Genomic DNA, 144,179 nt, shown 5'->3' with positions numbered 1-144,179 from the left:
ACAAGAACACCTAGATCCCTCTACACTTCGGAATTCTGCAGTCGTTCTCTGTTTAAGTAATACTCTGCTTTTTTTATTCTTCCTGCCCAAGTGAACAATTTTACATTTTCCCAAACTATACTCCATCTGCCAGATTTTTGCCCACTTGGTTTTCTATATCCGTCTACAAACTCCTTGGGCAGAATTTTATGGCCCCGTTTCGGCGGGGATGGGGCTGTAAAATGCGGCGAGCCATTATAAACCCATTGACTTCGCGGGAACATAAAATCCCACTGTCGTAAAATTCTGCCCCTTATGTTTCTTCACAACATACTTTCCTACGTATCTTTGTGCTGTCTGCAAATTTAGCTCCAATGCCTTCACTCCCCTCATTGATGTAAATTGTAAAAAATTGAGGCCCCAGCACAGGCCCCTGGGGGACTCCATTCATCACATCCTGCCAATCAGACAAAGACCCATTTATGCATACTCTCCATTGTCTGCCAGCCAGTCAATCTCCTATCCATGCTAATATGTTACCCTCGATACCTATTCCATACATCTAGGGAATTTTGGAAAATTAACACCAATGCATCTACCACCTCATTAGCCTCTTTAAGACCTTAGGATGAAGTCCATCTGGACCCGAGACTTGTCAGCCCGCCAGCTCCATCAGTTTGCTCAGTACTGCTACCCCAGTGATTGTAATTTCACCAAGTTTCTTTCTCCCCTCCACCTCCCAATTTACAGCTATTACTGGAATTTATTTTGTATCCTTTACAGCGAAGATGGAGGTAAAATATTTGTTCACCTCATCCGCCATTTCCTTATTATCTACTCTTAAACTACCCATTCTCACTCTCTAGAGGACCAACACTCACTTTACCTGTTTTCCTGTCTTTTCCTGTTTAAATAACTATAGAAACTCTTGCTATCCGTTTTTGCATTTCCAGCTAGCTTCCTCTCATCCTCTAATTTCATTCTCCTGATTAACCTTTTAGTCATTCTCTGCTGTTCTTTATATTCTGACCAATCATCTGACCTGTCACTCATCCTTGCGCAGTTATATGCTTTTTCTTTAAGTTTGATGCTTTCCTTAACTTCTTTAGTTAACCATGGATGGTGGGTCCTCCCTTTAGAATTTTTCTTTATAGTAGGAATGTACTTACTCTGAATACTCTGAAATATCCCCTTAAATGCCTGCCACTGCTTCTCTATTGATCTATCCCCTTGCCTAGTATTTCAGTTCACTTCAGCTAGCTCAACTTTCATGCGCACATAGTTGCCCTTATTTAAGTTTAAAATACTAGTCTTAGACCCATTCTTCTCCCTTTCAAACTGGATGTAAAATTCAATCATATTATGGTCGCTGCTACCTAAGGTTGCCTTTATTCTGGGGTCATTAATTAATCCTGTCACATTACACAATATCAAATCTAATATAACCTGCTCTCTATTTGGTTCCAGAACATGCTGCTCTAAGAAACTATCTGGAAAGCATTCTATGAGCTCCTCATCCAGGCTACTATTGCCAATCTGATTTTTCCTGTTTATATGTAGATTAAAGCCACCCATGATTATTGCCATTCTTTTATCACAAGCACCCAATATTTCTTCCTGGTATACTTTGTCCTACATTGTAGTTACTGTTAGGGGGCCTGTAGACCACTCCCACTAATGGCTTCTTTCCCCTAATATTCCTTATCTTCACCCAAACCGATTCTATATCCTGATCTCCTGAGCCAAGGTCATCTCTAACTGTTGCACAAATGCCATCCTTGATTAACAAACAGTGCTACCCCGCCGCCTTTACCTAGCTTCCTATTCTTCTTGAAGGTCATACACCCCTCGATATTCAGGACCCAATCCTTGTCATTTGCAGCCAGGTCTCTGTAATGGCTATCAGATCATATTTATTTACTTCAATGTGTGCTATCAATTCATTTCCTTTGTTATGAAAGATAAAGAGCCTTTAGTTTAGTCTTTTTGTTATCTTTGTGACATCTAATCTTGATTCTTCGACCCTCATTTCCCATGTTATTAGTTTCCTCTCTTACCTTGTCTCTACTCTTTGACATACCACATCTTTCCACATTTGATCCCTTGCCCCCACTATTTAGTTTAAAACCCTATGATTCTGAACTATCCATGATGTGATTAAATTGAACTTTACTCTGTGTCTTGTAATGTTTCAGGTGAGGTGAACGCCAATGAAAACTCCCTGATCATCAATGATCTTCTACCCAACTACTCCTACATCTTCAAGGTCAAGGCAATGAGTGATAAGGGGTGAGGTCCAGAGCGAGAAGGAGTCATCACCATTGAATCGAAGGTGGAACTTTTGAGCCCTCTGAGTCCAGTTCCAGGTAATTGTTGGACTGACCACCTTGAGGTACCTGTCCTGGATATATTTCTATATGTTGCTGTTAGTCTGGAATGAGGCATTGCAAGGTCACAGTGGGTAAGGAGTTCAATCTGGAATCCTGGAAGATTCTCTGTAATCCACACAAACACTTAGATTTGCTCTTAGAGTTAAATATAATTCCATGAGAAAAGCCAAATTATCATTTTGAATACCTGTCTGGAGTGTGAACTCCTAAAATAACTTTGTGTGTTGTGTGCCATATGACAAGAAATTGGGCCAATTCAAGAAACTAAAGTAAGCAAGGATTGGAGAAAAGCAATTGTAAAATTTGTTTGACTTTCCTAATGGATGGTTATCTTTATTTATCCCTCAACTAATGTCATTATTATACTGCTGTTTGTGGGACCTTATTGTGCACTGATTGACTGCTGCATTCCCTACAGTACTACAACAAAAACTTGCATTTATATGGCATCTCTAACATGGCAGAATGTCCCAATCTACTTCATCCAAATTTCACAGCAAGTCACAGAGGGAGATAGAGGTCAGATAACCAAAAGCTTGGTCAAGGAGGCAGGTTTGAAACAGCATCTTAAAGAAGGAAAGAGACATAGAGAGGTGGAGAGGTTTAGGGAGGGAATTCCAGAGCTCGGGATCCAGGCAGCTGAACACCTGGTCAGCAACGGTGGAGCAATTAAAATCAATGATGTGGAAGATGTCAGAATTGGAGAATTATAGAGATCTCAAAAGTTTAATAAGGATGGGGAAAGTTACAGAGCAAGGGAGAGGTGAGGCTGTGGTGGGATTGGAAAATGGATGAGAATTTTCAAGTTGACACATTGCAGGGCAGGGAGCAAGCACAGTAGTATTGGGTGAACGGAAATTGGTGTGAAAGATATGGCTGCAGAGTTTTGTCTCCATTTGGTTTGCGGGGCTCTAGTTTCTCAGGTGGAAGATGGGAGGCTGGCCAGGAGAACACTGCAATGGTTAAGCCTTGAGGGTTTCATCAGCAGATGAGCTGACACTGTTACGGATGTGAAGGCATGCAATCTTGATGTTGCAGGAAATATGTGGTCAATAGCTCATCTTGGGGTCAAATGTGACACCAAGATGTGAACAGTCTGGTTTAGGTTCAGATATTTGCCGGAAAGATGGCTGAAGTTGCTAGTTGGGGAACAGAATTTGTGGCAAAGACCAAAGTCTTCAGTCTTCCCAATATTTAGTTGAAGGAGACTTCAACTCATTCAGTACTGGATTCTGACAAGCAGTGTGACAAATCAGGGACAGTGAATAGGTCAAGAGAGGGCATAGTGAGGTAGAGTTGAGTCATCAGCAAATACATGGAGCCTGACATTCGGATGATGTCGCCAATGGGCAGCATGTAGATGGGAAATGGTAGAGGTGCAGCCAAGAATAGATCCTTGTGGTACACCAGAGATAACGGTGTGGGAGTGGATAAATGCAAGTATACAAGTTCTTTGTTTCTTTTCTTTTATGCCCATCGTTTCATATCCCGATGGCCCAAACTCTGCCTGAGAACCAAGCAAATAACTGTGATCTCTTGGATAGTGTTCATTCATTCTGCTTTTTGATCAAGTTGCAGAGTGGAGAGGCCCACCTTGTGTCACGTACATTGCAGGGTAGTAGGACTGTTCCTGCAGATTGCCGAATGAGCCTGTTCCTTGATTTTTATCAATTGATTTAACAGTCCCCGATTTCTCAACCACTCGGGAGTAATGGACTGTTTCCCCAATATCTGTGTTTTTTGTATTTGTTTGTTCTTGTGTTGTGGGAAAGGCAGCATGTATTGCTATTCTTCGTTCTGAGGTGATGGTAGACCTTAAGAACCGGCATTGTTGTCTTTGCAACTGGAGTTACTTGCCAAACTGTTCAAATGGCATTAAGTATCAACCGTGTAGAAAACTCTAGTGAATCAGGTAGGTTTGTACAATAGTCATTACTAGAATATGTTAATCAATTCAGTTTGACAACTTGCCATGATGGGATTTAATTACACAGAATCTGGATCACTAAGTAAGCACCAAAACCATTAGCCACGAGCTTGGCTCCCTAGTGTTAACTCCTTAGAGTTTGGTAAGCATTGTCGATTGACAGGTCCATAAGAAGTCCACATGAAGGGCCAAGAACCATAGTGCAGGACACCAGTAAAGTTGAAAAGGATTAAGAGAAAAGATTAAGTACATCAGAAAGTAGTGATTAGATAATGTCAAGTTTTGGTTTTAAAAACAAGTAGGAGGAAGGGTAAGAAGTCCAGCTTAGCTCAGTTTAGTAATACACTCATCTTTGAGTTAGAAGGTCATGGGTTCAAGCACAACCGAGTCTGATCCTGACATCAGTCATTGTCCACCCCCATGCTCCAGGCAGTGAGGATCAGGAAAGAGAACTACGGCCTAAATTCTAACCCAGAAGTGTCCAGGACAATTTTAATGGTCAAAGTCCACCCTAGCTGAGGTAAAATCACTCAGCATGGTCCAGGGGTTAGAACCTGGCACCTATCTGCTCTGTTTTGTATGCATCAACTGCACTATTGGCAATCTCCTGCGAAGAGTTTAGATCTTGATGCGGTGGTTGTTAATAATTTATTGCATAACGGAATGGTGAGTGCAGTCATGCACTGTTGGAGGAATTGAATAGATTCTGAATCCCCCTATTTTTTGTCCTGCAGGCTCTCCTTTCACACTGAGCATGCCCAGTGCTCCAGGGCCCCTGGTATTTACTGCCATTAACTCTGAGTTACTCAAACTAAGCTGGGAGAAACCCCGCAAACCAAATGGAGACATCATGGGCTACCTGGTGACTTGTGAGCCATTGGATGGTCAAGGTAAGCACCAAAACAATTTTTAATAACAACCCATTTCTTCCTGCAGGAAGTCACTGGTTTAGTTAAGTTGGTAGCACCCTTACCTCTGAGTCAATAGGTTTTTGGTTCAAGACTCATTGCAATTCTCCAGTCACATCCTCCAAGGATCCCATACTCACTTTAGCCACTTTCTTTCTTTTTATATACCCATAGAAGCTCTTGCTGTTTGCTTTTATATTTCTTGCCAATTTACTTTCATAATCAATTCTTTCCCTCTTTATTAGCTTTTTAGTCATCTGCTGCTGGTTCCTAAAATATTCCCAATCCTCTGGCCTACCATTAGTTTTCGCTGCTTTGTGTGCTTTAGTTTTTGATTGGACACTCTCCTTGACCACCTTTGTTAACCACGGGTGGTTCATCATCGAGTCCTTCTATTTAAGTGAGATAAATTTTTTCCGAGTGTTATGAAATATCTGTTTAAATGTCTGCCACTACTCATCTACTTACCTTCCCCTTAGTCTATTTTCCCAGCTTACTTTAGACAACTCTTTCTTCATACCTCTGTAATTGCCCTTATTTAAGTTGAGGACACTGGTTTGAGGCCCGAATTGCTCGTCCTCAAAAAAGAATTTGAAATTCTACCATGTTGTGATCACTAGCCCCCCAGAGGATCCTTAACCACGATATCTCTTATTAATCCCACCTCATTACACATTACTAGACCTAAAATAGCCTGTTCCTGGGTAGGTCCTGCAATGTATTGCTCTAAGAAACTATCCCTAATGCACTCTACAAATTTGTCTTCCATGTTACCCCTGCCAATCTGATTTGTCCAGTCAATATGCAGATTAGGATCACCCATGGCAATTGTAGCGCCCTCCTTACACACCTCCATTATTTCCCAATTTATACTCTGTCCTACAGTGAGGCAACTCTTCGGGGGCCTATAGACAACTCCCACCTATGACTTCTTCCCCTTGTTATTGCTTAGTGCTACCCAAACTGATTCCAAATCACAATCTATGGCACGTATATCACTACTCACCACCACACTGATACCTTCCTTTATTAAAAAAGCTACCCCATCTCCTTTTCCTATTTTTCTGGAACGTCAAATACTCTTGAATATTGAGTTCCCAGCCTTGGCCACTCTGTAACCACGTCTCCGTAATAACTATCAAGTCGTATTCACTTATTTCTATTTGTGCGGTCAACTCATCTATCTTGTTACAAATGCTGCGTGTTTTCAGACAAAGAGCCTTAAGCTATGACTTTTTAACCATTATTGCTCATTCTGGTTCTAATTTCTGCTGCACTCTTCTGCTTATATTTTCTGCCTCTTCCTGTCACACTTTGATTATTATTCGCCTCTTCACTACCCTGTACCTCTGCTCTCTCATTTCTTTTTTGTCTCACTTTAGCACACTGTGTCTCACTGTAGCATTATCGATATGTTTGGAAATGAAAACTGGCACAATCTTGTGTTTAATACATTCTTGGAGAAATTCAATAGATAGCTTACCTGTTCTTAACTTACCTGTAAGTTGAACCATGTGGTTGATATCCTGAATTTGATCTTTGTTGTACATCTGTCTTAGGTATACAAATAGTCATTTGGTAGTACAGAACGTGAGTATTGCTGAAAAAAGACATTTTGTCAAAGCTTTTCATCTTGCACTCATCAGGACACAAGAATACCAATGTCAGGGGAAGCAACAACTTAATACTGTATGAGAAGAGGTTGCTGATTGGAGAATGCCATGTAGAATGCACCAGTTAATGGTGACTGACAGTTAACTGCCAAGCATTGTTTGACGTTTAAACCAGGCAACTTGACTCTGATTGGTCAAGACATTGCCTTGAGAAATAAACCAGCAAATGGCTATCACTTATTTTGTTTATCTGAAGCGGGTGCAATGTGTGTGTACATGTTCCTTCTGTCTGCAAAGAACAGGGCCCTGTGTATTAATATATGTAGCTGCCAGTACACACACACGTGCCGGACTGCAAACCCGACTGACAATCTTAAATTGGTTGTCAAAGCTTTTCATCTTGCACTCATCAGGACAATCACAAGAATACCAATGTCAGGGGAAGCAACAACAGGTTTACTAAATTGATACCTGGAATGAGTGAGTTGTCTAATGAGGAAAGGTTAGACTGACTGAGCTTGTTTCCATTGGAGTTTAGAAGAGTGAGGGGTGACTTGATTGAAGTATATAAGATCCTGAACAGCATTGACAAGATGGAGGTGGAAAGGATGTTTCCTCTTGTGGGTGAGTCCAGAACTAGGGGGCACTGTTTTAAAATTAGGAGTTGCCCTTTTAGGACACAGATGAGGAGAAATTTTTCCTCTCAGAGGGTTGTGCGACTTTAGAACTCTCTGCCTCCGAAGGCGATGGAGGTGAGGTCATTGAATATTTTCAGTATGGAGGTAGATAGATTCTTGTTAGACAAGGGAATGAAAGGTTATCGGAGGTAGATACGAATGTGGAATTCGAAACACAGATCAGCCATGATCTTATTGAATGGCGGAACAGGCGCAAGGGGCCAAAAGGCCTACCTCTGCACCTATTTCAGATGTTTGTCTGTTTGGGAGGCCAGTGGGAATTTGTGCTGGATCATGCAGTGCTGGCCTTATTAACTATGCAGTCAGGGGTTTTCCGACATTTTTCGTGGTGGTGCGGACTAGATGGTGTGTGATGCACCATCATAATCAGGCACCATATTTAAAAGGTAACCGGGCATTAACTTACCCACCATTGAAGTAGGAGAAGACCTGCCGATCACAGGGACCTCCAGCCCCCAGGTTCAGCTATGCTTCCTTGGAAGTCCTTTTCAATGCAATGGAGGCCAGGAGGGCCATTCTCTACCCAGTAGATAGAAAGAGGAGGCTGAGCCATCAGACGAACTTGGCATGGGAGGAAGTCTCCATGGAGGTCAGCGCCAAGGGCCTCCGCCAGAAGCCTCTCTGAAATGCCACAAATGGATGAATGACCTCATCCGTTCCGCCAGGATAAGTGAACACTCAACTGCTCATACCCACCTCAATGAATGGTTCAGGGGACATTGGCCTCAGTGGAAAGGGCACCATCCATGCAGCCCATACGTAAAAGAGCTACTCAACGTGATAAGGTAATGCCCTATTGCTCCACTGCAGTCCATCTAGTCTGCAGGTGGACAGGCCACTGTGGGTCTCTGACCCTTCCACACAGAGAGCTCAGAGGCTATCTGGGAGGGGGGTGGGAGGGGCTTAGGCGCTGAGGGCACCAGCAGCCACCACATGGCATGCCTCTGCTGCTTGAAGCTCCAACTCCTGGAAGAAGATTTTGCTTGAAAATCCAAGCCCTGGAAGAAGCTGTTGTTTTGTGATCCAAATCCTGGAAGAAGCTGTTGCCTGAATGTTCAAACCTTGGAAAAAGCTGCTACTTGAAGATCCAGCTCCTGGAAGCTGCTGCATTGAGAAGATCCATGTGGTTGAAGGTCCACCCACCCACTGCTGCACCAAGGGCTATGGTTGCTGGAGGCCTCCATCATGATCTCCATAGACTGCCCCAGGCCTTCTTCAGGTAAGTGCTGACATTTGCATGCCATATTGGTCTAGATTTGTTCTGGACCGGCATGTAAAACCGCTGGATGATTGGGCTACTCACAATGAGAGGTTATGGAGGAAGAATTAATCCAGGCTGGTCGTTTGGTTCAAGTTGGTTTATTTTCAATCAGCTCCTCAGTGCTGCTGACTTCCAAATAACTTCCACATAAAGTGTTCCAACTGTATATTTTTATTCAACTTAGATGGGATAATCAATGCCCATCACCTCTTTAACTAGCAATTGTCTTTAACAAGGTGACTGCCATGCAGTGTGATTACTTATATATTGACAGATTCCCCTCTTTTCTTTTTAAATTAATACTTTGAAAAAACTTAATGTCATGTCTTTCCATATCTATAGTTCATGTATTTCCTTTACCAAATATATATATATATATATAATCAATTATAAAACAAAAAAGATTTTTTTTCATTGCATCATTACAACATAAGACACCCCTCTTCCAATACACTTAATAATTCCTTACAGCAGGCACTTCTTTTTGTAAAACAGTCTGATAGTTGGTGACTTGTGTCAACCCATTGTATCTTAGAGATCTCTCTTCTCTCTAACATTTCTTTTATGCTAGCTTGGTCTATTCTTAGCCTTTTATCAGTGACACTTTTTGTGGAATAAATGTTGTCCCAAAGAGACCGTTTATCAATATAACATTCTATAGGCAAACATTTCTCACATTGCCCCTTATACAATATTTCTGTCAGTATATTAGATAAGTAAACCCCCATATCTAATGCTTCTACTAAGGCCAGCATTTCAGCAGCTAAGGTGCTTTTCACTACCCTTTTTATTTTCTTTCCCTCCCAGGCCAGTGGGCAACATTTATCATTCTTTCCCCCAAGAATATGATAAGCCCTGTTGTGCTAGAATACCCATCCGGAAGATTGGCATGTGAAGCCTCGCTAAAAGTAGCCAACCTCATATCTTCTGGATCACCCAAGGTTGGAAACTCAATCACACATCTCTCAGAATTTATTTTTTTAAGTGTTTTATTTGCTCTCAGAACTTGCTCAACTGTAGCATGCTTCATCATGGTACTCAGCTCCAACACATCATTACTAGCATCAGGCCTAGCCTGAGTGCACAACCAGTTCAACTGCTAAATCAAACTTCTCAACTGTGCTGTTTCTTCCTTGGTAGCAGAATCCTCTTTTTGTGAGGATCTAGCCAGAGTTATTGGGATAAGATTGACATTTCTGGATAAGATTGTTGATTCAATGTCACTCCTAATTTCCTCTGCTTAATGTCTAACCCTATGTATTTAAAGGCCTCTGAAGCCGGATTTCCGACCTTGAATCCCTTCTTATCTTCTCGATTACCCATTGTTCAAATTCTACAGAGCCTCCCCGCAAGAAATCATCAACATGCATGATAAAGATTCCAGTAGGTTTTCCTTATGGTACCAGCAGAACATCTGCCTTTAACTGAATGCAACCTGTTTTCAACAGGACAGGCCTCACAGAAAAATACCATACTCTTGATGCATCATTCAATCCATAAACATATTTGTTCAATTTCCATAGCTTTCCTTCTACATCCCCAGCTTCTTTGGGCAGTTTCAAAAAAACTTCCCTCTGAAACATCTGCCCCTATAAAAAGGCAGCCTTTATGTCAATAAATTTGCGCTTCCAGGAATAGGATGCCAAAATAGCTAAAAATATCTTCAAACTCACTTTCCCTGTAGTAGGCGAGTCCACTCTGACATCCTGATCTCCTAGTCTCTCTTCAAAGCCTTAGGCTACTAATCTTGCTTTGGCCTTATATGTGCCATCTGGGGGTACCTTTTCTCTATAGATCCATCTGTCAGATAAAGCTGGCTATCCTCTGTCAGGTATTTCAAAATATACCCCAAATTCCTTCCAACTTTCTAACTCTTTCTGTTTGGCTTCCTTTATCCTTATTTTCCAATTTATTAGCAGCTACTAAAATCTCTCAGTCATAAGGACTTCTATTCCTATTGAGATTCCTAGCTTGCTCTCTAGTCCTCATTCTTGTTAAGCTATGGCCTCTACTCACATTCCTATCTCTTTCTGGACTGTTACTATATGATCGTTCCCCCATGCGAGCAGAACCCCATTTGCAAGTCTGTGATTTTTTTCTAGGGTCACGACCGCTTTCTGGTCCACTGTCAGAACTCATACTGAGCTTTCTGGGTTTCCACATCTTTACCTCGGTTTGCCAATTGATAGGTCTTGTCTCCTGTCCTTCACCCTTCACGTTTAGCCAATGTTTGTATTTACCAGTGGCATTTCCTGCTCTCCCTATGATGGTTGCATCCCTCCACATACTGGTCCCCTCTGGCATGTAGCCCTGTATCTGCCATCGTCTGCTCCTCATAACTCCCCAGTGTGTGTGTATGTGAAGTGCATGGTGCCTCCTCGCGTTCTATGTCCTGTTCAGATGCTGTAAAGGTATAGTCAGTACCAATTAACCATGAAGAATGTGGTTGTTTGATTGTCAGTTTGATTGTCATGTTGCACAATTAATACTTTCCCATCACTCCCTATTGCCTTGCCAGGTCCTTTCCACTCTTTATGGCCTTCCCTTTTATAATATACCATGTCTCCTAAACTGTATTCTTGATGGTCCTATGCGGTGCCGTAGGGCCCGCTGAATTTTCTCTGAAACCTCAACTTTAATGAAAGCTTTTCTGTCCGCATGCAAAGCATTCAAATGAGCAGAAAAGGTGGAGCTAATGCTGGTCCCTTCTAGAGCAGGGGAAGCATCTGACAACACCGAAGGTAACTTTGGATTTTTTCCATACACCAATTGGTAGGGACTGTATCACCCAACCATTTGCAGAAAGTTCTTTGTGTGCACCGTCCATGCTAGCACCATTTGCAATTCACAGTCTGGTTGATCAGCTAATATTTTATGTATGGTTTCTTTCACTAAGACCATTACTAAATGGGCTCTCAGCTGCAGTGTGCATAACTATGATGTTTAAATTTTCGCACGTCTCGAAAATCCTCATTGGTGAATTTCCCACCATTATCTATGAGGAACTTCGATGGTGTTCCTAATCCTGTTCCTACCCATTTCTCCATGACCTTACTGACAATGGTCCTTTTGTCTTTACTATGTATCACAGTGGATAGGCTGAATCTGGTTGCCATATCTATGAAGTGTAGTAAAATAAATCCCTATCCTTGCCCCAAACTTTCAAGTCCATTGCCACTGCATTGTTAAACTCCCTGGCTAGTGGCAGCTCACAACAGGTCGCGGTGGTGTCTTGCAATATTTAAGACAAATTTCACACTGAGCAGTGATTTGTTCAATAAGGTCATCACATCCTTTTTGGACCACTCCTGCATCTCGAATCAGAGTCTTCAGTTTCTGTGGTGCTGGATGTGCAAACTGTTTATGTAATTTTCAAATGATCTTCTTTTTGTCCACCAAATTCTTGTTCTCAGCAGTTAACAAAACTTCATGAACTTTTTGATGAGAAATCTCTGGCTTCCTCAGTGGCAAGCAGTGATAGCCTGACCGAATTAAATGTAGATCCACATTTTTCCCAAACACAACTGCTCTATTGTTCTTCATATCTAACATCATCTGAGCCTTGAAAAACTCAGCAGGTCTGGCAGCATCGTCGGATGCTGCCAGACCTGCTGAGTTTTTCCAGGTAATTCTGTTTTTGTTTTGGATTTCTAGCATCCGCAGTTTTTTGTTTTTATCATCTGAGCCTTCTTTATCACAGATCAACTTAACAATAGCGGTATCTCTCTAGAAACCACATCAGTACTGATAAACAGATCGATCCCTGCTATCTTACAAGGGAGGACCACCCGTTTGGAGGATGTTAATGTATTGTCATCTCCGAACCTGAAGCAGATAGAGCTTTCATACTCTTTGACCTTCTGCCGGTCTGCCTCATCGAGAGACTCCAGATAGCAGTCAAGCCAGTCCATGCCACACATCGTAGAAGTGCAACCACTATCCAGAACTGCACAGTTGAAGGAATCTACCATCAAGATACTCATCACCCGATTCAAATTCACAGTGATCAATACAATTCCATCATGGCAGTCACCATCATCACTTTCAGTTTCAAATGAATTCGTCTCGTGGATCACTTCAAAAACGCAATTCTTTTGCTGTGGGTAGATCATCACTGGGAATGATACTGGGAATGACACCGAAAACACTGATTAACCATTCCCCGTGCATTTTTTGGGTTTAAACGCCTACGGTCACCGTCCCAGGCATGCTTTCTGTCCCGACTCTCGAATTAGCTAGGGTTACGGCCATTTTCAGACCTCTTGTCATTAACCCCATCTTTGTATTGGAATCTTCGTCTAATATTTGGTCTACCTCGAAATTCAGCCACCATTGAATCCTCTATCCTTTGTTTTGGCAAAGTTTCTGCATAGTTGTTCGCATTTGCTAAGAAAGTGGCAGGGAACGACTGTTTCCCTAGAAATTGTTTTAGGGCAGCAGCCATTTGATCTAGGAGAGATTCTTTATTCTGGAGCTGAACCCCTGTTAATACTAGAAGACTATCAACACGGGAAATGCAAGCACAGTCCAATAATTTAAATGTCAATACTGATTCCGGAATTTCAAGTTCAAATCTCCTGTACCATTTATCAAAATCCATGATATATTCTTCCATGGGCTGATCATCTGATTTCCTAAACCTATCAAAGATCGTCCAAGCTTCATATGATTCCAATAACTCATCCTTTTTGTAAAACTTATCCAAAAATTGTAACAGAAAGTTCAATCCCTCTTCATGTTCCAAATCATTCACTTTCCACTCTGAAAATACCTTACTCTTTATCTTACATTTGGCTAGTAATGATAACACCAAAGCCACACCTTGCTTCTTCTGGGGCATAGAAGTAACCCGGGTCCACATTTCAACTTCAGCCATCCATTGCTGATAAGGTTCAGAGTTAGGAAATATTGGTGGATAATCAAAGCTTGCGATTTTGCACTGTCCTTCCCACATTCCATAACTTAAATTGTCAGTAACAGCACACTTCTTTTCCCTCAGAGGATTGAGACAAACATCTTCATATATACAGCAATCAATCAGCAAAGCTTAAAGTTCATCCTCTGCTACTTTTTTTTTGGAAAAATATACTTTATTCATAAAATATCTGGAAGAACATACCAAACCATTTCAAAATCACCATTACAAAAGTACAATCAGGTTCAACTTTTACAACATGTATCACAAGGTGCATCAGTACAAACAATGAATATTACAATCATTTGCAGACATTCATTTTGAGCTGTACAGTCCGAGGGGCTCTACACAGTTCCCAGTCCCTCGGTGCACTGTGGCAGAAAGGTCTTAGGCAGCGACCCTTCCCCATTACGCCTTTGCGGCAGCTGCCCCAATCTTTAGTGCGTCCCTCAGCGCGTAGTCCTGGACCTTGGAATGTGCCAGTCTGCAACACTCGGTCGGGGACAACTCTTTGCGCTGGAAGACCAACAAGTTTCGGGCAGACCAAAGAGCGTCTTTCACCGAGTTGATGATCCTCCAGCTGCAGTTGATGTTTGTCTCGGTGTGTGTCCCTGGGAACAGCCCATAGAGCAGAGTCCTGTGTCACAGAACTGCTCGAGATGAACCTCGACAGAAACCACTGCATCTCTCTCCAGACCTTCTTTGCAAAGGCATAATCCACAAGGAGGTGAACAACGGTCTCGTCCCCACCACAGCCACCTCGAGGGCAACGTGCTGAGGGGGTGAGACTCCTGGCGCGTAGGGAGTATCTGACAGGGAGGGCCTTTCTCACCACCAGCCAAGCTACGTCTTGGTGCTTGTTGGAAAGTTCTGGCGATGAGGCATTCTGCCAAATGACTTTAACAGTCTGCTCGGGGAACCATCCCACAGGATCCACCCTCTCCTTTTCCCTCAGGGCCTCTAAGACGTTATGTGCCGACCACTGCCTGATGGACTTGTGATCAAAGGTGTTTCTCTGCATAAATTTTTCCACGAGGGACAGGTGGTACGGCACAGTCCAACTACTTGGAGCGTTCCACGGCAGCGTGGCCAGACCCATCCTTCGCAACACCGGGGACAGGTAGAACATCAGCACGTAGTGACACTTGATGTTTGCGTACTGAGGGTCTACGCACCACTTGATGCAGCCACACACAAAGGTGGCCATCAGTATGAGGGCAATGTTGGGCATGTTTCTTCCCCCTTTATCTAGAGGCTTGTACACCGCGTCCCTGCGGACACAATCCATTTTTGACCTCCAGATAAAGCGATGGCTCGGGTGATCACCACCACGCAGGAGTGTGGAATGGGCCAGACCTGCGCCACGTACAGCAACAGCGAGAGTGCCTCACACCTGATGACCAGGTTCTTACCCGCAATGGAGAGGGAGCGTCGCTCCCACATGCCCAGTTTCCTTTTCACCATAGACACTCGTTCCTTCCAGTTTCTAACGCATGCCCCGGTCCCTCCGAACCATATCCCCAGCACCTTCAGGCCGTCAGCCCTGACAGTGAAGGGGACAAAGGATCGGTCAGCCCAGTTCCCGAGAACATGGCCTCGCTCTTCCCACGATTTACCTTGGCTCCCGAGGCCAGTTCGAACTGGTCGCAGATGTGGATCAGTCTGCGCACCGACAGCGGATCCGAGCAGAAGACGGCGACATCGTCCATGTACAGGGAGGCTTTGATCTGAGTGCCTCCACTGCCTGGGATCGTCACTCCTCTTATGCCCAGATCCTTCCTGATGGACTCAGCAAAGGGTTCTATGCAACACACGAAAAGAACAGGCGAGAGAGGACAGCCCTGCCTGACTCCAGATTTAATCGGAAAGCTATCTGATTCCCACCCATTGATTGAGACTGCACAACTGATGTTAGTGTAGAGCAGTTGGATCCAATTGTGAATTCCCTCCCCAAACCCCATTTTGGAGAGCACATCCACCATGTAGGTGTGCGATATTCTGTCAAAGGCCTTCTCCTAATCCAGGCTGATGAGGCAGGTATCCACACCCCTGTCCTGTACATAGGCAATCGTATCCCTGAGCAGCGCGAGGCTGTCAGAGATCTTCCTGCCTGGCACAGTGCAGGTCTGGTCAGGGTGGATCACCAATTCTAGAGCGGATTTGACCTGATTGGCGATGACCTTGGACAGAATCTTATAGTCCACATTCAACAGTGAAATGGGTTGCCAATTTCTAATTTCCTCCCTTCCCCCCTTGTGCTTGTAGATGAGGATGATAATGCCTTTCCTCATGGATTCTGACATACTGCCGGCCAGAAGCATACTCTCGTACACTTCTAGCAGGTCTGGGCCGATCCAGTCCCACAAAGCCGAATACAACTCCGCCGGCAAGCCGTCGCTTCCGGGAGTTTTACTCTTCTCGAAGGACTCAAGGGCCTTAGTCAGTTCATCAGGAGTTAGCGGTTTGTCCAGGCTTTCCCGTGTACTGTCGTCTAAGACCTCCGTGATAGAGGACAGGAAGGACTGGGAGGCCGTGCTGTCTGTGGGCTTCACGTCATACAATCCGGCATAAAAGGATTTGCTGATCCTCAAAATGTCAGACTGTGATGACTTTACTGAGCCGTCTTCTTCCTTCAGGCTGCTGATCACAGAGCTCTCTCTGTCTACCTTTTGGAAGAAGAAACGTGAGCACGTCTCATCCTGCTCTACGGAACGGACTCTGGAATGGAAGATGATCTTGGAGGCCTCCAAGGCAAAGAGCGAGGCTTGCTGGCTCTTCACCTCTTGGAGTTCCTCCTTGACATCGACCCCCATCGACTGCAGACGGAGCAGATTCTGCATTTTTTTCTGGAGTCGGGACATTTCCCTCTGTTCCTTTCTAGCTTTCTGGGTGCCTTTGAGAATGAAAAACCTCTTGATGTTTCCCTTGATCGCTTCCCACCAGTGTGCCAGGGACTCAAAGAGGGGTTTCACGGTTCTCCAACCTTTGTAATCCCTCTTGAGCTCCTCTGGGGTCAGCAGTTGCACGTTTAGCTTCCATGCCCCCCTGCCCACCCTCTGGTCCTCTGCTACTATGTTTTTTTTTTGTAAAAATATACTTTATTCATAAAATATCTTCAATCACATTCCAAACCATTTCAAAAACACCATTACAAGGGTACAATCCAGGTTAAACTTTTACAAAATGTATCACCAGGTGCATCAGTACAAACAATATTACAATCATTTACAGCCTTTCATTTTGAGCTGTACAGCCCGAGGGGCTCTAAACAGTTCCCAGTCTCTCGGTGCGCTGTGGCAGAAAGGTCTTAGACAGCGACCCTTCCCCATTGCGCCTTTGCGGCAGCTGCCCCAAGCTTTAGTGCGTCCCTCAGCACGTAGTCCTGGACTTTGGATTGTGCCAGTCCGCAACAATCGGTCGGGGACAACTCTTTGTGCTGGAAGACCAACAAGTTTCGGGCAGACCAAAGCGCGTCTTTCACCGAGTTGATGATCCTCCAGCTGCAGTTGATGTTTGTCTCGGTGTGTGTCCCTGGGAACAGCCCGTAGAGCACAGAGTCCTGTGTCACAGAACTGCTCGGGATGAACCTTGACAGCAACCACTGCATCTCTCTCCAGACTTTCTTTGCAAAGGCACAATCCACAAGGAGGTGAACAACGGTCTCTTCCCCACCACAGCCACCTCGAGGGCAACGTGCAGAGGGGGTGAGACTCCTGGCGTGTAGGAAGGATCTGACGGGGAGGGCCTTTCTCACCACCAGCCAAGCTACGTCTTGGTGCTTGTTGGAAAGTTCTGGCGATGAGGCATTCTGCCAAATGACTTTGACAGTCTGCTCGGGGAACCATCCCACAGGATCCACCCTCTCCTTTTCCCTCAGGGCCTCTAGGACGTTACGTGCTGACCACTGCCTGATGGACTTGTGGTCAAAGGTGTTTTTCTGCATAAATTTTTCCACCAGGGACAGGTGGTATGGCACAGTCCAACTACTTGGAGCGTTCCGCGGCAGCGTGGCCAGACCCATCCTTCGCAACACCGGGGACAGGTAGAACCTCAGCACGTAGTGACACTTGGTGTTTGCGTACTGAGGGTCTACGCACCGCTTGATGCAGCCACACACAAAGGTGGCCATCAGTATGAGGGCGATGTTGGGCACGTTTTTTCCCCCTTTATCTAGAGGCTTGTACATCGCGTCCCTGCGGACACGATCCATTTTCGACCTCCAGATAAAGCGGAAGATGGCTCGAGTGATCGCCATCGCGCAGGAGTCTGGAATGGGCCAGACCTGCGCCACGTACAGCAACAGCGAGAGTGCCTCACACCTGATGACCAGGTTCTTACCCGCAATGGAGAGGGAGCGTCGCTCCCACATGCCCAGTTTCCTTTTCACCATAGCCACTCGCTCCTTCCAGTTTCTAACGCATGCCCCGGTCCCTCCGAACCATATCCCCAGCACCTATGTTACTCACAATAAGGGGTTGTGGTGGAAGAATTAATCCAGGCTGGTCTTTTGGTTCAAGATGGTTTATTTTCAAGACAGCTCCTCAGTGCTACTGTCTTCCTAGTAATTTCCACACAAAGTGTTCCAGCTGTATATTTTTATTCAACTTCGATGGGATAATCAATGCCCATCACCTGTTTAACTAGCAATTGTCTTTAACAAAGTGATTGCCATGCAGTGTGATTATTCACACATTGACTGGGGTGGGTGGGGGGAAACGAATCCAGACTGGCCTTCATCTGCATCCCATTAACAATTAACAGGATGCAAAACAGTTTCATGTTGGCCTCTGGCGGGAATGGTAACCGGCCATGGCGGGCAGGAGTGCACATTCCTGCTGTCACTTTACGCCGGCGGGAAACCGATTTTTCCGCTGTTTTTTGTAAAACATTTTCAGATGCAGTAATAAAGAACTCTGACCTGTTAGAGATTCAGTAATAGCAATCCTACTGTCTCATAAATCATGAGACAAATTCTTAAAAATCAAGGGGGTTAGGTAAAAAAATATGAGCTGCTACTTTTTCAAACATAAATCAATGTTAATTGACTGTTTGTAAACCTCATTAGTGGTTTATTTAAACTCTAGCACGCCAGAGCTGTTTACAAAATAATTATATTACTGCATCAGAAAATGCTTTACTTGTTAAAAATCCTACTTCTTAGCTGGGATATGATCATGGCCCCAACAGATGTGGAGGGATCCAATGCCCCATTTTCTTCACAGAGACCTGTGGACTTGCAACAAAAGGCACCAGGTGCAGGACTCAGGCTTCACACTGTTGGTTAGTGGGCAGGGCAAGAATAAGGTTCACCTTGTTATTAATGCATGTGTCACAGACAGAATTTGTACGCTTTCTTATTGCCTGTGATCAAAGTGTTTTTTATGTGGGCTGTGTGTATTTTCTTACCCTCAGAGTGGCTTGTCCCAATTTAATTAACTTCAGCAGCAAGCTCTTTGTGAGTTTAAAATAAAGAAGGTTATTTATTTTCCCACACTTGCTCTGAAGGTTTAAAAACGTGACATCTCACACACACTACCACTTACACATAGATTAGATACAGATGAAGAAAAATATACAATTAGAACTTGGGATTATTTCAATTTCTTTTGTATCAGGCCTGTCATTTCTTAGATGCTTTGGTTGGAATGAAAAGCAGAGGATTCTCAATAAGCTGTGAGGCATCTTGTAATTGAATCGCCAGGAGATTGGTTTTTCAGGTGAATTTGAAGTTGGAACAGGTTGGAGAGAGTCCTTCTCCCACTTTGAAGGTATGGCTGTTTATTATCTTGGCTGCTTAGTTGACTGCAGCTGGTTTGATGGCTTACTCTTCTGGTGTCTGTCTCTGCAGAACTGATTTAAAATGAGGCAACAAACTCATGTGACCTTTTACAAGTCCAAAGTCCTTTTCCAAATACAGGCTGGTAAACATCCTGCATTGTGGAATTTCACACTTTGCAAGTTTGAGTCAGCCAAGCTCTTTGTGTTTCAATGAGGGGCCATCGCAAGACAATGAAAGGTCGATCGATGCATTTCACATTCGTCTAACACCCATGGAGTTTCAATGTCTCTTTTGTCCCTGGTGAAACATGGAGATGAGCTGTCTGCAAACCCCACTGTCTGCAGGTTTTGTTCCATCCTTAAACAATTAGATGGATGAATCTCACAAGTGGCTGTGAGATTCCTTCACTCAGGTACATATTTGATTGGGTATTGGCCGCAGACTCTACTGTCTAAAGTTCAAATGCCAAAAGTCTCATAGTATGCTGCAGCCATCTTAACAGCTTTTGTGATCATGTTTTCTTTAAACTTAGCTTTAACATTTGTAATATCTTTATGTGTGTACGGGGCGTGACAGGGCTATATCTATCAGTATGTTATCTCTTTTACACTTAGGTGAATTGGGTTGTAACTATTAATTTTTAATGTCTTTGTGAGCACCAGGGTGACCAGCTCTTGGATAAAAAAATTAAGGAGCACTTTAGCATGGTGGACCTTAGACTGGGGGTGCTGGCGAATCTGTGAAAGCAGACCACCGGGAGAAGGGCGTAGTGTGTACAGGTAAAAAGCGTGGATCAAAAATACGGGACAAACAGCAACCCGGCAAAAAATGACATGGGACCTGGGACAAACATCTCAAATATGGGACACTTCCGTAAAATACTGGATGGATGGTCACCCTGGTGAGCAATAATGTGTTAATTATCAATGTACTGTGTGTATCTATGTAACTGTTACTTATACATGCTTTTGTGTTTATCAGTCTATAAGTGCTTTTCAAAAGCAGCTGACGACTATGGGCTAACCATCAGTTTAAGGAAGACAGAGATACCCCACCAACCACCACTAAAATCTGACCATACCCCACCTACTATAACTTTCAATGGCACAACCTTGAAGGTTGTAGATAATTTTACCTATCTCAGAGGAACAATCTGCATAAATGTCTGCATTGACAGCAAGGTGGCAAATAGAATTGCCAGGGCAAGCTCAGCATTTGCCCATTTACGCAAGAGACTATGGAGGAATTGACAGCAGAAACTTACAGCAGAACTTGCACAAAGCTGTGGTAATATCCACCCTCTTATATGCCTGAGACATGGACTACCTACTCCAGACATATTAAGCAATTGGACAGGTTCCACATGAAGTGCACTCAGAACATCATGAGCATCATGATTAAAGTTCAACGGCTTCCCTTGAAGGCAAACCTCAGGAAATTTGGTATGTCCACCATGGACTGGGAGAAGAATCAACAGTAAAGAACTGTCTGTGCAACTAAGTACAAAAGTACAAAAGACAAGTGAGAAAGACCGAGCAGTCTGAACAAAATCAGACAATTCATCCTTGCCCCCACTGTGGAAAGCCACGCAGGTCTGCAATGGGGCTCTACAGTCACATTAGAAGGCACAACAGATAACTCTACACACACAAGAAACGGCCATCTTAGATAGCGAAGAGAAACCATCGACAATGGGTCTTAACTTCTGAGCTCCAGGGCTTCGTATATGGGGGTACCCCAAAGATGTGCTTGGGAACCGCGACCACCCCCCCGCCCCCCCACCATCCCAGAGGTTCCTAGGTAAGGATTGCAAGGCAATACCCCGGGAAGTGCAAACTTCCAATGGGCAATTGTGCTGCACTGGAAACGATCCAAAAGCATGATTTAAATCGCAAACTTTGGATGGTTCCGACTGTCTTACATGAATAGTTACTCAGAAAAAGTTAGAAGTAAAACCACGTCTAGCTTCTGGTAACCTTTGTACAGACCCACACCAATTCCCCAGGCGACTCCCCCCACCCTCGACTACTTTCCCTATGGGGCTCTTCCACGCTCTTATGGGACTTCCCCTGACCCCTCCCCCAGGCCCAGCCCTCCCCTATCCGACTGCCCGAACCCTGCCCCCCCCTCCCACTCCCACTAACTGGCCAACACCCCCATTCCCAAGACTGGCTGAAAACTCCCTCCCAACTGGCCGAACCCCTCCCCTGACTGACCAAATCCCCGCACCCCAAATTCTAGCCACTTGCTGATAAACCTACCTTCTCCCTTGGCTTGAAAGTGATTGGACCTTTGAACCTACCTGATTTATAGCAGCCGGTGCAATGACAAAGGGGGCATGCCCTCCTTCCATCCAATTCAGCAGCGCTTGACTGAAGGCTTCAGGAGCATACTGCACTGTTCTTGCCCAGCCTGAGTCACAAGGTCGGACCAGACAGGTTTTGAAAAAAAATTTCAAGGTGAGGAAGTAGGAGATGGGTGGCAATCCGACTCTAGTTACCATTCCACAGAAGTTCGGGCCCATGTGTCTATCTATTTATTAGTTTATAATATTTGATTTCACCTGAGTGTGTAGTTTATAAAATTTATTTATCTGCGTGTTATTGATGAAAGTATTTATGTATCTCTCTGTCAGTTGTAAATATGAGTGTGTACAGCTTCATTAGTTATCAATATATTTGTCTGTATCTCTGTTATTTTGAATTTGTGTGTATCCTTGTCTTGATTTTGAATGTATTTGCTTGTTTCTCTGACTTATTTCAAATCCTTGCCCACTCCCACTGGCTATGAGATAACATCTCAGCCATCAGAAGCAGCATCTAGTGGCGCTATCCTGTTCGCTGGCTGCCATCAGATTGCAGGGCTGGGGAGGTGGCGGAGGTAGCCGAGTTTCAACTGGAATGAAAAGCACCGACATGCAGCACGAGCCCGATTGTGGGGGGATCTGATACTGACACAGTGCCACCTGAATGCCCCCCCAACGCCAACCAGGGCCTGATGAGCAGATTCGGAGTGGCTTGAGGTCAGGCACATCTCAGGTCTGGGAGCAAGTCAGCTCCACGATTCAGGCTGCAGGCTTGGCAATGTAAATTGCTTTGGCAGGGCCCATTTCCTCTGGAGTCAGTGCTCAGAGTCTAGGCATATGATGGACTGATATGACCTGCATTTATAATCCCTGTCAAAAATCAGGAGGTTACATAGCCTTCCCACAAGATCAATTTCACTTCAAAATCACATCAATCCTGATAAAACTGTGCAAGATGGGATGTCTGGGGATTAAAGAAGCCACTAATGAGGTTTATAAACCAACTGTTTATCTATATTGTCCTGTGTTTGAAAGAAATAGAAATTCATGATTATTATACCAAATCTCTTGCTTTATGAGATGCTGGGGGTGGCATGTCTGGTGACATCATTGAATGGTGGAACAGCCTTGCAGGGTTAAATGGCCCATGAAGCCTCTGTCAATCAGAGGAATGGAGGAGGGGCTAACTGAATACCTTTGACAATCAAAGGATTTGGAGTGGAGCTAACTGAGCCTTCTTTACAACCAGAGGACTGAGATGGATCTAACTGAACCCCCTATCAATCAAAGCCGGGTGAGGGTGGTGAACAGAACCTCTAATCAATCAGAAGCCTGGGGAGAGGCCTACTGAATCCACCTATCAATCAGTGGGCTGGGGGTGGAACTAAATGTGAAGTCACTTGTCAATCTGAAATAAAAACTGAAAATACTGGAAATACTCAGCAGGTCAGGCAGCATTGGTGTTTTATTTCAGGTTGACAATCTTTCATCTGAACTATCAATCAGGACATGTTCCTATGTTCCAACAGTTAGACCCTACCATGCTCTGATTGATAGGTGATGGTAGGAAGAATGAGGAGAGGCAATATAAAATAAAGGATATAATTCTAAAGAGGGTGCATCAGAAGAGAGAGCTTATATCTACACAAATCATTGAAGATGGCAGGACAAGTTGAGAGTGTGGTCAATAAAGCATATGGAATCCTGCGCTTTATAAATAGAGCTATTGAATGCAAAAGCCAGGAAGTTATGAGGAACCTTTATAAAACACTGGTTTGACCTCAACTGGAGTATTGCGTTCAATTCTGGGCACTGCACTATAGGAAGGTTGTGAAGCATTGGAGAGGATGCAGAAAAAATTCATAAGAATGGTTCCAGGGATAAGGGACTTCAGTTATGTTGATAGAGTGGAGAAGCTTGGCTGTTTTCCTTAGAGAAGAGATGGTTCAGAGGTGATTTAATAGAGGTGTTCAAAATGATGAAGGGTCTGGACGGAATAGATAGGGAGAAACTGCTCCCATTGGTGGAGAGAACCAGAGGACACTGATTTAAGGTGAATGGCAAAAGAACAAATAGTAACATGAGGAACACAGGAGCAGGAGTAGGAAAATCTCTTTTTATGGAGTGTGGTTAGGATCTGGAATTCACTACTTGAGAGTGTGATGGAGGCAGATTCAATTATGGCTTTTGAAAGAGAATTGGATAATTATATGAAGGGAAAACAAAATTGTATGACTAAGGGAAAAAGTGGGGTATGGGTCTAGCTAAGTCAATCTTAGAGAACCAGCACGTACACGAGAGGCTGACTTTCCCAATAAGCTATAAAATAGGGTGTGATTATTTACAGATGACTGCATGATTTACACATCAGGGAAAACTCAAGATCAGATCAATTCAATGGCAAGATGAGCTTCTGGAATTGAAAAAATGGCAGGACCAATGGGAGATGGCATTTGTAGTTATTATGGTTTTGTTAAATGTTAGACTGTACCTTTAAGAATAGTCCTGTGATGTAAGAACACATGATCTGTGTAAAGCAATGTGTTAGCAGCGCAGGCTACCTTCTCAGTCAGTGTTGAGATAGAGATGGAATTGAAAGCACGTGTAGTTGCTGCTGGATGTATTGTAAATAAACCTAATGTTTCCACTTAGAAAGTTGTCTGCAGATCAACTCTATTACAAATAGGCAACAAGGCCACATTACAATAAACTGGCAATAAGGATAAATCAAGATAAATCAGAATCGGCACTGTACCTCACCCAGCAATTGTCAGTATCAATGTCTATTTAAAATAACAGGAGATATACTCACCCAAAATGCCACAACTTGGTAGAATCAATCCCTTTGAGCCAGCCACAGATGATTGGTCTCAGTAAATAGAATGCCTTGCGTCCTTCTTTTAAGCGAACAAAATCACGGGGGAAGAGAAGAGGTGAGCTATCCTCTTGAGTACTTGTGGGAGCAAAACCTACAGATTGATTTGAAGATTGATGGCACCCAGTGCCTCATATTTGAAGAATTTCGGATAATTGGTGGACCTCGTGAAAGGACGAGACTAAACTCTGAGGTAGAAAGAAGAAGACAAAAAGGAAGAAGTTTCCAAAAAGACAATAACATGGCGGCTGGTAGCACCTATAAACACTCGAAGGAGGCAATAAACAATGCAACTTTATTGAGCTGTGCCTACTTTGATATTATTTGCTGGATGATGATGCTGCAGATAAAATCAAAGAGGTACAAGTTACTTCAAAGACCTTATCTGGAAAGAATTCTAGATGCTATAGACAATTTTTTTTTTATTCATTCATGGGTTGTGGGCTTCGCTGGTTGGCCCAGCATTTATTGCCCATCCCTATTTGCACTTGAGAAGGTGGTGGTGAGCAGCATTCTTGAACTGCTGCAGTCCATGTGGTGTAGGTACACCCACAGTGCTATTAGGGAGGGATTTCTAGGATTTTGATCCAGCGACAGTGAAGGAATGGCAATATATTTCCAAGTCAGGATGGTGAGTGACTTGGAGGGGAACTTCCAAGTGGTGGTGTTCCCATGTGTCTGCTGCCCTTGTCCTTCTAGATGGTAGTGGTCGTGGGTTTGGAAGATGCTGTCTAAGGAGCCTTGGTGAATTCCTGCAGTGTGTCTTGTACACACTGCTCCTACTGTGCGTTGGCAGTGGAGGGAGTGAATGCTTGTGGATGGGTGCCAATCAAGCGGACTGCTTTGTCCTAGACGGTGTCCAGCTTCTTCAGTGTTGTAGGAGCAGCACTCATCGAGGCAAGTGGGGAGTATTCCATCACATTCCTGACTTTTGCCTTGCAGATGGTGGACAGGCTTTAGGGAGTCAGGAGGCGAGTTATTCATTGCACGATTCCTAGCCTCTGACCTGCTCTTGTAGCCACAGTATTTATATGGCTAGTCCAGTTCAGTTTATGGTCAATGATAACCCCCAGGATGTTGATAGTGGGGGATTCAGCAATGGTAATGCCATTGAATGTCAACAGTGGATGATTAGATTCTCTCTTGTTTGAGATGGTCGTTGCCTGGCACTTGTGTGGCGTGAATGTTACTTGCCACTTGTCAGCCAAAGCCTGGATATTGTCCAGGTCTTGCTGCATTTAGACATGGACTGCTTCAGTATCTGAGGAGTCGCGAATGGTGCTAAACATTGTGCAATCATCAGCGAACATCCCCACTTCTGACCTTATGATGGAAGGAAGGTCATTGATGAAGCAGCTAAAGATGGTTGGGCCGAGGACACTACCCCGAGGAACTCCTGCAGTGATGTCCTGGAACTGAGATGATTGACCTCCAACAACCACAAACATCTTCCTTTGTGCTTGGTATGACTCCAACCATCAGAGGGTTTTCCCCCTGATTCCCATTGACTCCAGTTTTGCTAGGGCTCCTTCATTCCACACTCGGTCAAACGCTGCCTTGATGTCAAGGGCAATCACTCTCACCTCACCTCTGGAGTTCAGTTCTTTTGTCCATGTTTGAACCAAGGCTGTAACGAGGTTGGGAGCTGAGTAGCCCTGGTGGAACCCAAACTGAGCATCTGTGAGCAGGTTATTGCTAAGCAAGTGCCGCTTGATAGCACTGTTAATGAACCGTTCCATTACTTTACTGATGATGAAGAGTAGACCGATGGGACGGTAATTGGACAGGTTGGCTTTGTCCTGCTTTTTGTGTATAGGACATACCTGGGCAATTTTCCACATAGCCGGGTAGATGCCAGTGTTATAGCTGTACTGGAACAGCTTGGCTAGCAGTGCGGCAAGTTCTGGAACACAAGTCTTCAGTACTATTGCCGGAATGTTGTCAGGGTCCATAGCCTTTGCAGTATCCAGTTCCTTCAGTCGTTTCTTGATATGACCTGGAGTGAATCGAATTGGCTGGAAACTGGCATTTGTGATGCTGGGGACCTCCGGAGGAGGCTGAGATGGATCAACCACTCGGCACTTCTGGCTGAAGATTGTTGTGAACGCTTCAGCTTTATCTTTTGCACTGATGTGCTGGGCTCCCCCATCATTGAGGATGGGGATATTTGTGGAGCCACCTTCTCCAGTGAGTTGTTTAACTGTCCACCACCATTCATGACTAGATGTGGCAGGACCGCAGAGCTTAGATCTGATCCGTTGGTTGTGGGATCGCTTCGCTCTGTCTATCACTTGCTGCTTATGCTGTTTGGCACGCAAGTAGTCCTGTTTTATAGCTTCACCAGGTTGACAGCTCATTTTTAGGTATGCCTGGTGCTGCTCCTGGCATGCCCCCCTGCACTTTTCATTGAACCAGGGTTGATCCCCTGGCTTGATGGTAATGTGCCAGCCCATGAGGTTACAGATTGTGTTCGAGTGCAATTCTGCTGCTGCTGATGGCCCACAGCGCTTCATGGATGCCCAGTCTTGAGTTGCTAGATCTGTTCAAAATCTATCTCATTTAGCACAGTGGTAGTACCACACAACACAGTGGAGGGTATCCTCAATGTGAAGGCGAAACTTTGTCTCCACAGTGACTGTGCGGTGGTCACTCCTACCGTTACTGTCATGGACAGATGCATATGCGGCAGGCAGGTTGGTGAGGATGAGGTCAAGTATGTTTTTCCCTCTTGTTGGTTCCCTCACCACCTTCCGCAGACCCAGTCTAGCAGCTATGTCATTTCGGACTCAGCCAGCTCGGTCAGTAGTGGTGCTACCGAGCCACTCTTAGTGATGGACATTCTGTGCCCTTGCCACCCTCAGTGCTTCCTCCAAGTGATGTTCAACATGGAGGAGTACTGATTCATCAGCTGATGGAAGGCAGTAATCAGCAGAAGGTTTCCTTGCCCCACGTTTGACCTAATGCCATGAAACTTCATGGGGTCCAGAGTCGATGTTGAGGACTCCCAGGGCAACTCCCTCCCGGCTGTATACCACTGTGCCACCGTCTCTGCTGGTGTCCTGGGACATGATGGTGGATTCTGGGACATTATCTGTAAGGTATGTGAGGATGACTATGTCAGGCTGTTGCTTGACTAGTCTGAGACAGCTCTCCCAATTTTGGCACTAGGCCCCACATGTTAGTAAGGAGGACTTTGCAGCGTCGATAGAGCTGCAGTTGCTAGGTCGATGCCCGTCCGGTTTCATTCCTTTTTTGTGTCTTTGTAGCGGTTTGTTACAACTGAGGGCATTTAAGAGTGAACCACGTTGCTGTGGGTCTGGAGTCACATGTAGGCCAGACCAGGTAATTCCAGATTTTTACTAAATTCAAATTCCACCATCTGCCAGGTGCCCAGAGCATTACCCTGGGTCTCTGGATTACTGGTCCAGCGACAATACCACTACGGCTTTCTTTTTCACTACAGAGCAACACCTCCACACGAAGACAGGAGCCACACCTGCAGAATTGTTGTTGAGACGCCGTCTTAGAACAAGACTGAGCCTAATATTTCCAAATTTGGGAGGTGGGGGGGGGGGAGGGGGGTGGGGGAGGTGAGGAGTCAAGGAATTCAAAAAGCTACCAATGACTTGCATAGTCATGAGAGACAATTTACTGTTGGAGAAACAGTATATGTGAAGAATTTCGGTGGAGGACTGAAGTGGTGACCAGGTAAAGTAAGTTCAGTAACCAGACCATTATCATACACATGGAAGTGGAAGGCCGGATCACCTGTAAGTATTTAAGAAAAAGAGAGATACCACAATAAGATATGGTTCCACCTGTAATCATTACTGAACCAGTGTTTCCTTCAACCAAGGACTGACATGTCTGATGTCTCTATCAGAGTGGAAGACATTGAACTGCAAGTGCCCACCGAGGTACCTGATGTTCATGCAGTTCTAGAGCATGTGGCTCCTGAAAAAGAATCTGCAGTTGTGGAGCTGCGATGTTCCACATGAATTAGGAAACCACCTAAAAGATTGAACTTGTAAATTTTGTGACCTGTGTAAATATTATAATGTCATGAGATAAATATACTTGTAAATACAAAATGCACAGCAAAGTTAAAGTAGGAGGAATGTAGTAATTATGGTTTTGTTAAATGTTGGACTGTACCTTTAAGAATAGTCCTGTGATGTAAGATCACATGATCTGTGTAAACCAATGTGTTAGCAGCACGGGCTACCTCCTCAGTCAGTGTAGAGATAGAGATGGAGTTGAAAGCACAAGTGTAGCTGCTGCTGGCTATATTGTAAATAAACCTAATCTTTCCATTTGGAAAATTGTCTGCAGATCAACTCTATTACAAAGAGGCAACAAGGCCACACTACAACAGTATTCAATGCCAAAAAATGCTGTCATGTGCATCACCAACAAATAGCTTTAAGTTCTGTAATCAAATTCTCCAACAGGTAGATACACAACCATATCAGGGGTTCACCTTAAAAACAATCTTCAATGGGCATTCCACATTCAGCAGATAACACCCAAAGCAAACAGGGTTCTTAGATTACTGAGGAAGAGTCTCTAGTACTGCAACAAAAATATCAGTTATAGCTTGCCAAACATTTGTTCATCCAGTCCTGGATGCAAGTTGTGTGCGGGGCCCTTATATGGTAAGAGATATAAATAAGATTGAAGCAATCCAAAGATATGCTGCACAAATCAGTATGAGAAATACACCAGAGTCATATCCTTGGCCAAATGGAGATCATGATAGCAAAGGAGGGGGAAAAATGAAATGGACTGGCGGGAATTGACAGAAACAAGCTGCCAAAAGAAATAATCACTGCTCCTTCACTTGAAATCTTCAAGACTCATCTTTAGACTATTTCCATTTAAAAGTTTTCATTATTAGGATGCCCATTTCAGCAATACCTGCCCCTTTACTTCCTCCCTCCTCACCATCCAAGGGCCCAAACCCTCCTTTCAGGTGAAGCACTTTCAATTGCTATTGCATTCGCTGCTCCCAATGCAGTCTCCTCGACATTGGGGAGACCAAACGCAGACTAGGTGACTGCTTTGTGGAACACCTTCGCTCAGTCCGCAAGCATGACCCAGACCTTCCTGTTGCTTGCCATTTCAACACCCCATCTTGCTCTCATGCCTACATGTCCATCCTTGGCCTGCTGCAATGTTCCAGTGAAGCCCAATGCAAACTGGAGGAAAAGTACCTCATCTTCCAATTGGGCACTTTCCAGCCTTCCGGACTTAACATTGAGTTCAACAACTTCAGACCACGAACTCTCTCCTCTATCTTCACCCCTTTTTTCTACTTTCATTTTTTTTATCCACTTATTTTTATTCATTGTTTTATCCCCCCCTTTTTATCCCACTTCCTGTTCTTTTTCCCCACCACCCCACCCCCAAAAGAGTCATCTGTTACTTGTTCCGTGTTGGTCTTTCACAGAGTGCTTGCCCTTGTCCTGCTATTATCACGTTCTGCTTTATGGCCTTTATGCCACCTTTTTAGCCCTTACTTTACCATTAACACTCCTTTTATCCTTTTGTTCATGACATCTTTGTCAATCTCTCCTTTGCCCCCATCCAGCTTCACCTGCTCCACCCCACTTAAACAGAATAAATTTCATCACATTTCTACTTCTGTATAGCTCTGGAGAAGGGTTATACGGACTCAAAACATTAACCATTTCTCTTTCCACAGATGCTGTCAGACCTGCTGAGTTTTTCCAGCATTTTCTGTTTTTGTTTCAGATTTCCAGCATCCGCAGTATTTTGCTTTTTATTTCAGCAGATTAGCCTGCTTTAGTTAGCACTACTCACATAAATGTTGGCAGAATACAGATATTAATCTATAGAATGGCCTCTTTGTGTGCTTTAACCATTCTATATAATATTCTATAATTCCATTCCAAAAGACTCCAATGTAGCACTAAAGGAGCGCTGTACATAGCCCCACCCAATCTGGCGATTGACAAAAACAAAAACAGAAATATCTGGAAAAACTCAGCAGGTCTGGCAGCATCGGTGGAGAAGAGCACTGTTGACGTTTCGAGTCCTCATGACCCTTCAACAGAACTAAGTAAAAATAGGAAAGGGGTGAAATATAAGCTGGTTTAAGGAGGGGGGGTGGTGTTGGGACAAGAAGAGCTAGGTAAAGGGCCAGTGATAGGTGGAGATTACTAAAAGATGTCACAGACAAAAGGACAAAGGTGTTGAAGGTGGTGATATTATCTAAAGGAATGTGCTAATTAAGGGTAGAAAGCAGGACGAGCAAGGTACAGATAGCTCTAGTGGGGGTGGGGTGAAGGAATCGAAAAAGGCTAAAAGGTAGAGATAAAACAATGGATGGAAATACATTTAAAAATAATGGAAATAGGTGGGAAAAGAAAAATCTATATAAATTATTGGAAAAAACAAAAAGGAGGGGGAAAAATCGGAAAGGGGGTGGGGATGGAGGAGAGAGTTCATGATCTAAAATTGTTAAACTCACTTTTCAGTCCGGAAGGCTGTAAAGTGCCTAGTCGGAAGATGAGTTGCTGTTCCTCCAGTTTGCGTTGAGCTTCACTGGAACAATGCAGCAGGCCAAGGACGGACATGTGGGCATGAGAGCAGGGTGGAGTGTTAAAATGGCAAGTGACAGGGAGGTCTGGGTCATGCTTGCGGACAGACCGAAGGTGTTCTGCAAAGCGGTCACCCAGTCTGCGTTTGGTCTCTCCAATGTAGAGGAGACCGCATTGGGAGCAGCGAATGCAGTAGACTAAATTGAGGGAAGTGCAAGTGAAATGCTGCTTCACTTGAAAGGAGTGTTTGGGCCCTTGGACGGTGAGGAGGGGGGAAGTTGCAGAATGACAAGCGATTTGGTGATTGACAAGCGGGCTCAGTTAGCCCCGCCCAGTCCGGTGATTGACAGGCAGATTGTTAGCCCCACCCAGTCCGGTGATTGACAGGCAGATTGTTAGCCCCGCCTAGTCGTGATTGTCGGTTAAAGACACGATCCCTGACTGACAGGCGGCGTCACCGGCCTTGCTCCCTCCCCGGGAGGCCAGGTGTGAGGGTGAGGGAGCGGTGGGGCGGTGCGGGCCATGGAGGAAGGGAATCCGGGCAGGGCTAGTTAGGGAGGGGTGGAGTGGCAGCTTCCGGTGGATCGGGTGACTCCCGGGAGAGGAAAATGTCGAGCAAGGAGCCGCTGCTTGGTGCCTTGAAGGGTGAGTGTGCCAGCAGCCGGAGTCCGAGAGCAGGCAGGAAAGGACTGGTGGTTGGGGGCGGTGCCGGGGGGTGCGCGGGAGGGGCCTGGAGCGGGCGAGGAGGAGGGTCCGGGAGCGAGGGGTTGAGGGGGAGGGTCTGGGAGCGAAAGGGGTGAGGAGGGAGGGGCCTGGGGAGGAGGGAGGGGCCTGGGGGTAGGGGCGGGGCCTGGAGGGAATGGGCTGATGGGGAGGGGGTGGGGCCTTGAGGGGGATGGGGTGGGGGCCTGGGGGAGGGGGAGGGGGAGTGGGCGGGGCCTGAAGGAGGATGGGGGAGGGGCCTGGAGTGTGGGGGTGGGGCCTGGAGTGTGGGGGTGGGGCCTGTAGGGAGGGGCTGAGGGGATGGGGCCTGGAGGGAGGGGGCTGAAGGGGTGGGGCCTGGAGGGAGGGGCTGAAGGGAGGGGGTGGGGCCTGGAGGGAGGGGGCGGGGCCTGGAGGGAGGGGGCTGAGTGGGAGGGGGCTGAGGGGGAGGGGGCGGGGCCTGCAGGGAGGGGGCTGAGGGGGAGAGGGTGGGGGCTGAGGAGGTGGGGGCTGAGGAGGGAGGGGGTGGGGCCTGGAGGGAGGGGGCTGAGGGGGAGGGGGGTGGGCCTGCAGGGAGGGGGCTGAGGGGGAGGGGGTGGGGCCTGCAGGGAGGGGGCTGAGGGGGAGGGGGTGGGGCCTGGAGGGAGGGGGCTGAGGGGGAGGGGGCAGGGCCTGGAGGGGAGGGGGCTGAGGGGGAGGGGGAGGGGGCTGAGGAGGGAGGGGGCTGAGGGGGAGGGGGGTGGGGGCTGAGGGGGAGGGGGTGGGGGCTGAGGAGGGTGGGGGCTGAGGAGGGAGGGGGCTGAGGAGGGAGGGGGCTGAGGAGGGAGGGGGCTGAGGGGGTGGGGGCTGAGGAGGGAGGGGGTGGGGCCTGGAGGGAGGGGGCTGAGGGGGAGGGGCCTGGAGGGAGTGGGCTGAGGGGGGAGGAGCCTGGAGGGAGTGGGCTGAGGGGGAGGGGCCTGGAGGGAGTGGGCTGAGGGGGGGAGGGGCCTGGAGGGAGTGGGCTGAGGGGGGGAGGGGCCTGGAGTGAGGGATATGGGGATGGGGTGAGGCGAGTGGGAAGAGGCCTAGGGCGTTGGGGGTGAGGTGAGGGGGAGGGGCCTGGGGCGAGGGGGACTGGGGCAGAGCCCTGGAGCGAAGGTGGAGTGGCGAGAGGTCTAGAGCGAGGGGAGTGGGCCTGGAATGAGGGGGGAGGGGGCCTGAAATGAGGGGGGAGGGGCTTGGGGGGAGGGGGCAGGGCCTGGAGCAAGAGGTGAGGGGCCTGGAGTGAGGGAGGAGCCTGGAGCGAGGCAGTGAGGGGTTGGGGTCGGGAGCTGGGGTGGTGCCTGGAGCAGGGACCTGGTGCGGGACGGGGAGGGGCATTGGGGGAGGGTGCTGGAGCATGGAGCGGAGGGGAGGGCCCTGGAGTACGTGGTGGGGCCTGGAATGGGATGGGTGTGGTGCAGGTGTTGGGGGAGGAAAGGGATGGAGTTGGAGCATGAGGGTAGGAGGGGGACGTGGTGAGCCCTGGAGCAGGAGGGGAGGGGGAGCAGCTGTTCGAGGTGGATAAGGGCTTCAAGCTTGGGGAGATTGGCGTCTGGAGTGGGAAGGGGGAGGAGCTGGATTGAAGTGCAGCCCAGTGTAGGGAGCAAGCCTAGAATGGAGAGGTGGGGTGGGTGGTGAAGGGCTGGTGTGGGAGATTAAGTGAGCCTTGAGTAGGGGCAGAGCCTGGAGTCGTGGTTTGGGTTATGGGGCCTGGGGCTGAGCCTGCTTGGCTCGGGCAGGGTAGGGCAGGGCAGGCAGGCCTCTTTGGACATCACATTGGCCTCTGCTCACCTCTTAAAATTTCCATTTGAGGTGGGATAACTCAAAGGTGGAGAATCTAAGCCCACAACTACTTTCAAAGGGCTCAGAGTGGAGATGGTTAACCTTAGGGTAGGCACCAGGAAGTATTTCTTTATACACAGGCTGGAATGTGTGCCAGGAAGGTAGTTGAGTGAAAAAAAGAAAAACTTGTATTTATATAGCGTTTTTCATGACCCCTGGATTTCTTAAAGCGCTTTACAGCCAATGAAGTACATTTGAAGTGTTAATAGTCACTGTTGTATGTTGGAAACAGCAGCCATTTTGTGCTCATCAAGCTCCTACAAACAGCAATGTAATAATGACCAGATAATGTGTTTCTATGATGTTGAGTGAGGAATAAATATTGGCCAGGACACCTGTCCTGCTCTTCTTCAAAATAGTGCCATGGGATCTTTTACATGCACCAGAGCAGGTGGATGGGGCCTCAGTTTAACATCCCATCTGAAACAGAACATCAGAAAGTGCAGCACTCCCTCAGTACAAAGTCACTGGACTGCAATGCATCTCCTTTATATGAATTTATCAGTGTTTACAAGAAAACCCTAACTGAACTTTTGTTTTATTTTATTACTCAAAGAAATCAATGCTGTTAAAATAGTGAGATTGATTCAGGGATATTAGTAGGCTCAGCGTATAAGTATGCTTATTACCGCCAGTTACTTCAGGGAGAAATATATGGCCAGAACAGTAGAGTCATAAATTGGATTGAGTTGGGCTAGAACTGTATGTTGCTCTGCTCTGCTAATCTCTGCTAGCAACTTTCATCTTTCCCTCGTCTCCTCTTGCCCCTATCCCCCTCGGTCTCATTCTCTATCAGTGAATCTCTGCATCTTCTTCCCTTTCCCTTTTCCATTCCCACTGACTCCCCATTTCCCTGATTGTCATTCTTCCCAACAGTTTTTCTATTTGTGTTTTCTTCTACTACCAATCCTCCCCATTTCCCTTCCCACAGTCTCCATCTCTGTTTCCCCTCACCCAGTCTCACTGTATCTCCCTCTATTCCCTCCACCTAGAAGCAGAAACAAACTGGGGGCTGACACTGAGCCCAACTTTCAGTAGCCAGTCCATATGATGTGAAGCTGATTTCAGTCCCACTGTCGTCACTCTTCTAAATTCAAAACCAACACAAATGAAGTTTGGTTCATGGACTTGGAAGACAGTGCTGATAAATTTTGCTGATGCTATTTGAGGCCTTTAAAATGGAAAGTGATTTGATAAGATAAATACAGAGAAACCATTTCGTCTGGCGGGGGAATCCAAAGGCCATTTAGGAGTGAGATCAGGAAGCACTTTTTCTCACAATGGATTGTGGAAATCTGGAAGTCTGAGTTTGATAGATTTTTGTTGGGTAAGGGTGCCAAGGGGTATGGAGCAAAGGCGGGAAAATGGGGTTGAAGTATAGATCTGCCAGGATCTGATTTGTTGATGGAATAGGCTAGAGGGACTGAATGGCCTCCTGTTCCTATGTTAATTTACTATAAACATAAAATAATGGCCAACCAATGTCTTAATCAAGCATTGCCACCAGATCAAGAGAGACTCAAGGAAGTAGCTGCAAGTAGAGTTCTGTTTTTAAAAATCCTGATGGTCCAGTCCAAGTTAAGAAGGGTGGGGTTGCCATAACCAGTCTGCGCTTTAAACAAACCAAGAACATATTTTAATCCTTAGTTACAAATTGACATATTTGCTGCCTTGACAGTATAGGTTTTGTTTTCCATCTGGGCTCATACAATTTCAGGAGATATGATGATGCAGTGGCTATGTTGCTGGACTAGAAACCCAGAAACTTGGACTAGTAATCCAGAGGATGTGAATTTAAAGAACACTGTGAATTTAGTTTTCTTTAAAAATCTGGAAATGAAAAAGTGACCTTGAAGATTGTCATTAAAAATCCAACTGGCTCACTAATGTCTTTTAAGGAAGGAAATCTACCATCCTTACCCATCTGGTCTATATGTGACTCCAGACTGCTGCAAAGTGCAGCAAAGTGTTTGACTCTTCCACCTTAAATGGCTTAAGAAGCCACTAAGTTGTACCATACCGCTACACTTACAATGCTTCAAGAAGGCAGTTCACCACCATCTTCTGAAGGAAATTGGGTGATAAATGTTGGCCTTGCCAACAATGCCTACATCTCAAGAATGAATTAAGAAAATGGAGAGAAAAATAAAATACAACAAGTAGATTCAAAAGTTTGGAAACTCTGATAAGCCTAAGCATTTTTGTGCCCATTCTGCTTCTTTAAACTCCTTAAAGTGCTAATTAGTGCAGCTATTCTTTGGCCTCCCAATGTCAGTAACTTCAGTCTTATGAGCTGTTGAGGTGAAATAGAGTACATTTTGAAATCCTCCATAAATATTTTTGTTTCTACCAGGAAAGAACTGTGCAGAATTTTTCTTATTTGTTCTTGGGATGTAGGCATCGCCTATAAACATAATAATAACTATAAACATAAAATAATGGCCAACCAATGTCTTAATCAAGCATTGCTGCCAGATCAAGAGAGACTGAAGGAAGTAGCTGCAAGTAGAGTTCTGTTTTTAAAAGACCTGATGGTCTAGTCCAAGTTAAGAAGGGTGGGGTTGCCATAACCAGTCTGTGCTTTAAACAAACCAAGAACATATTTTAATTCTTAGTTACAAACTGACATATTTGCTGCCTTGATAGTATAGGTTTTGTTTTTGTTGCCCATCTCTAATTGCCCTTGAGAAAGTGGTGGTGAGTCACTTTCTTGAACCACTGTAGTCCATGTGGTGTAGGTACACCCACAGCACTGAAACAGCGTGCAGCTGGAGGGATTTCCAGTTTGAACTAGAGTTAAGCAGATTTTTGATAGACAAGGGAGTCAAGGGTTATGGGGGAAAGATGGCAAAGTGGAGTTGAGACACAACCAGGTCAGCCATGATCTTATTGAATGGCGGAGAAGGCTCGAAGGGCTGAATGACCGACTCCTGCTTCTAAGTCCTATGTTCCTATGCTCCTAACTCAGCCCTTCCCTCACCAATGTCCACATGCAGAACTCTCGGGATAAGAACGAAGATAAACAATGATTTTTTTCTTCCCCAAACCATGGCCCAAAGATGCAGAGGCAATTGTAGCAGGTGAACTGCTATCATGGACTAATTCATTACAGACTAAAAACAGAATCTGGGACCTCTGGGTCTGAACTGATTAGTGCTACATCAGATCTTTCTTTATCCATTGTGTCATCGGTGACTTTAAATTAATGAAATGAATTAAGGAGTGATTAAAGGGAAAAGAGAGGTGGAGAGTTGTAGGGAGGCTATTGCAGAGCTTGGGGCCTGCGTAACTGAAGGCACAGCCATCAATGGTGCAGCAATTAAAATTGGAGTTGCTCAAGCGTCCAGAATTGGAGGAGCGCAGATATCTCGGAGAGTCCTGGGTCTGGTGGAGATTACAGAGATAGGGAAGGGTGAGGCCATGGAGGGATTTGAAAACAAATATGAAAATTTTAAAATCAAGATGTTGAGGCATGGAGTGATCTCATTACAGGTAGTGTGCTGTTCAGGGAGTGACATTATCCCCTAGCGATGATAGAGTGCCTTTGCCAATCGATCGTTCATGTTACTCTGAATGTACTCCCCAGGAAGAAGAAAAAGACTTACATTTCTTTAGCACTCTTCATAACCTCAGGATGCCCCAATGTACTTTACGGCTAATGGAATAATCTTTGAATTCACTGTTGTAATGAAGGGAATGCTGCAGCTAACTTACCCAAAGCAAGATCCCACAAACAGCAATGGGCCATAAACTCCGAGTTCCCCAGTGTCTGATTTAGGACATACCACAAAGATAAGCTGGGGAATCCCTCTCGGAAGTTCCCAGTTGGGGTTTGCACGGCAATTGCCAGAAGTGCACACTTCCTCTGGAATTGCCCTGTGCTGGGAACCATCCGAAAATGCAGTTTAAATCGCAAACTTCGGATGGTTCCATCAGGGTTAACTCAGAAAAAGTTATAAGAATTAAAACCTTTTCTAACTTCTTGGTAACTATTGTAAACACCCAGACTGACCCCACAGGACTCCCCTGACCACCCCGACCTCTGACATCCCCACCCCCTGACCCCAGACCCCCGCCTCCCAACCTCTGACCCCGACCTTCGAACCCCAACCCCCCCACCCCCTAACACCTGTAACTTCTGACACTCCCACCCCTCTGACCCCTCCGACCCCCCCAACCTCCAACCCCATCTCTTTCCGACACTAGCTGGAAGTTACAGCCCAGTGTAGTAAAGACCAAAGAACTGGTTTTGCTTTTGTGATGTTGGTTGGCTGGCAGAGCAGTGCAATGTGTGTTGTGTGTGACAGCAAGAAGAAGACCAACTAGTCACCCCTGCAGTTGCACGTGAAGTCTCTCTCTCTCGCTGTTGCTGGAGGCAAGGCTTAGCAGAAGCCACAATCACAAAGGAAATAGGAAATAGCCTGTTCAGCTATCCTGCGGAACCAAGTGTCTCCAAACCAACTGCAAAATTGCCAAAATCAGCTTTACCGGAATTATCCAACTTAACGGCCACAATGTTTCGCCATCTACGCCTCAGACAAATATTAGCAGAACTCCTGCTCTTCTGTGAAATACTGCCACGAGATCTGTTACATCCATTTGAAAGCCTAGGCCTTAATCTGAAAGATGGCTATTTTCCTGTACCCCTCATACTGTCTGTTGTAACTAGGATTTTTTAGTCTTTTGGTAGCAGCAGGCTAAAGGAAAAACCATTAAACTGCATACACTTAAATGGAGTGGCAATGATACCTTAACGCCATTAATTCCTCACTACTGTTTTACATCTCCAAATGCTCTTTCTAGACACAACTCTTAATTTGAAAAGACTGGTGTCACTGGATGCTTTTACAAGGTTTGGTGTGAAAATTTCACATCGACCATTGCCCTTTTAAATCCTTGTGATGACATCGGTGTGGGCCATACAGTGTTAGTATTGAATATTGTTTGTGTTACGACTGGTCCCCAGGCAAGGTCCCCAATTTGTTAACTTCTCAAACGGGACCCCAATTTTGTTATGCACCCGGGTGAGGAGGGATGAGCTGGCTACCCTTCTTTATTGAACCCCCTTAGTTGGTCGCAACAAGGTTAATTTAAAAGGGATCCATTCCCCCATGGATACCTTTACCCCAGTCCAAATGTATTTATATTTTAGGAGGATTTGTTCTTAAGGCTTTACTCCAGGTTAGCTTTCAAATGCTTGATACCAAACTAACTAGTATGTGTTTACACCTGGCCCACCCATTGTTGGCCTTGAGAAAACAATGACATAGCAGAACCCCTGCCTGATGGGCTATTAGACTGCCAAGCTCAGCAAGTTTCTGTTTCTATGTTGTCAGTAAAATTAAACTCAGTTGAATCATAAGAACATAAGAAATGGGAACAGGAGTAGACCATACGGCCCCTCGAGCCTTCTCCGCCATTCTGTAAGATAATGGCTGATCTTCTTGTGTTTCAATTTCCATATTCCCATCTAACCCCAATAACCTTTGATCCCCTTGCCTAACAAAAATCTATCTGCCTCTGCCTTAAAAATATTCAATGACCCCGCCGCCACCACTTTTTGAGCAGAGAATTCCAAAGTCGCACAACCCCCTGAGAGAAAAAATTTCTCCTCATCTGTGTCCTAAAAGGGTGACTCCTAATTTTAAAACAGTGCCCCCTAGTTCTGGACTCACCCACAAGAGCAAACATCCTTTCAATATCCACCTTGTCAAGGCTGTTCAGGATCTTGTATACTTCAATCAAATCACTGCTTACTCTTCTAAACTCCAGTGGAAACAAACCCAGTCAGTCCAACCTTTCCTCATAAGACAACCCACTCATTCCAGGTATCAATCTAGTAAACCTCCTTCGAACTGCCTCCAATGCATTTACATCCATCCTTAAATAAGGAGACCAAAACTGCGCACAGTATTTGAGGTGCGGTCTCACCAATGCCCTGTATAACTGAAGCATAACATCCTTACTTTTATGTTCAACCCCTCTCATAATAAAAGATAGCATTCCATTAGCCTTCTTAATTACTTGTTGTAGCTGCATATTAACATTTTGTGACTCATGCACGAGAACACCTAGATCCCTCTGCACCTCAGGATTATGCAGCCATTCTCCATTTAAGTAATACTCTGCTTTTTTGTTCTTCCTGCCAAAGTGAACAACTTTACATTTTCCATGTTAAACTCCATTTGCCAGATCTTTGTCCACTCACTCAACCTATCCATATCCATCTGCAACCTCCTCATATCCTCTTCACAACGTACTTTCCTACCTATATTTGTGTCATCTGCAAATTTAGCTACCATGTCTTCACTTCCCTTATCTAAGTCATTGATGTAAATTGTAAAAAGTTGAGGCCCCAGTACAGACCCCTGTGGGACTCCACTCGTCACATCCTGCCAATCCGAAAAAGACCCATTATGCATACTCTCTGCTTTCTGCCAGCCAGCCAATCTTCTATCTATGCTAATATGTTACCCACTACACCATGCGAATCAAATCAGGATCAACATCTTGCTTCCTTATTTTTGATTCTCCAGAATAGAAACAGGAAATGTTGGAAATACTCCAGCAGGTCTGGCAGCATCTGAGAGAAACAGAGTTAATGGGGGGAATTTTCTCCCCATTGGGCAGGCGCAGAACTGATTGCCGCCTGCACCGCCATTTAACTAGGCGGGCCAATTAAGGCCTGCCCAACATGAAATGTAGCTCCTGAGGATAGCGGGAGTGAACGGGCAGTGGCGGGAGTGCAATGACCGCCGGGTCCAATGGCGACCTGGTGTCCTGTTCAAATAACATGCAGGCAGCCTTGCAAAGGCTGTTCATCGTGGCCAACAGAAGGGCTCCCCAGAGTGCGCTGATGAGCAGGCCAGGCAGATGGGTAGGGTAGTGGCGCACTGTGCCCCTTGGTTTTCTGACGAATGCCTATCTGCCCTCCTGAAGGAGGTGGCAGCACGGTGGGGGATCCTCATTCCTAGGGACAAGAGGAGGACGCCCCCCCCCCCACCTGACCAAACGTGCCTAGGAGGAGGTGACAGACAAAGTCAGCTCCCATGACGTGGTGTGACACGTGGGTCCAGTGTCGCAAGCGTTTCAACAACCTCTTGCGCTCGGGAAGGGTGAGTACCATGTTGGCAGAGGTCACTTAACACAGCAGGTAGGCTTTCCCCCCAGCACCACTGCCACCCCCCCCCCCCAAATCCAACTCTGAATGCAGTTACAGCATTGAATCAATCGCGGCATGTGACCCACGCCGGGTAGGCCAGCAGATATTGCCCATGCCTAGTTCACCCTGAGAGGGTAGTGCTGAGATGGGTTCTGCACCCACAACGTGTATTAGACACCCAGAGTACTGTTTGGGGGCTACCTCAAGGATCTGCACCTGGGCGCAGTGCTGGAATTGCAAAACATGTCAAAGCCAGGCTGCTGATATGCTGGGAGGGGAGCTTCCAGGTCACGGGGCACCAATTCATCTGCTGCCCTTGGCGTTCCACGTGCTTGTGCGTCCTTGCTTTGCAAGGTTAGACCGTGTGATGGCAAATGGGATGGATGCAGCATGTGGACAAAGGGGGTCAGCCCCGGCTTCTTGGTGTGAGTGTGCGGCAGCTGCGGGGTGACGATTCACTGGAGCCCTGCAATGCCCCACTCAGGTTGGGGTGACAGGGATGCGATGGGAACCCAGGTACAGGGTGAATGCTCCTCTCTCCTTTTCAGGAGAAGACCACACACAACACCGTCAGGCAGATGCGGACTGGTGGAGGCCAGGCCCAGTTGGCCAGAATCACCAGATACGAGGAGGATGTGATGGACCTGGAGAGGCGCCATGTGCCCAGGTGCACTGGTGGCAGTGAGGCTGGGGTGCCACAGGGAGGCGAGATTGCCGTGCACTGAGGTCACCATGTGTGCTCTAGCAGCCATCCCACTTGAATGTTCAGCGATTGAAGCTTCCAACATGGGTTGACCATTGATTATGGAAGGATAAGCGCATACTGATCCAGGGGACAGGCATGCACATTGACATTGCCTCCACTTGCCCTATTCAAATGTCCTTGTTCTTCCTTTCAGCATCACCGGAGCGGGGCCGGGAGGAGGAGGCAGAGGGGCCGCCTCTGACACCTGAGGGCCCTGAACAAATGGAATCACCAGCATCAAACCATCTCTGCCAGGCAGGCACCAGCGCAGATACTAGCACCTCGGTGGGAATTAGATCGTTGGCTAGTGTCCCGGGGCACAGCGGTGAAGGCACTTCCCGCTTGCTTGAGGTGCGGGCAGAGACAGAGAGTGCCCATGGCGCCAGCAGTCGGAAGATTGCTGGGGACCGGACACATGCTCAGTCAGTGGCTGATGATGTGCCCCTGGAGTCGTACATGAGGCAGCAGATGCTGGAAGTCCAGCAGGGTATGCGTGAGGATCTGGCGGAGCTACATGAGGCAATGCATGGCATGGTCCCCGTGCTGGAGGAATCCACACGGAGTATCACCGATGCAATGAGCCTTATGGCTGAGCGCCATGCTTCTTCCATGGAGAGAGTGGTGACTCTCGTGGAGAGGCTCCTTGAGGGGAACAATCAGGGCCTCCTGGGGTTACGCTCGGACCTGCAAGCCTTCACAGCGGCATTGACCTCAGCTGGTCAGTGCCAGTGTGGGAGATGGATTGGGCACCCCCCACATCCCAGCCCATATATCAATGGTGAACATGGAGGGCCGAAGCAACCTCACGTCGGCGCAGGAGCTGCCTGTCATCTCTGCGGGTCCTCCTCCCCTCTGCCAGTGATCATGGGATCCGATGAGGCTGCGGCAACTGGGAAAATGCCAGCCATGGATCTGGCCGCTACCTCCCAGTTGGGGCCAGCACAGGTTCCATGGGCCAAAGGACGCCCACCAAGGTCATTGAGGCTAACAGTGAGTGGGCTGTCTCAGATGCTAGTGCCAGCGAGGGGGGAGCACCTAGACGTAGCACCCAGAAATGTAAACTTAAGGCATCTTAGGCACACCACGGGCTTCTCACTATGTTGCCCCACTATTAGTTCATGACCACTTAGTGTGATGTGCAACACCTTTGCATTCTTTTTATTTTCTGCTTCATTTTGTTGATTCATTAAATTTTGATATGTGAGCATGGCTCAGGGTGATTCCTTACTTCTGCAGGTGGATGGGAACCCATGATGTTATGAGTGACTTGTTTGTCATTGAGCTTTATTGACAAGGCAAATAGTTAATGTTCCTAACCAGGCAGATGTTGCTCTCAGGTATGGAGCCTACAGCCCTGGCTTGTGTTGGAGGTCCATCTGTGGTGGGCTAGCTGAAGGTTCGTTGGATTAAAGACTCCTGGGTGTCCCTGCCTTCCTGGAGGATGCCCCCTCAGCGTTCTCCTATGTGTGGTCATCCTCAAACTCACTACTGGGCTCATTGTGTGCAGCCGGAGCATCTGCTTCTATACTTTCTTCCTCAACTGTGTCACCCCTTTCTAGCACCAGATTGTGGAGAGCGCAGCTTGCAATGACTATCAGTGACACACGATCTGGGGGGTATTGGAGTGCGCCCCCTGAACAGTCCAGGCATCGAAAGCGCACCTTGAGAAGACCGATGGTTCTCTCAATCACAGCCCTTGTGGAGGCGTGGCTCCCATTGCACCATTGCTCGGCCTCTGCTCTTGGATGGCGGAGAGGCATCATGAGCCAACTTTTGAGGGGATAGCCCTTGTCACCCAGCAGCCATCCATCCAGCTGGGCTGGAGCACTGAAGAGCCTCAGCACCTGGGAGTGTCTGAGGATGTAAGCATCATGGGAGCTGCCTGGGTGCCTTGCATAGACTTGTAGAATCTGCATCCTGTGATCACACACTGTCTGCACGTTCATGGAGTGGAAGCCCTTCCTGTTGATGAAGGCACCGGGCTCACCTGCTGGCACCTTGATGGTCACATGTGTACAGTCTATTGCACCCTGGACGCAGGGGAAGCCAGCAATGGCCATAAAGCCTCTGGCTCACTGTGTCTATCTTGCCTGGTCCCTGTGGTAGTGGATGAAGGTCAATGCACACCTGAACAGAGCGACTGTCACCTGCTTGACATAAGTGTCGACAACTGACTGGGATATTCCGCAAAGACCACCCACCGACCCTTGGAAAGAGCCAGAGGCATAGAAGTTGAGGGCAGCCATGACCTTCAATGCCACTGGCATGGGGTGCCCAACCACACAGTTGGCGCAGATCTCAGGGCCTATCATCTGACAAATGGAGGCCACTGTCTCCCTTGAGAGATGGAGCCTCCTTCGGCACTGCACCTCAGACATATTGAGATAGCTGCTTCACCGCCTGTAAACCCTGGCAGCAGGATAGTGGCATCTTCTGCGGCCCTTCCCGCCTTGGACATCCTGTTGGCCCTGTGCTCTTGTGCCTGCGCCTGTCCTCCCAAAGGTGGCTCCCCTGGAGGCTGAATGTGGACTCCTGGCCTCCTCCCCCATCTGACCCTCCCTCCTCAGAGGAGGTGCCTCCAGTGGAGAGCACAACCCCCATTCCCAGGCTAAGGGAAGGCTTCCTGAAACCAGCAAGGCCCCAGAAATTATATTTACTCCAGAGTCCTGACCTGAAGCCTGTTACTCCTGTCCAAGCAGCTGTGAAGAGTTTTGAAGTATTCCTGCTCACACAGGCAAGTAGCAGTAACTTTAAGCATTAAATGTCTGACACATAACACTCGCGACTCCACTCACCCCTCTTATCCCGCCCATGGATGAGGTTTATAAAAATGTGGCCTGCCCATTGCACCCGTGCACTGAAGATCGCACAGGCCCTGAAAAATCGGCATCAATTTCTGCCTCAAGGGCCTTAAATTGCCCCTTATTTAATGGCGGCCGCGCATTGGAGATCATCGCGCGCCTGCCCACCGAAATATCGTGATGGTGTGTGGTGACAGCGGGACACTCGGCCGATGTCACCACACGTCATTTTTCATGTGGGGCTCATCCCCACATACCAACGTGAAAATTCTGGCCAGTGTTTCAAGTTGTTGATTTTTTGTCAGTTCTATGGTGTTCTGCTTTTGTGTTGATTCTCTCCAGAGTTTGATAAAGTTTTGCTAACTGCTCGTATCAAACAACTACTTTCTCCTCATGACAACAGGTGGATCCTTGAGTTCTGCTGTGAAATTGCTCTCGATAATTTCAGTACTTGCTCATCAGGGACTAAGCACGAAGTTCCATTCACCCATCACCTCTGTGCTTGCTGACCTAGTCTAGCTTCTGATCTGGCAACATTTTGATTTTAAAACTCTTAACTCATGTTCAAATCCCCCCATGGACTTCTCCCTCACTTTCTCTGTAATCTGCCCCAGCACCACACCCCTCTGAGATCATGGCACTTCTTCAATTCTAGCCTCTTGTGCATCTCCAATTTCCATTGCTCCACCATTGGTGTCCATGCCTTAAACTGCCTAGGCCCTTAACTCTGGAATTCCCTCTGGAATTCACCATGCTAAGTGAGATAGATTTCGAACAGATCTAGCAACTCAAGACTGAGTAACCATGAGGCACTGTGGGCCATCAACAGCAGCAGAATTGTACTCAACCACAATCTCTAACCTCATGGCCCAGCATATCCCCCATTCTACCATTATCACCAAGCCAGGGGATCAACACTGGTTCAATGAAGAGTGCAAGAGGCATGCCAGGAGCAGCATCAAGCATACCTAAAAATGAAGTGTCAACCTGGTAAGCTACAACACAGGACTACTTGCGTGCCAAATAGCATAAGCAGCGAGCGATAGGCAGAGCTAAGCGATTCCACAACCAACAGGTCAGATCTAAACTCTGCAGTCCTGCCACATTCAGTCATGATGGTGGTGAACAATTAAAGAACTCACTGGAGGAGGAGGGTCCACAAATATCTCCATCCTCAATGATGGGGGAGCCAGCACATCGATGCAAAAGATAAGGCTGAAGCATTCACAACAACCTTCAGCCAGAAGTGCCAAGTGGATGATCCATCTTGTTCTTTCCGGAGGACCCCAGCATCACAGATGCCAGTCTTCAGCCAATTCGATTCACTCCATGTGATATCAAGAAATGGCTGAAGGCACTGGGCACTGCAAAGGCTATGGACCCTGACATTATTCCGGCAATAGTATTGAAGACGTGTGCTCCAGAACTTGCCGCGCCCCTAGCCAAGCTGTTCCACTACAACTACAACATTGGCATCTACCTGGCAATATGGAAAATTGCCCAGGTATGTCCTGTACACAAAAAGCAGGACAAAGCCAACCCATCATTACCACCCCATTGGTCTACTCTCCATCATCAGTAAAGAGATGGAAGGTGTCATCAACAGTGTTATCAAGTGGGACTTACTTAGCAATAACCTGCTCACTGATACTCAGTTTGGGTTCCGCCAGGGCCACTCAGTTCCTGACCTCATTACAGCTTTGGTTCAAACATGGACAAAAGAGCTGAACTCCAGAGGTGAGGTGAAAGTGACTGCCCTTGACATCAAGGCTGCATTTGACAGAGTGTGGCATCAAGGAGCCAAAGCAAAACTGGTGTCAATGGGAATCGGGGAAAACGCTCCGCTTGTTGGAGTCATACCTAGCACAAAGGAAGATGGTTGTGGTTGTTGGAGGCCAGTCATCTCAGCTCCAGGACATCACTGCAGGAGTTCCTCAGGATAGTGTCCTCAGCCCAACCATCTTCAACTGCTTCATCAATGACCTTCTTTCCATCATAAGGTGGGGAAGGTCGTTGATGATTGCATGATGTTCAGCACCATTTGCCGACTCCTCCGACACTGAATCAGCCCATGTCCAAATGCAGCAAGACCAGGACACTATCCAGGCTTGGGCTGACAAGTGGCAAGTAACATTCGCACCACACAAGTGTCAGGCAATGACCATCTCCAACAAGAGAGAATCCAACCATCGCCCCTTGATGTTCAATGGCATTACTATCAATGTCCCGGGGGTTACCATTGACCATAAACTGAACTGGACTAGCCATATAAATACTGTGGCTACAAGAGCAGGCTAGGAAACATGCGACGAGTAACCCACTTCCTGACCCCCCAAAGCCTGTCCACCATCTACAAGGCAAAAGCCAGGAGTGTGATGGAATAATCCCCACTTGCCTGGATGAGTGCAGCTCCCACAACACTCAAGAAGCTTGACACCATCCAGGACAAAGCAACCTGCTTGATTGGCGCCACATCCACAAACATTCACTCCATCCATCACCTACGCACAGTAGCAGCAGTGTGTACCATCTACAGGAATTCACCAAGGCTCCTTTGACAGTATCTTCCAAACCCATGACCACTACCATCTACCATCACCTGGAAGTTCCCCTCCAAGTCAGTATTCACCAAAGAGAAGGACATAGCGGTCGATTTGTCTAGCGAAGAGTGTGTAGATAGCCTGGATCATGTTGAGATCAAAAAAGAGGTGTTAGGCGTCTTGAAGAATATTAAGGTGGATAAGTCCCCAGGGCCAGATGGGATTTACCCTAGAGTACTGAGGGAGGCAAGGGAGGAGATTGCTGGGGCCTTGACAGAAATCTTTGTATCCTGACTGGCTATGGGTGAGGTCCCATAGGACTGGAGAATGGCCAGTGTTGTTCCATTGTTTAAGAAGGGTAGCAGGGATAATCTAGGAAATTACAGGCTGGTGAGCCTTACGTCAGTGGTAGGGAAATTATTGGAGAAGATTTTTCGCGACAGGATTTACTACCATTTGGAAGCATTTGAATGGGCGTATTAGTGAGAGGCAGCATGGTCTTGTGAAGGGGAGGTCGTGTCTCAATAACTTGATCAAGTTTTTCGAGGAAGTGACAAAGATGATCGATGATGGAAGGACAGTGGATGTTATATACATGGATTTCAGTAAGGCCTTTGACAAGGTCCCTCATGGCAGACTGGTACAGAAGGTAAAGTCGCACGGGATCAGAGGTGAGCTGGCAAGATGGATACAGAATTGGCTTGGTCATAGAAGACAGAGGGTAGCAGTGGAAGGGTGCTTTTCTGAATGGAGAGCTGTGACTAGTGGAGTTCCGCAGGGATCAGTGCTGGGACCTTTGCTGTTTGTAGTATACATAAATGATTTGGAGGAAAATGTAACTGGGCTAATTAGTAAATTTGCAGACGACACTAAGGTTGGAGGAGTTGCAGATAGTGAAGAGGATTGTCAAAGGATACAACGGGACATAGATTGGAGACTTGGGCAGAGAAATGGCAGATGGAGTTTAATCCAAACAAATGCGAGGTAATGCATTTTGGAAGGTCTAATACAGGCAGGAATTATACAGTAAATGGCAGAACCCTTAAGTGCATTGACGGGCAGAGGGATCTGGGTGTACAGGTCCACAGGTCACTGGAAGTGGCAATGCAGGTGGATAAGGTAGTCAGGAAGGCATATGGCATGCTTGCCTTCATCAGCAGGGGTATTGAGTATAAAAGCTGGGAAGTCATGCTGCAGCTGTATAGAACCTTGGTTAGACCACACTTGGAATATTGCGTGCAATTCTGGTCACCACATTACCAGAAGGATATGGAGGCATTGGAGAGGGTGCAGAGGAGGTTTACCAGGATGCTGCCTGGTCTGGAGGTTATTAGCTATGAGGAGAGGTTGGAGAAACTCGGATTGTTCTCACTAGAGCGACGGAGATTGAGAGGCGACTTGATAGAAGTTTACAAAATTATGAGTGGCATGGACAGAGTAGATAGAAGCTTTTTCCCAGGGTGGAAGAGTCAGTTACTAGACATAGATTTAAGGTGTGAGGAGAAAACTATAGAGGAGATGTGCGGGGCAAGTTTTTTACGCAGAGTGTAGTGAGTGTCTGGAATTCACTGCCAGAGGAGGTGGTGGAAGCAGGTACGATAGTGGTGTTTTTAAGAGGCAGCTTGACAAATACATGAATCGGATGGGAGTAGAGGGATACGGACCCCGGAAGTGCAAAATGTTTTAGTTGATGGGCAATATGATCGGCGCAGGCTTGGAGGGCCGAAGGGCCTGTTCCTGTGCTGTTCTTTTCTTTGTTCTTTGTTCTAAGTCACTCACCATCCTGACCTGGAAATATATTGCTGTTCCTTCACTGTGGCTGGGTCAAAACCCTGGAACTCCCTTCCTAACAGCACTGTGGGTATGCCTACACCACATGGACTGCAGTTGTTCAAGAAGGCAGCTCACCACCACCTTCTCAGAGACAATTAGGGATGGGCAATAAATGCTGGCCCAGTCAGTGAAGCCCACATCCGGTGAATGAATTTTAAAAAGCATCGCTAAAAATGACTAGCTTCACGTTGTTTAGGTCACCTAAGAATGGGAATTTAAGTACGCATTTCTCCAGATTTAATTTTTTAAAATTTTGCCCTTAAATCATCCTCTACTTTATCATGTGTTTCATCATAGCAGTTAACTCCAATGCATGTAAACTGGCATTTCGTCTGGTCTGAGCGTCCCACCAGTTCAAGTGAACAACGAGTTTCGCAATCGCTCTGTTTCCTCTTTAGGTATAACATCATCTTTCTGTGAGGACCTAGTACAGTTAAGCAGGATGGAACTTAGACTTTCTAAATAAGCTTCTTGATTCAAAGTTATTCTGGGCCTACTTTTTTTAATGTCTAAACCAATATATTTAAAAGTCCCACAAGCCTGACTCCCAATTTTAAATTCTACTCTAATCTTATTAATCACACATTTCTCAAACTTGGCAGTATTGCCTCACAAGAGATCATCAATATGCATCATGAGGATGCCTTAAAGTTTTCCGTTATCTATCAATAAAACATTGTAGGATCAGTTCTTAACTGAGCACCACCTGTTTTCAGCAAAGCAGATCTCACTGAGAAAAGCCATGCCCTGGAAATATCAATCTGGCCACAACACATTTGTTTAGTTTCCACAATTTACCTTTGGCATCTGCTGTCTCTTTGGGCAGTTTTAGAAACATTTCTCTTTGAAAAGTATGACCTTGCAGAGAAGTTGCTTTTATGTCTATTGATCTACGCTCCCATGAATATGTGGCCAAAAGAGCTAAAAAGATTTTCATGATTACTTTGCATGTTGTGCAAGAGTTCACTCTAACATCTGTATCACCCATTACTTTTCAAAATCCCTGCCAACCATCTTTGCTTTAGCTTTATACATTTTCAACATAAGTCCACCTGGTTGCTTCAGAATAAATTCCATACTGTCTCCAACCATTCCTTCTGTTTTGCCTCTCTTAGCAGTTTATCCTCAGACTTATTAGTAGTCACCAGAACATCATGATCATGAAGATTTCTTCTAATTCTGTTCCTAGACTGTTCTTAGCCTTTATTTCATTATCTAATCTATTTCTACTTCCACTTTTCTGTCTGTCAGGACTAGTGATGCAAGGTCGCCTTCTTGCACCCTATGAGGATCTTTCTCCAGTACGTGATCATTTTCTGACAGATGTCACTTCAGACCCGCATGCATTATGTCTTCTTATTCTCCACTCTTTCATCCCATTCTACCAGCCCTTGGAACGTGCTTCTTGGCCATCATCCTGTACAAATTCAATCAATATTTAAACTTGCCTAGAGTTTTTCCTGCACGTCCCACAATTGTCACACCCCAAATTCACTTGACCCCTGGAATATGTATCACTCTAGTATCCATTCTGGCCAATTGGCCTGTGGATGTGATAGCTTTGTCTTGTGTGTCCTGATCGCTCACATCACCACTATCCAGCCCTTGATCTATCATATCGGTTCCTCAGGATCTTCATTGCAAAACACCATGAGATTTGAGGTATAAGGTGCCTTGCTTACTTATATCAGCTGCTCAGAATCTGAGATTTTGTAATTAATTCCCATTAATCATGAAGAAATAACCTAAATAATTTGATTGCCATATTTGATAAATAATTTCTTATTGTCACGACCTATTACCATATCAGGGAGTTTCCATTCCCTGGCCTATTTTATAATACACCAAGTCACTCAAATTAAATTCTGTCGCAGATGATTCTTTACGATGCCTCAAAGCCTACCAAATTTTCTCAGAGATCCCAGCTTATTGAAAGCCCATCTCCCTGCACATAAAGCATTCAAAAGGTGCCAAAAAAATTGAACTAATTGTAGTACCTTCTAGAGCAGGATGACTATTGCATAGCACAGAAGGCAATTTAGGATTTTGCCATGGACTAATTGATAGGAACTATATCATCCAACCACTTGAAGTGAATTCTTTACATGAACATGTGGTTGTCAACTTACAGTCTGGTTGTCCAGCTAAAATTTTATGCAGTATTTCATTGATCACCACATGATTTCTTTCACAGAGTCCATTGCCTAAAGGATGTTCAGCTGCATTATTCATGACCATGATGTTCATATTTTCACACGTATCTTTAAATTGGCCATTGGTAAATTTTATTCCATTATCAGAAACTTTGTTGGTGTCCCCCAAGTCCGGTCCCTATCCATTATTTTCATGATATTGTCTATAATAGCCCTTTTGTGCTTTTGAGTATTATTGTGGAGAGACTAAATCTGGTCACCACGTTTACAAAATGGAGAATAAAAATATTCCTGTCTTTATCCCATACCTTTAGATCCATGGCAACTACTTAATTAAAGTCATGTGCCATTGGAAGGCTTAAGGCTTATAATCAGACATAGAGCATGTCCTCTGACATTTTTGATAGATTTCTAACTTCCCACTAATCTCTTCAATTAGTCTTGTATACTCTTTATTAACCCCACCTGCATCTTTTAGCAGAATTTTTAACCTTTGACAAGTAGGGTGAGCAAATTGTCCATGTAACTTTAAGACAATTTGCTTTTTTCCTCCATGATTCTTATCACCCAATGACATTAATATTTGTCTAAAAGTCTGATGAGAAACATCAGATTTTCTTAAGAGGACACAATAATATCCTAACTGAGTCAATGAAGATTCACTGACTTTCCAAAAATAATTGCCTTACCATGCTCCATGTCAAGTTTCATTTGTGCCTTTTTCATAGAAGGTTTACTCAACAACATAGGTATTCACTAATACATCAATACTTATAAAACAGCTAACTCCAGCTTTTTTACATGGAATCACAACTCTCTTCAGTGACCTCAGACTGTTGTCATCGCGAAACCTAAGGGCATGTAGTACTTGTATATTCCTTAACCTCACCATTTAGTGAATCATGGTAAAATTTTAACTGATATATTCAGTAGAGTCTTAAAGTACAAGCACTATTTAGTACTGTACAATTAAAGGAGTCTACAACTAACACATTCAATACAGGACTAAAAACTCCTTGGGACCAGTACAATTTGTTTGAACACATCATTATCTTCATCTTCATTTTGAGGACCCTGCCTCTCTATCTTTGGGTAGTTTACCGTATAATGATACTTTGAGTCATACCTGATGCTTCTATTAACTGTCCCTTTAGGTATTCCTAGGATTCGTTTTCCTATTTTTACTGTCCCAATTACGTCTTCTGCTGTAAGAGTCAGTTCTGCTGGAAGTGATTGCATCCTGTTCTGCTTGTCTTTAATCCAGTGCTCCTCAAACCTTTTCCCGGTGTGACCCCATTTTAATGCCCCAGACTTTGTGTAACCCTGTTGGTGGGGGGGGAAGGGGAGTGGGTGGGGCGGTGGTGGGGGGGTGTTTAGCTCCTGACCAGGTTGGAGGCTGGGGTTTAGCTCCTGAGCAGGGGTTTGGGGTACTTTAGCCCCTGAGCTGGTGAAAGTGGGGTTATTTTAGCTCCTTAGCAGGTGGGGGGCTAATTTAACTCCTGAGCTGAGGGGGGAGTGGGGGGTGGTGGGGAGAAGTTCATCATGGTGACAAATATTTAAACTGCAATGTTTTTTTTTTAAAAAACAAGTCCCACTTTTCGCGGGCTTTTTTTGCAGCAGCAATAATGACTTATCCACCAATAGAAAACAAAGCAAAGATTTAAAGGGACCTCGAAGCTGTTAGTATTCAGCCTGAATTGCTGCCTCGGATTTTGCGACCCCAAAATCTCATCTCTTGGTGTCACGACCCACAGTTTGGGAAGTCCTGCTTTAATCCTTCCGTTGTATTGATACCTGCATCCAGTATCTGGACCATTAGGAAATCTGGTAATCGTTGAATGTTCCATTTGTTCCATGAAAGTTAAAGGTAATGACTGCTTCCTGAGGAATTTTTTTCAAGGCATCAGACACCCGATCTAACAGGGTCTCTCTCTCTCTCTCTCAGAACCAAACACCAGTTAAAACCAGTAGTCCATCCACAATCCAGCAGCAATTTACTGATCCAAGGATCCTCAAATTGAATTTTATCAATCTTATATAATCTGTTAAAGTTCATGATATATTCTCCCATGGAATGACCATCTATTTTCCGAAATATGTCAAAGACTGATCATGCCTCTTAGGCATTTAACAGATAATCTTTCTTGTAGATTTCATCCAAGAACTCTGGTAGAAAATCTAAACTTTCATCACTATATAACTAACAGGCATTCACCTCACAAAATACTTTTGATTTTACTACTTGTAGGAAGAGACATCACCAAGGCCATGCCTTGTTTTCCTTTCAGCAGGGGCATAACCTGTCTCCACATTCTCACTTCATTCTTCCACTGGTCATATGGTTCAGACTTCAAGGACATTGGAGGGTAATAATGCCCCAACAATGTACACTATTTGCCACTAGGATCGTAGTTTTCTGTCTGTATTTTTTTCTCTTAGTTTCTAATCTACACCTTGAGGCAATCTCCCCTGCTACCATAAATAATATGGTCCTTACGACTACCATTAACACTCCCTTTGTCTTTTCGTCCATGACATCTTTGTCAATCTCTCCTTAGCCCCCTCTATCCCTGGCCTTCTTTCAGCTTCACCTGCTGCACCCTCTTAAACAGTATAAATTTCATCACATTTGTACTTCTCTTTAGCTCTGAAGAAAGGTCATAGAGACTCGAAATGTTAACTCTGTTTCTCTCTCCAAAGATGCTTTCAGACTTGCTGAGTTTTTCCAACATTTTCTGTTTTTATTTCAGATTTCCAGCATCCGCAGTATTTTGCTTTTATCCCCTGCTACCATATTATATTCCAGAAAGCCAGTTGATGAAGGATAGAACTGGAGACAATTTTACACACTTTTATAAGCATTTATTTACATATTACAGTAAAATCTTTATTATCAGGCATGCGTGGGGAATGGGTGGTGCTGATTAATCAAAAATGCCAGTTAATGGAGAGTTCCATTTACTGATGGAATACTGCACAATACTTCTAGCATGAACTAATATGCAAGTACTCAGTAAGCCAAGAACAGTATTCTCTTTATGTTTTAATGTACTGTTGAAGATTAGCAGTAAATTAAAGTACAAAATACAGGTACAAGTTCTGAATAACTTCATAATTACTTCCAGCTGGTAGAGTGACGATTTGCATTAGGGGGACATCAGAAATTCCGGTTAAAAGAGAATTCCAGTTGTTAGAGTGCCGGATAACACAAAGTATGCTATACAAGCATTTACTCCTAACCAGCAACCATAGTTTCAGTCTCTGTTTATTTATAGGGGAACAAGTGAATTCCCAGTTAATGCCAATCACCATCCAATTAAACACAATTAATATAAAATTTACAGCCTATGGTGGAGGAATGAAAATCGAGGATGTGCAAGAGGCCAGAATTGGTGGATCACAGAGATACCAAAGGTTTGTTGGAGGAAATTGCAGAGATAGAGTGAGGTGAGGCCATAGAGGGATCTGGAAACAAGGATAAGAATTTTAAAATTGAGGTATTTCCAGGTCAGGAGCCATAGAATGCCAGCAAGCACTGTTAATGTTGCAATCCTGTCACAATGAAATGCGTGCTTTAGTTGTAAGTCAGAGCAACTGTTACTAACTGGGGAAAGGTTAGGGCGTTATTCTTAAGTATACATAAGAACTAGTTTCCACCAGGGTTGGGCTGAGTCTGTGCATGTGATGTCTGGGTTACGTGAATTAACCTATGTTGAGGAAAGACTGGTTCCAGATTCCTCATTTGCTCTGTGAATAAGCAGTGAATTATAACAGGCATAGGGGTGATGAAAACAAAAAACTACTGTGGATGCTGGAAATCCAAAACAAAAACAGAATTACCTGGAAAAACTCAGCAGGTCTGGCAGAATCGGCGGAGAAGAAAAGAGTTGACGTTTCGAGTCCTCATGACCCTTCAACAGAACTAAGTAAAAATAGGAGAGGGTGAAATATAAGCTGGTTTAAGGTTGGGGGGTGTTGGGGGGAGAGAAGTTGGCGGGGGTGCGGGGTTGGTTGTAGGGACAAGCAAGCAGTGATAGGAGCAGATAATCAAAAGATGTCACAGATAAAGGAACAAAGAGGTGTTGAAGGAGTGATGGGTGAGTGGAACTTGGTGCGAGTCAGGATAGGGGCAGCAGAGTTTTGAATGAGTTCAAGTTTATGGAGGTTGGTAGCTCAGAAATGCTGTCCCCACTAGCTCAGCACAGACTGGCAACTGAACTCTGAACCATTTATATGCTGCATTTTGTTCTCAGGCCCAGATTGACTTTACTTTCCAGTGTAACCATCTGTGCCAATATAATAGGAGTAATTCTGTTTCCTCGACAGCATGCATCCTAAGCATCCAGGCAGACAAGGATCCCATCACAGATTGTAACCCTCACCTCGCCTCCACGTGTGATATTCTGGAGATTATCCTGCGGAAGGGAATTAGGCGTAAGTAATAGTCCGCAAACTCTGGCGTGGCATTTTGTATTTCAGAATGCTTCATTTCTTCACCAAATTGCTCATATTCCTCATGGGTCAGTCAAACTATATGAAAGAAATAAAATAAAGTGTTGCATTTATAAAGCACATTTTGCAATCTTAGGATGTCCCTAAGTGCTTTACATCCAATGAATTAGTATTGAAATGCAGTCACTGTTGTGACTTATGAAATGCACACAGCAAGCTCCCATAAACAACAATGCGTTAAACGGCCAAATTATGTTTTTTAGTGATGTTGGTTGGAGGATAAATATTGGCCAGGGCACCAGCGACAACTCCCCTATTCTTTGAATAGTGTCATGGTATTTTTATATTCAGCTGAGAGGACAGACAGGGCCTCAGTTTAATGTCCGTGTGAAATATGGCACTTCTAACCGACAAGCAGAAGATCCTACAGGTGAACACTGGCCTTTGCTGGGTTAGCTAATTTCAACTATAGTGTTGGAGCTGCTACAATTTCCAGCATCCCCCCACCACCGCCCCCAGATCCCATCCCTCACCCATCCCTGGGCTCATCAGGAGAAAATTTAGCCCAAATCCCTGTTCTTGATTGCTATCCAGTGGCCCTTGTCAAAAAGTACACACGTGTGGTTATTGGATAAGGATTAGATTTGGCTATGTCATGATTCCTTCTGCAGTTGAATAGCATGCTGACATTCACATTGTCATGACCATGGATCATAACCCCAAATTACTTACAGACATATTGAACTTTTAAGTAAGATGTGTTACTTAAAAAAAGGACATGCAAGCAAAACCTGGCTGAGACTGTAAAGTAGCCATTTGCTGGAAAATCCCTATGTGGATTACACTTGACCAACTAGTCCAGAGAATGGAATGTCGCACCTGAAAAGGTGTCAAGGCCTATTTCAGACAGATACACTTCAGAGGGAAAGATGCAATGCAAAAACTGAACTGTAATCTCCTGTGGTTATGAGATAATGACGGCTGATTACCATCTCAGCAAAAACTATCTGTGAGTTATATCCCAGACTGTGGACATGATGTGAGTTGAAAAGAAAGCAGATCTGGGCGAAAGACATGTTCATTTTTTCCCTTCCAGGAATACATAAGAAAATGGGTTAAAAAGCCAACAGCAACCCTAGTTCTGTGTGCTAGTTTTAGTGTTCCAGGCTGGTGTGTGAGGGTGTGCTGTGAAGGCCACAGCTGAAGAACATCAACTAGGCATCCCTTGCAGGTAACAAAAATCTGTCTCTCATTGCTGGAAGCAAGTCACAATTCAGCAAAGCCAAAGTCAAAAATGAAACAGGACAACTTCTTTCAGCTAACCTGCAGAACCAAGAATCTCCAAACCAACTGCTCAACTGCCAAAGTCAGGTCTATCAAAATCATCCAACTTAACGGCCGCAACATTTCACCATCCACTTCTCACGGACAAACCAAAGACTGATTCATATAGTTTTTAACTTTTATTTCTGGACTCACTTCTCATTTCTAATCTGTGTATATGTGTTTTGCGTTTTTATTATTTTTTCTTGCATTTTAGTAACTAATAAACTCTCTCTTTCTTTGACTCAAGAAAGCCTGGTTAAATTGGCTCCTTTTAAAACATAAATATATTTGGACTGGAAAAAGGTATCCACGAGGGAAGGGATCCTTTTTAAATTGATCTTGTTGCGACCAACCAAGGGTGTGAATAAAGAAGGGGAGCCAGTTCACCCCTCCTCACCCAGGAGCAGAACAATTTGGGGTACCTCATCCGGGATCATAACAAATTTGGGGAACCTTGCTAGGGGACCAGTCATAACAACATATAGGAAGGCCCCCTGGGGTGGGTTACAATAGTCCTTTTAAGCCTTTGGAACTGTACCCCTGCAGTAGTTAGCACTTTCAGCAACGGAGGCTAGAGAACTAGAGGAAAAATCAGAATGTATTGCAGGCACTCACCACTTCAACAGGAAGCTATTTATGGTATATCCTCTCTGTGGAGCCTGATGTATTTTAATAAAACGACTTGTGTTTATGAAGCATCTCATCACATTCTCAGGTCATCCGAAATTGCTTTCAACCACAGCAACACTTATGAAGTGCAGTCACTGTTGCTCAAATTCCATTTTATTACGTGCTATTGTGGGTTTTTTAACTGCTGTCTTGGGCTCCAGTTCATATACTCATGAAAACTGCGAATGAGTGGTCTTCATTATTTGTACAAATATTTTTACACCTGTATGCAAATTTAATCTCTCATCTTTCCAAAGCCCGTAGCACAAGGAGCTGGGAGGCAACATAGATGAGAAGTGGGTCTCTAGAGTTTAGGAGCAATGAGCATGGAGGGTTGTCAGGTATGGCAGCATTAATGGGGGCATTTGAGCTTCAGTAGCATTGGACTGGTCCTTCGGTTTGGCAGAACAGAATGCAGGTGGCGGAATGTGGGATTTATTTACTAGATGATTCTTGGGTCTGGCAGTAGTTGGGTAGGACCCCAAGAATGACAGTACTGCAGTGTTGGGTTCTGGGGCCCACCAGCATGAGGGGTAAGTACCAAGTGCTTCTGTACTGGGAGGTGGAAAGTCACAGGGAGTGGCAGCATGTGGGGAGGGGAAAATCACAGGCAGTTATTTTTATTGTTCATTCACGGGATGTGGTCATTGCTAGGCCAGCATTTATTGCTTATCTCCAATTGCCCTTGCGAAGGTGGTGGTGAACCGCCTTTTTGAACTGCTGAAGTCTATGTGGTGTAGGTACACCAACAGTGCTGTTAGGAAGGGAGTTCCAGGATTTTGATCCAGTTACAGTGAAGGAACAGTGATATTGTTCCAAGTCAGATTGTGTGTGTCTTGGAGGGGAGAGTATTCCATCACACTCCTGACTTGTGCCTTGTAGATGGCAGACAGGCTTTGAGGAGTTAGGAGATGAGTAACTCTGTGACCTGCTCTTGTAGCCACAGTATTTATATGGCTGGTCTGGTTCTTTTTCTGATCAATGGTAACTTCCTGGTTCTTGATAGTGGGGATTCAACGACAGTAATGCCATTGAATGCCAAGGGGAGATGGTTAGATTTTCTCTTGTTGGAGATTGTCATTGCCTGGCACTTGTGTGGCATGAATGTTACTTGCCACTCATCAGACCAAGCCTGAATATTGTCCAGGTCTTGCTGCATATAGACATGGACTGCTGGGAAATGCAGGGGGGTGGAGGGGTGGTGACAGTCTGGTAGCTATAGGTAGAGCACGGGGTGTGGGTTCCCTGGGCTCAGTAGCATTCAAGGGTGCACTATGGTACAAAAGGATTGGAGGGGAGGCCCTGTGGGTCAGGGAGCAATGAAGTGGCTGCAGAAATCTGTTCTATTAAGTGGGATTGGGAGAGGTGCACGGTTGGAGAATGGCAGGATCAGAGGGTCTGTCCCAGCTGAAAGTTGTCTCCTCCAAGTCCCTAGCTGTCAGCCAAGTTAACCTGTTGTTACTCTCATCTGCCTACAGTCAGCTCGTACAGTGAGCACGTGCGTGAACAAATGCAGTCAGTGTGTACAGTGTCAACATGTACAGTCGGCATGCACAGTCAGTATACAGTGTCAGTATACAGTCAGGACATAGCATGTACAGTCAGCATATTATTTCCATGTTAAAAGCTGTATCTAGGCCAGGATTTGAGCAGATTACATAGGATCTCAGCTGGGCTTAGGGTGGTTTGGGGGGGTCCTAATTGGTGAAGGCCATTGGGAAGGGCTGACACCTTGGGAATGAGAATGTGTTGGAGGAAGAGCCATACCTGACTGTCATGCTCTCTCTCTCACTGTCTGTCATTTTCTCTCTTTCTTTCGTTCCCTCCTGTTTTCTGTCACTCAAACAATGTTCCCTCTAAGCTGCGTGAAAGTCCTCATGCAGGCCGCGCACAGATTGGCCCCTTTATATTAACGCTGTGTGACCCTGCAAAAAAATTAAAGGGACATGCACTCGAACGAATATCAGAGCGAACATTGCACTCAAATATTCTCCATCTGTCACTATATCTTTTTTTTTTCTTACTATCTGCGTTTCTCGTTCCTCTCAAAGAGGTTACAGAGGTTGGAATGATTTGAAGATGATGAGAAAGATTTTGAACTAACTATGCCAAAGCACATGTAACCAATGTAGGGGGTAAGATACAGATCAATAGGGTAGGGGGTAAGATACAGATCAATAGGATAGGGACTCCAGGTCTGGATGAGTTAAGGTGGAGCTGAAGTAAAGGATAGAGAGAGAGAGAAGAAAGGGAGTAAATTAGGCTCCTGTTTCTGATGATGCCATTGCCTTTTACAGAGCCAATCCTAGGCCTGAGAAGGAGAGACTACTGGCACTGGATGGAGCAACTTCCTCAACTGGATCCCTGTGGCAGGTAATATGTTATTCATCATTTTCATGTAATTTTGGTGCGTAGAAAGAGGCCATTGAGATTATCATGTCTGTGCCAGCTCTTTGAAAGAGTCTCGCTCCCATGCTGTTTCACCAGAGCCCTGCAAATTTTTTTCCCCTTCGAGTATTTATCCAATTCCCTTTGTACAGTTACTCTTGAATCTGCTTCTTCTGCCCTTTCAGGCAGAACATTCCAGATCACAACTCACTGTGTAAATAAATTCTCCTCATCGCTTCCCCTGGCTCTTTTACCACTTTCTACCCTTTCCTCCCATCCTGTTGAGGTGAACTGCTTGAATATCATGCATTGGACTGTTGGACTCCAGCTTGAATAGGGTACATTGAGCCGTTGATGTAAATCAGGCTTGCCCAACTTGGGAGCCCGCTGGCTGGATTATGGTAACCAAAGCCATTCTATGTGGCCCCTGGAGCCAGTTTTCCAAAATGTCGGTCAGACAGGTAAGTAAAGTGGAAGATTCTGCAAGGAGCTGCTCCTCCAACCGCAACCTGTTTCTCTCCAACATTTGCTGTTGACATGTTAGTTTGCAGGGGAGAAAAAGGTTTTCTTTCAGGGGGCGGGATGGGTGAATGAGAGGTGAGAAGTGCCAGGGCCCGGGGCGGTTGAGGAAGTGGAGTGCCAGGGCCCTGGAGTGAACCAGAATGCCGGGGCCTGGGGATGGGAGGGACAAGAAAGGTGGGGCCCAGGACAGACCAAGGTGCCAGGGCCCGGGGTGGGGTCGTGGGTATGGGGGGAACAGAGGGTGGGGTGATGGGAGTGCCCTGGCCCTGGGGAGGAGAGGCTGGCTGCGAGGCCTGGGAGTGAGATGCCTCGGAACTCGGGGTTGGAGAAGGCTGGTGGGTGGGGAAGATGCTTGCTGGTGCATGAGAGATTGACTGAGTGAGTGAGTGTGTGTGGGAGTGAGTGAATGTGTGTGTGAGTGAGTGTGTGTGGGAGTGAGAGAGAGTGTGAGGAAGTGAGTGCATGTGTAAGTTCAGTAGTCTAGTTAAAAGGTTGGTAAGGTAGCTGACTGTGTGACAGTTAACTGTCAATCACCTGAAGCCTGATTAGGGCCTGAATAGGTGTTAATTACTATTTGAAGCTTAACTAGTGTGAGTCACCTCAGCTCAATTTAAGAAAGGGACTATTTAGAAGCACACTACAGTGTGCTTGCACACGAGCAGGGGAGAGAGCTCATCATGTGTGAGACACAGCCAGAGTGAGTGTGGGTATTGGCAATTTGGTGCACAGTGGGAATTCGGTGCATAGGGGAAGAGATGCTCTTTGCATTTTTTCCTTGCTCTCCAACTTGTTAAATCTTCAGAGCGTGGTCTTGCCCTGCTGCAGCAGTAGAGGTTACAAGGGACAGGAATGACTGGTAAGTAGTGAGTAAGGTCGGGTAAGTTTTTACTACTTTTATTGCTTATAGTTTAACGTCTCTTTGTGGTTTATATTTTGTATATTCTGTAGTAACGAGGATCAGGAAAGAAGGGCCCTAGAGTAATTGATTTAAAAGGTTTAATTTAAAGGGATAAGTCATGGCAGGAGAGCTCAAAGCCGTGGTGTGCTCCTCATGCACCATGTGGGAATCCGGGAATATTTCCAGTGCTCGGGACCAGCATGTGTGCAGGAAGTGTGTCCAGCTGCAGCTCGTGGAAGCTCGGGTTTCAGAGCTGGAACAGCGGCTGGGGACACTGTGGAGCATCCGCAAGTCTGAGAGCATCGTGGATAGCATGTTTAGAGAGGTGGTCACACCGCAGCTGAAGGGACTTGAGGAAGGAAGGGAATGGGTGACCACCAAGCAGTCCAAGAGAAACAGGCAGGTAGTTCAGGAGTCCCCTGGGGTCCTACTTGCAAATCGGTATTCCATTTTGGAGGCTGATGAGGGCGCTGGTTCCTCCAGGGAGTGCAGACAGAGCCAAGCTTCTGGCACCATAAGCAGCCTGTCTGTACAGGGGGGGAGGAAGAGAGGAAGAGCAATAGGCATAGGAGATTCTATAGTCAGGGGAACAGATAGGCGCTACTGTGGCTGTCAACATGACTCCAGGATGGTGTGTTGCCTCCCTGGTGCCAGGGTCCGGGATGCCACTGAACAGCTGCAGGGCATCCTGAAGGGGGAGGGTGATAAGGCAGAGGTCATGGTACATGTTGATACCATTGACATAGGTAGAAAGAGGGATAAGGTCTTGCATCAAGAATTCAGGGAGTTAAGCAGTAGACTAAAATGCAAGACCTCTCGGGTTGTAATCTCTGGATTACTCCCAGTGCCACGTGCTAGCGAGCTCAGAAATAGGAGAATAGTGCAGATGAATACGTGGCTTAAGAGTTGGTGCAGGAGGGAGGGTTTTAGATTCCTGGATCACTGGGACCGTTTCTGGGGAAGGTGGGACCTGTACAAGCGGGACAGTCTACATCTGAACCAGAGCGGGACTAACATCCTTGCGGGCAGGTTTGCTAGTGCTGTTGGGAGGAGTTTAAACTAGTTCGGCAGGGGGAGGGGACACAGAATGTTAGTAGAATAGGGACACATCATAATACAGTAAAACAATCAAGTCAGATGGAGTACAGCTGCATTAAGTTTCAAGGGAGTAAGGCAAGGCTGGATGGCCTCTACTTTAATGCCAGGAGTATTACAGGCAAAACGGATGAGTTAAGGGTGAGGATTGACATGTGGAATTGTGATATAGTAGCCATCACTGAGACGTGGTTGAGGGAGGGGCAGGATTGGCAGCTCAACATTCCAGGATATAGAATCTTCAGGCGAGACAGGGAAGTGGGTAAAAGAGGAGGAGGCATTGCATTATTAGTTAAGGAGTCAGTTACTGCAGTCAGGAGAGATGATATCTTGGAAGGGACATCAAATGAAGCTTTGTGGGTAGAGTTTAGGAATAAAAAAGGGGCAGCCACATTGTTAGGTGTTTATTATAGACCCCCAGATAGTCAGTGGGAAATTGAGGAGCAAATATGTGCACAATTTGCGGAGGTGTGTAAAAACAATAACAATAGGGTAATTATATTAGGTGATTTCAACTTTCCCAATATTAATTGGGTTAGACATAGTGTTAAGGGCTTGGATGGAGTGGATTTCTTGAAATGTGTCCAGGAGAACTTTTTAGGTCAATATGTAGAGGGTCCAACAAGGGACGGCGCAGTGCTGGACCTAATTCTGAGGAATGAAGCCAGACAGGTGGCTGAGGTGGTGGTGGGGGAGCATTTTAGTGATAGCGACCACCACTGAACATCAAGCCATTGTTTCCAGGACCGCCACTGACCTCATCTCCTCTGGAGATCTTCCTCCCACAGCTTCCAACCTGATAGTCGCCCAACCTCGGACGATCCGCTTCTACCTCCGACCCAAAATCCACAAACAGAACTGTCCCGGCAGACCAATCGTGTCAGCCTTATCCTGCCCCACGGAACTCATTTCTCGTTATCTTGACTCCCTTCTCTCTCCCCTTGTCCAGTCCCTTCCCACCTACATCCGTGATTCCTCTGACACCTTACGTCATATCAACAATTTCCAGTTCCCTGGCCACAACCGCTTCCTCTTCACTATGGACGTCCAATCCCTCTACCCCTCCATCCCCCACCAGGATGGTCTGAGGGCCCTTAGCTTCTTCCTTGAACAGAGGCCCGAACAATCCCCATCCACCACTACTCTCCTCCGTCTGGCTGAACTTGTTCTCACACTGAACAATTTCTCCTTTAACTCCTCTCACTTCCTCCAAATAAAAGGTGTGGCTATGGGTACCCACATGGGCCCCAGCTATGCCTGTCTCTTTATGGGGTATGTGGAACATTCCTTGTTCCAGTCCTACTCCGGCCCCCTCCCACAACTCTTTCTCCGGTACATTGATGATTACTTCGGTGCGGCTTCATGCTCTCGTTGGGACCTGGAAAAATTTATTAATTTTGCTTCCAATCTCCACCCTTCCATCATTTTCACATGGTCCATCTCTGACACTTCCCTTCCCTTCCTTGACCTCTCTGTTTCAATTTCTGATGATAGACTGTCCACCAATATCCATTACAAGCCTACCGACTCCCCCAGCTACCTCGACTACAGCTCCTCACACCCCGCTTCCTGTAAGGACTCCATCCCATTCTCTCAGTTCCTTCGTTTCTGTCGCATCTGTTCTGATGATGCTACCTTCAAAAACAGTTCCTCTGAAATGTCCTCCTTCTTCCTTAACCGAGGTTTTCCACCCACGGTCGTTGACAGGGCCCTCAACCGTGTCCAGCCCATCTCCCGCGCATCCGCCCTCACGCCTTCTCCTCCCTCCCAGAAACATGATAGGGTCCCCCTTGTTCTCGCTTATCACCCCACCAGCCTCCGCATTCAAAGGATCATCCTCCGCCATTTCCGCCAACTCCAGCATGATGCCACCACCAAACACATCTTCCCTTCACCCCCCCTGGCGGCATTCCGAAGGGATCGTCTACTCCTCCATCACCCCCTACTCCGAAACCCCCACCTATGGCACCTCCCCATGCCCACGCAGAAGATGCAACGCCTGCCCCATCACTTCCTCTCTCCTCACCGTCCAAGGGCCCAAACACTCCTTTCAAGTGAAGCAGCATTTCACTTGCATTTCCCCTAACTTAGTCTACTGCATTCGTTGCTCCCAATGTGGTCTCCTCTACATTGGAGAGACCAAACGCAAACTGCTTTGCAGAACACCTGCGATCTGTCCGCAAGAAAGACCCAAACCTCCCTGTCGCTTGCCATTTTAACACTCCACCCTGCTTTCTTGCCCACATGTCTGTCCTTGACTTGCTGCATTGTTCCAGTGAAGCCCAACGCAAACTGGAGGAACAGCATCTCATCTTCCGACTAGGAACTTTACAGCCTTCCGGACTGAATATTGAATTCAACAACTTTAGATCTTAAACTCCCTCCCTCATCCCCACCCCCTTCCCGTTTCTTCCCCCTCCCTTTTGTTTTTTCCAATAATTTATATAGATTTTTCTTTTCCCACCTATTTCCATTATTTTTAAATCTATAACTGTAATACCCTGTCGTCAGTCTTTCCACCCCACCCCCACTAGAGCTGTACCTTGAGTGTCCTGCCATCCATTCTTAATTAGCACATTTTCTTAGATAATATCACCACCTTTAACACCCCTTTGTTCCTTTTGTCTGTGACATCTTTTGATTATCTGCTCCTATCACTGCTTGCTTGTCCCTACAACCACCCCCGCCACCCAACTTCTCTCCCCCCCCCACCCCCCCAACCCCGCAACCTTAAACCAGCTTATATTTCACCCCTCTCCTAACTTTACTCAGTTCTGCCGAAGGGACATGAGGACTCGAAACGTCAACTCTTTTTTTCTCTGCTGATGATGCCAGACCTGCTGAGTTTTTCCAGGTAATTCTGTTTTTGTTATGGTACAATTTAAGCTTGTTATGGACAAAGAAATAGACAAGTTGCAAAAAAATGTTTTGCATTGGGGGAGAGCGGATCTTAGTAAAATAAGACAGGTTCTGGCCAAGGTAGACTGGTAACAGCTACTTGTGGGGAAATATACAGAGGAGCAGTGGGGGGTGTTCAAAAAGGAACTGGGGAGGGTGCCGGCTCAACATGTTCCCTCTAGGGTGATAGGAAGGAGTAACAAGCTCAGAGAGTCATGGATGATCAGGGGTATTCAGGATATGATGAGAAAGAAAAGAGAGGCTTTTAGCAGGTTCAAGGGGAGCAAATCAGCGGAGGCATTAGTGGAGTACAGAAAGTGCAGGGTGGAGCTTAAGAAAGCAATTAGGAGAGCAATGAGAAAGCTCTGGCTGATAAAAGTAGGGAAAATCCCAAGATATTCTATAAGTATATCAATGGGAAAAGGATAACCAGGGAAAGAGTAGGGCCCATTAGGGACCAAAGGGGCAATCTATGGGTGGAGCCAGAGGACATCGGTAGAGTGTTGAATGAATACTTCTCATCCGTCTTCATCCAGGAGAATGAGGATGAAGGTATCGGACTCAGGGAGAGAGACTGCAAGGTTCTTGAGCAAATTGATATTGGGAGTGACAAGGTGTTGGAGGTGTTGGCAGGCTTAAAAGTGGACAAATCTCCAAGTCCAGATGATTTGTGTCCCAGACTGCTGAGTGAGGCGAGGGAGGAGATCGCAGGGGCTCTGACCCAAATTTTTAATTCCTCTCTGGCCACGGGGGATCTGCCAGAGGACTGGAGAACAGCTAATGTGGTTCCGCTGTTTAAGAAGCGTTGTAGAGATAAGCCAGTGAGTCTCACGTCAGTGGTAGGGAAACTATTGGAGAAAATTCTGAAGGAGAGAATCTATCTCCACTTGGAAAGGCAAGGTTTGATCAGGGATAGTTAGCATGGCTTTGTCAGAGGGAGGTCATGCCTAACAAATTTGATTGAATTTTTTGAGGAGGTGACCAGGTGTGTAGATGAGGGTAGTGCAGTTGATGTAGTTTATATGGATTTCAGCAAAGTCTTTGACAAGGTCCCACATGGGAGACTTTTAAAGAAGGCAAATGCACATGGGATACAGGGTAATTTGATAAGGTGGGTTCAAAATTGGCTTAGTTGTTGGAGCCAGAGGGTGATGACAGAAGGATGCTTTAGTGACTGGAAGCCAGTGTCCAGTGGTGTACCACAGGGATCTGTGCTGGGTCCCCTATTATTTGTCATTTATATAAACGACATAGATGGCTATGTGGGGTGTAGGATTAGTAAGTTTGCAGATGACACAAAGATTGGCTGGGTGGTTAACAGTGAGGTTGAGTGTCTTGGGCTACAGGAAGATATAGACGGGATGGTCAAATGGGCAGATAGGTGGCAGATGGAATTTAACCCTGAAAAGTGTGAGGTGATATGCTTTGGAAGGAGTAATTTGACAAGGAAGTATTCAATGAACGGCATGACACTAGGAAGTTCTGAGGAACAAAGGGACCTTGGCGTGTGTGTCCATAGATCTCTGAAGGAGGAGAGGCATGTTAGTGGGGTGGTGAAAAAGGCATATGGGACATTTGCCTTTATCAATCAAGGCATAGATTACAAAAGTAGGGAGGTCATGTTGGAGTTGTGTAGAACCTTGGTGAGGCCACAGCTGGAGTACTGTGTGCAGTTCTGGTCGCCACATTATAGGAAGGATGTGATTGCACTGGAGGGAGTTCAGTGGAGATTCACCAGGATGTTGCCTGGGATGAGACATTTAAGTTATGAAGAGAGGTTGGATAGACTTGGGTTGTTTTCGTTGGAGCAGTGAAGACTGAGGGGCCACCTGATCGAGGTGTACAAGATTATGAGGGGCATGGACAGGGTGGATAGGGAGCAGCTGTTCCCCTTAGTTGAAGGGTCAGTCACGAGGGGACATAAGTTCAAGGTGAGGGGCAGGAGCTTTAGGGGGGATGTGAGGAAAAGCTTTTTTACCCAGAGGGTGGTGACGGTCTGGAATGCACTGCCTGGGAGGGTGGTGGAGGCGGGTTGCCTCACATCCTTTTAAAAGTACCTGGATGAGCACTTGGCTCATCATAACATTCAAGACTATGGGCCAAGTGCTGGTAAATGGGATTAGGTAGGCAGGTCAGGTGTTTCTGACATGTTTTTGCAGACTTGATGGGCCAAAGGGCCTCATCTGCACTCTGTGATTCTGTGATCCTCTGTGATTCTGAGTGAGAAAGTGTGTGTGTGTGGGAATGAGTGAGTGTGTGAGGGAGTGAGGAGTGAGTGCATGTGTGTGTGTGAGAGTGTGTGCATGTGTGTGTGAGTGAGGGTGTATGTGAGGCAGTGTGTGTGTGGGAAGGAGAGAGTGAGTGTGTATTTGCACTGGGGTGTGTAACCCCAGTGAGTAACTGTGTGTGTGGGGTGTGTGCGTGTTTGTGAGCCATGGAGAGAATGAGCAAGTGTGTATGGGAGTGAGAGTGAGTGCCTGTGTGTGGGAGTGACAGAGTGAGTGCATGTGTGTGGGAGTGAGAGAGTGAGTGTGTGGGTGTGAGTGAGAGAGAGTGTGTGTGTGTGTGAGAGTGTGTGCATGTGTATACGAGTGAGAGTGTGTGTACGAGTGAGAGTGTGTGTGCGTGAGTGTGTGTGTGCGCGCAAGTAATTGTGTGCGAGTGAGAGTGCGCGCGAGTGAGTGTGTGCATGAGTGGGAGAGAGTGTGCGAGTGTGTGCGTGAGTGTGTGCAAGTGTGTGCATGTGAAGTGTGTGCAAGTGAGAGTGAGTATGCAAGTTGATGTGCGAGGGAGAGTGTGTGTGAGCAAGAGTATGTGCGAGAGCATGATGTGTGTGAGAGTGTGAGCGTGTGTGAGAGTGAGTGTGAGTTGGTGATCAAATGTGTGCATGAGTGTGCGTGAGTGAGTGCGATTGAGAGTGTGCGTGTGTGAGTTGGTGTATGTGTACATGAGTGAGTGTGAGAGTGTGTGCAAGCGAGAGTGTGAGGGTGAGTGTGTGGGAGTGAGTGAGTGTGTGTGTGAATGTGTGTGTGTGTGTCAGTGAGTGTGTGTGTATGTGTAGGAGTAAGAGAGTGAGTGTGTATGTGTGTGAGTGAGTGTTTATGTGTACGAGTGAGAGAGAGTGAGTGTGTGTGTGGGAGTGAATGAGTGTGAGTGAATGTGTGGGAGTGAGGGAGTGTTTGTGGGGGAGTGGGTGTGTTTGTGTGAGAGTGGGTGCATGTATGTCTGGGAGTGAGGCAGTGAGAACGTGTGTAGGGGAGTGAGTGAATGAGTGTGTGTGGGAGAGGGTGAGGATGTGGGACTGAGAGAGTGAGTGCCTGTGTGTGTGGGAGTGAGAGAGTGAGTGCGTGTGTGTGTGAGAGTGTGCGTGTGCGTGTGAGAGTGTGCGTGTGCGTGTGAGAGTGTGCGTGTGCGTGTGAGAGTGTGCGTGTGCGTGTGAGCGTGTGCGTGTGCGTGTGAGCGTGTGCGTGTGCGTGTGAGCGTGTGCGTGAGTGTGCGCGTGTGCGTGAGTGTGCACGTGTGAGTGTGTGCACGACTGTGTGCACCAGGGTGCGTGAGTGAGTGTGAGCGTGTGAGAGTGTGTGTGTGTGAGAGTGAGTATGCGAGTTGGTGTGTGAGTGTGTGCGAGCGAGAGTGTGTGAAAGAGTGTGGTGTGTGTGAGGGTATGAGCGTGTGTGAGAGTGAGTGTGCGAGTTAGTGATCAAATGTGTGCACAAGTGTGCGTGAGTGTGCACGAGTGTGTGCGATTGAGAGTGTGTGCGAGTGATAGTGTGCGTGTGTGTGTGCACGAGTGCATGTGAACAAGAGTGCGAGGGTGAGTGTGTGTGTGTGAGTTTGTGAGTGAGTGTGTGTGTCAGAGTGTGGGAGTGAGAGAGTGAGTGTGTATTTGTAAGAGTGAGAGCGAGTGTGTGTGGGAGTGAGAGAGCGTGTATGTGTCACTGAGTGTGTATGTATGTGTAGGAATAAGAGGGTGAGTGTGTATGTGTACGAGTGATTGAGTGCATGTGTTGGAGTGAGCGTGCGACTGTTGGAGCGTGCGACTGTTGGAGCGTGCGACTGTTGGAGTGTGCGTGGGTGAGAGTGTGCGCGAGCGAGAGTGTTCTCGTGAGAGTGCAAGCTTGAGTGTGTGCGTGTGTGTGAGTGAGAGTATGTGTCAGTGAGTGTGTGTGGGAGTGAGTGAGTGTGTATGTGTAAGAGTGAGAGAGTGAGTGTGTGTGTGGAAGTGAGAGAATGAGCATGTGTGTCAATGAGTGTATGTGTATGTGTAGGAATGAGAGAGTGAGTGAGTGTGTGTGGGAGTGAGTGAGTGTGTGTGGGAGTGAGTGAGTGTGTGTGTGAGAGAGTGAGTGTGTGTGTGTGTGAATGTGTGTGGGAATGAACGTGTGTGTGTGTGTGTATGTGGGAGTGGATGTGTCTGGGAGTGAGAGTGAGCGTGTGTATAGGGGAGTGAAGAGAGAGAGAGTGTGTGCGTGTGGGAGTGAGTGTGTGTGTTTTGGAGTGAGAGAGTGAGTGCATGCATGTGGGAGTGAATGAGTGAGTGTGTGTGTAGGAGTGAGAGAGTGAGTGTGGGAGTGAGAGATTGTGTGTGTGTGAGTACAAGAGTGAGTGCGCATGCGTGGGAATGAGAGAGTGTGTTAAATGAGAGAGAGAGAATGAGCGAGAGAGAGTGTGCATGCAAGTGAGAGATTGTGCGTGCATGAGTGAGAGTGTGTGCGAGTGAGAGTGTGCACGAGCGAGTGTGCGCAAGAGCATGGTGTGTGTGAAAGTGAGTGTGAGCGTGTGTGTGTGAGTGTGCCAGTTGGTGTGTAAGTGTGTGCGTGAGTGTGCATGAGTGAACGTGAGTGAGTATGAGAGTGTGTGCGTGTGGGTGAGTACGATTGAGATTGTGTGCGAGTGAGAGTGTGCTTGTGTATGTTAGTGTGTGAGTATGTGTGTCAGTGAGTGTGGGAGTAAGTGAGTGTGTATTTGTAAGAGTGAGAGTGTGTGTATGTGTAGGAATAAGAGAGTGAGTGAGTGTGTATGTGTACGAGTGAGTGAGTGCGTGTGTTGGAATGAGAGTGAGTGAGTGTGCGAGTAAGAGTGTACGAGGTGAGAGTGTGTGCGAGCGAGAGTGTGCACGTGTGTGTGTATGTGGGAGTGAGGCTGTGAGCGCGTGTGTAGGGGAGTGAGAGTGAGTGCGTGTGTGTGGGAGTGAGAGAGTGGGTGTTGTGTGTCGGAGTGAGTGAGAGAGTGTGTGTGCGAGTGAGAGAGTGTGTGTGCGAGTGAGAGAGTGTGTGTGCGAGTGAGAGAGTGTGCGTGCGAGTGAGAGAGTGTGCGTGCGAGTGAGAGAGTGTGCGTGCGAGTGAGAGAGTGTGCGTGCGAGTGAGAGAGTGTGCGCGCGTGTGAGAGAGTGTGCGCGCGAGTGAGAGAGTGTGCGCGCGAGTGAGAGAGTGTGCGCGCGAGTGAGAGAGTGTGCGCGCGAGTGAGAGAGTGTGCGCGCGAGCGCGAGTGAGAGAGTGTGCGCGCGAGCGCGAGTGAGAGAGTGCGCGCGCGCGCGAGTGAGAGAGTGCGCGCGCGCGCGAGTGAGAGAGTGCGCGCGCGCGCGAGTGAGAGAGTGTGCGCGAGTGTGGGTGTCAGTGAAAGTGTGTGCAGGCAAGAGAGTGCAAGCTTGAGTGTGTGTGTGTGAGTGAGAGTGTGTGTCAGTAAGTGTGTGTGGGAGTGAGTGAGTGTTTATGTGTAAGAGTGAGAGATTGAGTGTGTGTGTCAATGGGTGTGTGTGTATGTGTAGGAGTGAGAGAGTGAATGAGTGAGTGTGTGGGAGTAAGTGAGTGTGTGGGAGTGAGTGTGTGTGTGGGAGCATGTGTGGGAGTGGGAGTGGGGGTGTGTGTTTATGTGTGTGGGAGTGAGAGTGTGTGTGTATGTGGGAGTGAGAGAGTGAGCGTGTGTTTAGGGGAGTGAAGACAGAGAGAGTGTGTGTGTTTGGGAGTGAGAGAGTAAGTGCATGCGTGTGGGAGTGAGTGAGTGAGTGCGTGTGTGTAAGAGTGAGAGAGTGAGTATGGGAGTGAGTGATTGTGTGCTTTTGTGTGTGTGAAAGAGTGAATGTGCATGTGTGGGAGTGAGAGTGTGTGTTAAATGTGAGAGAGAGAGAGAATGTGTATGTAAGTGAGTGTGTATGCGTGTGCATGAGAATGTGCGAGAGAGAGTGTGTGGCAAATGAGAGATTATGCGCACGAGCGAGTGAGAGTGTGTGCGAGTGAGTGTGCGCAAGAGCGTGGTGTGTGTGGGAGTGAGTGTGAGCGTGTGTGTGCCAGTTGGTGTGCAAGTGTGTGTGTGAGTGTGTGCATGAGTGCGCCTGAGTGAGCATGAGAGTGTGTGAGTGTGTACGATTGAGAGTGTGTGAGAGTGTGCTTGTGTGTGTTGGTATGCGAGTGTGTGCACGAGAGTGCACGAGCAAATGTGAGAGTGTGTGCGAGCAAGAGTGAAAGCGTGAGTGTGTGAGTGAGAGAGTGAGTGAATGTGTGTGTCAGTGAGTGTGGGAGTGAGAGAGTGAGTGAGTGTGTATTTGTAAGAGTGAGAGAGTGAGTGTGTGTGGGAGTGAGAGAGTGTGTGTCACTGAGTGTGTGTGTGTATGTGTAGGAATAAGAGAGTGAGCGAGTGTGTATGTGTACAAGTGAGAGAGTGAGTGAGTGCGTGTGTTGGAATAAGAGTGAGTGAATGTGCAAGTGTACGAGTGAGAGTGTACGAGGTGAGTGTGTGAGAGTAAGAGTGCATGCGAGTGAGAGTATGCACGTGTGTGTGTGTACGTGGGAGTGAGGCAGTGAGCACGTGTGTAGGGGAGTGAGGGTGAGTGCGTGTGTGTGGGAGTGAGAGAGTAAGTGTTGTGTGTGGAAGTGAAAGAGTGAGTGCGTGTGGGTGGGAGTGAGAGAGAGTGTGTGCGAGTAAGAGAGAGTGTGCGAGTGAGAGTGTGGGCACACGAGGGACAGTGAGTGCGCAAGTGTGTGTCTGCGCAAGTGAAACTGTGTGCATGAGTGAGAATGTGAGAGTGAGTGTGAGTGTGGGTGTGAGTGAAAGTGTGTGCGAGAGTTAGAGTGTGCGCGGGTGAGAGTGTACGCGAACGAGAGTGTGCTCGTGAGAGTGCAAGCTTGATTGTGTGCGTGTGTGTGTGAGAGTGAGAGTGTGTGTCAGTGAGTGTGTGTGGGAGTGAGAGAATGATTGTGTGTCAATGAGTATGTGTGTATGTGTAGGAGTGAGAGAGTGAGTGCGTGTGTGTGGGAGTAAGAGAGTGAGTGTGGGAGTGGGAGTGAGTGAGGGAGAGAGTATGTGCATGTGTATGTGTGTGTGTGCATGAGAGTGCGAGAGAGTATGTGTGCAAGTGAGTGTATGCATGAGTGAGAGTATGTGCGAGTGAGTGTGTGTGTGCAAGTGAGAGTGTGTGCGCACAAGTGAGAGTGTACGCGTGAGTGAGAGCGTGTACGCGAGTGAGAGTCTGTATGAGGGAGCATGTGTGCAAGCAAGCGTGTGTGAGTGTGGTGTGTGCGAGAGTGAGTGCAAGAGTGTGAACGTGTGCACGAGTTTGCGTGAGTACATGCACGAGTGAGTGTGTGCGAGCGAGAGTGTGTGAGCGAGAGTGTAAGCGTGAGTGTGCGCGTGTGTGTGAGTGAGTGTATGTGTCAGTGAGTGTGGGAGTGAGAGAGCGAGTGTGTGTGTGTGGGAGTGAGAGAGTGAGTGCATGTGTGTGTGCATGTGTGTGTGTGTGTTCCTGTGTGTGTGAGTGAGAATGTGTGCATGCGCGTGTGTGTGCATGGGAGTGTGGGAGTAAGTGAGTGTGTGTGGGAGTGAGTGAGTGTGTGGGATTGAGAGAGTGTGTGCATGCATGCGCATTTGAGTGAGTGTGCAGGAATGCGCATGTGAGTGAGTGTGCAGGAGTGAGTGAGTGTGTGGGAGTGGGAGAGTGCATATATGCGTGCGCATGTGAGTGTGTGCATTGTGTATGTGTGAGAGATTGTGTGCTTGTGTGCATGTGTGAGAGTGTGTGCATGTGTGAGTGTGTGTGCGAGTGTGTGTGCAAGTGAGAGTATGTGCACGCGAGTGACAGTGTGCATGCAAATGAGTGTCTGCGCGAAAGTGTGTGCGCGAGTGAGAATATGAGTGAGTGTGCAAGTGTGTGCACAAGTGTGCCCGAGTAAGTGAGAGTGTGTACAAGTGAGAGTGTGTGCGGGTGAGAGTGTCTGCGAGAGTTGGTATGCGGGTGGGAATGTGTGCAGGTGAGAGTGTGTGTGGGCGAGAGTCTGTGCGAGGGAAAGTGTGAGCGAGCGACAGTGTGCTAGCGAGAATGCCAGGGTGAGAGAGTGAGTGAGTGTGTATGTGTAAGAATAAGAGTGAGTGTGTGTGTGTGGGAGTGAGAGAATGAGTGTGTGTGTGTGGGAGTGAGAATGAGTGTGTGTGTCAATAAGATAAAAGCAAAATACTGCAGATGCTGGAAATCTGAAACTAAAACAAAAATTGCTGGAAAAACTCAGCAGCTCTGTGAGTGAGTGTGTACGGGTAGGAGTGAGAGAGTGAGTGTGTGTTTGTGGGAGTGAGAGTGAGTGAGTGCGTGAGAGTGAGAGAGTGAGTGAGTGTGTGGGAGCAAGAGAGTGAGTGAGCGTGTGTGTGGGTGTGTGTGTGGGAGTGTGTTAATGTAGGAGTGTGTGTGTGTGAGTGAGTGTGTGGGGGAGTGTGTGTGGGAGTGAGAGCGTGTGTGTGTGTGTGGGAGTGTGTTAATGTGGGAGTGTGTGTGTGTGAGTGAGTGTGTATGCAATTGAGAGACTGAGTGTGTGTCTGCCTTGCTCTCAGTCACAGATTTCTCACTCACTCTCCCCACCACACACACATACACACACCCCCTCACAGTGAATTAGGGTAAGTGAGTGAGCACCCTGAGTCTGGGAATGAGCCTGGCACACACACTCTGACCCTGTCACGCTCTGATTATTTTTATTAACCACTTTTTTTTAAACTTAACAATTTATTGCTATGACATTTTTTTATTTTTGCTCAGCAGTTGTTTCTTTTCTTAATACGGCAAGTTTTTTTTAAAATTCAGTTTAATGTTGTGCCAAACCTTTTCTTTCTGAAATTTGCTCATTGGCCTCTTAAGTGAGAAAAAAATGGAAATGTGGCCCACAAGTGAAAAGTTTGGACAAGCCTGGTCTAAATGGATATAAGGGAGTTTTGACTGGCTGTGTCACTATGGAGGGCTGAGGGAATAAATATTAACAAGATCCCAAGGTGAATTTTATGACTCTTGGTAATTCATACAAGTGTCATTTTCTCATTTATTCTAAAACCTTCTTGCCAAAAACCCTGCAGTATTAACATAATTATATCCCAAAGTTTTTACTTTTAAGCAAATTTATCTTTGAAGCTACGTTCTTTACATGATAGAACATAAGAACGTAGCAAACAGGAGCAAGAGTAGGCCATTCAGTTCATCGAGCCTGCTCCACCATTCAAACGGATCATGGCTGAATATCTACCTCTACGTCATTTTTTCCCCACTATCCCCATATCCCTTGATGTCATTAGTATCCAGAAATCTATCGATTCCTGTCTTGAACATGCTCAATGAACATGCTGATTGAACTTCCACAGCCCTCGGAGGTAGAGAATCCCATAGATTCACCACCCTTTGAGTGAAGAAATTCCTCCACATCTGTCTTAAATGGCCTGCCCCTTATTCTGTGACTGTGTTCCTGGTTCTAGACTCACCAGCCAGGGTAAATATCTACATCTACCCTGTCACTGCCTGTAAGAATTTTGTACGTTTCAATGGTTCTTGTATCTCAGATTATTCTCATAGGGTGATTACTTGTAGCTCCTGAGGGTACCTTCACTGGCCTTGATATCAACATAAGCTTTCAGTAGTGTTCCCAGGATAAAAAGCAGAACAACCTTTCTGTGATATGCTTTTATCTGCTTCTATAGGATCTTTCTCTCTTTAGAATTTGGTGAACGATTAAGCATTGCGACATCTAACTTAATTTTAATTTTGTACTATTAAGCAGATTTATTTTATTCAGTATATACGAACGAATAAGACAGACATGATACATAAGCATATAATATATTTAGAGTAGAAATGGAAAAAATAAAATCTGGCAGTCTAAGTTATTTTGTTTAGTATTTTCTCTATTTATTTTATATATATATATATACCCACAGACACAGTAATCATTTTATTTTGAAACATCTAGAAACAAGAAGTACAATAATGAATTGATGATGGATTAAAAAGAGAAAATCTTGCTTGACCAACCTTTATTGAATTTTTTGAGGAGGTAACAGAAAAAGTAGACAATGACGGTGGAAGGTGGGAAGTGGTGACCTACAAGGATCAGTGCTGGGACCATTGTTGTTCACAATTTATATTCACAAAATAATTTCTAGATTTGCAGATGACATTGAATTGGGTGGGATATTCAATACTGAGGAGGACTGCAACAAATTACAGGAGGACATTAATAAACTCGCAGAATCGGCAAATAATTGGAAAATGAAGTTCAGCACAGATTAATGTAAGGTAGTACACTTTGGTAGGAAGAATAAGGAGGTTACGTATTAGTTGAATGGTGCAAGTTTAGGTGGGATAGAGGAACAAAGGGATCAAATACAAATCAAGTACAAATATACCAATCACTGAAAGTTGTGCCAAAGGTTAGAAGGCCACAAAAAAGCAAACCAAACACTGCTTTATTCTTCGAGAGATGGAATTAAAAAGTAGGGAAGCTATGTTATACTATTATCAAATATTGGTCAGACCACACTTAGGGCTGGATTTTGGCTACCGAGGTGGACAGCTTGAGTTGGGAAATTTCCCAACTCACCAGACCCGCCTTGGTAAAACGTATCCCAGATTATGTGGTTTTTTGCTCAGGGGGAGTGGGTTCAGAATAGAGTTGGGAATAGCGCAGAGCATAAGCAACCACAGGGGTGGGCTAGTTAGAAGGCCCACCTCAGTTCGTTGGGGCTTTGTCCCAGTTGTTTTTAAAGTTATTAGGTCCTCAGCCCTCACACCCCTTCATCATCCCTACCTATCCCCCCCCATGGCCCCTCATACCCTCCATACAACCTCATGCCCCCCACCCAACTTCCCATGGCCTCTCATTACCAAACCCCCCCCCCCCCCCCAACTCCATGTCAACTCCATAGCCATGCACACATATGCTCCATGGGTAGATATCGAAAGCTATGTGGAGATAAAAATAAAATTTCTAACAACCTAATATAGCTCTCACTCTTACTTACTAGATAGTGAAACAAACTTCCATTCCAAGCTTTTAAATTTCCTTAAATGGTCACTCTCTTATAGAAACAAATTTCTACTCAGACCCCAGTAGGGTTAAAGATGGCTAATCCTTTAATAGTCTCTTTAAGCTGTCAATCAAATTGTGAATTTATAACCCTTTGCTGAGATAATTGTAGCTTTTAAAACTCAGCAAAGCATTCATAATGATATCATAATAGCCCTTTTGGAAATATCAACAAAGAACTCTATTGAAATTACATTACCAGATGCTGCTACTTTTTCTCGCCTGAATCAGATGGCCTGTCAATCAAAGCAGTTTTTTTTTAAAGTCTGTGACAGCTGCAGCCAGTTTTTCTTTTAAGTTTAGAGAGCAGGGAATTAAAAAACCTTTAGATCATGACAGTTATACAGACCTTACTTGCCCTTCAAGGGTATTTATGTCTACTCCATAAATTGGTGACTGCAGAAGTGGGGTGTGTGGGAGTCCCCACTCCCTTGCAACAGCCAACCTGCGGTATGTTTGAGTTCAAATGGCCCACTGAGTTCAGGTTTCCCTCCTGAGTGAATTGCACCCCAACATGCGGGCAGAAATTTGGATGTGTCGGAAATGGGGGCGGGCGTTATGCACCTTGGTCCTGCCCACCATTTTTAAAGGTCCGCAGAGTCTTTCCAACTCTACGAAAATCCAGCCCTTAGAATACTGTGTGTATTTCTGGTTGCTATATTAAAAAATGGATATAGAGGCACTGGAGAGGGTGCAGAGAAGATTTACCAGGATGATACCTGAAATGCATGGGTTCACATATTTAGAAAGGTTTGACAGGCTGGGTCTCTTCTCTTGAAAAAAACAGTGCTGAGAGGTGACCTAATAGAGATCATTAAAATTATGAAAGATTTTGATAGAGTAGATACATAGGGAATATTTCCACTTGTGGGGAACAGCATGTGCAGTGACAAAGAACAAAGAAAGAACAAAGAAAAGTACAGCACAGGAACAGGCCCTTCGGCCCTCCAAGCCTGCGCCGATCATATTGCCCGTCAACTAAAACATAACATTGACCATCAATATAAGATAGCCACCAAGAAGTCCAATGGGGAATTCAGAAGAAACATCTTTACCCAAAAAGTGGTAAGAATGTGGAACTCACTACAACAGGGAGTGGTTGAAATGAATAATATAGATGCATTTAAGGGGAAGCAAGACAAGCACATGAAGGGGAAGGGAATAGTGGGTTGTGATAGTAGATTTAGATGAGGAAAGATGAGAGGAGGTTCAAGAGGAGCATAAATGCCAGCATGAGCTGTTTCCATGCTGTGTATTCTATGTAATCCTATTTTCTGACTGCAGGATAACAGGCTTAGTCCTTTAATGTGCTGTCACCTCCCAATATATGCCCATCTCTCCCAGAATTCCATGTTTGATTTCATCTAATCACGTTTCCACCCCTGGCACAATACTAAAATGGGGAAAACAACAGCAGTAGCCAGAGCAGTGGCACCATGGCTGGCTCTGTTGTTCAGCAGGGAGGGTCAAAGCACAGAAGAGCAATTGTCATAGGGGACTCTACAGTCAGGGGCTCAGATAGGCGCTTCTGTGGTCGTGAAAGAGACACCAGGATGGTATGTTGCCTCCCTGGTGCCAGGGTCCAGGATGTCTCTGATCGGGTACGGGACATTCTGAAGGGGGAGGGAGAACAGCCAGAGGTCGTGGTACACATTGGTACTAAAGACATAGGCAGGAAGAGTGACGAGGTCCTGCAGCGGGAGTTCAGGGAGTTAGGCAGAAAGTTTAAAAATAGGACCTCTAGGGTTGTAATCTCAGGATTACTCCCTGTGCCACATGCCAGTGAGGCTAGAAATAGGAAGATAGTGCAGCTAAACACGTGGCTGAACAGATGGTGTAGGAGGGAGGGTTTCCGATATCTGGATCATTGGGATCTCTTCTGGGGCAGGTGGGACCTGTACAAGAAGGACGGGTTGCATCTAAACTGGAGGGGCACCAATATCCTGGCTGCGAGGTTTGCTAGTGTCACTCAGGAGGGTTTAAACTATATGGCAGGGAGGTGGGAACCAGAGCAATAGGTCAGCAGGTGAAATAAATGACTGGGAACTAGTGAATATGGCCAGTAGGACTAAGAGGAAGAGCAGGCAGGGAGAAATTACTGAACACAGTGGGACTGGGGGTCTGAAATGCATTTGTTTCAATGCGAGAAGTATAACAGGCAAGGCAGATGAGCTTAGAGCTTGGATTAGTACTTGGGACTATGATGTTATTGCTATTACAGAGACTTGGTTGAAGGATGGACAGGATTGGCAGATTTAGATGTTTCAGGCAGGATAGAGAGGGATGTAGAAGAGGTGGGGGAGTTGCACTGCTGGTTAAGGAGAATATCACAGCTGTATGACAGGAGGACACCTCGGAGGGCTTATGCAGCGAGGCAATATGGGTAGAGGTCCGGAATAGGAAGGGTGCAGTCACAATGTTGGGGGTTTACTATAGGCCCCCCAATTGCCGGCGGGAGATTGAGGAACAGTCATGTAGGCAGATTTTGGAAAGATGTAAAAGCAATAGGGTTGTTGTGGTGGGTGATTTTAACTTTCCCTATATTGACTGGGAATCACTTAATGCTAGGGGTTAGGATGGTGCAGAATTTGTAAGGTGCATCCAGGAGGGCTTCCTGAGACAATATGTAGATAGTCCAACTAGGGAAGGGGCAATACTGGACCTGGTATTAGGGAATGAACCCGGCCAGGTGGTCGAAGTTTCAGTAGGAGAGCATTTCGGGAAAAGTGACCATAATTCAGTAAGTTTCAAGGTACTGGTGGATAAGGATAACAGGAGTCCTCGGGTTAAGGTGCTTAATTGGGGGAAGGCTAATTATAACAAAATTAGGCAGGAACTGAGGAATCTAGACTGGAGGCGGATGTTTGAGGGCAAATCAACAACTGACATGTGGGGGGCTTTCAAACGTCAGTTGATAAGAATTCAGGACTGGCATGTTCCTGCTAGGATGAAGGATAAGTATGGCAAGTTTTAGGAACCTTGGAGAACGAAGGATATTGTGAGATAAGTCAAAAAGAAAAGGGAAGCATTCGTAAGGGCTAGAAGACTGGGAACAGTTGAAGCCCGTGGAGAATATAAAGAAGGTAGGAAGAAACTTAAGCAAGAAGTCAGGAGGGCTAAAAGGGGTCATGAAAAGTCATTGGCAACCAGGATTAAGGAAAATCCCAAGGCCTTTTATACATATGTAAAAAGCAAGAGGGTAGCCAGGGAAAGGATAGGCCTACTCAGGGACAGAGGTGGGAATCTGTGTGTGGAGCCAGAAGAAATGGGAGAGATACTAAATGAATACTTCTCATCAGTATTCACCAAAGAGAAGGACTTAGCGGTCGATTTGTCTAGGGAAGAGTGTGTAGATAGCCTGGATCATGTTGAGATCAAAAAAGAGGAGGTGTTAGGCATCTTGAAGAATATTAAGGTGGATAAGTCCCCAGGGCCAGATGGGATCTACCCCAGAGTACTGAGGGAGGCAAGGGAGGAGATTGCTGGGGCCTTGACAGAAATCTTTTTATCCTCACTGGCCACGGGTGAGGTCCCAGAGGACTGGAGAATGGCCAATGTTGTTCCATTGTTTAAGAAGGGTAGCAGGGATAATCCAGGAAATTACAGGCCGGTGAGCCTTACGTCAGTGGTAGGGAAATTATTGGAGATGATTCTTCGTACAGCACAGGAACAGGCCCTTCGGCCCTCCAAGCCTGCGCCGATCACATTGCCCATCAACTAAAACATTTTGCACTTCCGGGGTCCGTATCCCTCTATTCCCATCCTATTCATGTATTTGTCAAGCTGCCTCTTAAAACACCACTATCGTACCTGCTTCCACCACTCTTCCACCCTGGGAAAAAGCTTCTGACTATCTACTCTGTCCATGCCACTCATAATTTTGTAAGCTTCTATCAAGTCGCCCCTCAATCTCCGTCGCTCTAGTGAGAACAATCTGAGTTTCTCCAACCTCTCCTCATAGCTAATAACCTCCAGACCAGGCAGCATCCTGGTAAACCTCCTCTGCACTCTCTCCAGCATTCTTATTTCCCAGTTTTCACTCTTTATTCGTTCTGGGAATTCTGGCCTCAGAATCAGAATCTTAACAGCACTGAAGGAGGCCATTTGGCCCATCTTGTCTGCACTGGCTCTGCAAATGAGAATTATGACCTAGTGCCATTGCCCTGTTTTTTCCCCGTAACCCCGCACATTCTATTCAAATAATCATCTAATGCCCTCTTAAATGCCTCAGTTGAACCTGCCTCCACCACACTTCCAGGCAGTGCATTCCAAGCCCTAACTACTCATTGTGTGAAAAAGTTTTTTCTCATATCACATTGGCTTCTTTTGCAAATCAGTTTAAATCTGTGCCCCGTCATTCTTGACCTTTTTACAAGCGGGAACAGCCACTCCCTATCTACTCTGTTCAGCCCCCTTATGATTTTGAACATCTTGATGTCAACACTTGACTATTCCTGATTTTAATTGCTCCAGTATTGGTGGCCAGCTCTTTAGTTAACCACTGGAATTCCCTTCCTGAAGAGGTACATTTTAAGGAATGCCTTAAAAGGAGAAAAAGAAAACTCTCTCAATGTGGCTGAATTCCCATTTCAGCTCCACCCTTTTTTAACTCACCAAAGTCAGTTGTAGTTGTTACCTGCTTCAAAGATAATTGGTTGTCATCTACATAATGGTACCATTAGAATGTGGAATTTGTTACCACATTGAGTGGTTGAGGCAAACAGCATAAATTGTTAAAACATTATCTGGACATCATCACATTGCCGTTTGTGGGATTCTACTGTGTGAAAATTGGCTGCTGTGTTTCCTATATTGCAATAGTGACTACGTTTCAAAAGTACTTGGTTGTGGAGTGCTTTGGAACATCCTGAGGCTATGAAGTGTGCTATACAAACTTAAATTATTTGTGGGAAGGGTCAGTTCTGGTGAGCCCTGGAAATACCTAGTACAAAACTCCAAAATGCAACAATTGAGGAGAAGAACACTGAGGGTCAGGGTATGGTGTAACCAAAGTTCCCAAAGTTGTTCTGCGTGGCCAGTTTTTTCCAGTGTACAGTTGCTGTAAGTTTTTGCATGGTCATGCACATGCATTATTTAGCATGGAATAAATTCTTGTGTGGTACTTTCCAGGCTACTGAGCAGCCTTGAACTCATGGAACTTAGCTGAAATGTTTGGTGTAGCACACAGTTTGTCAGGCCATCCTACAGCACAGAGTGGGTATTGTTGTGGCATTGTATAAAAGTGGAAGGGAGCAGAACATGGCCAAGTGGAACATGAGCTGCTTGGAGGTAGTGAACTGTGACAGGGAGGTAACAGTGAATTGGTTGCACATTTTAATTGAATATTGCTGGATTGCCTGTCTATGATTTTGAATATTCCATGCCTGCAGAGAATAAATAAACAACTTCCATTCATACCGTGGTTTATTGTGACCTCAGGATGTCCCAATCATATTGCAGCCAATGGATTACTTTTACTGTTATTGGGCCAGGTGCAGCTGTGGCAGGTCATTGAATTAGTACTGCCGCTAGTTTGACTTTCCCTTACACATTTAGGTTTTTAAATTTTCAGTGTGGTAAGTTGCTGAAAGTGTGAGGTGATAACAGTGCAGCAAGGGAAACCAGGCAATGGGATTGAAGTGAATATAGCAAGCAACTGTGCACCTCCTTAACCAAACAAATTGAAGGATTAAGAAAATAACAGCAAAAGAATGGAGAAGCAAGTGTAAATTATCGTGGGTGAATTCAATGTCAAATTAGGCAGAGAAGAGAAACAAAGAAAAGGAAAGAAAGATTGGATCAAGAGAGAGAAAAAATATAAAATAGTTTTTTGTAAATTTACATTAAAGTTTTATATTTACCTTTTGAAAATCTCCAACAATTATAACCTGAAACAGAGACTGCACTTTTGTAATAATCAATTTTCAGTACCATAGAGGTTGACTAGTATGAATTAACGTTTATCATGTAGGTAAGAAGGTGCTTAGATGGAAATGGACAAGCCTTAACTTTTGGTGGTGAGTTTAGTTCATATTTACAAAGCAAATGTAGCAATTTCACACTGTTCAATGGGCAGAATCATCCCAGATTTGCACAAAGTGTGGTAGTGAACGGTAAAAAGGACGATTTACCTGCCAGCCACAATGACCGGTTTTCACGCTGTTCCCGGCTCATCCCACCTCATTAATAATGCATTCCTGGGAAACATGCCGGATCGCTGTGGGGCAGCCTCTGATTCGCCCATCCTCAGGCCTTCAGTAATCTGGGCACCATGTTTAAGGCCTCCGCACAGAGCTAGCTCTCTCTAAGGCATCGGAAGATGCTGCAAAGTCATGGCTGCTGAAGGGAGGAAACATGCTGCCCCCAAATTTAGTGATGCCTCCCTCGGCCGCCTACTGGATGCAGTGGAGGTCCGCCGTGAAGTCCTCTAACCCTGCTCTGGGTGAGACCAGCAAGCAAGGTCACCAATCCAGCATGGGAGGCAGTGGCAGCAGTAGTCAGCGCCAATGCCCTGCAAAAGAGGACAGCCACCCAGTGCCGAAAGAGGATGAATGATCTCCTCCGTTCGGCTAGGGTAAGTCACTCTTCTCATCACTCTCAACTCACACATTCACAAACCCATCACACACCCATATGGATTTCACTCACTGCCAGTTCAAGGGACATCACCATTCACTCTCTCACGCACACCTTCATCTGCCCTGCGGATCATGCCCTCATCCCATCCGTGACACCACTCACCAACCACACATGCCAGGCATCCTTCTCACCTGGCCTGGCAGGCACCCTGCTTACACTCTCTCCATTTGTATTCATGCAGGACAAGATGGCACACAGCAAAAGGGAGAGGTCGCAGACTGATGGAGGAATGCCTGACATCAAGGTCCTCACAAACTTTGAAACTAGAGTCATCCAGTTGGTTGGGGACGATCTGGACTGTTCCAATGCTGACAGTGAGGTCAGTGGTGCTCAACCAAGTGAGGATCCAGCAGTGCAACCACGATGTGAATGAGTTCCGTAGTCCCTGCCATGCACTAATTATCTCTCCTTGCTTTCGCAGGCACGTCTGGGAAGCAGCTGAGGGGGTCTATGACCCAGGCCCTCGACGCAAGCTCTGAAGATACCCCAGAAGAAGAATCTGATGACACCCTAATTGAAGACCCATCACAGTGTTCACCCACACCCTCCACCAGTGCAGAGACATACATCTCGGTGGGGCCTAGTTCCAGAGTAGCCTCGGGATCACAATCTGGTGAGCACATCGCACTGCCTGATCCACAGTAGGCAGCGGCAGGGACTTCCCAGGTTTCCAGCACTTGACGACTGCAGGAGGCCAGAAATCTGCTGAGTCCGAGTTAGATGAGGAGCCTCTGGACTTGGGTCATACCTCAGTTGCTGGAACTGCAAAAGCAACATCAGGAAGGGATGTCCTATGCACTCCTCAGATTGCAAGGCACGATGGAGGAGTCTGTCTGCCTTCACTCTGAGGAGATAGCACCGGCATGCCAACACATGGAGGTCAATACTGGTGGGATGGTGGCTGCCTTGGAGACCTTGGTCCAGGATATCAGTCCTGCACTGCTGTGCGAGCTGAACTCCATCGCTGACGCCATAGTTGGCCATCAACAGTGTCATCGTAAGAGGGGTGCAGGGCAGCTCAATCTCACTCCAGCTTCTCCTTCTCCTCAAGGAGTCAGCCAGGAACCTTCAGGCACCCATAGGGAGGAGGATCAGCAGGAGCACACACCGGGACCATCCACCCTGGTGACTCCAGGAATCTCCAACCCACCTGACTCCCCTCTTCCTGTGACCCCAGCAGCTCCAGCTCCACAGGCTGAGGAGGGTGCCACTGCCACACAGCAGGACCCCGAAAGCAGGTCGGGACCTTCCAGGTCTCATCCCTCCAGAGGACACCTGTCAAGGTCATCACAGACATGGTGTAGCAATCAGCAGGCTTCCTCCACCTCTGCTGTGAATGTCGGGGGAGCACCAAGATGTAGCGGCAAGGTTCTAAAGGTTAAGATGTCGTTGCACAGCCTGTGCACGGGTGTTAATCACTTGTACTCAATGTTCACTATTGTAAATAAACCCCCAAGAATGTCTCCTTGTTATGATGAGCAGTGTTCGTGTCACTAAGATGTGAAACCTTGGTTCCTGCACAAGATAAAGGCAGGTGTCACAGTCCAGGGCCTCTTCCCTGTGCAGTGTGTAATCTTCAGACTAAAGTGATGGTCCGGCTTCACACTCACTGGACACACTAGTGATACCAGCACCTCAACGGTGCTTGTCATTGCTGCCAGAATGTCATGGGCAAACGTCAGAGTTATGACATTCTCTCTGTGTGCTCTCAACACCTTTGAGGTAGGGCTGGCCCCCATCTCTTCAGCATCTGTGACGAGTGACATTGTGCTCCTGAAGGGGTCAGGTGCTGAAGACTGACAAAGGATCAGGTGCATTTAAAATTTCACAGCTGCGTCTCCATAATATGGCCCCGATCACAGAGCACAAGCAAGCTGCCCTCAGCAGGAGTCAGACATTCACAGAAGCATTGTGAAGATTTATGGAGTGTCCTCACTGCATGTCGTCATCATCCTTCTGGAATCTAGCGACTATTAGGGCCTCCACTGCATCTCCATGACATGAGCCTGAACACTGAGGGTATGTGCGCTGCCATCAGCCACACAGGAGTCAGACGTTCACAGATGCAAGATGAAGATGTCAGGACTGTCCTCACTGCATCTCGTCATCACCCTCCATGAATCTTGTGGCTACGAGGGCCTCCCGAGTGCGCCTGCCTCGTCTGGCCAGTGCGATGGCCTCATCGCCAGCATCCTCGCCTTCGAGGACCTAACCACATCATCACCTTCAACATCCTCCTTATCGGAGGATTTGTGCAGCTCTTCCATCTCCTTCTCAGCCAGATCCTCCCCCTTTGCAGCACCAGATTGTGTAGCACGCAGCAAGCAATGATGATGCGCAACACCCTCTGTGGACTGTATTGCTGTGCTCTACTGGAGCAGTCAAGGCACCGGAACCTCATTTTCAAAATGCCTATCGTTTGCTCCACCAAAGTCCGGGTCGCAGCATGAGCTTCATTGTACCGTCGCTCTGCTGCGGTCTGAGGTCACCGCATAGGCCATATCCTCTGTGGGTAGCCCTTGTCCCCAAGGAGCCAACCCTGCAGCCTCTCTGGACCCTTGAAGATGTCAGGGATCTGAGACCGGCAAGGGATATAGGAGTTGTGGATGCTCCCTTGGAATTGTGCACAGATCTGCATGATGTGTTTGTGGGTGGTTGCAGACCAGCCAAACATTCAGCAAGTGGAAGCTCTTGTGGTTGACATAGTTGACTGCTTGTTGCCACGGAGATCTAAGCGCCATGTGAGTGCAGCCGATGGTATCCTGCTCCTCTGGAAAACCTGAGATCTGCGCAAATCCCAGCGCGCTTGCTTCCTGGCTTTCCTGATCCTGGGCGAAATGCACAAAGTTTTGTGCCTTCGTGAAGATGACGTCCGTGACCTCTTGGATACAGTTTGTGGGTGGAGGCTTGCGAGGTCCCACAGAGGTCACCTGTGGAGCCCTGGAAGGAGCCACTGGTGTAAAAATTGAGCGCCGCAGCCACTTTCACGGCCACTGGCAGTGGATGCCCTCCATGTCTCTGTGGTGCCAAATCCTGCAGCAAGTGGCATATGTGATTGACCAGTTCCCTAGACATGTGCAGTCTTCGGCGACACTGGTTCTCAGCCATCTGCAGGAATGACAAGCGGCGCCTATGGACCCTGGGCCTAGCGAGGCACCTACGAGTGACGGCTCGTTGTAGATCTTCAGCTGCGTGCACAGCAGGCCCTGCTGCCTCTTCATCTTGAGGGAGGTGCTTCTCCCTTTGCTGAGCCAGGCACCTCCGCCGCGCTCTTCTTCTTTTCTGGTCTCTGTAAGCTATTAGGCATACCGCTAAATCACCAGGCTCCATGATCCTAATGTTCTCTTCCTGCAGGATCAAAGAGAGAGACATGTGGGTTAGCATGGGCGTACTAAGAACTTTTCTTGGTTAAGTCTACAAGCTCCTTCGTGCATGCAGGAGAGTGCTGGCCACCACTTGGATGGCCAGTGTGTAGTGCAGTCATTGGCTGTCCGAAACCCCACCCACCTCTGCCCCACTCCACTTGACCGATTGGCAGCAGCTTCGCCATTTGACTGCATGCTGTGCTCTCAGCTCAGGTGCAGGCATTCTCCTAACCTGCATTGCAAGGCTGCACTGTTAGTTTGAACCATAAAGGATACTGGTCCACACCTTAATAAAGACATTGCAAGGGGCTGTGACTGTGCCATGGTCACCTTTTGCAAGAGGATGGTACAACTTGCCCAGTTGGCCAATTGCCCTGCTGTCCAATAAAACACACATTAATTTGCAGTCTGCGCTCGAGGGGTGAAAAGCTCTGGAGCATTTAGTGGTACTTTCATTCTTTTGCGTTGCTTGAGTGGAGAGAAAAGCTTCAGAGGCCCAACTCCAAGTATGTGAATGGAGCTGCAGCTGCACAGTCTCAGCTGCAGAAGAATGCTCACTTTTGGCAAGCTTTTCCAAGTCTGTGGCCGCTTCCCTCACCCCCCCACGGCATGTGCTTGAGTATTTCCTTCAGGCTGTCTGTGCTGCCTTGCCCCCTGGTCTGACCCACACTAGACAGCTGGGAAAAAGCAACTTGCCTGTGTCCCCGTGAATGCGCCTCTTCCCTGTGGGCAATGCTTGCGAGCGCTGTGCAAGGTTGTGTGCACTCACCTCTGAGTTCCCCTCGAAGTTCAGGTCACCTGGTGCACGCCTTATAAAGGCAGTTATGAAGCACTCCGTTCTGAAGTCACGTGGCTGGTAAATTTGATGTGGGGGTATGACTCTGGTGAGCAGAGCTTATCAGATGCAAGTGTATTGAAATGATGTCCTGACGTGCAGCGGTGGGAAACACGGACCGCCATTGACAGCTAGAGCAGACGATCACAAACTGGTTTCACGATGGCATAAAACCGATTTTTGGCCTTCTCGCCATATTGTCCCTCCCCGCCCGCCATGACACCCAATGCCAACGGGGCCAGAAAATTCCAGCTAATGACTTTCTGTCATGAGGCAGATATAGAGATACCACTTTTGCAAAGCATTATGGTGGAGCAACGTAAATCGAACAGCAACTTTTGGATATTTGAGTTTAACCGCAAGTTTGCCCTTCCCTGTAGCTGCTGTAGTCTTTATGCATAAATTATTGTGGTGCCTTCCTATTTTCTCAGGTTGACTCCACTCTCAGTGGCCTTGGAGAAAACCATCACCTGCAAAAAGTTGCTGACAGCACAAGGTCGGGGGCGGCATTATATCCGACAGGCCCTGAATCAAAAGACCCTGGCAATTACAGTGCAGCATCTTCGCCACACACCAAGATTATTAGAGGTAACAGTACCCATTACTCCTCACTGCATGATTTCTCACACATCTCTTCATCCTTTACTCAAACCCTGTATCATCCCCTCCTCACGTATCATTCTGCCTTTCTTCAGGTGTGGCTCCACTGCTCCCTCGTACATACCTTCATCCTGTCTCACACATCACCCCCGCCCCCCCCATCTTCCGGTGTTAGCCGTGGCTCAGTTAGTAGCACTCTCTCCTCTAGGTCAGGCAGTTGTGGGTTCAAGGCCCACTCCAGGACTTGAGCACAAAAATCATAGCTAATGCTCCTGTGCAATACTGAGGGAGTGCTTCACTAGCAAAGATGACATCATTTAGATGAGGAGACAGTAGCATAGTGGTCATGTTACTGGACTTACAATTCAGAGGCTAGGACTAATGCTCTGGAGACATGAGTTCAAACACCACAATACCAGGGGAATTTAAATTTAATTAATAAAACCGGAATTTAATAAAAGCTAGTCTCAATTATGATGATCATGATACTGCCAGATTGTTGTAAAAACCCATCTGGTTCATTAATGTTCCCCAAAGAAAGAAATCTACCATCCTTATCCATTGTGGCCTGCATGTGATCCCAGACCCACACAACGTGGTTGACTCTTAATTGCCATCTGAAAGACCTTGGAAGCCACTTAGTTGTACCAAAATGCTTCAGAAAAGTCAAAGAAGAATGAAACAGGATGGACCATCTGGCATTGACCTCGGCACTGGAAATGATAAAGGCAGAACCTGCTCAGTCGCCCCTGTAAAGCCATACTAACATCTGGGAGCTTGAGCCAAAATGGGGAGAGCAATCCCACAGATGAGCCAAGCAACAGCCTGACATAGTCATATTCACCGAATCGTACCTTGCAGCCATTGTCCCAGACTTATCCATCACCATTCCTGAGTATATTCTGTCCCACAACATTGATTCTGGACCTCATGACCATCAGGTCAAATATGGGAAAGGAAACCTCCTGCTGATTACTGTCTACTGCCCTTCCTCAGCTGATGAATCAGTACTCCTCCATGTTGAAAACCACTTAGAAGAAGCACTGAGGGTATCAAGGGCACAGAATGTTCTCTAGGTGAGGAACTTAAATGCCCATCCCAAGTGTGCCTCGGTAGCAATATCACTGACCCAGCTGACTGTGTCACAGTACTCCAGATGTGGTCTCACCAATCCCTGTATAACTGAAGCATAACTTCCCTACTTTTGTATTCAATTCCCTTCACAATAAGTGAGAACATTCTATTAGAGTCATAGAGTTTTACATCACAGAAAGAGGCCCTTCGGCCCATCGTGTCCGCGCCGGTCATCAAGCCCCTATCTACTCTAATCCCATTTTCCAGCACTTGGCCCGTAGCCCTGTGTGCTATGGCATTTCAAGTGTTCATCTAAATACTTATTAAATGTTGTGAGGGTTCCCGCCTCTACCACCCTTTCAGGCAGTGAGTTCTATATACCCCCCATCCTCTGGGTGAAAAATGTTTTCCTCAAATCCCCTCTAAACGTTCTGCACCTTACCTTAAATCTATTCCCCAGGTTATTGACCCCTCCACAAAGGGGAAACATTTCTTCCTTTCTACCCTATCTATGCCCCTCATAATTTTATACACGTTGATCAGGTCCCCCCTCAGCCTTCTCTGCTCTAAGGAAAACAACCCCAGCCTATCTTGTCTCTCTTCATTGCTGAAACGTTCCAGCCCAGGCAACATCCTGGTGAATCTCCTCTGCACCCTCTCTAGTGCAATCACATCCTTCTTATAGTGTGGCGACCAGAACTGCACACAGTACTTCAGATGTGGCCTAATTAACATTTTATGCAACTCCATCATAACCTCCCTGCCCTTGTATTCAATGCCTCGACTAATAAAGGCAAGTATCCCATATGCCGTTTAACTACCTTATCTACCTGCCCTGCTGCCTTCAAGGATCTGTGGACATGCACACCCAGTTCCCTCTGACCCTCTGTACTGCTGAGAGTCCTACCATTTGTCATGTACTCCCTTGCCTTGGTAGTCCACCCAAAATGCATCACTTCACACTTTTCAGGATTAAATTCCATTTGCCACTGTTCTGCCCAACTGACCAGCCCGTCTAGATCATCCTGTAGTCTAAGGCTTTCCTCTTCGCTATTTATCATGCCACCAATTTTCGTGTCATCTGCGAACCTACTGATCATACCTCCTACATTCATGTCTAAATCATTAATGTACACTATAAACAGCAAGGGACCCAGCACTGAGCTCTGCGGTATGCCACTGGACACAGGCTTCCAGTCACAAAAACAACCTTTGACCATCACCCTCTGCCTCCTGCCACTAAGCGCTTTCCTAATTACTTGCTGTACCTGCATATTAGTCTTTTGCAATTCATGCATTAGGACACCTAGATCCCTCTGCAGCTCAAAGCTCTGCAGTCTCTCACCATTTAGATAATATGCTTCTTTTTCATTTTTCCTGCCAAAATGGACAATTTCACACTTTCCCATATTATACTCCATTTGCCAGATCTTTGCCCACTCACTTAACCTATCTATATCCTTTTGTAGCCTCCTTGTGCACTCTTCACATCTTACTATCCTACCTAGTTTTATGTCATCAGCAAATTTAGCAACTGTACCTTCAGTCCTTTCATCCAAGTCATTTATATAAATTGTAAAAGGTTGAGGCCCCGGCACTGACCCCTGTGGCACATCGCTCATTACATCTTGTCAACCAGAAAAAGACCCATTTATGCCAACTCTCTGTTTCCTGTTAGCGAGCTCATCTTCTACCCATGTCAACATATTACCCCCTATACCATGAGATATTATTTTTCACAATAACCTTTGATGTGGCACCTTATCAAATGCCTTCTGGAAATCTAAATACAGTACATCCACCGGTTCCCCTTTAGCCACAGTATATGTTACTTCTTCAAAGAATTCCAATAAATTGGTTAAACATGATTTTCCTTTCACAAAGTCATGTTGACGCTGCCTGATTACCCTGAATTTTTCCAAGGGCCCTGCTATGATGTCTTTACTAATAGCTGCTAACATTTTCCTTCTGACAGATGTTAAAATAACTGGCCTGCAGTTTCCAGCTTCCTGTCTCCCTCCCTTTTTAAGTAAAGGAGTTACATTCACTATTTTCCAATCTAATGCAACTTTCCCCAAATCTAGGGAATTTTAGAAAATTAAAACCAACGCATCAGCTATCTCACTAGCCACTTTTTTTAAAGTGGATATGAATGACGCTATATTTATGCAAATTCTTTCATTCCTTTCCTTTCTTTCCTAAGTCAGCTTTTATAATGGAAACATCCTGTTTAGCTTTTGTGAACCTGGAATTGCACAATCTACCCACCAAGTTTCCACAAATTGGTCAAAATACTTTCTAAAATCTTTTATTGGCCATTTTACTCTCAATGACTGAAATTTCTAATGTTCAAATGTATGGTTTAAACAAAATAAATTATGTAATATAATTAAGTTTATCTATTGAATTGCCTTCTGTGACTTTTAATAGCTTAATTATAAAATTAATTTGAAGCCCTTAACTCTTCCCAAGAGCCAATTCTTGAACCTTTTGTTCACTGATATGAAAATTTGGATTTCTCCATGTATTGTTATGATCCAGATGGGGGAGCGCACTGTCTGTATCTAGTTCCACCACTTCACGGGTCACTACATATATTTAGATAATTTTTCCAATTAGCTATACGGCCAAATGTATGCTTTACTTATTAATCTCAGAACAACTACTCAATGCCCAGGTTTCTTCTGCCAAAAGCTTAAAAGTCAGTGGCTCAAGGGAAAAGGGTAGATGGTGGAGTCCTTGAAATGGTGTCTCAGTTATATGGTTGGTCTCTCAGCACTGGTCTATGAAACAATTGATGTCCCTTGCACTGCTTTTCAGGCAGACTCGAGGAACATTTGCAGATACTCAATTCCACCACGTAGAGCAACTTAGGAGCAGCATCTATTCACTTCCAACTGTGGTCTGGCTCTGGACTGTAAAGAACCATGGTCTTCTTTACACAAGCCTTTTATCTGTCTTTTCTCTCAAAGCAAAACCAAAACCAGCTTTTAAACAGTTTTCCAGGCATGTGTTTTTTTTCAAAACCATTAACCACTATGTGACCCCTTTTGTAGTCCACCTGGGTCAAGAGGTTTCCAGCTCCTTTAAAATTGCTTACTTACCTTTTCTGGTAAAATGCTGTTTTTTTCCCAGGAATAGCAGCAATCAGAATCTCTGCCTTAACCTTTTAAGGGACAGTGTCTTTTAAAAACACAAATTCTTCCAGAATGTTCTTCATCCTTGAAGATGAACCATTTTCTATGATCAAAACGTTCATGACAGTATCTAATTACCCAGGGCACATCAATACTCAGCTGTACCGATGGAGGATTTTCCTTTGGCTCCAAGACGTTTTTGCTCAGTTGTTTTCTCTCAGTTATTAGAAAGAGCTAGAGGACATATTTCAATGTGTTGTTTCCCAGGTGAAAGTTATTGAATGTTCCTTTGAAAACTAAGTTTGTATGCAAGAATGACAAAATCATCCAACAATGTATGGGTGATTCATAACTCCCAGGGTATTGGTTTCTCGTCACAATTTTCTGTATGATTTACACATTGGTAATGGTGTGCACATTCAACTTGGCATTATTTTAGCAACAAATTCTGATGCATTGATCATGTTTGAAAAACTTGTTGGAGTTTTTTGAGGGTATTACTTGTAACATTGATAAAGGAGAACCAGTGGATGTGATGAATTTGGATTTTCAGAAGGTTTTTGATAAGGTCTCACACAGGAGGTTAGTAAATAATATTAGAGCGCATGGGATTGGGGGAAATATATTAGTATGGATTGAGAATTGGTTAACAGACAGAAAGCAGAGAGTAGGAATAAGCAGATCATTCTTAGGATGGCAGGCTCTTACTAGCGGGGTACTTCAAGGATCAGTGCTAGGTCCACAGCTGTTCATAATATATATAAATAATTTGGATGTGGGGACCAATTTCAATATTTCCAAATTTCCTGATGACACCAAAGTGGGTGGGAACATAAGTTGTGAGGAGGATGCAAGGAGGCTTCAAGAGGACTTGGACATGCTAAGTGAATGGGCTAGAATATGGCAGATGGAATATGATGTGAATAAGTGTGAAGTTATTCACTTTGGTAGTAAGAACAGAAAGGCAGAATATTTCTTAAATGGTGAGAGGTTGGGAAGTGTGGGTGTCCAAAGGGACCTTGGGTGTCTTTGTTCATAGTCATTAAAAGTTAATGTGCAGTTCTACAAGCAATTAGGAAGGCAAATGATATGTTGGCCTTCATCGCAAGGGGATTTGAGTACAAGAGTAAAGATGTCTTACTGCAACTGTATAGGGTCTTGGTGGGACCTCACCTGGAGTGTTGTGTACAATTTTGGTCCCCTTATCTAAGGAAGGATATACTTGCCATAGAGGGAGTGCAACAGAGGTTCACCAGCTTATTCCCTGGGATGGCAGGATGGTCTTCTGAGGCGAGATTGGGGAGACTGGGTCTGTATTCCTTAGAGTTTCGAAGAATGAGGGGTGACCTCATTGCAACTTACAGAATTCATACAGGGCGTGACAGGGTGGATGTAAATACGATGTTTCCCCTGGCTGGTGAGTTCAAAACCAGGAGACATTTCCTCAGGATAAGGGATAGGCCATTTAAGTCTAAGATGAGGAGGAATTTCTTCACTCAGAGGGTGGTGAATCTTTGGAATTTTCTACCCCAGAGGGCTGTGGAAGCCCAATCAGTAGATTTTTGGAAACTAATGACATCAAAGGATATCGAGGTAGTGCGGGAAAGTGGCAGTGAGGTAGATGATCAGCCATGATCTAATTGAATGGCAGCGCAGGCTTGACGGGCTGAATGGCCTACTCCTGTTCCTATGTTCCTATCTTCCTATTCTGACGCCCTGAAGGATGCATCTGCCAATCTGGGCCTGCGGCAGATGGTTAGAGACCCAATAAGAGGGAAAAACCTACTTGACCTTGTCCTCACTAATCTAACTGTCGCAGGTGCATCTGTCCATGACTGTATTGTAGGAGTGACCACCTTGTGGTCCTTGTGGAAACAAAGTCCCATCTTCACACTGAAGACACCGTCCATCATCTGTGGCATTATCAACATGCTAAATGGGATAGATTAACAACAGCTTTAATAGCTCAAAACTGAGCACCCATGAGGTGCTTGGGCTATCAGCCATAGCAGAATTGTATTCCACCACAATCTGTAACCTCATGGCCCTGCATATCCCTCACTCTACCATTACTATCAAGCCAGGGGACCAACCCTGGTTAAGTGAGGAGTCGAGCACAGCACTACAGGAGCAGCAACAAGTGTACCTAAAAACGTAAGTACTACCACAGTGAAGCTACAACAAAGTTAATATTTTGAACCTGCACGACTCTTTTTCAGAGCTCTCGTGGGATAATGTAGAACTAGGGAACATAGTTTCAAAATAAGGGGTCTCCCATTTAAGATGGAGATAAGGAGGAATTTCATTTCTCAGAGGGAATTCTCTTTCACAAAAGAGCAATGGAGTCTGGGCCTTTGAATATATTCAAAGCTGAGTTAGACAGGTTTTGATTGTCAAGGGAGTCAAGGGTTATGGGGGGCAGACAGATAAGTGGAGTTAAGGCCACAATCAGGTCAGCCAAGATCTTAATGAATGGTGGAGCAGGCTCGAGGTGCTGAATGTCTACTCCTGCACCTATTTCTTGTGATTTTATATGTTATGATATTTAACTAGGGAGAAAGATGTAGAGAAACAAATTTGCAAGGAAACTACAGAGAATTGTGAGAATTATGAAGTAGATATAATGGGGGACTTTAATTATTTGAATATAGACTGTAATAGTAGTGATGTAAAGGGTAGTGAGGGGAAGAGATCCTAGAAGGTTGGTGAGGGTAATGCTGTTGATGTGGTGTACAGGACCATCTTCCCGATATATATTAATCACCTAAACCTTGGTGTACAGGACACAATGTCAAAATTTGCAGATAGTACAAAACTTAGAAGTATGGTGAGCTATGAGCAGGATAGTGTAGAAGTTCAAAAGGACATAGACAGGTTTTTGAATTCATAGCACATATTGAAGTAAATAAATATGATCTGATAGCCATTATGGAGATGACTGCAGGATGACATGAATTGGGTTCTGAATATTGAGGGGTATATGATTTTCAAGAAGAATAGGAAGCTAGGTAAAGGTGGAGGGGTAGCACTGTTGATCAAGGATGGTATTTGTGCAATAGTTAGATATGACCTTGGTTCAGGAGATTAGGATGTAGAATTGGTTTGGGTGGAGATGAGGAACAGTAGGGGAAAGAAGTCACTAGCGGGAGTGGTCTATAGCCCCCCCTAACAGTAACCACAATGTTGGACAAAGTATACAAGAAGAAATATTGGGTGCTTTTGATAAAAGGACAGCAATAATTATGGGTGACTTTAATCTACATATAAACTGGAAAAATCAGATTGGCAGTAGTAGCCTGGATGAGGAGTTCATAGAATACTTTATAGATAGTTTGTTAGAACAGCGTTTTCTGGAACCAAGCAGAGAGCAGGTTATATTAGATTTGGTAGTGTGTAATGTGACAAGATTAATTAATGACCTCATAGTGAACGCACCCCTAGGTATTAGCGACCACAATATTTGAATTTTACATCCAGTTTGAAAAGGAGAAGAGTGGTTCTAAGACTAGTATTTTAAACTTAAATAAGGGCAACTATGTTGGCATGAAAGCTGAGCTAGCTGACGTGATCTGGCATACTAGTCTAGGATCAATAGAGAAGCAGTGGCAGACATTTAAGGGGATATTTCAGAATAAGTATATTCCTACTATAAAGAAAAATTCTAAAGGGAGGACCCACCATCTGTGGTTAACTAAAGAAGTTAAGAAAAGCATCAGACTGAAGGAAAAAGCATATCACTGCGTGAAGATAAGTGGCAGGTCAGATGATTGGTCAGAATATAAAGAACGGCAGAGAATGACTAAAAGATTAATGAGGAGAAAGAAATTAGAATATGAAAGGAAGCTAGCTAGAAATGTAAAAATGTTTACACAGGTATTTAAACAGGAAAAGCATAGGTAAAGTGAGTGTTCATCCTCTAGAGAGTGAGAATGGGAAGTAAATAGATATTTAAATAGTTAATAGTAGGAAATGGCGGATGAAATGAACAAATATTTTGCTTGTGTCTTCATTCTAGAGGATACAAAAAACATTCCAGTAATCGCTGTAAATCAGGAGGTGGAAGGGGAGATGGCAACTAGGTGAAATTGCAATCACTAGGGAAGCAATACTGAGTAAACTGATGGAGCTGCGGGCTGACAGGTCTCCGGGTCCTGATGGACTTCATTCTAGAGTCATTAAAGAGGTTGCTTATGAAGTAGTAGATGCACTGGTGTTAATTTTCCAAAATTCACTAGATTCTGGAATGGTTGCGGCCTATTGGAAAGTAGCAAATATAACCCCTCTATTCCAAAAGGGAGGGAGGCATAAAACAGGAAACTCTAGGCCAGTTAGCTTGACGTCTGTCATGGGGAAGATGTTAGAATTGATCATTAAGGAGGTCATAGCTGGGTACTTAGAAAAACCAAGGTAAATTGGACTCTCAAGGTAATCGGGAAGAGTTTCCATGGTTTTGTGAAAGGGAAATCGTGCTTAACCAATTTATTGGAGTTCTTTGAAGGAGTAACATGTGCTGTGGATAAAGGGGAGCCTGTAGGCGTGCTGTACTTGGACTTCCAGAAAGCTTTTGATAAGGTGCCACATCTCAGGTTATTGTGGAAAATCAAAGCTCATATAGGAGGTAACATATTAGCATGGATAGCAGGAGATTGACTCCTGAGTAGTTCGTAAGATCTGTCTTAATTGTATCTACCATTTAACATATAATTGACCACAATTGTTTATCTTCTGTTGAGTCTGAATTTTAGAGCATAGTTGGTTATCCAAGACAGCATTTAGTGTTTGCTTTGTTTGACTGTTGTATAGTAAAAGTTATTTTGTTTTAAACCATGGAATCTTGTGGCTTCATTCTTTCGGTAAATAACTGGGATTTCTGATTCCTCCTTTTAAAAACAAAGTTACTAGTCTCAATCGAGATAATAATAATATGTGCTTGTGGTGAAGTGCTGGGTTTCTGCTGGGCACTCCTGTGGGAAAGCTGAGGTATAACAGTCAGTCAGTTAGACCTTACCTAGAGGGCTTTCAACTCTGGCCAACAGACTATAAAGAGAGCTATGAAGAGAGACTGGATAGGCTAGGGTTGTTTTCCTTAAAGCAGAGAAGGCTGAGGGGGAACCGGATAGAGGTATACAAAATTATGAAGGGCATAGGTAGGGTAGATAGGAAGAAATGTTTCCCCTTAGCGGAGGTGTCAATAACCAGGGGGCATAGATTTAAGGTAGGGGGCAGGAGGTTTAGAGGGGATTTGAGGAAAAATTTTTTAACCCAGAGGGTGGTTGGAATCTGGACACACTGCTTGAGGGGTTGGTAGATGCAGGAACCCTCACAACATTTCAGAAGTATTTAAATGAGCACTTAAAACGTCATAGCATACAGGGCTGTGGGCCAAGTGCTGGAAAATGGGGTTAGAATATATAGGTGCTTGATGGCCGGCACGGACACAATGGACTGAGGGGCCTGTTTCTGTGCTGTATAACTCTATGACTCTATGACATGACTACAAACAAGCTCAACAGCAGAAACAACATATTATAGATAGAGATAAGCAACTCATAAACAGATCAGATTAAAATTTTGCAGTCTTGTCACATCCAGCCATGAATGGTGGTGAACATTTAAACAACAGGAGAGGAGGCTTACTGTACGTCCGCATCCTCAATAATGCATGATCCCAGCACATCACTGCAAAAGCAAAGCTGAAGCATTTGCAACCAGTTTCAGCCCAAAGTAATGAATGGATGATCCACCTTAGCCTTCTCCTGAGGTCTTCAGTATCACAAATGCCAGTCTTCAGCCAATTTTATTGATTTCACATGGCAGAACATATCCAGGGATGGTGACAGACGTGTCTGGAACATTGGCTGTAAGCTATAATTCCGTAAGTATGACTTTGCCGGGCCCGACTTTGGCACAAATCTCCAGATGTCAGTAAGAGTACTTGCAGGGTTAATTAGTTGTTTCTGGTGCCTAGATTAATGCCAAGTGATCCATCCTGTTTTATTCCTATTTAACTTTTCTGTAACGATTTGATGTAATTGAGTGGCTTGCAAGGTCATGAGTCAGTGGGTGGTTGCCCTAAACCAAACTGCGGTTGATCCCTGCCCTTTTCTTGTTGCAGTGGTATGACCCTGAGAGCTCGGTCCTGGCTAACGAGTGTTTTGCAGGTAAGTAATCCAGCAGTCTGGCATTCTTCGGAAGCGGGTTTTCTCCAGGTCTTGGTCTGTTTGGGCTTGCATGGTGGTGGGCGGAGGGGGGTTATGGGATGTTGTGAGAGGTTTATGGGAGGGGGTGAAGGGCTTATAAGATGAAGGGTTTATGGAATGGGTGAGGACTTTATGGATGGAGTGAGAAGTTTATAGGATAAAGTGATAGAGGGTTGATGGTAAAAGGTCACTTGAAAGAACAGCCAGCACTCATATTTTCCTTCAATGGCGATGAAGGTCCAAGGAATTCCTCCTAATTTAATAGCTGCTTCCCAAAATCTTGGTGCTTTATGAGAAACATAAATGGCCTGACCTGCAATCGGGTTTCATTCGTCACTGATAGGCTGGAGCAAATAGTGAACCTCCCAGTTTGTAATGATTGCAAATGCCCACTCTGAGAACAATACATTTCTTACATAAGGTAAAGATTTCCATTGTGCGCTTCCCACTGGGAGGTCATGCAAGTGGGAAGCTTACCTAATGGCAAAGCCAGTCCCTGGCTTAGAGACCTCTTAGTACTGGGTCTGATCCAGTTCCGTTCCATTTTCACCGTTCCGCCTGTTTCTATTCCCGCAGAACCATTCCTGTCGCTGCTGCTGGTCTTGTCACAGATGAACTTGACCCTTGATTTGCAGGTTAGTGTTGATCTTCCTGATAATATTCTTTTATGTTGTTTCCATTATCAATGCAGCAATTAATCCAAAGCTATTCCAAGATTGCTCTCCATTTTATGACTCAGGGCCAAATACAAGGGTCTCAGGGTTGCTCGTCAGTTTGTGCTTGTTGCAGTTTTCATTTTGGAAAAATTTGCAGGCTGGTTAACAGACTGACAAGGAGATCTGAAGGAGCAACAATACCACCTCTAGTTGGCATGGTTGGCATTCAGATTTGTTGAAAATGACTGTGGGAGGGTGGTATGGTGTCACATCATATGCATCCCATTTAAATGCTCCTGCTCTCAATTGTCACGTGAACAGGGAAGAGACCAAGGCACTAGGGATCTCCCATTTCTTCTCCCTGGCACCCCTGGGGACTGGCAGACACACAAAGGTCAGGGACCATGGAAAATAACTCCTCAACAGACTGTCTGACTGTGAGGGTCATCACGACTGACCTTGTCATGTGCAGTTTACAGGGAAGAGTCGATGGATAGTGACCAGAAGAGGGAATGTTGGTTGTTTTATCTCTCTCTAACCTGGGTGCTATGCCGTATTGTAGGTCTTTCTACGCTGTTACAATTATGATGTTTATAAGATTGTTATGTTTTGGGAATGTGTCTTTAATTGAAGGTAAAATGAAGGGGGTCATGTGACCTGTTCTGAAGTCTGCCTGACAGCAAGCCTGGATGATTTGATTGTTAAAGTATACAAGGGGCCCAGATTGTTTTACTGGGAAGAAGGTGCAAGGTGTTTACACTTGGAAATAATGGTAGCAGCCTGTGTGCTTAAAGTGGATAGCACTGAGTGTCCAAAGTCCCAGAAAAGTGCTGAGAATGTTGCGTTGTAAACAGTTGTGCTTTAAACTGTCAAATTACTTTCAAGATGAGGGGAAGGTGAGACCTGTACAAGCAGGACGGTCTACATCTCAACCAGAGCGGGACTAACATCCTTGTGGGTGGGTTTGTTTGTGCTGTTGGGAGGAGTTTAAACTAATTCGACAGGGAGAGCGGACACAGAATGTTAGCAGAATAGGGACACATCATAATACAGTAAAACAATCAAGTCAGAGGGAGTACAGCTGCATTAGGTTTCAAGGGAGTAAGGCAAGGCTGGATGGCCTCTACTTTAATGCCAGGAGTATTACACGTAAAATGGATGAGTTAAGGGTGAGGATTGACACGTGGAATTGTGATATAGTAGCCATCACTGAGACGTGGTTGAGGGAGGGGCAGGATTGGCAGCTCAACATTCTGGGATATAGAATCTTCAGGCAAGACAGGGGAGGGGGTAAAAGAGGAGGAAGCATTGCATTATTAGTTAAGGAATCAGTTACTGCAGTAAGGAGAGATGATATCTTGGAGGAGGCATCGAATGCAACTTTGTGGGTAGAGTTTAGGAATAAAAAAGGGGCAGCCACATTATTAGGTGTTTATTATAGAACCCCAGATAGCGGGAAAGTGAGGAGCAAATATGTGCACAATTTGTGGAGGTGTGTAAAAACAATAACAATAGGGTAATTATATTAGGTGATTTCAACTTTCCCAGTATTAATTGGGATAGACATAGTGTTAAGGGCTTGGATGGAGTGGCTTGAAATGTGTACAGGAGAACTTTTTAGGTCAATATGTAGAGGGTCCAACAAGGGACGGCACAGTGCTGGACCTAATTCTGGGGAATGAAGCCGGACAGGTGGCTGAGGTGATGGTGGGGGAGGGAGCATTTTAGTGATAGCGACTACAACATGTTACAATTTAAGTTTGTTATGGGCAAAGAAATAGACAAGTTGCAAAAATATGTTTTGGATTGGGGGAGAGCGGATTTTAGTAAAATAAGGCAGGATCTGGCCAAGGTAGACTGGGAACAGCTACTTGTGGGAAAATCTATCGAGGAGCAGTGGGGGTTGTTCAAAAAGGAAATGGGGAGGGTACAGGCTCATTATGTTCCCTCTAGGGTGATAGGAAGGAGTAACAAGCCCAGAGAACCATGGATGACCAGAGATATTCAGGATATGATGAGATGGAAAAGAGAGGCTTTTATCAGATACAAGGGAAGCAAATCAGCGGAGGCATTTGTGGACTACAGAAAGTACAGGGTGGAGCTTAAGAAAGCAATTAGGAGAGCAAAGAGTGGATATGAGAAAGCTCTGGCTGGTAAAAGTAGGGAAAATTCCAAGATATTCTATAAGTATATCAATGGAAAGAGGATAACCAGGGAAAGAATAGGGCCCAAGGGGGCAATCAATGGGTGGAGCCAGAGGACACCGGTAGAGTGTTGAACGAATACTTCACATCCGCCTTCACCCAAGAGAATGAGGATGAAGGTATGGAACTCGGGGAGAGAGATTGCAAGGTTCTTGAGCACATTGATATAGGGAGTGACAAGGTATTGGAGGTGTTGGCAGGCTTAAAAGTGGACAAATCTCCAGGTCTGGATGATTTGTGTCCCAGACTGCTGAGGGAGGCAAGGGATGAGATCGCAGGGGTTCTGACCCAAATTTTTAATTCCTCTCTGGCCACGGGGGAGGTGCCAGAGGACTGGAGAACAGCTAATGTGGTTCCGCTATTTAAGAAGGGTTGTAGAGAGAAGCCAGGGAACTACAGGCCAGTGAGTCTCACGTCAGTGGTAGGGAAACTATTGGAGAAAATTCTGAAGGATAGAGTCTATTATCTCCAATTGGAGAGGCAAGGTTTGATCAGGGATAGTTAGCATGGCTTTGTCAGAGGGGGGTCATTCCTAACAAATTTGATTGAATTTTTTGAGGAGGTGACCAGGTGTGTAGATGAGGGTAGTGCAGTTGATGTAGTTTATATGGATTTCAGCAAAGCCTTTGACAAGGTCCCACATGGGAGACTTATAAAGAAGGCAAATGCACATGGGATACAGGGTAATTTGATAAGGTGGATTCAAAATTGGCTTAGTTGTAGGAGACAGAGGGTGATGACAGAAGGCTGCTTTAGTGACTGGAAGCCAGTGTCCAGCGGCGTACCACAGGGATCTGTGCTGGGTCCCCTATTATCCGTCATTTATATAAACGACATAGACGACTATGTGGGGGGGTAGGATTAGTAAGTTTGCGGATGACACAAAGATTGGCCGGGTGTTTAACAGTGAGATTAAGCGTCTTGGGCTACAGGAAGATATAGATGGGATGGTCAAATGGGCAGATAAGTGGCAGATGGAATTTAACCCTGAAAATTGTGAGGTGATACACTTTGGAAGGAGTAATTTGACAAGGAAATATTCAATGAATGGCATGGCACTAGGAAGTCCTGAGGAACAAAGGGACCTTGGCGTGCGTGTCCATAGATCTCTGAAGGCGGAGGGGCATGTTAGTGGGGTGGTGATAAAGGTATATGGGACACTTGCCTTTATCAATCGAGGCATAGATTACAAAAGTAGGGAGATCATGTTGGAGTTGTATAGAACCTTGGTGAGGCCATAGCTGGAGTACTGTGTGCAGTTCTGGTCGCCACATTACAGGAAGGATGTGATTGCACTGGAGGGGGTGCAGCGGAGATTCACCAGGATGTTGCCTGGGATGAAATATTTAAGTTATGAAGAGAGGTTGGATAGACTTGGGTTGTTTTCATTGGAGCAGAGAAGACTAGGAGTGACCTAATCGAGGTGTACAAGATTATGAGGGGCATGGACAGGGTGGATAGGGAGCAGCTGTTCCCCTTAGTTGAAGGGTCAGTCACAAGGGGGCATAAATTCAAGGTGAGGAGCAGGAGGTTTAGGGGGGATGTGAGGAAAAGCTTTTTTACCCAGAGGGTGATGACGGTCTGGAATGTGCTGCCTGGAAGTGTGGTGGAGGTGGGTTGCCTCACATCCTTTAAAAAGTACCTGGATGAGCAATTGGCATATCATAACATTCAAGGCTATGGGCCAAGTGCTGGTAAATGGGATTAGGTAGGTAGGTCAGGTGTTTCTCACATGTCGGTGCAGACTCAATGGGCCGAAGGGCCTCTTCTGCACTGTGTGATTCTGTGATTCTGAGTTGTGGCCTCAAGGATAGATAATCAGTATTTCTACCTGGATACAAGGACCATGTGATTCACATTGCCAAGGAGATGGGTTTTGAGAGGGAAAGGGTTTCTAAGATATCCCTGAAACTCACAGACAAGTTAGTCTGCTAGGATCCAGGAGAGAGAGCAGGCAAAGGCAGCAAGATGATGTGGTACACTGTGCAGGAATGCGATGGGAGCTTGCACTCGAATTGAAAAGACTGAATTCATATGAAGAGTTAAAATGAGGTTGATAGATTTGCCTGGCTTGTGCCAGAGGAAGAATCTCCAGGGCAGAAACTTCACTTGAAAGACAGTTCTGAGATTAAAAGTTCCCAGGCTGAGAGGGGTAAAGAACAGAAGTAAACCCTCGGGAGTTAAGAATCACCTTGGACTAATTCTGGTAGCGTTGAATGCCTATTTAAAGGACAGCGTAAAACATATCTTTGAAGTGTGTTTTCAGTTGTGCTAAAAGGAGAAAGGGAAATGCTCTGTTTTGTGCTTTAATATATAAGTTGCCTATATTGAGGGTGATTAGTGACAGTGCTTATTGTCTTGTTACAGTAAAAGTCTTAAAATGTGAAATCTTGTTGTGTCATCCTTTCTGCTATTGACTGGAAGTTTGTATTTCTTCTTAAAAGTTATCGGTCTTCAAGAGATCATAGCAACCCCCACTTTGGTTGGGACCAGCTAATTCAGCAGGAACCAGTAAACTAAATTGGGACTTCTGACCTGTGTGACTTAGTTACATAGTAGCTTTGCCAGGTGAGCCACTGGGGCAGGTGACAACAGGAGGTCACGGCAATTACAAATATTTATCTTTCAACCAACGTCACCAAATAGATTAACTGGTCATTTATCTTGTTATGTTTGCGGGACTTTGCTGACTACACTTCAGAAGTTCTTCATTGGCTGTGAATCCCTTTGCAGTACTCCGGATTTCTGAAAGATGCAAGTATTTCTTGGATTTATAAAGGAAAAAGTGACTACTGCAGAGGCTGAGTCAGAATGCTGACTGAGAATAGCTGGAACTCAGCATGAGTGTAATGTTTCCAAATTTGCTGATGATACAAAGCAAGGTGAGAACGTAAGCTGTGAGGAGGACACAGAGACTGCAAAGGGGTAAAGATAGTGTTATGGACCGTGATGGGAGGATGTGGCAAGTCTGCAGTCTTGCCACGTGAATGGTGGTGGATAATTAAAGAATTCACTGGAGGAGGAGGCTCCACAAATATCCCCATCCTCAATGATGGGGGAGCCTAGCACATCAGTGCAAAAGATAAGGCATTCGCAACAATTTTCAGCCAGAAGTGCCGAGTGGATGATCCATCTCGGCCTCCTCTGGAGGTCCCCAACATCACAGATGCCAGTCTTCAGCCAACTCGATTCACTCCCTTGATATCAATAAACTGCTGAAGGCACTGGATACTGCAAAAGCGCATGGGCCCTGACAATATTCCAGCAATAGTACTGAATTGAAACGTCCCTAGCTAAGCTGTTCCAGTACAGCTACAACACTGACAGATTTCCTTCCCTAAAGGACATTAGTGAACCAGATGGGCTTTTACAACAATCGACAATGGTTTCATGGTCATCATCAGACTTTTAATTCCAGATTTTTATTGAATTCAGATTACTAGCCCAGTGACAATACCATTACGCCACCACCTCCCCTCCCCTCACCTTGCGTGTACTAGAAGCCATATACATTCATACACAGGGCCCTGTTCTTTGCAGACAGAAAGAACATGTGCCATACATTGCACCTGTTTCAGCTAAACAGAATAAGTGACAGCCATTCGCTGACTCATTCCTCAGGGCAATGCCTTGACCAACCAGGGTCAAGCTGCCTGGTTTCAATTCTAAACAATGCTGGCAGTGAAGCATTCTCCACTTGCCAACCAATCAGCATTCTCTTCACATACAGTATAAATTGTTGTTTTCCCCTTTATATTGGTATTCTTGAGAGTGTCCTGATGAGTGCAAGACGAATAGCTTAGACATGTCACTTTTCATCAGCAAAACAAAAAATTCTCCCACTTCTCCACAGGCTGCAACAATGTTTTAAAATTTTAATTCACTTACCAAAATGGCCAGACCATTACCTTTGATACTGCTGTACCCAGCATAAAAAGACTTCAACCAGGCTTCTTCCAATAAACACAAAATAATTGATTTATTATAAAACAAACTTCTTTTTTAAAAACAAGTTGCAAAATTGGTTAACGTACAATTTGTAATTTGGAAGTGTAATGATTTCCCCTTTTTTATAAAACAGATATCCCAACACTCATACACTCACACACAAATGCAAAACAGGACAAAACAAACACGGTCTCTGCAGAGGCTGGAGTATGGTCACAGTAGATCTGGAAGTCCTTTCAGATGGATCCTTGGTGACACCTGTCTTTAATAACTCTTCCTTGTCACAACTTGCGGATTTTTTAGTACAGATGAGTTTTCTGATGAGAGTTTTCTGACTGAGGGTTAACTCACTCCGGGCCTCATGTAATGCAAAGGAGGGAGAGGGAGAGAGAATCTTCCTTTGCAGCCTGCTCTCCGGGTACACACACATTCTCTGACTCTGAGTTCAAAGATAATAAAATGTTCAGAGAATACTTCTCGCAGACCAGGTGTTTTCAACAAATCAGCAAGAGTCTCTAGCCTGGCAACAGCAGTTCTTCTTTAACTCAGATAAAAAAAAGTAACTCTTCTCTCACCACGTGTACCCACTGGACATCTAGCTGTTGACCTGTGGTTTCTTGAAAAAAAATGTCTTATTCACAGCCCAGAATTAAAATTGTAGACCTTTAAAAACCAACTCAGGAGCGGGTGTCCAAATTTCAATGTCCTTCCAATTTTCTAAAAAGCAGGTCCCTCACAATAGGCTAAGTGAGTGGGCAAGAATGTGCGAATGGAATACAATATGTGGAAAATGTGACGTTATTCACTTTGGGAGGAAGAAGAAAAAAAGACTGTTTTAAATGCTGAAAAGCTATAAAATGTTGGTGTTTAGAGAGATTTTTTACCACAATCAATAATAATTTCACAATCACCATTACTGAAACCAGCTTTCAATTCCAGATTTTTGTCATTGAATTTAAATTACACCAGCTGCCATGGAGTGATTTGAACCCATGTCGCCAGGGCATTAGACTGGTCCACTGGATTGATAACCCAGTGACAGTACCACTATGGCACCATCATGAAACATAAGGCAGAATTTTGCACTTGTTGGGTGTGCTTGGTGGGGGTCGTTGAGAAGCCGACCGCCGCCCGTGATCGGGGCCAGACCACAATTTCACGCTGGGTGGGCCAATTATGACCCACCCAGTGTGAAACGCAAATGGCAGCGCTCAGCACTGCCTGTGCGGGCAGGGGAGGAGGGCAAGTGTGAACTTCACGCGGAGCTGCCTCAGGGAGATGAGCAGTTTTCAAAAAAAAAAGATTTTAAAAATGTTATAAAACCTGTCCCCTCTGTCACATGAGCAAGGACGTGTTATAAATTAAATGTAAAATGTTTTATTTTATTTTTATTTGCTGTTGGAAACCTCATCCTGTCAGTGGATGAGGTTTTCTAAAAAGTGCAAAGGCTGCTTTGGCCTTTTCGCCTGCCCGCCAACCGTAAGGTTGGATGGGCAGTGAAAAATTTAAGTTAATGATCTTTTTAATGGTCTTAATAGGCCTTTTAATTGTCGGCGGACGTGCTGCCGATTCCTGCACATGCCTGCCGATCAAAATATCGCGCAACTGTGCGTTGATGTCGGGATGCTCACCCGACATCAACGCGCGTCATTTTATGCTTAAGGGGATTGGGCGCGTGCCTGCCTGCCGAGGCAAAAATTCTGCCCATAAAGTTAATGTGCAGGTACAGTAAACCATTAGGAAGGTAAATGGTATATTAGCCTTTATTGCAAGGAGTTTGGAGTACAAGATTAAGGAAGTCTTCCAGCAATTGTACAGGGCTTTGATGAGACCACACCTGGAATACTGTGTAGTTTTGGTTTCCATACCTAAGGAAACACATACTTGCCTTAGAGAATGTGCAATGAAATTTCTCTAGATTGTTTGCTGGGATGAGAGGCCTGTCACATGAGGAACGATTGAGTAGAATATTTTTTCTAATTCATTCACGGGATGTGGGCTTCGCTGGCTGGGCCATCATTTATTGCCCATCCCTAATTGCCCTTGAGAAGGTGGTGGTGAGCTGCCTTCTTGGACTGCTGCAGTCCATGTGGTGTAGGCACACCCACAGTGCTGTTAGGAAGCTTAGAAGAATGAGAGGTGATCTCATTGAAATGTTTCACATTTTTAGAGGGATTGAGATACCCCTCTTCCCCAGTACAGACCTCCCCCTGCTGCCTTTTCCCTTGCCTGAGGCCACTTCTTCCCCTTTCTCCAAGCAAGCCCTAGCCCTGCAGCTGTTGAAAAGCCTTATGGCTGATCTGGTAGGTGGAGACCTGCCCGAGAGCCCCCCTAAAAGTGATGTGGTGTTGTCTGTGAAGCCTGGCGCTGATAACCGCGAGTGCTGCTTGAAGCAAAGTAGGCAAACAAACCTCGAAATCCTGAATGAAGTGCAGCCCGCCAGGTGCACATCACTTACATACAGTTATGAAACACTCATGCAGACGTGCTCAGAGGATCCAGCGTGGGACGATGATTTGGCAAGCTGGGCTCATAATGGTATGCAAATGTATTACAACGAAATTCCTGACATCCGATGGCGGGAACCGCGGCCCGCCATTGACGGGCAGAGCAGACGATTGTGAACTGGTTTCAATACATTGTGAAACCGACTTTTGGCCTTTTCGCCATATTGTCCGCTTACAGCACCAAACACGCCCGCCACCAACGGGCATGAAAAATTCCACCAATGGTTTCTCATGAGTATAGACCCAGAGAACAAAACTGTAACTAATTTTTCACCAATTTGCAATCTCACACAGATGCCACAGGACATTTAGTATGGGAAATAAGAAAATGTCACACTGGTGCAGTGAGGCATGCTGTGTAGTGTGGAGGGAGCTTTGCTCTGCATCTATCCTGTGCTACACCTGCTTTGGGAGTACTTGATGTGACAGTACAGAGGGAGCTTTACTCTGCATCTAATCTGGTTCTGTAACTGTCCTGTGATGGAACAGTGTAACAGGAGCTGGAGTCAGTGAGGGGGTCAGTGGTAATTTCCAAAGACCTGAAGAGTATGTGGTTAAATGACTCCCACCCCATGAATTCAGCTGCATTACTCTGAGGGCAGCAACAAGCACCTAGAATCAAAAATTCAGAGAATGGCCTCCTTCTGTGCTGTAACCATTCGGGTTGTCATGTCTGTGCTGGCCCCCTGAAGGAGCAATTCACTCAGTGCCACTCCCCTATCTTTTCCACATAGCCCTGCAAGTTTTTTCCTTTTCACATAATGATCCAATTCCCCTTTGAAGGCCTCAATCGATGCTGCCTCTACCACACACTCAGTGTATTCCAGAAGTTTTTCCTAATGTCACCATTGCTTCTTTTGCCAATTACCTTAAATCTGTGCCCTCTGGCTCTCAATCTTTTCACCAACATGAACAGTTTCTCCCTAGCTGCTCTGTCCAGACCTCCCATGATTTTTTATGCCTCTATCAAATCTCCTCTCAACCTGCTCTTCTTTCTAAGGAAAACAACCCTAACTTCTCCGATCTTCCTATGTAACTGAAGTTTCTTATCTCTGGAACCATTCTTGTGACTCTTTTCTGCACACTCTCAAATGCCTTCACATCCTTCTTCTAGTGTGGTGCTCAGAACTGGACGCAGCATTCGAGTTGAGGCCAAATTAGTGTTCTACACAGGTTTAACAGAAGTTGCTTGGTTTTGTACTCTATGCCTGAATTGATAAACCCAGGATGTCATATGCTTTATTGACCACGTTCTCAACCTGTCCTGTCACCTTCAATGAATAATGTACATATACACCCAGGTCTCTCCGCTCCTGCACCCCTTTAGAATTGTACCCTATACCTTATATTGTCATTCTGTGTTCTTCCTCCCAAAATTTTATCTGCCACTTGTCCATCCATTCCACCAACCTGTCTGTGTCCTTTTGAAGTTCTACACTATCCTCGTCATGGTTCACAATACTTCCAGTTTCATATCATCTGGAAATTTTTACACTTGTACATCAAGATCTAGGTCTTTAAAATATATCAGGAAGAGCAGAGGTCCGAACACCAATCCCTGGGGAACTCCACTACAAACATTCCTCCAGTCTGAAAAACAACCATTCACCACTACTGTTTGTTTCCTGTCAGCCAAATTCATATCCATGTTGCTACTGTCCCTCTTATTCCATGAGCTCTAACTTTGCTCACAGGTCTGTTGAGTGGCATTTTGTCAAATGTCCTTTGGAAGAACACCCATAACAAGCTGCATTGAAATTTGACTCCACACCTTCATTACCAACAAGGACAGTCCCAACAATTTCAGAAAGAGTCTTATTTGCTTTGAGCTTTGTGCAATTCAGGTTGAGCAGTGTCAGTGCTTGGGATTAGAATACTTTCCATTTCGGGCACCAAAGGCCAGATTTTCATAGAGTCAGGCCGACTCCAAAGGCCTTTAAAAATGGGCAAGACCCAGATGCGGAAGTCCTGCCCCATTTCTGGCATTTCCTATTTTTGCAGGTGGGGGGAGGGGCATGAATCTCACTCAGGAAACCGAAACTGTGGGATATTTGCAATTAGTGCTAAGTTCAAACAGACCCCATTCTTACTATTCTACACCTGCTGTGTGGGAGTCACGAATTTATGGAGGAGGCATACACACTCTTGAAGGGTGGATAAGATCTGTTTAAGTGTCATGATCTGGAGTTATTTAAATCTTCAGACTTCTTAAAAGGAAAAAGAAATGAGCTGCAGCTTTCAGATGGAGTGAAAAAGAGGACACCCATTGCTGGAGTGCTTTGATTGACAGGCCATCTGGTGTGGCTTTGAAAAAAAATAGATATCCATTCCTACAGTTTCAGTAAACTTCATTGTTGATTTTTCCAAGGGTTGACATTATAGCTGAGCCTGTTATGAATGTTTGGCTGAGTTTCAAAAGCTCAAAACCCGCTTATCTCAGTGGGGAGCTGAGTTCACATTTTGATTAATTGTTTTAAGAGGCTATTGAAATGTCAGCTGTCTTTGATGTGGTTAGTGAACAGAAGTTTGTTTTATTTTACAACTGATTGACCACTTGAAGGGATTTAAAATTTTTGAATGGGTTTCATGAATGAGAGATTTTATCGGTATCAAGTACCGTATGAGTAAGAGCTCACTTAGATTGTTAGAAATTAATTTTTTTCATCTTCGCATAGCTCCTGGGATCTGCCCATAGTGAATACTGGGTGAGTGGCTATGGAGGTGGCATGGGGGGTATGAGGGGGCATGTGGGTTGAGTGGGGGGTGGCTAAGGGATGAGGGCTTGAGAGCCTAACAACCTTTTTCCCAGATGGGCTGAAGTGTCAGAGGACCGAGGCGGACCTTCTAACCAGCCCATCTCAGCACTCATTTGCCTATGGAGGTGCGGGCAAACTCAATCATGCTCTTCCTCCCACCGGAGCAAAAACCATACATGTAGGGGTCGTTTCCATGGAGATGGGTCTTCCAAGAGGCAGGAGATTTCCCAATTCAAGCTTCTCCTCTTGATGGCGAAAATCCAGCTCCAAGTGTCAGTATCAAGCACTCCTGGGTCGGGTATGACCTAGGATAGATATAAGGTAAATGTATTCCACTCCAATAATGTATGTCAGTCTCATAAGGGCTCACTGTCGTTTCCAACTTCAGACTGTGGTGTTCTTTCTGAGCGAAACTGCAGGCTTATTGCTAATTGATGTCAACTAAGAACTGGACTAAGATTGACAAATACATTTTGTTAACGTGCACATAGTTGCATTAATCACACAGTGATGTTTCTGTTTGGGTTATTTTTCAGAACAGTAGTTTCCTGGATGAGAGCTGGCTGCTTCCAGTAAGTACTGATATTTTCTGCCTTAGATATGTAATTAGAGGGAGTGGCAACAACTTGATTCTTGCATCTGTCATTTACTGAAGGAGAGACTATTTACATAGAATTACAAAGCATTTACAGCACAGAAACAGGTCATTCAGCCCAACAGGTCTGTCATAGCAGTTATGCTCTGCGCAAGCTTCCTCCTAACCCCATCAACATATCCTATTCCTTTCTCCTTCATGTGTTTATCTAGCTTCACCTGAAATGATCTGTGTTATTCACCTCAACTACGTACTCTCTGGGTAAAAAAGCTTTCTCCTGAATTCCCTATTGGACTTATTAGTGACTACTTTATATTTATGGCCCCTAGTTCTGGTCTGACCTGCAAATGGAATCATCTCCTTTACATCCACCTTATTAAACCCCTTCATAAGTTTAAAGACCTCTATCAGGTTACCCCTTATCTTCTCTTTTCTAAAAAAAATGCCCAGCCTGTACACTCTATCCTACTAGTGATAAAATGTCAGTTCTCAGATCATAACTGTAAATCTTTTATATGTCTTCTCCGATGCCTTTGTTACCTCTTCTACATTCTTCTTTTAATTATGGTGTTCAGAACTGTTTATTGTATTGGTGTAATAGTTTTATTGTTCCTAATCTTCCCTTCTTTCTTGAAGTTGCTCGGTCTTACTGGGTTACAGGTCCACAATCACCAGTGCAGTCCAAGTTGGTATTTTTCATCTAGAAGCTTAGATAACATCAGCAGGCTATTTAACCATGGAGGGTATCACAACCCAGCCTGATCGTGTCTTAAGGCAATGTCCAAACGCATGCAATTTCCAGTAGCAGTCACTACGTAATGATAGGAGCAAAGATTGCTTAACCAAGAACCTATGTAGGTCAGCAATCACAGTGGTGATGAGTGAACTGGACTTGGTGCAAATTAAGACATTGGCAGTAGAGTTTCAGATGACCTCAAGTTTACGTAGGGGTGGGTGGGAGGCCAGCCAGAAGTGCTTTGAAATAGTCAAGTCTAGAGGTAACAAAGGCATGAAGGTGGCTTTCGGCAGCAGAGGAGCTGAGGCTCAGTCTGGTGATGTCAGGGAGGTGGAAAAAATAAAACCACTGTCAAGTCAGAAACAGCTTTGTCACTGGAATTTTAACTCCCCACTGCTCAAGTAGGTAATTAATGGGATTTAATTAAAATCAAACATTTTAAAATGTTTTAATTCTGAGCTCCCTGTGTTTTGTTTCTCCTTCAATGCTCTCTCCATCCTTTGCTGTTTAACTATAACCTTGTTTTAGTATTACTTTATTAGACAGTATGGGAGGTAGTTAGATAAAGAGATTGAGGGATAGGATGAGGTAGGAACAAATTTGTTGGACATACTTCCCTTTTCTTGTTCCTTTAAGATATTATGTAGTTATCTTTTCTATAACTTTAGGTTGAGCTTCATTTCGATTTGATTGGACCATGTGCTTCTTTTTATATTAGTGGTGTCCTGAAAGCGACATTTTTACTGATTCTTCTATGGTGTCCCTGGGGTAACTTGGTGCTCTCCTTATTAGCTTTATCAAAATGGGCTTAATGCACAAGATCTTTCAAATCTTCTGATCAGTTTCTTCTTCACACTGCAATAACTCTTTCTGACCCATGGCTGGAACAATGAGGGTACTCTGCACTGTTGTCCACTTCCTCAGTGAGATGGCTAACACATATGTTTTTACACAGGTGTGTGAGACATATGACACAGTCCCCTGTCGGGAGCTGGGAATGGTGCTCAGGTAAGATCCAACTGCCTCGCATTAGAAATATCAGCAACAAATTTAAATTAGTTGGCTTGGATATTTTCCAAGGAACTACCTGCAATCTGAATACTGTTAATGTGTCATGGTATCAACATTTGCTCCCCTCGCTCCCATTTCTCCTGCAGGGGTACTGGTTTTTATTTTTGCTGGGGTACCTTTCCATGAGCTCTGTCAGACTTTGGTACCTCACATTACCAGTTATTGTGAGCCTGGATGGAGAGTTTGAGGTCCCGTGTACTCACTGAACCCATTTTGCCTGATATACAGAACCCTGCATACTCAGTTTCCCAGCCTCACCCAAAAAATGAGATTCTGTGTTACATAGAATTTGCAACAAAGCCAAAGGCCATTCATCCCAACTGATCTATGCAAGTGTTTGTACTCCACACAAACCTCCCCTCACTCCTCTTCATTTAACTCTTTAAAAATGTCCTATTCTATTCATCCACATGTATTTATCCACTTTTCCCTGAAATACACCAATGCTATTCATTTCAATCACTCCATATAGTAGCGATTTCTAACCACATTCTGGGTAATATTTCTCCTGAATTCCTAATTGGATTTATTAATAACTTTCTTAAATTAGTGGCCAGTTTTGGTCTCCCTCACAAGTGGAAACATATTTTCTATGTCTGCCCTATTAAATCCCTTCATAATTTTAAGACTTATATTAGGTCACCTATCTGCCTTTTCTAGAAAAAACAGCCCCAGCTGTTTCCTCACCCTTTCCAACATCAAAAACTGATATCCATATTGCTCTTTTAACATGGTAAAATGTCTCAAGGTGCTTCATGGGAGCATTATCAAACAAAATTTCATATCAAGCCACATGAGGAGATGTTAGGGCTGATGACCAAAGCTTGGTCAGAGGTTGGTTTTAAGGAAATTCTTAAAGGGGGCCAGAGAGAAAGAGAGGTTTGGGGAGGGCAGTCCCAGAGCTTGGGGTCTTGCAGCTGAAGGCACAGCTTCCAATGGGTAAAGTGATTAAAATTTGAAATGCTCAAGAGGCCATTAATAGAGGAGCGCAGATATCACGAAGGGCTGGAGAGTTTACAGAGATAGCGATCACGGAAGGATTTGAAAACAAGGATGAGCAATTTAAAATTTAGGTGTTGTTTAACTGGAAGCCAACATAGGTCATCGAGCACGTTGGTGCAAGTTAGGACACGGACAGCAGAGTTTTGGGTGACATCATGTTTATGAAGGGTAGGATGTGGGAGTTTGGCCAGAAGTGTGTTGGAATAGTCAAGGCTAGGGATAATAAAAGCATGCATGAGGGTTTCGGCAGCAGATGGTCAGAGGCAGGGACTGAGTTGGCCAATGTTATAGAGGAAGAAATAGTCTTAGTTAAGGTGTGGATGGTGGTTGGAGCTGATGTCAGGAACAGTATGACAACAAAACTATGAACAGTCTGTTTCTTATTTGGATGGATGTCAGGGAGAGGGATGGAGTTGGTAGCTAGGGAACAATTTTTTGCTGGGAACTGAAGACAATGCCTTAAGTCTTCCCAATATTTAGTTAGAGGAAATTTCTGCTTCTCCATGTTGGACATGGATGTTGGACAAGCAGTCTGATAAGAAGTGTTCCATTCCCAAGATGAACGCTCACTCACCCGGCTGAAAAAAAAATGCAAAAAATTCTTCCGTTGTTATCCAGGAGATAAACTCACCAGTTCAAAAGTTGACAGCCGTAGCCAAGGTAGACATTGCTCTGTCACAGGAAATGCAGGTCACTCATTTTGTGGCAGCCAAATTGCGTTTATATTCTCTCTTGTGATTCTTCATAGAGGGTGGAATTTAATTCACCCACCCCTGCTGGAACTGGGGTGAAGGCAAAGACCAGATGGGAAGGTGCAGAGTAGAGAATCCGCTGCCTTCCTGACTCCCCCCAATTAAGTCTGAGACAGGAAAGTCGAGGACGGCCTTCCCTCCCCAAAAAAGCTTGGTCAAAGAGGTAGGTTTTAAGGAACATCTTAAAGGAGGCCAGGGAGAAAGAGAGGTTTAGGGGGGAAAACACCAGAGCTTGGGACCTGGCAGCTGGACGTACAGCTTCCAATGGTGGAATGATTAATGTCTGGGATGCTCAATATTGGAGGAGCACAGATTCATGAAGGGCTGGAGGGGTTACAGAAATAGCGATCATGGAAGGATTTGAAAACAAGGATGAGCATTTTAAAATCGAGGCATTCCTTGGCTGCCAATTAATGACCACTTAAGAGCTTCATTCTGCCACCACAATGGGGGATGGTGGGGGGGAGACCCCATACATGGGGAGGCTTCAATGTATACCCTGAAGAGCATTACCGCCTGCCTGACTGGCCCCAGCAGCTCCACCCACTCACACCTTTTCTGGGGTCTCCTCCATCTTTGCTACCCCAGGGCCTGCTGCTGTCGCAGCCGTGGCCACCAGTTCTAGTGGCACTGCTGGGACTGAAGAGCTGCTGGCCCTCTGATTGGCTGGCAGTTCTTGGAGGCCGGATCTTCATATTTAAAGATACAGGAACCCTGACGGCAGGCGGTTAACTGCCTGATTGACAATTAAACCTGTTAGGACTTCAGAAAATCGCCATGGTGGACTTGCGTCAAGCTTTCTGGCTGGTTGTTGAGATCATAAGAACATAAGAACTAGGAGCAGGAGTAGGCAATTCGGCCCCTCGAGCCATTCAATATGATCATGGCTGATCTCATTTTGGCCTCAACTCCAATTTCCCGCCCTCTCTCCATAACCTTTCAACCCGTTACTAATTAAAAATCTGTCTATCTCCCCCTTAAATTTATTCAGCATCCCGGCATCCACTGCACTCTGAGGTAGTGAATTCCACAGATTCACGACCCTTTGAGAAAAGTAATTCCTCCTCATCTCTGATTTAAATCTACCACCCCTTAGCCTAAAACTATGGCCTCTCGTTCTAGAATGCCCCACAAGGGGAAACATCCGCTCCACGTCTACTTTGTCTATCCCCTTTAACATCTTATATACCTCAATTAGATCTCCTCTCATCCTTCTAAACTCTAGCGAGTATAGGCCTAAACTGCTCAGTCTCTTCTCATAAGACAAGCCCCGCATCTCTGGAATCAATCTAGTGAACCTCCTCTGAACTGCCTCCAATGCAACTACATCCTTCCTCAAGTAAGGGGACCAAAGCTGTGCACAGTACTCCAGGTGCAGTCTCACCTGCAACAACGCTTCCCTATTTTTATACTCTATTCCTTTAGCAATAAATGTCAAATTTCCACTTGCCTTCTTTATCACGTGCTGTACCTGCATACTAGCTTTCAGTGATTCATGCTCGAGGATACCCAGGTCCCTCTGCACTGAAGTATTCTGAAGTTTCTCTCCATTTACATAAGTCGCCTTTTTATTCTTTCGACCAAAATGGATAACCATGGATAACTCCATCTGCCAAATTTTGGCCCATTCACCTAACCTGTCCATATCCATTTGTAAATTTCTTATTTCTTCATTGCAACTTACTTTCCCACCTATTTTGGTGTCATCTGCAAATTTAACTATAGTACCTTCTATCCCTGAATCCAAGTCATTAATATAGATTGTAAATAGTTGGGACACAAGGACCGAACCCTGTGGCTTGCCATCCAGAAAAACTTGCTGACAGCTGGTCTTTTCTTTCAGATATACTGACAGGCGTATTTTTGTATCGGAGGTGATTCCAGGAAGTCAAGCTGAAGCGGATGAATGTGTTCATGCTGGAGACATTATTGATGGAATTAATGGGACTTGCTTGAGAAATGCTCAAAGAGGAGAGGTAAAATGCCAGCGTGCTCATTGGCAAAGAATTGGCAGCTCTTGTCTGTGCTGGCTGTCTGCAAGAGCAACTCACCTAGCTTTTTCCCTGTGCTGCCCTTGCTTCTTTTGCCATTCACCTTAAATTGATATTCTCTGGTTTTTGACCATTCTGTCAATGGGATCGGTTTCTCCCTATCTACTCCATTCAGACCCCTTATGATTTTGAACATTTTCATTGGATTTCCTCTCAACTGCCTCTTCTCTAAGGAGAACAGCCCCAACTTTGCCAATCTAACCATGTAACTGAGGTGTCTCATCTCCAGAACAATTCTTGTGGATCTTTTCTCTAATGCCTTCACATTCTTCCTAAAATGTGTTGCCCAGAATTATAAACAATAGTCCAGTTAAGATTGAATCAGTGTTTTATAAAGATTCACCACAGCTTCCTTGCTTTTGTACTCTTTGCCTCCATTTATATATCGCAGGATTTCATATACCTTATGAAACGCTTTCTCAACTTGCCCTGCCACCTTCAGCGATTTGTGTACATGCACCCCCCAGGACCTTCTACTCCTACACCCCTTTTATAATTGTACCCTTTATTTTATATTGCCTTTCCCCATTCTTCCTACCAAAATGTATCACGAGACATTCTCTGAATTAAATTTCACCTGCCAACTGTCTACCCATTCCAGCAACCATCCTCCTCACAGTTCATAATACGTCCAAGTTTTGTATCATCTGCAAACTTTGAAATTGTGCCCTGCACACTCAAGTCTAGATCATTAATATAGATCATAGAATATAGATTCCCTGGGGAATACCAACATATACAGTCCTCCAGTCTGAAAATCAACTGTTCACCCTCTGTTTCTTGTCACTCAGCCAACTTAATATCCATGCTTTAACTGTCCCTTTTATTCCATGGTTTCAACTTTTCTGACCAGCCTTTTATATGACACTTTATCAAATGCCTTTTGAAAGTCCATGTACACCACATCAATACATTTACCTCATCAGCTCTGTTACCTCATCAAAAAAAAACGCAAATCAGATTAGTTAAACATGATTTGCGCTTAACAAACTCATGCTGGCTTTCCTAAATTAAACCACATTTGTTCAGGGGACTGTTAATTTTGGCTCAGATCACATTTCCAAAAAGCTTTCCCACCACTGATGTTAAACTGACTGGCTTCTAGTTTCTGGGCTTACCCTGCACCCTTTTTTTGAACAAGTGTGTAACATTTACAATTCTCCAGTCCTCCGACTGGAGATTGGAAGATTATGGCCAGTGCAGATTTCTGCCCTTACTTCCCTCAGTGGCATTGGATGATCTGGTCTTGGTGAGAATTTCTCCACCTCTTGGAGTGGTCCCATCAATTTCCCTACCCACTAGGATATTCATCTGTTTCTCTTTTTTGGGATTCCCATTAGTTTCTCCAGCCACTGAGTACGAGATAATTGTCTTTATTCATTGGGTTACTTACATCAGTTTCCCTACCTGCTGCGGTAGTCTCATTATTTTCTCTGCTGCCTGTGATGAAATGTTCATTGTAGAGTTTGTGATATTTGACGTTTGTTTACTGACAGTGTTGCCATTAATGCTGAGGAGTGTGATGCCATGCTTTGGGACATTAATAGACAGCTCCATGTAGCTGTGATGACTGAGCTACATCACCAATTATGCAAATTACAGATTAACTTTTCTCCCCCAATCCTAGTGCTGTTCCACAATTTGCTGTTAATGTATCATAAAAAGTTACATTTATTATCAAGAATTATATCCAAGGTGCTCACCCTCCAACCTGTCCTGGTCCCCCGTGCCCCCACCCCTCTTCCTCCATCTCCCTTTATGGCTCTACCAGTTAATGCAGATGTTGTACTGAGCCATGGGAATCAGGAAAGTCCTGGGTTTAATTCCTGGTGAGTTAGGTAGAGACATTACAATGGACCTCAGCAGCTCTGGGGAAAATCAGTCAAAATTCTGTTTACTACGTGACTCCTGTAGACTTTTTGGTGAGGAGAGAGTTTCTGGCTATGATGCCGTCAATGCACTGAATTTCAGGAAGGATATATTGCCTTTGGTCGGGGTACACTGCCGATTCACCAGAATGACAGTGGGGCTCAGAGGAGTAATTGTCAGAACAGGTATAACAGCATAAACTTGGCTTGTATTCCCTTGAGTATAGAAGTTGAGCGGTGATCTGATTATCATGTTTGAGATGTTAAACTGATTTGATGAAGCAAATACGGATAAACTATTGCCTTGATGGTAGAATCAAGAGAAAGGGAACGATCGTAAAATTAGAACTGGATCGTTTAGGATGAAATCAGGAGCAATTTTTCACACAGAGGGCAATGGAAACCTCAAATTCACTCCCTCAAAAGTGGATGCTGGGGGTTAGTTCAGGCTTTCAAGACTAAGGTTTTTATTAGGTAAGTGTATCAAAGGATATGGAGCAAAGATGCTGAAATGGAGTTGTGGTACAAATCATCAATGATCTAACTGAATGGCAAAATAAGCTTGAGGGGCTATGCTCACTGTTCAGTAATCAAGAATGGTCAATTTTGGAGACGTATCAGAGGGTTGCAATATCCTATGGAGCAAAGGAAACCACTAACAAAAGAAGGATAAGGAGAGGGAAATTTGAAACATGAGGAAAAAGAATCCTGATTTTCTCACCCTTGGCTTTTCCTTCTGTTCAATTGTGATTGGCTCCAGGCTCAAACAGTTTTACAGAAACTTCGAGGGAAACCATTAAGTTTTCACATGATTCGCTGGAAGTGGCACAATGGAACAGTATACAGACCCATGCTGCCTCATCTGCAACTGATGCAAAAAGAGATTCCCAACTTCCAGCTCCAATATGATAAATCAAATGAGGTGATGAAAGAAGACGGTTTGCGGGATGACAGGTGAGAAACTTGGCAGAAGATAGACCTGTACCCTTACTTCTGCCCTTGATACCCTTGACCCCTGCCGCAATTTTAATCTCTATGGCTGTAAACTGTGGCACACCTGGTGTACAGCCAGGCTGCTTAATTTACCCCCAACCCCACCAAGATCTGGTTTGACCATCTATGGTAATATTGATCTCCTCTCCCCTTGCTTTAACTCAGGATCATCCTGGAAGGCAAGGAAAAGTCCAGCTCCTTAGCTTAGCAGCAGATTGCCAACTCCAACCTCCCCATCTTCAACAACAACATCAAATCTGAGGAGCTTAAGTGTTTCCTCTTGACGATTGAGATCACCCACTCAGTTGCCTCAACCGTGTAACTGCTCCCCAACCCAAACTACCCCCTAGCGTTGCGGCAAAAGATTGCAATTGGATAGGATGCCCTCTAAATAATTAGGGTGAGCGCTACCCTGAGGGGAAATCAGCTGAAACTGGGTCACATCCTAATCAGAATAATTGGTATGCACTTGGGGTCAAACAGAAACCAATCAGAAAACATATAGCCTAAGTTTAATTGTAAATAAATATATTTAATTAGAAAGAAGCACAGTCCTGTGTTTGCTTTTGTCTTTTAATTTTGCTGCTGAATAATAGACACGCAGAGAGATTTTAGTAATCACCTGATACAGAAGCAGTGCTTTAAATGTTAACATAACTAAACACAATTAAATACTGAAATTTTGAGGACACAATGCTGAGGATCTTTTTTCTCCTGCAGATTGCTGTATTCGCTCCGATACTTGGGCAAGGTGAACGTCGGAATGGTAACCAAAGTTAGCAATGAGTTATCCAGAATTCACACTGGTAACATTGTGGTCATGATGCTAAGCTAAGGACAGGGAATGTGCCCTCAAACTTTCTTTGTTCATTTTCCTTGATCCACAAATTTAGCAAAACATTGAGAGCTTTGACTTTGGATTTTATGAACCAAATAAATTGAGATTGTCATTCAATAAATCTCAGCTACATCATTACAGTGCATCATAAATCTTGCCCTTTTTTCTGCCAGTGGCATCATCAGCTGATGTAGGTTTCAGGGAGAAGAGCCTCATAGCAGCAGACAAGATTCAGTGTTTACCAATAACATTTCACAAAATGTAGCTTGCTGCAATCCGTAATCTGAACGGAATTGGTTAACAGTATCATAATGTCCTTAAGTGCTAAATGGGTTAATATTATAATCCGTATAGCACCTGCTGCCACAGCTTAATTTTCCTTTGTGTATCATGCTTTTAGTCTGCATTATTTCAGTGTTTTTTTTACATGGGCGACTGACTGTGGTAACACAAAGCATTGAGCATTTTGCTAAAATAGGGCACACAGGAAACTAAGCCCACATGGCCTCAGTATTACTGTAAGTATATTAAGTATTGTGAGGGCTAAGCATATTACTGTACACTAAATACTGCTTGAGTTAACAGTACAACCCACTTTCAGTACAGTACATGTTAAGCATATTACTGCACAGTGTAGTAGGTTCTCTGAGATCTAACAGTATTAGTTTAACTTTACCTTAACTGATCTGTTATTACTGTAAACTATGACAGTGCTGTATGGGTTAGGGATATAGTGGCTGCAAATACAGCTTTTTGGTATCAAAGACCCTCAGAGGTAAGGGGCAGAAATAACTGATTGTAATTTGTTCTTACAGTATGGTGGAAAGGAAGTGCTGGATCAGGGCATCGAAAAGGTCCTGCAGCAAAACCTGCCATCACAGGTGAGATTACACATGGATTACCGTTTCCATGATACAAAGTATGGGGCTGGTGGCACAATCTTCCTCTACCAGACCCAACTGTAATAACTTGAATTTATATCACATTTCTAGCATAGCAGATTAGAAGGACATGGGTACATCTTCCCACAAAATTTCCTCCCAAGTCACACACAAATCTGACTTGGAAATATATTACCGTTCCTGGATTAAAATGCTGGAACTCCCTCCCCAGCCCTATGATTGTACCTACACCACGTGGTCTGCAGTGGTTCCAGAAGAAGGTTCACAATACCTTCTCAGGGTTAACCAGGGATGGTGATAAATGATGGCATTGCCAGCAACACCCATATCCCAAGATATATATTTTTTAAATGGCCCAAGGTGCTTCACAGCAGGAAAAATAAGTGGGGCAGTCAATGGACTGAGAGCAGCTTTCGAGGAGTTAAGGGAAGTACCTGAAGGTGGGGCTGAAATGAATGTGGAGAAGGTTTTTGAAAACTGGGAAAGATATAAGAAGATGCAGCAGAGGGCTGAAATGGCTCTGCTGCTGATAATGGATTGGAGGGGCAGCTATGCACAGTGGGCCAGAATCAGCGGCGGTGTGAGCTGGCATGTAGGGTGATGGTTGCAGAGCTAGGGTAAGGTAATGCCATGCAGAAAGTTGTAAATGAAGACAAAAGTCTTGAAGACAATATGTTGCAAGATGATAAACATATGGGGAACAACAGAAAGATGGGATAGCTGGATTTTTGGACAGGTTGGATTTCATGTAGAGTGGAGCTTGTTAGGTTGACTTCAGAGACTACTTTAATGCCACATTAATGTCAGATAATGTCCATCTTGAAGAGAAAGACCAAGTATCTCCTGCTGATCCTCAGTGGTACCACCATTGCCAAGTCTCTCACCACCAGGTTCCTTGGGGTCACCATTGACTAGAATATTAATTGCACCAAGAAGATCAGTATCATGACTACAAACGCATGGCAGAGGCAAGAGGTTGTCACCTACCTCCAAAAGCTTATTCACCATCAATAAGGCTCAAATTAGAAGCATGATGGAAAACTCACATAGATGGGTGCAACTGCAACAGTACTCAAGAGACTTGGCACAATCCCAGACAGAACAGTCTTCATAATCAGTCATTGGAATACAATCACCTTCAAACTCTTTCGAGTTATCAACAGTCACAGATTGCAACTCTTTTCGAGTACAATCACAGTTCTTGGCTTCCGGGAGTGGGACATGAACCCACAACCCTCTGATTCAAAGGCGAGGGTGCTATGAACTGAGCCACAGCTGAGTTAGACACCACCCTGTTCTGTGCTAATTGGATCCCAAGCCAGATGGTAAAGTATGAAACTAGACACAAATATTTTTCTTGATAGTTGGTTTATTTACAGAATGCAGCATTACATATGTCTGCCTCCGACCTATTCACCCAGTGCCCCAGCAGCCTCTCTGTATAAGTGCTCTAACTACTTAATTAACAATGCCCTTCAGCTGTGTATCTTAACAATATAATTAATATGCCATTAATAGTTGGAACATGTATCAAGGTCCCTTCATCGCTGCTGGGTCAATTTCCTCGAATTCTTTCCCTAATACCGCCATGGGAGTACCCTCAGCACAAGATTGCAATGCTTCAAGAAGATGCTCTGCCATCAGCCTTTCAGGGCAACTAGGAATGGGCAATAAATGAGGTCTTGCCAGTGTTGGCCATAGATTTTTTTAAAAAGACAAAGTTTAAAGTGCCAGGTAAATTCAATAAACTGCCCAAAACCAGATGTGTTAAACATGTAGCGTATAAGATTTGTTAATTTATCCAGACAGAGTGACAAATTTTCTACACACCTCAACATGGTAGGTACTTTATGTGCAAACAATCTTCTCCAAGTCTCCCCAACCATACTGAACAACCCAATTGGAGCCTCCTACTAACTGTCCAACATACCCTAACCCAACCCAACTCAACCCGCCCCAAACCAACCCGACCTCACCTGCTTCAACTCAGCCCAACCCAACTCATTCACCTCGACCCAAACTACTTGACTTGATCAAACCCAATTCAACTAAACTCAATCCAACTCAACACAGCCCAACCCAATCTCAGTCAACTCTGCATTAAAGAGAACCCTACAGGTTGATTGGACAGCATTCTGTTTATCACTTATTGTTATTAACAGTCCGTCAGATCAAAATAGTATGGTAACAGCTGCCTTTGGGCATGTTGAATAAGACTTGTCTACACAGATAAGTACATTCTCAGTAAATGATATAACATTTTTACAGAAGACAACGAAAGTGTCCTTTGGACAAGAACTAGTCTCTATCAACTTTAATTTCCATCTAAAGAAATCTGGGAAATAATAAAAACTTCCAAATAAATGGTTTCTTCTTGTAGCATGTTGTGTTAATGCTGAATAACTTTAACGCTGATCACCATGTTTGTCTCTGTTAGGAGGTGTTATTCGATGTAAAAGAAACAGAAGTGATCTGTATAAAAAACAACTCAACACAGGTAACTGCTGCTCTGTCTCAGCATAGATAAGTCGGAAATTGATTGCTTACGGACAAATGTTAATCATCCATATACACACACACAGACACACACACATAAGCCCACTGCTGCTCATATTTCAGTTGTGTCCCAACTGTTGTAGGAATTTCATGTCAGTTTGCACTTCAAACCAGCAGTACAAATGCAAGCAACATTTGACCATTGCTTTCTTTTATTCCAGCAAAACTGTATCACAGAAACTTCTGGAATCCTGATGTCCCTCTTATTCCTTTTTCAGGTTCTCTTTCATCATCACTACCCTGAGATCTCTTCAGTGGGACACCGGTTGAACAGACGGACGCTCTTTGCTTACTGTGTGGCGTAAGTAGAAAACATCACACAAACACGTGGCTCAGGGTAGGTTAGGGCCTTGAATCTGGGCATTGGGATGGTTGCTCCAATGCAGGGGGGCAGCTGCTCTCCATGTCATCAAGTGTGAAGTCTGCATGTTGTCTGAAGGACCCATAAACTCCAAGTTGAAGGGGGTCCAGGAACCTGGGCACAAACTATGCGTTCGCGTCATTAAGAGTTCCCGTTAGGCACTACCCCAATAAGTGGCTGTCATACTTGAAGAGTGCACAGCTCACATTTGCAGGAAATTGCAGGAAAGGCTGCCATTTAGAAAAAGGAGTACCCTTGTCCTTCAGTACCAAACTGTCACTGCCCCCTTCTTGAGTGCTTAGCACAGAATTGGCCTTCACTGGCAACTAGCAACCGTAGCTCAGTGGGTGATACTCATATGTGTGGGTTGAAGCCCCATTCCAGAATCTCAAGCACATAATCCAAGCTCACAATTGGGTAGCAATTGTAGAATAATTTAAATATAATTCAATTATTTCAAAAAGTAATAGCAAATATACATAGAACCAAGGAACATTTCTTAATCCAAAATGATATTAAACTAATGATTTTACTTTTGCAGCATTAACGTTGTACTTTAACTTGGCTACAATGCAGTATTTGAAATCTTTGTGTGAGATTCTTGTGTGTTAAGAGGAGGTTGCTTTATTTCAGGAACTCCCCTGAAACACCTCAGACAACATGTTTTGACTGCTTGGTGTATGAGTCCAGCTCGGTTGAGGAGGCAAATGAAATTATCCTGAGGATCGGTAAGAGTTTTAAGGATCTGTATGCAAGCAGCAGAAAGAAATCTTCTTCATTCTTCACATCCTGAGAAACAGCATTTGATACGCATAGAGTGTAGTGTTAACAGTGTGCTAAAGTTGGAAATTTGGTCTAAGTGGGAATTAAGAGCAGATGGGGAAGGAGGTGTTGCTTTTTATTTTCACCTCGAATTCTTGTAGTGGAAACCTGAGGCAGACAATATTTAACATTTTTGATTACTGCTTAGGGCAATTTAGTTTGTATGAAAAGAAAAAAAAATCAAGCCACAGCCTATATATAAATAATATATTTAACTTAGGCTAAGAGCAGGTTGTGTGGACTGCAATATGTGGGAGCTTTTAGACAGCGAGACTGTCCCTAGTGAACATATCTGCAGTAGATGTTTCTGTCTTGAATCTCTCTGGCTCAGAAGTCATTGAGTTAGAGTGCAAGTTGGAGACACTCAGGGATACACAAGGGATGGGGAGGGATACCTGTACAATTTGCTCCAGACTTCAGTCACACTTTGTAGAGAGATACAGGTTCAGAATAGGGTTGATGTGACTGATAGTGTACAGAGTAAGGGGATCCCTGCTAAGAATGAGGAACCATAAAAACTAATTCTATGTAACGGGTACATTGTTCTTGCTACCTGTACAGATAAGGATAAAAACTGTAAGAAGGACAGCCAGAATGTGGACCGTGGCACCTTGGAGCAGGAAACAGGAGGCTGTCCAAAGTAGGGAGGTGGAGAAGGTGAAGGAAAGGAAGCGTAATGTGATAATTGTAAGGGATAAAATAATTAGAGGGACAGATAGCATGCTTTCTAAGCAGGATTGAAAGTCCCGAATGGTTTTTGCCTACCTGATGACAGAGTGAGGACATCAAACTGACTTGAAAGAATATTGTAAAGGGAAGGTGGGTAGGGGAACCACTCATTTTGGCCCACAGTGGGACCAACAATACAGGCAAGAGTGGGTAAGAGGTCCTGTTTGGAGAGTACACTAACTAGGAGATAAATTACAGGATATGAGGTCAAGGGTTATAATCTCTGGATTATTACCCGAGCCATGTGCAAATTGGGATATTGGCAATAGGGATAAGCAGATAAGGGATGTGAACCCATAGTTCGACAAATGGTGTGGGAAAGAGGCATTCCATTTCAGGGACACTGGCACCAGTTTTGGGACGGGAAGGAACTGTACTGCTGGGATGGCCTCCACCTGAACCAGGCTGAGACCTGGGTCCTAGCAGAAACGACAAATAGGGCAGTTACAAGGACTTTAAACTAGTAAGTGGCAGGGGTAAGCTCAGGTTGGAAAAGATAGCTTGGACAATAATTTGGAAAAATAAACGTTAGTAGTTTCATTGTTAGAAGTTGCAGGTAAAGGGAAAACTGAAAGATATAAATTAATTAAGCCAGGAGAGAGAAATAGGAAATGTGTGAGTAAAGCATTAGAGCAGAAGGACAGGTTGTGGCCCAAATAAACATTCTTTATACAAACACAAGGAGTGTAAGGAACAAGATGAATGAATTGCAGGCACAAATTCAACTTGGAGGCTATGACAAGGTAGCCAATGTGGGGACATGGATACAGGACAGTCAGGACTGGAAACTAAATATACCAGGTTACAAGGTCTACAGGAAAGTTAGGGAAAATGGTAGCGGGGAGGAGAAGCCTTAATGATTAAGGATGAAATCACTTCTGTAATAGTATACGATATAACAAGAGGTAAGCAGGCAGTGGAGATTTAATGGGTAGAATTAAGAAATAAAAAAGGATTTAAGATTAGTGGGAGTTGTTTATAGGCCCTCTAGCAGTAGCTGTAAAATAATAGCTTATATAAATGCTGTGATTAGACAAGCATGTAGCAAAGGCAGAGTGGTTTTAATGGGGAATTTCTACTTACAATATAGTTTGAAATAATCAAGACTAACATGTTGAAAAGATAGTGAATTTTTTTTAGTGTCTGTGTTCTAGAGCCAACAAGTAGGCATGCTATATTAGATTTAGTAATGAGTAACGAGCTAGATTTAGCAAACAGCCTAATGGTGCATAAACATTTATCTAATAGCTATAATAATATTATTGAGTTGAACATAGTATTTGAAAGGAAGAAATGCAGAACAGTTACTAAAATTCTAGATTTGGGTAAGGCTGACTTCATTGGGGCAAGACAGTAAACTGGGCAAACCTGTTCGTGGACAAAATGACAGAAGATCAGTGGGAAGTGCTCATAAAGGAATTTAGCGTAACACGGAACTAGTTGATCCCCTAAAAATCAAGAGTTCTACTTGCCAAAAGAGACAGCAATGGACAATGTGAGAGACAACATGAAATTAAAACAGTATACAAAAATGCAAAAAGCAGGAAAGGGAGCATGTGAACAAACTTGCAAGGCATATCAGAATCAACACAAAACTTTTACAATTATATCAGGAAAAAGAGGGCAATCAGAAGCAAGTGAGTCCTTGAAAACTGATAACGATGCACTCTCCTTGTTTTTACCCAAAATCCTGCACTGCCCCAGAGCCTTGACATTTCCCTTGCTGCTTTTGAATTTTCAGTTCCAGAATCCTTCCATCCCCACTTTATTCATTTAAAGCCCTGTCTACTGCCCTAGTTATCCAATTCACCAGGATACTGGTCCCAGCCCAGTGTAATGCATCCCAAAAGAAAACCAGTCTCCACTAGAGAAGTGGATGCTGCCAATGTAGCAGTAAAGGAGGCAATGGTGATATTGGATGAGATAAAAAATAATTTGAGGAGAAACATAAAATATTGTCAGTCCTCGAAGAAAGGTCACCCCACCTAGATCATCTATATTCCGGGTTACTGAAGGAGGTAAGGTAAAAATTATGGAGGCGCTGGGTGTAACCATCCAATCCTCCTTGGATATCAGGGTGGTGCCAGAGGACTGGAGGATTGCAAATGTTACAAACCTATTAAAAAAGGGGAGAGGTACAAGCCTGTCAACTTCAGTCCAGTCAGCCTAATGTTGATGGTGGTGAAATGTTTAGGGACAATAATCTGAGAGAAAATTAATTAGCATTTGGAAGAGTTTGGTTCATAAAGAAAAGTCAGCGCAGATCTGTTAAAGGCAAATCCTGTTTGATTAACTTGGTTGAGTTCTTTGAGGTAGTGGAGAGGTAGTTGATGCGCAGATGGACTTTCAAAAGGTGTTTGACAAAGTGCCACAGAATATACATGTAAGCAAAATTAAAGTTTATGGGATTAAAGTAACAGTTCCAGCATGATACAAAATTAGCTAAGGAGTAGAAAGCAGACAGCAGTGGTAAGCAGTTATTTTTCAGACTTGAGGGAAGTATACAGTGGTGTTCCACAGGATTGGTATTTGGACCACTGTTCTTTTTGATAAATACTGCACAGAAGTGGTTATCCATAAATTTGTGTAAGCTTGCGGAAGGTGGTTAGCTCACCATGTAATCCTCCCAGCATATTAATAAGATGCGGCCTGGCCTACTCTTGGTTGAAATCTTGTCCTTCTGATCTTTCAGCTGCAGGGTTCCGACACACCGAGTGGTTCGTATGACAGAATAATGGAGGTGGCCAGCTGGTTTTGTCACCTTGTTGCACAATTACCTCATCGGATCTGATTTATGCCACAGAGACTGTCCAAATGTGCTGTGGAAAGATGGGGACTCCTCGAATTCCCCTCCGAACATCAACAACCAAGGAAGCATCTTACTTGGAGGACCCATCGCTCTGCAGCACGTGTAAATATGAGAGATAAAAGAGCAGGGCTAAGGGGCACCTCTACACATTTATAAATATGATGAAGCCATCACTACTCCTGTGACAGGATTCTCCCAATAAAGGGGAATTACCGTGGATTTTAATGGAGAAGTAGAAAGGTGGTCTCCAAGCTATCAGAATTGTTTCTTGCATCCAGTGGAGCACAGGTATTGGAGTTGACATGAAGTTTCTGGGACACCGTTCTCTTTTTCTACCTCCAGACAGTGGCCAGGAAGCAGCTTTGCACTATTCCCAGTTCCATTCTTATTGCCAAGATTTTTTAGTGTATTTGTACTGATGTCATGTGATGTTCTTAACCTGTCTCCTCAACTTACTGCCACATATCACCCCTACCAGTGACACACCTGTACCTATCAGTACTGCCTCCTAGTGTCCAAAGTAGCCTCTGCAGGCACATTAGTTCAGAAGGACAGAGTCTATGGCCAGAATTTTCCCGTTGGCAAGTGGGGGGGCGGGCCCGTAAAATGACGCGTGGTGACGTCGGGCAAGCATCCCGACGTCACCGTGCGCCATCGCGATATTTCGTTGGGCGGGCGTGTGTTGATCTTTGATGTGCGCCCACCATTAATTAATGGGCCACTTAAGGCCCCCGAGGCACCAATTGATGGCGATTTTTCAGCGCCGGTGCAATCTTCGGGTTGGCGCACAGACGCAACGGGCAGGCAAGTAGGACACATTTGTATAAACCTCATCCACGGGCGGGATAAGAGGGCTCAGTGTGCTCTGTCAAATATTGTTTTTTCAAAGTTACTGATACTTGCCTGTGTGATCTGCAATACTTCAAAACACATACCAGCTGCTTGGACTGGACTCAACCTTCAGGTCAGCACTCTGCAGTGAGGAATCTGTTTTGGGCCTGCAGGTTTTGGGAAGCCTGGGAATGGGAGCTGAATTCTCCACTAGAGGCAGGAAGGGAGGGCTAGAAGGGGGAGGAGGCCAGGAGTGCACATTCAGCCTCCAGGGGAGCCACCTTTGCGAGGACAGGCGCAGGGCACAAGGGGTGCAGGGCCAGAGGTAGTCCAAGATGGAAGGGGCCGCAGAAGACGCCCAGGGTATACGAAGCAGCTACCTCAATATGTCTGAGGTGCAGTGCCGGAGGAGGCTCCGTCTCTCAAGGGAGACGGTCAACTATATCTGTCAGATAATTTGTCAGATGATTGAGCCTGAGATCTCCGCAAACTGTGTGGGTGGACACCCCATGCCACTGGCTCTAAAGGTCACAGCTCCCTCAACTTCTATGCTCTGGCTCCTTCCAGGGCTCAGTGGGTGATCTTTGCGTTGTCTCGCAATCAGCTGTCCACTCTTGTGTCAAGCAGGTTACAGACCTTCGTCCACTTCCCTTGGGACCAGGCAAGCCAGACACAGCGAGCCAGAGGCTTAATGGCCATTGCTAGCTTCCCCCGCGTCCAGGGTACAATAGACTGTACACGTGTGGCCATCAAGGCGCCAGCAAGTGAGCACGGTGCCTTCGTCAACAGGAAGGGATTCCACTCCATGAACGTGCAGATAGTGTGTGATCACAGGATGCTGATTCTACAAGTCTGTGCAAGGTACCCAGGCAGCTCCCACGACACCTCCATCCTCAGACACTCCCAGGTGCCGGGGCTCTTCAGTGCTCCAGCCTGGCTTGATGGATGGCTGCTGGGTGACAAGGGCTACCCTCTCAGAAGGTGGCTCATGACGCCTCTCCGCCATACAAGAACAGAAGCTGAGCAGCGGTACAATAGGAGCCACGCCTCCATAAGGGCTGTGGTGGCGAGAGCCATTGGTCTCCTCAAGGTGCGCTTCCGATGCCTGGACTGCTCAGGGGGTGCATTCCAGTACCCCCCAGATCGTGTGTCACTGATAGTGGTTGCATGCTGCGCTCTCCACAATCTTGTGCTGGAAAGGGGGACGCTGTGGACAATGAAAAGGTAGACGCAGTGGCTGCGGCTGCATATGATGAGTCCAGCAGTGAGTCCGAGGATGAGCACGCACAGGGAAATGCTGAGGGTAGACGCTAATGCGGGCATTCTCGAGGGAGGCAGGGACACCCGGGAGGCTTTAATCCAACGAACCTTCAGCTAGCACACCATAAATAGACCTCCAGGACAAGCCTGGGCTGCAGGCTCTATACTCAATACCTGAGTGCAAAAATCTGCCTGGTTAGGAACATTAACTAAGGGCCTTGTTAATAAAGCTGAATGTCCCATAAAACACTCATAACATTTTTGGAAACCATCCACCTGCAGAAGAAAAGAGGCACCCTCAGCCATGGTGATATGTCTGAATTTAATATTACAACCAAAGGAACTTAAGAAAACATAAATACAAAGATGTTAAAAATCACACCAACTCATTAAGACCTCATTGCGGGCCAACACAAAAGCACCGGTGATAAACCAGTGGTGTGCCTAAGATGCCTTATGTTTACGTTTTCGGGTGCTACGTCTTGGTGCTGACCCCTTGCTGGGAGTGGCATCTGAGACAGCCTGCTGACTCTGCTGTTCTGTTGGCCTCGATGACCTTGATGGTCATCCTTTGGCCCGTGGAGCCTGTGCTGGCACCTGGGAGGGAGCTGCCAGTTCCACAGCTGGCATCTCGCCAGTCATTGCAGCCTCGCCGCATGCTGGCACTGGCAGAGGGTGGAGGAGCTGCCGCCCTCATCCGGAGCACCCTGAGAGGAGCCCGCAGAGACGCCAGGCAGCTGTTGTCGCTTCAGACCTCTCTGCTCGCCGTAGATGGATGGGCACTGAGCTGGGAAACTTGGTGCCCAGACCAACTCTCACATTGGCAATGACTAACTGAGATCAATGCCGATGTGAGGGCTTGCTGGTCCAAGCGCATCCCCAGGAAGCCCTGATTGGTCTCCTGGAGGAGCCTCTCCATGAGAGTCGCCACTCTCTCCATGGAGGACGCATGGCACTCGGCCATGAGGCTCATTGCTTCGACGATAGTCCGCATAGACTCCTCCACCACGGACACCAGGCCAAGCATAGCCTCATTATCTCCCCCAGATGCTCCCGCACACCCGGCCGCATTTCCTGCGTCGCAGACAACTCCAGAGGCACATCATCAGGCACCGACTGAGCATGTGCCTGGTCCCCTGCAGCCCTCAGACTGCTGGCGCCATGGGCACTCTGTCTCTGCTAGCTCCTCCAGCGACTGTGAATTGCCCTCACCGCTGTGCCCCAGGACACTAGCTGATATTCTAATTCCCACCAAGGTGCTAGTATCTGCGCTGGTGCCTGCCTGGCAGAGATGGTGTAATGCTGGTGAGACTTCAGGGCCCTCAGGTGTAAGAGGGGGCCTCTGCTGTTCTTCCTCCTGGCCCTGCTCCACTGATGCTGAAAGGAAGAACAAGGACATTGGATCAGTTAACGTGGAGACAATGTCAATGTACATCCCTGTCCCCCGGATCATTAAGTGCTCATCCTTCCATAAGCAATGGTCAAGCCATGTTGCAAACTTCAAATCACTGAACATTCAGCACTGCCATGGCTGTTGGGAGAACAATGGTGACCTCACTGCTGGGCAAACATACCTGCCCGTGGCACCCCAGCCTCTCCGACACCGGTTGACCTGGGCACATGGCGCCTCTCCAAATCTAGGGCCTCCTGCTCGAAGTGACTGAGAATCACCAACTGTGCCAGGCCGCTGCCAGTCCTCACCCACTCGGCGGCATTATGTGTATTCCTCTCCTGAAAAGAGAAGAGCATTGATTGGTGCTACTTGTACCTGGACTCTCTTTGCGGACGGCCCACCCCAACCAGAGTGGGACATTGCAGGGCTCCAGTGTCTCCTCACCCCGCTGCTGTTGGACACTCACACAAAGATGCTAGGCCTGTCCCCCCACCGCCTTGGCCACATGCTGCCTACATCACATTGGCACCACACAGTCTAACCTTCCATAGCAAAGAGGCGCAAGCACGTGGAGCGCAGAGGACAACAGATTGATCAGTGCCAATGCCACCTTGAAGCTCCCCTCCCAGCATGTCATCACCCTGACTTTGACATGCCCTGGAGTTTCAGCACTGCGCCTAGGTGCAGCTCCTCCAGGTTGCCCCCACACAGTAATTTTGGGTCTCAGTGTACCACATGCTGCGGGGGCAGAACCCATCTCTTCACCACCCTCTCAGGGTGACCTCGGCATGGGCAATATCTGCTGGCCCACCCAGCGAAGGACACATGCTGTCAATGATTCAATGCAGTCACTGTACTCAGACTTAGTGGGGTGGGCACCAGGGGGGAAAGCCTACCTGCTGGGTTAAGTGACCAATGCCAACATGGTACTCACCCTTCATGAGTGCATAGGTCGAAGCGCTTGAGACACTGGATCCAGGTGCATCACACCACATCGCAGGAGCTCACCGCCTCTGCCAATTCCTCCCAGGCATGTTTGGTCATTGTGGGGGACTCCTCCTCCTGTTCTGGAGTACGAGGACCTCCCGCCGTGCTGCCACCTCCGAGGAGGGCAGCAAGGCAATCGTCAGAAAAACAAGGGGCACAGTGTCCCCCTGCCCTACCCTACCCTCCTGCCTGGCCTGCTTACCAGCAGCGCTCTGGGGAGCCCTTCCACTGGCCATGATTCGCAGCCTTTGAAAGGCTGCAATAATTTTTTAAAACAGGCCACCAGGTCACCAATGGGCCCGGCGGTCATTGCAGTCCCGCTGCTGCCCGTCCACTCCCGCTGTCCTCAGGAGCCACGATTCATGTTGGGCGGGCCTTAATTGGCCCACCCACGTAAAATGGCGGCACGGACCCGATCGCAGGCAGCGATTGGGTCTGCACGCTCCCGCCCAACCGACAGGCAGAAAATTCTGCTCTAGGTCTTTGCCATTTGGTACTTTTTTCACATTTCAATTGGGCACAGTATGAAAACTTCATAGACCTACTATGACAGGCTACTGAAACTATTAATTTTTCTGGGGGTGGTGGGGGGGGGAGTAGAGATGGGGGCAGTCAGGGTTGTGACGTTTCACCAGGCAAAACGATGCTTGGGACAGCCTGAGATCTGTAGGAAACCAGTATTTCAAACCCTTGTACTGAAAACCTGAGTGAGCCTCTACAAAATGGAGAGAATGTGGTGGCAGTGCCCCTGCACAGAAGGAGCTCCCTTCCCCTGCACCTTTCATCAGTGCACAGGGACCAATGATTCCTAGCTAGTGGCAGCAGGTGTATTCATGAGGAAAAATGAAATGTAGAATTACCATTCAGAGCTCAGTCCAAGGGCACAGCGAGTAAAGACATTGCTGGTTTCCATGGCTCAGCTGCCAATCTGTAATGATTTGGGTGATCTCAATTAAAGTATGGCATTTGTCTCACTTAAAAGCTAGTGGGAAGGTATGAAGAAGTAATTAAAAAGACTAATGGAATGCTGGCCTTTATCTTAAAGGGGCTGGAATACAAAGGGCTGGAAGTTATGCTTCAGTTGTACAGAGCTCTGATTAGACCTCATCTGGAGCGCTGCATTCAGTTCTGTACACTACACCTCTGAAAAGATATTGGAGGGGATGCAGCACAGATTCACCAGAGTGATTTGGGAACTAAAAGGGCTCAATTATCAGGACAGCTTGTATAAATTAGCTAGTATTCCTTTGAGTATAGAAGATCACAGGGTGATCTAATTGAGGTGTTTAAGATGATTAAATGATTTGATAGGGTAGATAGAGGGAAACCATTTCCTCTGGTGAGGGAATCACAGAATCACACAGTGCAGGAGAGGCCCTTCGGCCCATCAAGTCTGCACCGACACATGAGAAACACCTGACCTACCGACCTAATCCCATTTACCAGCACTTGGCCCATAGCCTTGAATGTTATGATATGCCAAGTGCTCATCCAGGTACTTTTTAAAGGATGTGAGGCAACCCGCCTCCACCACCCTCCCAGACAGCACATTCCAGACCGTCACCACCCTCTGGGTAAAAAAGTGTTTCCTCACATCCCCCCTAAACCTCCTGCCCCTCACCTTGAATTTATGCCCCCTCCATGACTGACCCTTCAACTAAGGGAACAGCTGCTCCCTATTCACCCTGTCCATGCCTCATATAATCTTGTACACGTCGATCAGGTCACCCCTCAGTCTTCTCTGCCCCAACGAAAACAACCCAAGTCTATCCAGAACAAGGGGACATAATCTTAGAATTAGAGCCAGGCCATTCAGAGCTGATTTGAGGAAGCACTTCTTCACACAAAGGAGAGTGGAAACCTGGAACTCTCCCTCAATTGAAAATTTCAAAACTGAGATTGATAGATTTTTGCTAGACAAGTATTATGGAATCAAGGTAGGTAAATGGAGTTAAGGTACAGATCTGCCATGATCTAATTGAATGATGGAACAGGTTCATAGGGCTGAATATTCTGTTCCTGTTCCTATGTAGAACCATAGAAAAGTTATGGCACAGAAAAAGGCCATTCAGCCCATCGTGTCTGCACCAGCTCCAATGCCCCTGGGCCAATGAAGAGACAATGAGCTGGAGCTCTCTCTCCTACTCACAATCCACCTTTGTAGGGCTTGTGCATGATGGCAAAAGGATCAAGTTCAGCTGTGAGGCATTGTGTGGTCAAATAGTCAGAGTCCTTGCCTTCTGTGCTCATCAGTCTGTGTTTTTCTGTTTACGAAAGTGGTCAAGAAGCAATAGGTCGTTGAGCTTGATTGCAGACAGCAGCTGTTGTATGTGGAACTGTTCCTCTTGCATGTGTTGGCTTATTTAGGTAGAAGGTGGAGAAAGTTGGCAAAATGAACCATTTTTACTTACCCATGATAATTGACATACAAACCTTTTGAATGTCAAATGCCACTGAACAAATTTCTGCTCCTTTTATCTGTAAAGGCTGGGGAGGGGTTAGTTTAAAGATTATTCTGTGCAATAAATATTTTGTTTACCAATGTCCTTTTGAGAAAAGAATCTGGGTAAAGGGTAAAGAGAGAATTTTTTGAAAATTAAGTAATTATCTGAAGAGAAAAAATTTGCAGGACTTTTTCTGTGCTGTAGGACTATAGGAAAAAGGCAAGAAAATGGGGACTAGGTGAATTGTCCTTGCAAAGGCACAATGGGCTGAATGGCCTCCTTCTGCTGTAACCATTCCATGATTTTAAGTGTGAAGGCTTTGGGGGTGTGAATGCTAAGTGATTGTACACATTGGAAATTAATGTGTTGGGTAATGCAGTTTTATACAATAATTGTAGGCCATCAGCTAAAATGATCTTCAATAAATGATGGAAAAAGCAGAATGTGTTTGTGTGTAATAAGACCTTGTATTTGTAATGGCTTTCATGACCTCAGCGCACTTTACAAAGAAGTACTTTTAAAGTGTGGTTACTGTTGTAATGCACTGAACACGTGTTATGGTCTTTGGCCGGACCCCTAAGTTGATGCTAAGGGACCAATAAAGTTTTGTTTAATGTAGGCAAAGTTTGAGATTCAAGATAGTTGCTCAATGAAGAAAACCACAAGATTCCATGGATTTTGAACAAACAGAAAATTCAATAATTTATAATATCTACCTTACATTCTAACATTTAGGGTTAATATGAGGTACATGTCAATTAACAGGCAAACTGTGGTTGAACACACCACACTGCACAATAAATGACAAATATGACCAAGACAGAGTCTGCGGATTTCTCAACAACTCACCCAGATATCAGTAACCACTGAGTCAACTAATCTCACTGAACCTCTGTCTCTCAATATGGATTCCATTATTCACCTTTGAAGATCTAACGTTGGAAATCTGTCCAACTGTCGCTCCAACTTGGACGGCATCAACAACGGCCCACCTTGCAGCGTTTCAACAGAACTAAGGAAAAATAGAAGAGAGCTGAATTATAAACTGGTTTAAGGGGGGGTGGGACAAGTCGAGCTGGATAGAGGGCCAGTGATAGGTGGAGATTGCCAAAAGATGTCATAGACAAAAGGACAAAGAGGTGTTGACGGTGGGGATATTAGCTAAGAAATGTGCTAATAGGTGACATTAAGGGTAGAAAGCAGGGCGAACAAGGTACAGATAGCCCTAGTGGGGGTGGGGTGGGGGGAAGGGATCGAAATAGGCTAAAAGGTAGAGATAAAACAATGGATGGAAATACACTTAAAAATAATGGAAATAGGTGGGAAAAGAAAAATCTATATAAATTTAATTGTTCAATATTAGATCATGAACTCTCTCCTCCATTCCCACCTCCTTTCCGATCCCCCTTTTTTCCAATAATTTATATAGATTTTTCTTTTCCCACCTATTTCCATTATTTTTAAATGTATTTCCATCCATTGTTTTATCTCTACCTTTTAGCTTATTTCAATCCCTTCCCCCTACCCCACCCCCACTAGGGCTATCTGTACCTTGCTCGACCTGCTTTCTACCCTTAATGTCACCTATTAGCACATTTCTTAGCTAATATCACCACCGTCAACACCTCTTTGTCCTTCTGTCTATGACATCTTTTGGCAATCTCCACCTATCACTGGCCCTCTATCCAGCTCTACCTGTCCCACCCCCCCTTAAACCAGCTTATATTTCACGTCTCTTCTATTTTTCCTTAGTTCTGTTGAACAGTCATATGGACTCGAAACGTTAACTGTGTTCCTCTCCGCAGATGCTGTCAGACCTGCTGAGTTTTTCCAGGTATTTTTATTTTTGTTTTTGATTTCCAGCATCTGCAGTTTTTTGCTTTTATTGCAGCATTTCAATCTCATCTCCCAAGATTCTGTTCCCTTGGATTCCCAAATATACACCCAAGCACCAACTCACAAGCACAACTTCAGATCTTTGGCTGCGCCAAGCAGAACACTACTGCTCCAAAGGAGTACCTTTGCCTCAACGGCCCACAGCACAGAGCCACCAACCATCAGCTGCCTTCTTCACTTAAAGTCGGCTCTCCACAGCCCTTTTCCTATTTGGAGCCCGTTTCTCCACTTTTTTTAGCTAAACGGAGGCCTTTTCCTGTCCCTGTTCCTGTCCCCTCTCTGGGACTCCTCTTTTTGGACTTCGCTGTGTCCTCTCCCTTTTGGACCTCTCCCTATCCCCTGCCTGGGACACTTGCTGGCAATGGCACTCCGCTCCCGGTCACCTGACCCAGATCTTCACTTTTTTTTCTTGCACAGGTGTGCTAGGCCCAAAGAACATAAAAATGTCGATCTGCGCATGTGCAACCTGCTCCCAGTCTGCACATGTGCAAAAACTCTGAGACCTGTCGGGAGTTGAAGTCCTCGACCTCTACTCGCAAAATCAAGGTAAGTTCGACTTCCATAACACATGGCAACCAATTTGTGTACAGCAAAGCTCGCACAAACAGCAATGAGATAATGATCAGATAATGTGCTTTAGTGACGTTAGTTGAGGGATAAATATTGGCCAGGACACCGAGATAACATCCCTGTTCTTTGAAATTATGCTATGGAATCTTTTGCATCCACCTGAGATGTCAAACAGGGCCTCAGTTTAACATTCACCTGAAAGACAGCACTTCTGACAGTTACAGCACTCCTTCAGTACTGCACAGAAGTGCCAGCTTTGATTTTGTTCTCAAATCTCTGGATTGAACCAACAACCTTATGATGTGAGAATGGTGCCACTGATCCATGGCTAACAGTAAAATATAGGGAGCTGGAGTGCAGTACCCTGATGGTGATTTGGTGCTGTATAAGACAAGAACTGAAGTGCGGCACCCCAGTTATAAAGCAGCGTATGTTGGAACAGCCAGGACCGGGCTGGCAAAGAAACATTTTAAGATCACCTATTTGAACCTGGGAGTGGGTGAATGTGACTACACCACAATGATGGATACTCAGCCTTGAAGCTCATTATTAGAGCAAATTGAGGAACAGTTTTTTCCATTAACTAATGTAGGGAGTGCATGAAAATTGGAAACCATGGGCTGAATTTTCACCATGGAGGAAGGAAACACGAGCCAGGTTTGTTTTCAGGTCAGAAAACTCAAAATCTGGTGGGAAACTGATTCACAGAATCACAGTGCAGAAGAGGCCCTTCGGCCCATTGAGTCTGCACCGACACATGAGAAACACCTGACCTACCTACCTAATCCCATTTACCAGCACTTGGCCCATAGTCTTGAATGTTATGGCTTGCCAAGTGCTCATCCAGGTACTTTTTAAAGGATGTGAGGAAACCTGCCTCCACCACCCTCTCAGGCAGTGCATTCCAGACCGTCACCACCCTCTGGGTAAAAAAGTGTTTCCTCACATCCCCCCTAAGCCTCCTGCCCCTCACCTTGAACTTATGCCCCCTCCGTGACTGACCCTTCAATTAAGGGGAACAGCTGCTCCCTATCCACCCTGTCCATGCCCCTCATAATCTTGTACACCTCGATCAGGTTGCCCCTTGGTCTTCTCTGCTCCCAACGAAAACAACCCAAGTCTATCCAACCTCTCTTCATAACTTAAATGTTTCATCCCAGGCAACATCCTGGTGAATCTCCTCTGCACCCCCTCCAGTGCAATCACATCCTTCCTATAATGTGGCGACCAGAACTGCACACAGTACTCCAGCTGTGGCCTCACCAAGATTCTCTACAACTCCAACATGTCCTCCCTACTTTTGTAATCTATTCCTCGATTGATAAAGGCAAGTGTCCCATATGCCTTTTTCACCACCCCACTAACATGCCCCTCCACCTTCAGAGATCTATGGACATGCACGTCAAGGTCCCTTTGTTCCTCAGAACTTCCTAGTGCCATGCCATTCATTGAATACTTCCTTGTCAAATTACTACTTCCAAAGTGTATCACCTCAGTTTTCAGGGTTAAATTCCATCTGCCGCTTATCTGCCCATTTGACCATCCCGTCCATACCTTCATGTAGCCCAAGACACTCAACCTCACTGTTAACCACCCGGCCAATCTTTGTGTCATCCGCAAACTTACTAATCCTCCCCCCCACGTGGTCATCTATGTCGTTTATATAAATGATGAACACAGATCCCTGTGGTATGTCACTGGACACTGGTTTCCAGTTACTAAAGCATCCTTCTGTCATCACCCTATCTCCTACAACTAAGCCAATTTTGAATCCACCTTATCAAATTACCCTGTATCCCATGTGCATTTGCCTTCTTTATAAGTCTCCCATGTGGGACCTTGTCAAAGGCTTTGCTGAAATCCATATAAACTACATCAACTGCACTACCCTCATCTACACACCTGGTCACCTCCTCAAAAAATTCAATCAAATTTGTTAGGCATGACCTCCCTCTGACAAAGCCATGCTGACTATCCCTGATCAAACTTTGCCTCTCCAAGTGGAGATAACAGATTCTTCTCCTTCAGAATTTTTTCCAATAGTTTCCCTACCACTGACGTGAGACTCACTGGCCTGTAGTTCCCTGGCTTCTCTCTACAACCCTTCTTAAAAAGTGGAACCACATTAGCTGTTCTCCAGTCCTCTGGCACCTTGCCTGTGGCCAGAGAGGAATTAAAAATTTGGGTCAGAGCCCCTGCGATCTCCTCCCTTGCCTCCTTCAGCAGTCTGGGACACAAGTCATCCGGACCTGGAGATTTGTCCACTTTTAAGCCTGCCAACACCTCCAAAATGTTGTCACTCCCTATATCAAGTTGCTTAAGAACCTCACAGTCTCTCTCCCAGAGTTTGATACCTTCATCCTCATTCTCTTGGGTGGAGACAGATGTGAAGTATTCATTCAACACTCTAGCGATGTCATCTGGCTCCACCCATAGATTGCCCCCTTGGTCCCTAATGGGCCCTACTCTTTTCCTGGTTATCCTCTTCCCATTGATATACTTATAGAATATCTTGGGATTTTCCCTACTTTTACCAGCCAGAGCTTTCTCATATCCCCTCTTTGCTCTCCTAATTACTTTCTTAAGCTCCACCCTGCACTTTCTGTACTCCACTAATGCCTCCAGTGATTTGCTTCCCTTGTACCTGCTAAAAGCCTCTCTTTTCCTTCTCATCGTATCCTGAATATCTCTGGTCATCTATGGTTCTCTGGGCTTGTTACTCCTTATCACCCTAGAGGGAACTTGTTGAGCCTGTACCCCCCCACACCCCCCCATTTCCTTTTTGAATGCCCCCCCACTGCTCGTCTGTAGATTTCCCCAGAAGTAGCTGTTATCAATCTACCTTGGCCAGATCCTGCCTTCTTTTACTAAAATCCACTCCCCCAATCCAAAACATTTTTTTGCAACTTGTCTATTTCTTTGTCCATAACAAGCTTAAAACATGCCATGTTGTGGTCACTATCACTAAAATGCTCCCCCACCACCACCTCAGCCACCTGTCCGGCTTCATTCCCCAGAATTAGGTCAAGCACTGCGCCGTCCCTTGTTGGACCCTCTACATATTGACCTAAAAAGTTCTCCTGTACACATTTCAAGAAATCCACGCCGTCTAAGCCCTTAACACTATGTCTATCCCAATTAATGTTGGGAAAGTTGAAATCACCTAATATAATTACACTATTGTTATTGTTTTTACACACCTGCACAAATTGTGCACATAATTGCTCCTCAATTTCCCACTGACTATCTGGGGGTCTATAATAAACACCTAACAATGTGGCTGCCCCTTTTTTATTCCTAAACTCTATCCACAAAGCTTCATTCAATGCCCCCTCCAAGATATCATCTCTCCTTACTGCAGTAACTGACTCCTTAACTAATAATGCAATGCCTCCTCCTCTTTTACCCCCTCCACTGTCTCGCCTGAAGATTCCATATCCTGGAATGTTGAGCTGCCAATCCTGCTCCTCCCTCAACCACATCTCAGTGATGGCTACTATATCACAATTCCACGTGTCAATCCTCACTCTTAACTCGTCCGTTTTATCTGTAATACTCCTGGCATTAAAGTAGAGGCCATCCAGCCTTGCCTTACTCCCTTGAAACTTAATGCAGCTGTACTCCATCTGACTTGATTGTTTTACTGTATTATGATGTGTTCCTATTCTGCTAACATTCTGTGTCCCCTCCCCCTGCCGAATTAGTTTAAACTCCTCCCAACAGCACTAGCAAACCCGCCCGCAAGGATGTTAGTCCCGCTCTTGTTCAGCTGTAGACCGTTCCGCTTGTACAGGTCCCACCTTCCCCAGAAACGGTCCCAGTGATCCAGGAATCTAAAACCCTCCCTCCTGCACCAACTCTTAAGCCACATATTCATCTGCACTATTCTCCTATTTCTGAGCTCGCTAGCACGTGGCACTGGGATTATGGGAGTAATCCAGAGATTACAACCTGAGAGGTGTTGCTTTTTAGTCAACTGCCTAACTCCCTGAATTCTTGATGCAAGACCTCATCCCTCTTTCTACCTATGTCATTGGTACCAACATGTACCATGACCTCTGCCTTATCACCCTCCCCCTTCAGGATGCCCTGCAGCCGTTCAGTGACATCCCAGACCCTGGCACCAGAGAGGCAACACACCATCTTGGAGTCATATTGACAGCCACTGTAGCACCTATCTGTTCCCCTGACTATAGAATCCCCTATTACTATTGCTCTTCCTTCCCTCCTGTACAGACAGAAGCTTGGCTCTGTCCACACTCCCTGGAGGAACCAGCGCCCTCATCAGCCTCCAAAATGGAATACCGATTTGTGAGTGGGACCCTAGGGGACTCCTGAACTATCTGCCTGTTTCTCTTGGACTGCTTGGTGGTCACCCATTCCCTTCCTTCCTCAAGTCCCTTCAACAGCAGTGTGACCACCTCTCTAAACTTGCTATCCACGATGCTCTCAGACTCACGGATGCTCCACAGTGTCCCCAGCCACCATTCCAGCTCTGAAACCCGAGCTTCCAGGAGCTGCAGCTGGACACACTTCCTGCACACATGCTGGTCCCGGGCACTGGAAATGTCCCCGGCTTCCCACATGGAGCATGAGGATCGCACCACGGCTTTGAGATCTCCTGCCATGACTTTAAATTAAACCTTTTAAATCAATTACTCTAGGGCCCTTCTTTCCTGATCCTCGTTACTACAGAATATACAAACTCTAAACCACAAAAAGACCTTAAACTATAAGCAATGAAAGTAGTAAATACTTACCCGACCTTACCCACTACTTACCAGCCATTCCTTCCCCTTGTAGCCTCTACTGCTGCAGCAGGGCAAGAGCATGCTCTGAAGATTTAACAAGTTGGATAGCAAAGAAAAAATGCAAAGAGCATCTCTTCCCCTATGCACCAAATTGCCAATACCCACGCTTACACTGGCTGTGTCTCACTCACGATGAGGTGTCTCCCCTGCTCGTGTGCAAGCACACTATAGTGTGCTTCTAAATAGTCCCTTTCTTAAATAGAGCTGAGGTGACTCACACTAGTTAAGCTTCAAATAGTAATTATCACCTATTCAGGCCCTAATCAGGCTTCAGGTGATTGACAGTTAACTGTCACACAGTCAGCTGAGTCAGCTACCTTACCAACCTTTTAACTAGACTACTGAACTTACAAAAATTAAAGGGAAATTAAATAGAAAGACTTACCAGCTCAATTCCCACTGTGCACCAAATTGCCAATATCCACACTCACTCTGGCTGTGTCTCACTCAGGATGAACTCTCTCCCCTATTCGTGTGCAAGATTTTTGCATGGAGTAGCCTTTAACTGTTATGGAGAAGGGTTTCCTGTTCAGTTAGAGCCAATGGAAGTGGAAAGGGTCAGACGAAGTGTGGAACTCCTTTAGACTCCACAGCATCCATCACTGAAGCTGCTGGTTGTCCTAAGGGAGAGATCTGCTAATAGTGCCAAAGCCTCGGAGGGAAGCTCTGGAGGAGGCCTGGCACTAAGGACAGAGCTGCCCCTTGTTTCATCAATGATAACCTGGATTTAGTATTGGAAACTGTGAGGGAGAGGATGGAGGTCCTCTTCCCAAAGGGTGGAAGGAGGAGGCCTCCTTGTCATGTAGTTGGGGCACCTCTCTGTTTAGCGTCCTCCCCTCCACCTCCTCCTCACTCACTTTCTGCTCATGCTCTTCCCCCACAATGAGCTGTCTCCTTCCAGGGCCTCATCATTCTCAGGGTTCACACCTCTCTAAAGGGCCATGTTATGGAGATTGGAGCAGACCACCACAATGGCTGAGACCCCAGTAGGAGGATATTAGAAGGCACCACCTGAACAGTCCAGGCACTGGAATCACTTCTTCAGAAACTTGATGGCCTGCTCAATGGTTGTCCTACTAAACTGATGGGATTGATAGAGACACGGAAGTGATACAATCTGGGGCTCCCATAAAGTGTTGAGTAGCCAGGTCTTTCAGAGATATCCCTTGTCCCCTAGGATCCATCCATGTACTTTGGGGGTTGACGTGAAGATCTGAGGCAGCCTGGACTGGTGGAGGACAAAGGAATCATGGTAGCTGCCAGGAAAGGGAGCTCACACATGGAGGAAGCTCTTGTGGTCACAGACCATTTTGGTGTTCAGGGAGTGGAAGCCCTTGCTGTTGATGGATTTCACTGTCTGGTCACCGGGGGCCCTGATAATTGCATCCATG

At 45.5% G+C, this 144,179-nt stretch overlaps 1 protein-coding gene and 1 long non-coding RNA gene across 3 annotated transcripts in view; both read left to right on the top strand.

Moving 5' to 3' along the window:
* Positions 1-5,185, top strand: part of LOC144699699 (uncharacterized) — a 14,991-nt gene extending 9,806 nt beyond the window's left edge. Inside the window, exons 2-3 of the long non-coding RNA XR_013580596.1 lie at positions 2,175-2,345; positions 5,031-5,185. This is a non-coding gene — a long non-coding RNA (uncharacterized LOC144699699). The remainder of the gene's footprint in view (positions 1-2,174; positions 2,346-5,030) is intronic.
* A 26,467-nt stretch (positions 5,186-31,652) lies between these two features.
* Positions 31,653-129,182, top strand: LOC144699698 (uncharacterized). Of its 2 annotated transcripts, none has more exons than XM_078570841.1 (16): positions 31,653-31,858; positions 55,339-55,446; positions 59,757-59,832; positions 87,861-88,017; positions 98,356-98,401; positions 99,017-99,075; positions 111,048-111,083; positions 112,798-112,850; positions 116,511-116,643; positions 119,347-119,540; positions 120,300-120,330; positions 121,233-121,298; positions 123,757-123,816; positions 124,094-124,176; positions 124,870-124,964; positions 128,480-129,182. In XM_078570841.1, exons 1-16 carry the CDS (start codon positions 31,822-31,824, stop codon positions 128,512-128,514), a joined length of 1,269 nt encoding a protein of 422 aa, XP_078426967.1. In that variant the 5' UTR covers positions 31,653-31,821; the 3' UTR covers positions 128,515-129,182. The 2 variants fall into 2 exon arrangements, with proteins under 2 accessions (XP_078426967.1, XP_078426965.1); XM_078570839.1 differs by having other exon boundaries at positions 120,300-120,345.
* Positions 129,183-144,179: the final 14,997 nt, after the last annotated feature.

The sequence above is a fragment of the Cetorhinus maximus genome, chromosome 24 (assembly GCF_964194155.1).
Source record: "Cetorhinus maximus chromosome 24, sCetMax3.hap1.1, whole genome shotgun sequence".
In the NCBI taxonomy this organism is placed as follows: domain Eukaryota; kingdom Metazoa; phylum Chordata; class Chondrichthyes; order Lamniformes; family Cetorhinidae; genus Cetorhinus; species Cetorhinus maximus.
Note: the sequence above shows the minus strand (reverse complement) of the source record. Positions and strands in the feature narration are given on the sequence as shown.

Excerpts from the sequence above, each read along its gene's own strand:
- LOC144699698 (XM_078570839.1), top strand. The coding sequence starts at position 31,822 with ATGTCGAGCAAGGAGCCGCTGCTTGGTGCCTTGAAGG. Across the intron at positions 99,076-111,047 it reads ACTTGACCCTTGATTTGCAG|AACAGTAGTTTCCTGGATGA; the intron begins GTTAGTGTTGAT and ends GTTATTTTTCAG. Across the intron at positions 119,541-120,299 it reads GACGGTTTGCGGGATGACAG|ATTGCTGTATTCGCTCCGAT; the intron begins GTGAGAAACTTG and ends TTTCTCCTGCAG.